Source organism: Lutjanus erythropterus, chromosome 3 (genome assembly GCF_056507025.1).
Source record: "Lutjanus erythropterus isolate fLutEry1 chromosome 3, fLutEry1.hap2, whole genome shotgun sequence".
NCBI lineage: Eukaryota > Metazoa > Chordata > Actinopteri > Lutjaniformes > Lutjanidae > Lutjanus > Lutjanus erythropterus.
In genome coordinates, this window is record NC_139319.1 from 25,077,023 (window position 1) to 25,221,201 (window position 144,179).

General features: G+C 39.3%; 2 protein-coding genes across 3 annotated transcripts; one reads left to right on the plus strand and one right to left on the minus strand.

Annotated features, from left to right (window-relative positions):
• Positions 1 to 1,851: 1,851 nt before the first annotated feature.
• plppr2b (phospholipid phosphatase related 2b) lies at positions 1,852 to 76,148 on the minus strand. 2 transcript variants are annotated; one of them, XM_084715576.1, is made up of 8 exons: positions 75,596 to 76,148; positions 67,998 to 68,108; positions 42,724 to 42,912; positions 12,492 to 12,612; positions 10,416 to 10,666; positions 8,249 to 8,425; positions 6,075 to 6,205; positions 1,852 to 3,755 (listed from the first exon to the last, which is right to left on the minus strand). In XM_084715576.1, exons 2-8 carry the CDS (start codon positions 68,106 to 68,108, stop codon positions 3,647 to 3,649), a joined length of 1,089 nt encoding a protein of 362 aa, XP_084571702.1. In that variant the 5' UTR covers positions 75,596 to 76,148; the 3' UTR covers positions 1,852 to 3,646. The 2 variants fall into 2 exon arrangements, with proteins under 2 accessions (XP_084571702.1, XP_084571703.1); XM_084715577.1 differs by having other exon boundaries at positions 6,059 to 6,205.
• A 9,864-nt stretch (positions 76,149 to 86,012) lies between these two features.
• palm3 (paralemmin 3) lies at positions 86,013 to 133,765 on the plus strand. The gene is made up of 8 exons (XM_084715578.1): positions 86,013 to 86,449; positions 120,126 to 120,178; positions 121,558 to 121,638; positions 127,018 to 127,145; positions 128,444 to 128,516; positions 129,739 to 129,769; positions 130,396 to 130,449; positions 132,371 to 133,765. Exons 2-8 carry the CDS (start codon positions 120,134 to 120,136, stop codon positions 133,378 to 133,380), a joined length of 1,422 nt encoding a protein of 473 aa, XP_084571704.1. The 5' UTR covers positions 86,013 to 86,449; positions 120,126 to 120,133; the 3' UTR covers positions 133,381 to 133,765.
• Positions 133,766 to 144,179: the final 10,414 nt, after the last annotated feature.

Genomic DNA, 144,179 nt, shown 5'->3' on the forward strand with positions numbered 1-144,179 from the left:
ATTACATTTGGAAAAAAATGTAATTAGATTATAGCTGCATTGTCATGGATTAGGCTACTCAATCTCATTTTTTGTTGCATCTTTAAAATTTGTTTTTCATGATAACCAATGCTATATTAACTCCAAAAAAGTGTTCCTGACACACAGGGTTTTGTAGGCAAGTGCCTCGCTTCAAAGCAGGTACATTTGCCATGACAGCATCAAACAATTGAAGCTGCTATATTGAGGAGGTGCAAAGAATTAAGTGAAGTAAATGATCCAATACAGGCATCAATGTGTGGTAATTGCAATTTATTTTGTTAAATAAATACAAAACAGAGACATTTTAACATGAAAATAACATTATTTGGAGTGTTATGGTGTTCTCTACCTTTTCAGTTGTTTACAAAAAATTCAGACTGAAAAGTTTTACTGTAGGTAATCTCAGAGCTATAATGAGCACCTTCTGCTATAACAGGCATTGTTAGGATGCCTTGGCAGGGGTCCTTTGAAGGCCTGCATTTACACACAAGCACAAGTGTGTAATTATAGCAGCTACTTTTGACAGTTTAACTTAAGAAAACAGATTGCCAAATTAACAGTTATGCTGCCATACAGTGTGCTCATTACAAACATACACACAAATCCCAGTAAGCACACACACACGCACACACACGCACACACACGTGCTTAATAAAACCATAGCAGTCTTCTTTATATAACCCATTGCGAACTCTCCGTCTAGTATGACCTCCCTGCAGTGTCTTTTGAACTGAGCAGAACCAAAGCAAGTTGTGAGCCAAACAGAGCACCTGTTTGCTTTTTTCACACATTTCTCCACTGCGCTACATTCCTGCTTTAGACCAGGCAACTACTCATGTTCCTACCAGACAGCTTCAGGTAGATTCACATTATTCACACAATTTCAACATAATGATAATGTAGTATTATACTGTGTAAAGAAACCTATAGACTGTACAAAACTATACAAAACTCAGAGGTCTTAACTCTGTGTTCACACTGGTCTGTGCCATTGGTTTTCTAAAGTCAGTGTGAGGAAATGATGAGGACTGAAGCAGGGGAATCTGAAAATAACTGAACAGGACAGATGGATAAACAGTACAGAAGCATCAACAACTGATGCCACACTACTCTTATAAAATGTTCATTTTGGAAAGCCAAGGGAGCAAATACGTTAACATTTAAATACAGGTAACTTAAAGGTTAAGTTTGGTGTTTTTCAACCTGGACTCTGTTTTCCCATGTTTTTGTGCCTAAATGACTACCGAGGACAACAACTTTTGGAACTGGTCCAATCTTGAGGAGGGCCACAGTCTTGACCACAGACACGTTTTCACTCACACGTCTCATGCAACAGAAACGCTTCCATTTTATAATCCATGCAGCTGTCTGCACCAGGTCCATGTGTCTCATGTCCCCGCTGTGTCTGATGGGTGTGAACATGACACGAAGCATTTATTTATTGTTTTTGACAATATGCATGCAAATGTGAGTACAGTGCCCTGTAAAAAGGCACTGAATATGTATTTTATCCACACTTTGTAACCTAAAGGCAGTGCAGAGTGTGTTCCAGATCCAGAGAGCAGCTCACCTTCCTCTGGTTTAGTCCCACAGACTCTCACTTTACTTACTCAGCAGCTGGGAAGCACAACACGGGAACTTCTTGAACTTTTCTACAGAACTTATTTGTGAGCAAACTGTACATTTACTGCTCCTAGACAACCTCACTGCTGAACTTCAATCTCTCTGCTCTGATCTACGATACCTGTCTGCTCTGAAAGAATTATGGAAATGATCACTATAGAGAGGAAGATATGTTTTATTTAACCAGAAACACCTCTTTTATCGCTCTTGCCAAATTCATCCAAAGTCCCTTTACAGAAACAGTAATTTCACCATCATACAACAAACTTCATTCAAATGTGACAGAAAAAGAATAAAACCCACTCTTTTCTCATCTTTCCTCTGCTCCAACAATCACTAAATCTGGTTTGATCAAAATAACCCCTTAATTCACCAAGGTGGATAGATGTGAAAATATTCTGGCTCTATGCATTGTTTCTCCCCACCTGCTCCTCTCCTGATATGTTCAAATCAGTTCATCAGTTAATTAAGGGTTTATTTTGACCAGACAACCATAGTTGTTGATTGTTGGAACAGTGGAAAGACGATGAGCCTTCACATGTTTGGTCAGTTTAATTCTGTTTCAGTCGAGTTTGAAGATGGCGATGATAAAGGCATCGTTTCTGTAAATGGAGTCTAGTGAGTTTGGTGAGAGCAATGAAATTACTGCTTCTGATTAAACAAAACATATCGTACCCTTTTAAAAAAGCCTGTCTCTGTAGCGATCCTTTCCATAATCTGGTCAGACTCTTAAAATAACAATCTGAGCCTGTCAGTGGCAAAAACACTTTCAGTGGACTTACTTGGACGGTGCGCTGTTGTCCTGAGGGATTACACTGTAGCTAAGTTCCCCTTCTGTCGACTGCTGCGATCTCACTAAATACGAGAGCAATTTCAAAAATTGTTGTCTTCATTTATTAGTTTCACACAAAAACATGGAAAATAGGTTGCTAGCTGAAAAATACCAAAGCTAACCTTTAAAAAAAAGTGGCATGAATGTGTTGAAGAGGGTAAAGGAAAGAGAAAGTGAGACTTTTGTGCAAACCAACACGAACAAGTAACTCCACACATGTTAGGCAGTAAGTCAAATGATAAATTTTCCAAGTATTTCACAGCATGGACGTAAAACTTACAGACACTTACAAACACACACCTGAATAGTAAGTAGATAAAATATATTTGGAAAGCTGATGGAAATCTAATTCATTCACTTCAGGATGAATTAACTGATGCCCCAGAACAAAAGTGGTATCACAAGCACAGCTCTATTGTGTATAAATCTCTCTTCTGTCACGTCACACAATATACAGCAAGAGATCAGACCCTTATCCCCCAAAACAAATAAGATACAACACAGTTTACTGAACACTAAATTGGTTCATCTGTGCTATAATTTACAAAAGTACTTTCCTCTTTGACAGCGTCTCTTTATTTAGTTTGGAGGACAGAAAAAAAAATCTGTACCATAATACTTAATGGTACCTGCATTTCAATAACATAAAGGTCTTTGTTTTTAATCTTGTCCCTTTTTCCACTGTATTGTCCTGAGTGTTACGAAATGGTCTTTTGAAGACGATCCACCAGTGATTGGGATTTTCTTCTTTTATCCAAAAGCCCTCAGCTCTGCTGAGTTTTGAGATTTATATCAAGTGTTTTATCAAGTCATCACCAGCCAACAGTCTTTAGAGTCACTGTTGCGTCTTTGTGGAAAACAGGACAAGCAGATAGGACACAGTATTGCTTGCTTTGGCGAGTCTTTCATTGGTTCGTTTACACCTGAAAGAAAAAAGAGGCCATCTTGGAGGACAAACAGGACAGAACAGGACAGAGGGACATGTATCCATCTCCTATTGATCCTTAGCAGATGACAGGTTTCAGCCATGCTCGCCATGTGCACGTGTTGCTGCTCTGCCTCCTGTGATTGGTGGACCATCACATCAGACCTGGGTGGACTTGACTCGTCGGAGGGGATGTCGTCCTTCAGGGTGGGCAGGGCAGGGCAGGGGGCATTCAGAGGGCAGGTCTAGACTGCGCTGGTGAGGCAACGCCGTGAGGGGAGGAGCACATCGGGAGGGGCGGGGGACAGGGTTGGCTGATGGTCATGTGATCTCAGAATACGGTAGCCCTGGAGCCTAACAGGTGGGGCGAAGACAGAAAGAAGATCAGGAGAGGTAGAGCAGGAGGTAGGGAAGCAAAGACTATAAAACATTTCATAACACTTGGGAAGTGAAAACAAGAGGGAACAGAGCAGATAAACTTCCTTTGACTGAGACAGAGAGAGATAAGAATGCAAAATGATGATGTCTAGATGAGAGACAGTGAGTGTCCAGAACAGATATATCAGACAGTAAGTAGCATCTAGGAAACATAAGATACAGTGAAACAACCAAGGTTATCAGTGAGGACAAACAGGGATAACTCTGTGAGGCCATACTTATGCAAAGAGACACTTTGAGCTATATAAGCATGCTGACAATGACACAATGACAATGCTGATGATGACTGCTCACCACCTTAGTTTAGTTTAGTTTACTTTATTGTACTAGCATGCTAACATATACTAATTATTACCAAAATACAAAGTACAACTAAAACTGATGGGAATGTCATTAGTTTTATGGGTACTTGGTTATATACAAATGGAAATTTTGCCCAGATGAGGATGCTAGATTCAAAGTTTTAGGATCACCAAAGTACCTACACTTCATTCTAGGATGATATGAATGGCTGTAACCAATTTTTGGCTTTTTCTATTGTATGCACTCTTGGCATGGAACAAGCTGCAAAATACCATCACCTTAGAGGCACTTCGGTCTTTGAAGGTTTTTTACGAACTGCCCTGAAGGATACATGTTGCTGTTCTGCACAATCCTCGACCTGAGGTGGAATGTGAAATGGATATCACTGGGATAGTCTGCTTCTTCTCTTCTTTTACTATTCCCCCTGGGTTGCTTTTATGTACTGTATGAATTCTCATGACACGTGAAATTGTCTTTTATGTGAAAGTGCATGTGCTACTGTTTTGACCAGTTGTGGTGTGGTGCCTGATTACAAGTACTCATTTTTTGTGTACTTGCACTTTTGTAAGTATCTTTTCAAGGGTTTTGTATGTACCTTTTCAAGTCTGTGATTTTACTCATACTTAAAGGAGAAATTTGTAATATCTTTACTGTAATAAATAATTTCAATTCTCTCTAAAACAGTGCTACAGCTGCTGTGTCATCCTTTGGTATTTCTAATCTGCCTGTAACTTGTGTTACTGTTTGCCTGTTTCATGTTAATTAGCGTAAAAATCAATGCTGAATGCTCAGCAAGTTAGTCAGTGCCTGTTTATGAGTTGTAAGAAATCATTAATAGTCTTGTAGAAGGAGTAGATGTTTATAACGGTTAAATTGAGCAATATGTTAATAGAGTCTGGCGAGGCAGGGAGTGACTGAAATCCAGAGTGTGTCTTTTCAGAGCAGTGGGCTTCTGTTTTCAGGATAATGGGCTTAACTTTACATTGACAGACAACTGTCAGAATTATAAACAGCTGATCAACTTACAGTATAGGACTCGTCATCATTTGTTATTGTAAATTTACAAAGTTGCACCCGTCTTGCGCAGTATTCCTGAGCTTTTTTGCCTCTGGGCAGGTGGACCATAGATTGTATTCTGAATAGGATTTCAACCTATTAAATATACTTTTTATAGCTCATACTCACAATTTAGACTGCAGTACTCTTTTTTTTGGATGTGCAATTGTTACATATTGCTCCATTAAATATTCACTAGACTATGTAATCTACTTAGTTACATTTAAAATGATTCAAACCTGTCTGCATTTTTATAATCAATAAGTCTATCCTAAAGGTATAAGGCCAATAAACAGGTTTGAAAAGGTGACTGTGACCACCGACCAGAACAGCTGGGAGTAATTCAAATTAAAGAGTTGCAAAAATGTATTTCAGTACTTCTTCTTGAGTACTTTCTGCCCACTGGCCGGTAGAGCCAGAGAGAGAGAGTCATTCAACTGATTGCAGGAAAATGATGCCATTTCACCATTTCTGTCTTTAACTTATGTTCCTTAAAAGTTATAAGTGAGTTGAAGAAGTATTATTTTGTTATTTTATCGCTGATCATTCCGGACCTCTGACCAAAAATCAGATGCAGACCTTTTGAGTTTGAGAACTCCTGCTTATAGTCACACTGCTAGAATGGTCAGTAAGTACTTGTCTCACATAAGGATATCCATCCGTCCATTTTCTGTAACCGCTTATTCCCAGAGGGTCGCGGGGGGGCTGGAGCCTATCCCAGCTGACATTGGGCGAGAGGCAGGGTACATAAGGATATCTGATAGCCAAAAACAAACACTTCATGGACTCTTTGTGCAGTCTGTTGAGGATCTCAGCTATTTTATTTATGTCCTGTCAGAATGATTTCCCCCATCCCTTACCTGGAGGCCACTTAACTTTTCGAGTGGACTCTCCACACGGGGCAGGGTGAGAAGAGGCAGTCCCATGGGGGGTTCTGAACGCTGCGGAGGTGGAGGATTTGGCACAGCTATCTGGGTTGGCTGGAAATTGTTGATCACACATGACACCTGATGGAGAGAAGAGCAAAGAGGTAGAGGGAAAAGAGGAGGGGAAAGATTTGTTCCACTGCAGTACGGAGATGGATGATTTCTTGGTTGGCGAAATGCTCCGAGTGCCATGGGAACAGATATTGAAGAGGACACTTACAGTATGAGAAGGACAGAGACAGAGATATAAAGAAAGAGGGAGAAAGAATGAAATATGGGAGGAGGAGGCATCTAAAGAAATCTAAAGTCTTAGGGATGAATTACAGGGAACACTTTGATCTTTAAAGTTAGCATCGACACTGGTCGTTGTTCCAGAAAATTGACTCAGGCCAAGAGGTCCAAGACCAAATTACACTATTTGAATGTGCCATGGTAAAGTACAGATCGGCCCATTGACAAAGTGTAAAAGTGTGTGTGTGTGTCCTCAATCACGAAGGCTCTTTTGCCTCAAGCTTAATCATCAGTCCATCCTCCCACCATCTCTCCTGTACTCACATCACGCCAACACTGCTCTCTCTTTGAATCCTTCCCTGATTCAATCCTTCTCTTCATCATCCTGTCCTACAAAGGCAAAACACAGTAACTACCTACGTATTTGGTCAAAGTTAAGACCTGAACTTGACTTTTTAGTGTCTGTTATACCATTTAAAAATATGATGTAACAGAAACTACAGTAACTGCACCTTGGTTTGAAAATCTCTGAGCTCTGTAAGCTGCTGATGCATTTATTGCACTCCCTGTCACAGAACCTAAGCAAGAGGCCGCTATATCAACTTAAAATTAGCCATGACTAAACTATTGATACTATTTCTCCATAGCTGTTATCTGTGATTGAAAAAATAGCCATTTTAATTAACCAGCAAGTTATTCAACATAACTAAATGAAACAGTATTTGCTAAATCATGATCCATCAATCATGATGGAGAGAAAAGCTTCACAATTGCTAAAGCTAACTATCTTACAATGAAGCCATAACTGAAATCTCAGCTGTTGAAATTGGTGAAATTCATGTGATTTTTTGGTTTACACCACATATTTAAATGTATTATTGTAAATGAAGGTATTATATTAACGTCAATATAGATATTAACAGTAGACAGACAACTAGCAAAGCAGATTTAATCCTTATTGTTGGTAGAAGAAGAACTTAGATCTTATTTGATTAAAAGTAGCAATACAATGTAGAAATAGACTGTGTTAAGTAAAATTCCTGCAATGGTTAGTCCTACTCATTATGCAGCATAGCTAATTTCATAATAATGGATTAGAATTATTGAAGCACTAATTATGACTTTTGGTGCAGGTGGTAAAGGTGGTGCAAATTTAAACTACTTCATATTCTGCCGGATGGCTGAATCCATAAAAATACATAATAATTCATTAGTTGATTTTACTGCGTATTAACAATTTGACTCTGCAAAGCAGATATAGTAACTAAACCTCTACTAATAAATGTAGTGGAATAAGAAGTGTAATAAATATTTGCCTCCAAAATGTTGTGAAGTAGAAGTAGCATAAAATGAATATACTCAAGAGAAGTAGGCTTACTTCAAAGTTGGCGATCTTATTCTACTTAAATTCTACTTAAGTAAAAAATATTGCATTCACCCAGTGATCCTGATTAACTATCAATTTTAAATAATGAAAATAAAGCTTATTTTCTTAAACAAACTAGAATGTACTATAAAGGCGAAAACCCCATTTAATTTGTAGAAACTGTTGTTCCTCTTACTTTCCCTGAAGAAGATAACAAGGCAGAGTGCAGTATTGTAGGTATTATGTAGCTTATTTTATGGCACTGAAATGGCATATAATGAGGACATTACAACCATCCAATCGGTTAAACTATTTTTAAGCCAGTGAGACACACTTTCAACCATTTTTTTTATCAACTTCACTGATTTTGTAGTTACTGTTCTCTTCCTTAAGGCTATATCCTCTCCTCTAATCTTTATCCCCATCTTTCTATTCTTTTCCATTCATCTACCACTATCTTCTATTCCTCCGTCCATCCTCCCTTCCCTCCCCACATCTACCCCATGCCTCCTTCCTCTCTTTCTCACCAGGAAGGCAGCGATGGCTCCTCCGGTGACAAACCCAGCCAGGACGTCGTTCCAGTGGTTTCTGTGTTCAGTCACCCTCATCACCCCCACCAGCACGGCCAGAGACAGCAGCACCAGGCACAGGGTGGGCTTGGTCAGACGGGTCCCTTTGGTCCGGAACACCAGGGTCACGTACATCTGGACCACAGAAATACATTTGAAATAATAAATGTTTTTCATGTTTTTTTGCTCACCGCGAGCTGAACCAGGTATTTCATCCACAAGTCTTCAGTCAGCCAGCTGTGATCATTCAATCATTCAATGGTGCTGCTGCTTGAACACCTTAATAGGTTGAACAGCTTGAATAAGCCACAAGAGGCCGCACTCTGCAGTGATTTTAGAGCATCTGGAGGGTTTGATGGGGTACAAAAAGAAAGCACCATGAAAACACTGACATGATTGCTTCTAAAAGATGACAGGAACATGGCACTGTAATTAAAAAGAGAACAAGTGCTCCATTAACAGTTTTTTTTTTTCCAGATGTGCTTAAATCATAACTAAATGCTCAATGTAATACTTTAGAGGCCCATACTTTACACACACGTTTTACCAAAGTAAAGGAGGTCATCTGTGTTATGATCAGGTGATGACTATCACAGAGGGAAATTTAATTTTAAAATACTATGTGACAGCAGCTGTTTATTTTAATATGTGGAGTCAAAATATGGTTTATTCACTAGAATGATTTAAAATGTTCAACTATTATTCAATTTAGAGTAGGAAACATTTATATATAGTCTTCTGTCATTGTTTGCATTTTAATGTGTCAAAATGCCCTGAAATGTCTTTGAAAGAACTGACAGTACTGAAAGATGATTTATACTATTTATTTATTTATTATGAGAAGAGGGCAGGTACTACAATGTGCAGTGCAATACAATGTGCTACTTTTTTAAACTGTGTTGTTTGTATACTTTGTTGTACGTGTATACTTAAGGGATGGGGGAAAAAAGTAAGCAAACAAATAAATAATTACTTACATTTTCACTTGTTTGAATTTAGTATTGTATTGTCCTTCTCTATATTAAACTGCAAGTGTCAGTTTTGTGTTTGAAAGTTTTCCACTTTGAAGTGAGTCATGGTCCCTTAATGTTGGAAGGATCAGGTGTCATTTTGGTCCACTCTTCATTTTAGGATCCAATAATATTCTGAAGGATTTTTACCTTTTGTCAGAAACCTTAGTAAAACTTGCTAATAAGGCAGCTTTGATAAAGGGCTAAGTTGTAATTTATTGCTACATTAATGGCAAGGAAATTGTTTACTAATGGTTCTTTTTAGAACAATCTGATCAATGTGTTCTGCTTTGACTAGCCAAAGGAATTTTTTACAACCTGGCTCGTAATTTTTATGGCTCATAACTGATATATAAAGCATTAGTAATTATTTATTAGCCACTAATAAATGCCTTGATTACAACCCTTTTAAAAAGGGTTACGTAAAAGTCTAAGTATAAATAAGTATTTCCAAAACTTATTTTTCTTCTGCAGTAGTTAACTTTTAGCAAAGCAAAAGTATGTCTAGTGGCACATTATCCAGTTTAATGCTCGATCAACACACCGCACACAACAATGACGACATGATGACGGTGTGTTCACACCATCAACATATCCCAACACTACCCTTGCATGTAGTCTGACTCACAGGAAGCACGCTGTTGGAATAAGCTCGCCATTGGCCGAATATTTCAGTCAGCATTCTCCTCTCCTTCCACTATCTGTGTGTTACTGTTACTGTTACTGTGTTATTGTTTTCCAAGTTCCTGTTCTTACATAAAAACAACAACAACCTCTGAGCTAGCAGTGCTGAAAGTGACAGGTTACCCAAGCCCTAACCTGGTCAATGATGGTGCGAACATAAACAAGCTAGCTAATTAGACAATTTAATCCAAGACCTCACCACCCTAAGTGCAAATGTTCCACCATAACAAGTTCCCCCTCTACACTATTTTGCAAGGATACCATTGCTACATCCTGGGCTTAGGGCTGCCCAAGACAATTGTGATTGAAAGAAATACAAATAAGAAAGAGCGTTTTTCCACCCTATTCCAGAATGATAATGGGTACAGCCAGACTTTTCTCCAGTGCTGACACAGTGTTAAATTAAATGCAAGACCCAAAAAGTTCCTTACCACTGTGTAGATGGCTGAATAAAAGCTGAGTGCTGCGTCTTTGGAGGGGAAGGACTTGCGGGCAGATACCACCAGGTATGGGTTTCCTGTGCAGGCTCGGCGCTCTGTGATGTACTGCAGCGGAGACTGGCAGCCCAGAGCTGTGTAGTTCGGCTTGCAGGCAGACAAGAAATGAGGCGTCTGGTTTCCTGTCACTACTTGACCTGCATTGGCAAAGATGGTGGTGGTGAAGAGGCCGAAGGAGTAGACACCTGTGTGAAAATAAAGAGAGACAAAGTGAGGGAAAAGCGGCGTGTGTGCATGTAAACCGAACATAACTGAATCAATGAGACTGGTACGAGTCAGAAACAAGCACTTAAATGGGAATTTAATGGTTACGCTGCCTGCTATCAGTGTGGGAGTAAAATGCCAATGAGACATAGCCTTTGCTTTTATGCTTCATATCTATAGTCCATCACTTTAATAGACTCATAACTGGGATAAATACAGAGATGATGAAAAAGATCACAGAGCAGGACATGAGGAGAAGGGCAAGCAAAATTAGTCCACAGGAGACCTAAACTAAGGACAGGGGCTGTCTCCGGCCTTATGACAGAGGAGTACTGGTGTGAGTCTTAATGAGCCTTGGTCCCAGAGCACAGAGGCTCCATTTAGTCAAAGCTAAAGAACCTCTGATCTTTAGGACTATAACTGACCCAGAAAATGTACGATCCTCCGGAGGACAGGATTGAAATAACAGCGGTCTATGGTCACTATGGTCTTCTCCTGAGCTCCTTCAGTCTTCTGTCCTCTTTTCATTTTAGGATCCAACACAATTGTGCAACATTGTTATCTTTTGTTAGAAACTTTGGCACACTTTGCTAATAAGACTTTCATAAAGGGATCATAAGGTGAAATTTATAGCTTTATTAAAGGTAAACAAATCATTTACTAATGATACTTTCAGGAATGGATTACTGAGTCTGGGCCTGGGCACAGGAGCAGGAGCCTAAAGTGTCAGAGGACTGCTGGACAGAGCAGCTGTTTGAACTGACTGTTCACATTTCTTTGCAAAGGTCAATCATAAGGCTATAAAGAGACACGCAAGTGCACCCTTGGAAAAAAAAAGTTTCAAAAGGGTTCTTCCTGAGGGGCTGAGGTTCCTCCTAGAACCATTTGCTTTCTTGATAGAACCCATAAGTGGTTCCTGATAAATCCCTTGAAATATAAAAGGATTTTAATCTAGAACTGGCTTGGTTGGGTGGGTTCTCGTTAGCACTTTAGAAGGTGGAAAGAGTCTGGGTAGAACCATAACACTGTAGAATGGTTCTCTGTAGAACTTGATTGCTTGTTCTTGTTTTAAACAGGATCTCCTTGGTGGGTTCTAGACTGACCTTTTCCACCAAATAAGCTCTGGTTCTTGAACCAGTTAAATTCAAGATCCTTGACATCTTGGAGCTATCCACCCCACATCAAAAAATCAATTTTGAGCAGAACCCAGTGTAATCAAGGATGACATCAACAACCTGTAGAATATTACATGCCCACTTTGGTTCCCAAGGAAAACCTGCTATTGTTCAGTTGCAGCTGTAAACCAACTTTTCAGGTTCTGAACCAATTCATTTTTGGTGGAAATGCTCAGAACAGCTCCAAATTAGGTGCTTGAACCAGATGAAGCATGGTTCCATGTTGGCAGAAAAGGCTTGTAAGGAATATAGAAAGATTCTCAGTAGAACCCCCTGGGTGAGTTCTTTTTAGTGCTCTTAGAAAGTGTAAAGATTCTGGATGGAACTCCCAGAGAGGGTTCTGTGCAGAATGATTACACCATGAAAGGGTTCTCCTTTAGAATCTCTCATAGGGGGATCAGGGTGAAATCTTTTACAGATGGCTCAAGGTATAATCTTTTATGTTGTGTTCTGGGTATAAATATCTGAAAGGTAGTTTCAAGTAGGTTCCAAGTGGAACCTTTAAAAAAGGTTCTATCAGGAACCAAAAAGGGTTCACATAGAACTCTTTATAGACCTAGTTAACACCTATATTTCCAAGAGCATAGACCCTCAAAGCTAAGAACCTCTGATCTTTAGGATTGTAACTGACCGAGAAAGCGTACGATCCTCCGGAGGAGAGGGTTGAAATAACAGCAGTCAGCGGTCACTATGGTCTTCTCCTGAGCTCCCTCAGTCTTTACAAAGAAACTGGTCACTTCCCCGATCAGAATCTGGGACAGAAAGAGAGACAGTGAGAAAAAACAAACATTTTAGAGATTGATCGTCTTCACTGAATATTGTGTCGGTTAAATATGGTCCACAGTAAAAATTATTCATGAGTGTTCCTCCCTCAGCTTTCTAAAGATTACAGTTTTCCTTGGCCAGCCTGCTTTATATTTCCCTCACCATTTGGCTGCTGTTATGCTGCTTTGCTAAATCCCAACATTAACACCTCCCATTCACTCACTCTCATCAGTGGGAGTTTGTTGACCTCAATGTCTCATCATAGATCTTCCATTCCTCTATTTCTCTTTTTTCAGCAGCTCCATAAAACCATGACCATACTTTTGATGAGGTTTGCCAGATCGCATCAATCAAACACATCTTATACAATTTTTATGAAATATTTGAAATGCATTAGCTAATGTTTTGCCCCACCCTTATCACACATCAATAAAACCTCCATTATATTTTTACGTTTATAGCTTTAACACATTTTGAACACCTGTTTAAACAGCATACGTCCTGTGCCTCTGGCAGCCGTTTTTAGTTCCAAGAGTTTAAAAACCAAGTCAAATCAGCAGGACATTGATCTCTTTTGACAGGGGAATAAATTGACTAAACACCATGTAACACAGTCCTGGACACCATTACACACTGCATACTGAACCTGTCTGATCAGGGAACCCCTGCTGACAGAAGCATGGATAGATGTAGGTTACATGCTCATACAATATGCATGGCCCGGAGCCAGGAGCGTGGGACGGAGCTAATGCACCAAATCTCGCTGCACTTGGTGTGACAGATGAAAGGCTGAGGTTTACACTGGCACTGCTGTTATGAAGTAAGAAGCACCAATGGAAGGTTTGGTGGGAGTTGTGGAGCTCGTGTGTCAACATAAATGATGTCTTTTGGAGTATGACATGACCTGAGTGCTGCAAAGTGAAGCAGCCTTGAAGTCGTGTGTGGTGGGGAGAAGAAGTTCCGGGCTCCTTAGGACGTCGTTTCAAGATGTGATGGCTGTGTGGCTGTTTTTGTAGTGCGCTGCTCACCTTCAAGCTTTTGCATAAATTCACAGTCATTTGACTGCACACTCACGCATGCGTTCAAACGAATCAAGGCTGCCTCGACTATCCTGTGTCCATTTAAAACAATTGTGCACATCCTCAGAAATTAGCACAACTCAAATGCATCATTAAACAGCAAGTATATTTCAAGCCTTGGAATAACGGTTCCAAAAGGGTTCTCCCTGAAGGGCTGAGGTCCTGCACGGAACCATTTGATTCTGAAGAACGCTTTTTGTAAAAAGGGTTCCCAAGAAGTTCTTTGTATGACTAAATGGTTCCAAGTTAAGACCCCTTTTCATCCAAAGAAGCCTTTGGAACCCTCAGGATTCAAAACCTTTTTGCAAATACAATATAGTTCTTTGTAGAACCCTCAGAAGACAAGAGGGTTATAGGTGGAACCCTTATTAAATATATTTTTTGCATCCCCCTGGGTGGGCTCTACATGAAACCCTACGAATATACGGTTCTCCTATGAGGACAGCATGAAGGACCCTATATGGTTCTGGTTTGCACTTTTATTTCTGAGAGTGCTTACTACAAAGTTCTTGCACTCCAGAAATCCTTATAGACAGGTTTGTTGGATTATTAACTCTGCCCGTAAAAGAATCATAAAAATCGGTGTGCAGGGAATTTTTGGATGGTAGTAGTAACATCACTGAGTAGGTCTCCTGTAAGGTCGGCTATTACTGGAGAGCTTCGAGGTGAAATTGTGTGTAACAGAATAAGAACGAAACAGGGTAGCACTAATGAAGCTCAGCAACCCTCCAAAGGAAAATAAACTACAAAAAACTGTACTGTACATGATCATACATTGGCCTCAAGTTCTTCAAAAAACAAAACAAAAAAAAACATGTTAGATAAAAATCTGTTTTTGTCTGATCTTATCCGTTATCTTGGGCTTGCTTGAATATTCTCCTCATCAAGCACACACAAATTTAATGCTACGCTTCATTTATTTCAGCAGGGTTGTTTGTGTGAAATGTCACCCATAAATTGCTCTCCCTGCAGCTGGTGGAGGTTTGGTGCCTTGCTACAGGCACTTTGGCAGAGCTGGTGGGTGCCAAAGATTAGACAACTGGATTATATATATGTAGCACATGTTTACCTCCAGGCCTCTCCTAGTTACATCACACACTGCCTGTGACGAAAATGAGTCTATACTCCCACCACCGGTACAACTGAAGCCTTAAAAATAACTGTACAGTATGAATGGGTGTTGGGTTTGAATGTATGCTAATGTTATATGGTAAAAGCAGTGTTAAATATTTTTGATTGTTGGGTCTGAAGTTGTATGTAAAATTCTTAATCACTCCAGATGAGCAACTCATTGGACTGAATGTGCACCATTTTTGCATACACTGTCTGTCAGTACACAAATAATCCAGTGACAACAAAACAAAACAAAATACAAAAAATACATCTACATCTTATAATACATCTATGCTTGCAGATCCTATGTTACCTGTTTGGTAACCATGGTAATTAGGGTAAGGACCTAATATAGGGAAAGAAAAACCTTTACAGATATACAGTTATTAAGTTAATGTTCCTGTCCTAACTTAAGATAAGAAAAGTGTATTACACAAGCATGCTAACTTTCCAAAACCTAATATAAACTCCCTCTCTAACTTTATGGTAACCGTTTAGCTGTCCTTATTTTCACTTTTCTGCCTGTGGTAGTGTCAAACTTACTAACCAGCTAATGTAACTAACAGTAGTTCCCTAACATTCGCTAACAGTAGTGTTCACTAACAGTAGCTAACAGTAATGTTTGCTAACTATTGCTAACAGTAATGTTAGCTAATAGTGGATAATGGTAGTGTAATCTGTATGATTGCTCTTTTGTTGCTTTTACACAATGGGTGTGTGATACTTTGAGGAATGTGCCTGCTATCTTAACTCTCTTTATTTTATCATCCAAATTAGCCTTGCTGTAAATTTGACAAAAAGAGCATCTTTGTATTTCTCAACAGATGTTATCAACACTTCTAACTCACTTGTCTTGAGGTTAAGTGTCTGTTGTTGGGTTTTAAACCAGTTTTTGTGTGTTTCACTGTATGTTTCAGTACGCTTCAGTGAGAAAAAAACAACAGTTATCTAGCTTGATGAGATGACAAAAGTAGTATCGGTTGCTTGGTAAGAGACATAAAAGTTGAGAAATGATTTTGGGTTGAGTATTTAGGATTTCCTAACCTAAGATATGATAGGGTGAAGCTAAAATAAAATAGGATTCCTGAAGTTAGTTGGATTTGCTTCTGTAAAACCAAATTGGGAAAAATCCTAATCCTAATTCCTATCTTAACTTTATAAAAATAGTTCCCAGGATGAGGGCGCATCACATTTCATGCCTTTTCTTAAGACATTCTTCTTATTTATTTATTTTTTTCAATTTCTATGGGGCAGGGACTGCCATGGTGGTTTCAGGAAAAAATTGAGTTCATTCATCCTCTCAGGCACCATCTCTTGCAGACATTGATGTGATGCCTGTCAGCCCCACAGTGCAAGCCTGCTACAATATGCTAAAAAGACAGAGATGCCAAATAGTACATGATGGCCTTATATATATCCTGTACAGCATTATATTACTGTGAGAAAATTGTCAGTGGGTTGCTCAAAGTTACTGTATAGAGCTCTTTGATGACTCTGTCTGTACCGATGGAAGTATAGTCACAATCTGCTCCATTGAGAAAGCTCCATAAAGGTACTGTAGGCCTTGAAATACAAAGTTTTCCACAGCACTCTTAGAGGGCTCAGGAAGGATGTGTTGGAGCTTTGGGCTGCTGGAAACGAAAAACAGTCTTCCCTCAGTTCTTTGAATTGGATTTAGGTGTGGTTTAAAACTGAATCAGGGAATCTGTGGATTGTGCCAGAACATATGTAGTGAGGTGGTTATACGCTCAGGGAACGAGACCATGAAACCATTCAAACACCATGACGAAAGTGTTTCTGCAACAGAAAACTAGGTAGACTCACTTTAAACGCAAGATTGATGTGCGCTCTCATCCTGGCTCATGTTAAAACCCTGGCAGCAGTGCTCTGAATAAACTGTTACTGTCCTGATGTATTTCTGGGAGAAGCTCTTGTGAAATGAGTGTGGGGGAGAAAAGGAGGAAGAAGAGGAGTGGAGGAGACAGCAGCCACTGATGATAGTCAGCTAGCAGCCAAAGGGGCAGAAGGCATAAGAGACTTGTAAATGGTGTTGTTGGCAATTAATCACTGTGAAACTGAGATCACAGATTAAAGAAAAGAGGTTGATTGCAACATAATTAAAACTATCACAGGCCCATTTTAAATGTGCCAAAAAGGCTTCAACAGCTGTCAACGCAGTGTGGCCAAACAAGTTTTTTTTTTCTGTAAAGCAACCCAAGGGAGTCTGACACTTTAAGTTGTGTGCATTACGACAGGAAGATGCATACATTAAAAGAGTTTTGTAGTTGCCACATAACCTCAAAGAGGAAGACATCTCTGCAGGACAGCAGGATGCATAAGCAACACATCAGCTGCAGCCACAGACATTAAAAACAAACACATATGTACTAATTGGCTGTACAATGAACTAAACATAAATTCAGTGATGATTAAAACTGAAAAAAGAAAGGGAATAATTAGTAATATCTGAATCTGCTGCAAAATCTGTTTGTCTTTATGGCACTAAAGTCTGGAGCCAACTTTTTGTTCATCAAGTACATCAACTGAACAGAACAGCTTCATCCTGATTTCTATGAAATACCAACAAAAGTTTATCTAATCTGCCAACACCTGCTGCATGCTTTGTATTTCCTACAATAAAAGACAGGTAAATAAAGCCAAACCAACTTTACTTTTTACAGTCGTACAAGTACTGCATACACAGTGAAATGAGTTCTCTGCTGTAAACCCATCACAAATATGAGGAGCCGTGGGAACCTGGGGACAAACTTCAGCTCTAAGCTAGCACTTTGGTCAAGGGTGCTGACAGGACCCAACTGTTGTTGTAACTGTTAAAAGAATTATAATTTAGGAAAACTCTGACTGAAAGAGATTTTATCAATATTTCTGATATGTTAAAAGTGGAAACAGACAACCTTTCAGCCCCTTAGCATTTCAAAATGGTATCATTGATGTGCCACTGTGGCAAAGAAAACAAGAGTTGTGTCAAAATCTGGCTCTGGTTCAGGAATTGTATCGGTAGTCAATAAGCTGGGATGAAAACATGTTGGAAGTGATGAACCCTACTTTGGAAATAAGAGAGAGGAAAGAAGCATATTCTCTGAAGAGGTTAAGTCAAATTGTAACCTTTTTATATTGAATTTGGGAATAAGAGTGGTGTGGATTGCATCGTATTAACATAGTTTGAGTAATGTTATTGCTTCGCACAAACAAATAACAACAGCAGGGGTTGGTGTTGGGGTGGAGGAGCAACGTAAAAAGGAAACATGAGGAGAACAGGCGTGAATTTGTTCATTTATGTAGTCTATGATGGAAACATCATTTTCCCAGGAAAAAAATCATGCCCACTGGCAGACAGATTTGCATAGTAAATGCAAGGCTTAGGAGAGAAGCAATCTAAACGCGGCCGGTGTCATTATTCTTTAGTCATTACACTGTGAAAACACCTTGTACTTAATAATGATAAAAAAAATCAAAAAAGTTTTCATAAGTGACATACAGATGTGGAACTATTAATTCTCATAGCAGACTAGGGCTCTGACAATTTTAAGTCTTTGGAAAGGTGTGGGGCAAGCACCCAATTGCCCCATCTCTATACTTTGATTTTAACTAGATTGTCAAGTTGCACAGTGACAATAACACTTTTTCAATAACAAGCTGACTTTCATACTTTTCACACCGTGTTTTCAACAGCACAGAGCCCGACTTCCTTCATGATTCCTTAAAGGCAACATCAAACCGAAGGAACGAAATTCAGAGAGACTGAAGGGCATGTAGGAACAGAGAGGGAGAGATGTTTGTGATGTGCACATCTGCCCGTTTGTTAATAATACAGAAGCTGGTGGTGTTGGCGCTGATGTGTTGAAACATGCATTCATGGGTTTACATTTGACTGAATTATTCATTTTTGGTGTGACAACAGTGCTTACTACAGAGCTTGTGTTGTATGGTATAAACACATCTATGGATAATAACACTGGACAACGAATGGTCTTGTTTCTTCTTCTCTGGTATGTTCTCTGCTTTTCACTGTGGTGGAAAATAAAGTCCACATCCCCATTAAGGAAGCTGCTGCCATGTCCACTACTTTTTCTTTTGCTCAATTACTGTTTTCTACCACTCCCAAGCTAATGTGTTCACATTGACATTCAATAGTTACGGGCTCCCACTGAGCTGTTATATGCTGCACTTCTCCCACAGCCATGTATTCAAAAGTGTCTAGTGTCAATACTAATCCCTTTTTATGCTGATCTCACTGAAAGGTTGCTTCCTGCTGCTTAACTGAGCATCCACTTTAACCCCATTAAAAGGTCTTTAATAAAGAGAAATATAAAATGTACTGATAACACCAGGCTTTGAAGAAACCTTTGTTTTATCCTGCAGCTTTTTAATTCAGAACTCGCTGTACAGTAATCAATATTCATATAAATAATACACAAAAAGCTACAATCTCTTGGCCACTTAATAAATGAAGATGTATTTATGCTAGCTCTGTGGTTAATTTTTATTTGGCTCTGACTGTTTTCTACTAAACTATTGCCTTGAATTCATACTGCTCTTGCCTCTGGAAATGATCTCAGTTTCATGTTGAAAAGACCTTCTCAATCCTATTTTATAGCTCTTATATTGAGTCTGTTTTAACTTTTTCTTTAATCTGCTGGTTTAGGAACCTCAGCCGTCTGGCTCTCAGCCCAGATTCCTGCCTGTTATATCCCGGTTAGACTACTGTAACTCACTGTATTCCTGTCTTACTCAACTCATCCTCTCCAAATTTGGATTTGTTCAAAATGCTGCAGCAAGACAACTTACAAATTCCAATAGAAGCGTCCATATAAAACCTATTTTAGCATCCCCACACTGGTTATCTGCACACTTTGTTTTTTAAATTGTAAAGATTAATTTTAAAGCATGTCTGAGATTGGCATTGATTTATTAACTCCATATGATCCTGAATGCAGCCTGAGATCCTACAGCAGAGGTATATGTTTGTAATTTCTAGGTCAGAACTGAAAAGAGAGGAGAGGCGTGGCAGAGCTTTGGAGTCAGGGCCCTATGAGTCTGACACGACCTGCCCAGAGCTGATCAGGTGGCCTAGCTTTATTTCTTCTTTAAACTCTCTTTTGAGAACACACTTCAGAACCGATTTTTTTTGTGAACTGATTATTCTTGTGTTTTTACTTTACTTGCTTTTATTGTGTTTTAACAATCAATACCTTGTCATTTGTTTGTCATTTTTATTGTATGAATTCAATTTATTTATTATGTAATTTCTTTTGTTTTATGTCTTTGTAAAGCACTTATTAACTGAAAGTGCTTTATAAATAAAGTTAAAATTATTAGTATCATTATGATGATGATGATGATGATGATGATGATGATGATGATGATGAGGTGTGAGATATCTGTGATGTCTATGTTGTTGATGATGGTGTTTACGTTTGATGGCAGACCAACATGTCAGGTCACTATGCTCTTTAATTTACCCTCTTATGCAGTCATATGGTCTATTTTTGCTGCTATTTACGTGAAAGTGTTAGATTACAGTGGTGTATATGTTGTGAAGGCACCAGAGACGCTCATAGTGACAGACCCTCTCCAGTTCCCCTCAGCTCTACAGTTTGGTTTAGCATCTTTCAGCTCGTTGTTTTGGTTTCATAGACTGCAGTTTTGTTTTCAACAAGGCAAAGCTTTGATAATACGCCGTACACTACCTGTCCAGCACCACACAACAGACGGACAAAGGTGACAGAGTAGGTGGGGACCAAAACAAAGCTAAAAGGAGAGTGAATACTGAACTTAAATTCATCAGGTGGCTAGAAAAATGACTCCAAATGGATACTAATGTTGCTCTCTGTCAGTTGGGTGTGCTAATAGGCAACTATTTGCTAGCATTTGTAACATATGGTAACAGATTTTTATGGTGATAATATGTCAGTGTTGTGTTTACAGCTTGTGTTGCTCCCAAGTGGCCAAAAACTCCATTAATGCAGATTTAATGCTGTGACCTTTCACAGTATGCACTCTACACCTTCATGTATACATTAATGTCAGTTTTGATTATGCATTTTTCAAGGCTTCAAATACAACACTAGTACAACTGATGCTAACGACCAGCTATTATGCAAATAGCAGTAATGGAGCATATTGTGGTAAAAAAAAGGAGCTGCTATGTGTTGCAGATCAAACCTGAAATATGCAGTTTAATATAGCTCATGACCATTTATGACATTGAGACACTTAATGATGATAATGAAAACTAAATCAAATATGACATTCAGGTACCATCTTGTCTAAATCAGCAGTAATGGCAGAAATAGCAGACCTTCTTTCAAACTGGAGAAACATGTCATAACAACTACAGTAAATCCCAGTTGACCTTTACAATACAGCTACAGCAATCCATGGATATCACTGTCATTTTGTTGTCCTTGTTTTTAAGCAATAACAAATACACAAGCACAAAGACAAACCTACAGACACGCAAAACAAAGAGAATACCACCCAACAATGTGACACTTGACAGAGGAACACAAAACAAAGAAAGGAATCTTTGAACACAGAACACAACGGATTTTCTACCGCATGAGTTTCCCTCTAATGGCAGGCAGGATGGTGGGGGAAAATTGAGAGTATTTTTGAGTTCAGTAGACTTTTTTTTCTTCCAAGTTCAGATAGTGCAGATGGAAACTGTCAATGTGTCAGTATGTAGCCCACAGCAAAATACACCCTGCTCCCCATGCTGAGGTGTCTGCTGCTCTCGCGCTGTATGCCATCGCACCACATCATTCAGGGCTGCCCTTCTTAAGAGGGTCGATCTAAAAGGGTAACAGCAGGCCACACATGCATTTACTGTGTACATATCAGTGTGAAGACACAAAGAGCATGTTGGCAGCCCGGGCAATGATTTTTATCCCTCCTGTCCTGCTGTCCCTGCTGTCATTATTAGTCATGAGGCAGCGTACACCCTGGACAAGTCGCCAGTCCATCACTGACTCACAGAGACAAAACAGTAATTCACACCTATGGGCAATTTAGAGTCACCAATTAACCTGATGGGAAGAGGCCGGAGCACCCAGACGAAACCCATTCAGGCACAGGGAGAACATGCAAACACAATAAAAGAGGCCCCAGCCAGCCAGCAGGTTCAAACCTAGAACCTTTTTGCTGTCAGGCAACTCTGATAACCACTGCACCATCGTGCCACCCCATCTAAACTTTCTGACAACCAGTGTTGGGCAAGTGACTGAAATTTAGTAATTACACTTGTTATTGTATTATTTTATCAGTTACTGCATATAAAAGCAACCACATTTACTAAGGAAAGTAACTTGATTTTTAAATGTCTAGTAAATGTAGTAAATCTAAATGTCTAAAGCTAGTGCAAAAAACTTTTCTATTTTGTTGTTTTTTAAAGCTCCTGTGCACAAAACTGGCAGTATTTCCACCACCACGATCACAAAAAATAACATCAAAAATAACACTGTCTAAAGAAATATCTCCTCCTATTTCTTTGGCTGAAATATGACTCATTGTAACTTTTGTCTGGGAAAATGCAAACAGGCTCGCATTTCATTTGATTTCAGGAGAATCCAACCAATCAGCCATTGAGTGTAACAAAAACAATCTTCTCTCATTTGTTTATGTAGGTCATATAGAGGCATCACTATTAAATTGAGACTGTTTTATAACCAGTTAAAAACTTCTTGTATTAGCTTTAATGTACACATAGCTGTATAATTTTTTGTGTAGCTGTTTTATTTTAGTGACATCTGTCAACTTTTATCTATCATTGTGCCCGTTATCACTGACAGGAATTAATATTACTGCTGACAGCCAGATGGCAGCAACAAATAGTCTTCCTACGTGTAAGCTACATTTTTATTGCCTATTATTTGGACAGAAGGGTTTGGTAGAAGAAGACTACAGATGATGCTGTATGTATATTCATGTAACTCAAGCATTGCTAAGGAAGTTAATAAATAATCATTTTAAGATGATCAGTTAATATTACACTGTAATGAAAAACAAGCTCACATCACCTGAACTGTCTTGCTACTGTAAGGCTGAGCGACAATCATAGATCAGAAAATAGGCTGTCTGTATCTCAGGTAAGACAAAAGTAACAAGTAATAGGCCCATTTAAATTTCAGTCATTTTAATTGCGTTATTACGACCTGGGAATGAGGCGCAACAATCACCTATCAATATTGTGGTTGTTATTTTGCTGGAAAACTGGAATTAAAAATCCAGAACTTTTTAGAAAATAGTTAGAAACACAAACTTGATAATGATCCCAGCTCTGTTTGAATACCTTGACAAAAACACAAAACATATGGGTCACATTAAATTGTGAACTAAAACACTGAAAAGTCAGTGTTGGCAGAGCCTGGCTGATATGAGGACACTTCAGTCAGAGTAACACCACGTCCTGATTGAAAACAAGACAAATGAGTGAGCAAGGAGACATCTGATTGTTTCAGTTTTTCTCAATGGTGCTCTCATATTCTGCTCCGTGTGGTAGCGAACACGCTAAGTGGTGTGTCCTTTGCTTAAAATAAAAAGCACTTGCCTCGGTTATATTTTTGTGAAGCGTTGTGCACTTGCTCCTACAGCCTGCTTTCTTTAGTCAAGATTGATGCTGACATCCTTGATGTTTCTGTTTTCCCCTACCATTGCAGTCAACAGGGACAACAAGAGACTAATCAACAATGTTGGGAAGTGGCATATTTTATATACACATCTTTTTTCATGGTAATATTCTCAAAAAGGATGATATTTGGAAGCAAACAGGGAGCTGTTGGGAGTCGGTAAACTGTCCACCTATATAGAAACAAGGCTACTTGAGAAAATGATGTTAGTTATGAGTAAGTAACAAATAACTAACTCATCTATAGAGGCAGAAATAACACTGCAACATTGCTTATCTGGACAAATTTTAGTTTACTCCCATGCCGTATGTTAGGAAGTGATGTAACTTTACGAATAATTTTAAGGCAGATGCTGTTTTCTGGTAGGGAAATGAAAATGCATTCAGCTTCAGGATGTTTCAGTTTTGAGAAGAAGATGTCTTTTCCTAAAATCAACATGCACAAGGCAGGTATGTGAGACCTGGCAGTGGGTTTAATGTTTCTGTTCTTAGTGGAAGGGAAAGTTGTATGCTCCACACACTATACTACAATACACTCTACTGATATCAACTGGAAGAAGGTGAAAAACACTTGGCAGCCAATTAGTTTTGAGCAGATGTTGACTGTGTTCTGGAGGCAAGCGCTATTTTTTTTTAGGCCACATGCATTTCATCCTTGGGTAGTCAAAGGGATAAAGAGAAACCTCAGCTAGTCACAGGAGGTGGTGTGATTAAGATACAGGCAGACGTTTGTGTGTAAACACCCGAATAGAAGACAGAGAAATGAACAGACAACAGACTAGGAGAGAGCAAATGGAGGAGTTAATGAAAATAACAAAAAAAAAAAGAGAGAGAGAATGAGAAAAAGGTAGATAAAGAGAGAGATGACTGATACAAACTCACATGATCACATGACCTCCTTTGCTGAACGTGTGCGTGTACTAAACTGTTAAAAGTCTTTTGTCAAAAGGGTTGCAACTCTGGAGTTTTTCAGTCGTGAGCGGAGGTGGCACAGAGAGGAGCACACAAACGTGTTTGTGGGAGACTGACGGGAGAAGCTCTGGAGGTTAATTGGCTGTCTTTGATTTTGTACCTATTGTGACACGGTGACAGTCGATTGTTGGATATTCTTTAGCTTCTGTGAGTGTGAGTCTAAACTGTGTGTGCGTGTGTGTAAGGAAGTGTGTAGTCTTGCTTGATGAAGGCTGACAATGAGGATCAAAAGGAGAAAAACAAGAAGAAAGAAAAAGGTTGAAAAGTTGATCAAAACACATAAGGATGCTTCAGAAAAATACAGGCAGTTGAAAACCTCATTTTCTGAGAATGTGTAGAGAGACAATAGAGCCGTCAGCAGGCATCTCACGACGGGTTCTGACTGTACAGACAGGAACTAAAGATGTATCCTGGATGCTCATTCAACCATCACTTTCAATTTACGGCTTCTTGGAGCAGAGCAGGGGTTTCTCGCAAAACTTCACCTACTTCCAGTATGTGATTTGTTCATTTTTAACAGGGGGGGATGGCGTATATAGTTTTCACTACAACCCTATAGTGAGAACTATATTGGTTGTCATGTTTCCCCTAATATATTTTGTTACAGATACAGCATGGTCTAGTGGAAGATTTTCACCAGCACATACGCTACTGAATGGTCACTGAAACATTATAGGAATTGTACAGGCAATGTGTCTCAATGATCTTCTCTGCCACAAATAGGCATACACTTGTAAGTACACTACTCTATAGATTATATATGCTAAAATATACAGTAGTATAGAATTGAATATTTATAGTCAGTCGTTTACAGAATATCATAGACGTAAGTTGAAACTGACAGAAGCCCATCTGGTACTTCAGCACCATGGACAGCACCATGGATTTATCATTACACAGCACATTTAGGCTGCTAACATCTGATTCTAACTGACACAAACCTCAGTCAGATAAAGGATCGAAATACAAAGTAAAACTTGTACTACACAGAAGAAATTTTTGGTCAGCCCGTTGCACTAAACACCGTTTTGGCCATAACTCAAGAATTCATACTATTATGACTAAATTAAACACAAATATCTCAAAGGATGAAATGATGAGGTAATGACATGTTATATCCAAAAGGTTGAGGGTCAACGTCACTGTGACATTATAATATTCACATCAGATTGTTTCAGTTTTTCTCAATGATGCTGTCATTTGCTCCAATACATTCAGTACATGGCCCACATCAGAGTCATCATGAAACACATCACAAATGACCTTTAAATAAGTAGGTATGAAGCAGAAAAATACGATGGAAGACAAATAAAATATTTTTTAAATTTATTTTTACAGCTGTTTAAAAGTGGCTAAAATACCTTTCTACAACAGTACATTGCTTAGCTTCCGTGCTAAGTGCTCAGTGCTCAGTTGGCGTGTTGACTGCCTGCAACTGTAGGTAACACACTGACTATCCATCAGTAAGTATCCGATACAACCCCACATATTACCCAGAATGGACAAACCAAGCACTGGCTATAGAGTGCCTTTCATGAGTTACTTGGCCACCGTAGTTTCTCCTTTACATTTGGAAAAGTATGATGAGGGACGTGGCATCCAGTTGGTTGCAATCTACAATCTCACCACTAGATGCCATTAAATCCCAGACCTTAAATATTAAAGTTACAGACTAATATAGTGTTAAGTTCCATTTTAAATTCCTTCAAAGTCTTCATTATGGACAGACATGGATGTAAACTGCAACTTACTACTGTTTTATATGACCATTGACAGGTGACATCTCACTCTTCTTAACCAGCCAACTAGGAGCTGCTTTGATCGACAGCTGCTTCAGTGCGACATCTTGTTTCAGCTTGGGACGGTGTACGTGGGGATCATGTTAATGTTGGCACAGCTTTGTGAATCTGGTTGCATCTGGCAGCTGAGGTGGCATTGCAGTAGGTGCTTCACCATCTGTTGCCAGCTGGGGATCTGCACTCTACTGAGTGATCTTTTCTATTTTCTTTCTGCTTCACACCTACCCTATTTAAAAGTTGTTTGTTGTAAAGTGTTTCATGCTGATCCTGATGAAAGCCACAAGCAGAAACATGTTGGTCTAACAATAAAGGTGCTGCATTTACAGCTCCTCCACAGAAAAATACACAAGTGGCTTTAAAGAAAGGCATCAAATCATATATATCACATACACGTATTCAAGTTTACCACACAGACAGGGATGTAGAAAACAGAGATCCACACTTTGACTGTCTTAGAACAGCCTTATATACACACTGTGTCTGCTATGAGTAACAATAACAGCAATCAGAACAGGAACAAGTGATGCAGCATTTAAAGCCACTTTGACGTCACAACATATAAAAAGCAACTTAAGCTTAAGGGGACTGTGGAAATTTAAGCTAGTGAATGCATGCATTTATTACAGATGGTTTTGGGATTTTTTTTCGTTCATCATTAACAGCTCTGGGACATTGTGAGAGGACACTAAATTTAGTTACGCATTTACACCATGAACTGAATCATATCAGCCGGGGTGTTAAATTCCTAATCTGTGTTCATGGATATATAATGTGTGTTTTACGCGGAAGTCCTTTACACTTACACTCCTTCTAAAAATGCAATATCGACCGAGGGCAGCTCTTCAGTAATGAAATGTAACACAAAAACCTCCACGAGCATTACACCAAGTCTACATAAAGCTTCTACAAATATCACATGACATTTGTTGACATTGCAAGCCCAGTGCTCTACTTTTAACACACACAAAGACACACAAATATGCAGGCAGCCTTCTCACACACTAGTGATGGTAACCATGACAATTTAGCTGCTTCAGCTTCATCATCACCCACACTCTCTCCATCCATCTCCTTCTTTCTGTCTCACCCTGCTTTTATTCTGTGTTTCGCTCATGGCCGGGCAGCTTTCCCAGGTCTTTGTGGAGGAGAAACTAGGCTACCAGAAACATTTTTTTTTGTCCTGATTCAAATATAAATCATCCTTTCTCGCCTCCTTCTTGCTCTTTCTATCTCTCATAATTCAAATCCTGTTTGTATTCAGTAAGGTTTGAGGTATGACCCCGTTTCTTTGTGCATTTTTCTCTTCTTTCTTGAGTCTTTCCCTCTCTGTCCTCTGTGTCCTCTTTTACCCATCTCTCCTCCTCATGTTCTCCTTCTCTTCCTATAAGTTGTGTTTTATTCCATCTGCCTCCCCCCTCCCCGTTGTAAAGAAACAGAGGGATCTTGGATCACTGTGGGAAGAGACCTTGCAGCTAATCTGCCAGACTTGGGAGTGTGAGTGTATCTTGCTGGATTAGGCGTCTCATCTCTGGGTTAGAGCATGTCTTACAGCCTATCACAGTGGGAGCGGATAGCTGGTCAGGCGTATCGACATGGGGCTACATGGCCTGCTGTCTTCATCTCTCAATCCTCTACCCAGTGTGATTGGCAGAGACAGGATAAAGCTGTGATTATCCCTTATTATCCCTGCCCTTTTGTCACTGCTCCATCTCATAGGCACAACTGCTGAACTACTGATCTGTCTGTCTGTCTGCTTTTCTCTCTTTCTGTCTCGGACTTTCTCTCTGTCTCTCTTTTTGCATGTACACAGAGGACGAGAAACACACGGATGGACAGATAGAGACAGACAGATGGTTATGGTCAATAGCAAGACCAATTATGCCATCAAATATGGCATTTTTGTTAGGATGGGTGGGTAAATTAGCTCGGTATAATAATGATGCCAGCAAACATGAGTCATATTTCCAAAAGTCTCTCTCTCATAGCGACCTAAGAACAAGAAAAACTGAAAACCTTATATAGCTAGTTGGCTTTATTGTTTTGGCTCGTATCCTGTGACTAACCTCTCCACCTGCAGCCTATTGCACCAGCTGTGTGCAAGTTATAATATAAACTATTACAAAATTGTTGTGATTGATGCATTACTAAAATAAAAGTTGCACCAAAACCCTAAGTAACCCTAAGTAACAATTAAATAGCATTCTTAAACATTCTTTTCTGCCACACATCATCATTTTGTCATTTGTCAATAACAAGTCTCCTAAATGAACAACAGTGGAGAGTGGGGGAAGTATGACACAAAATTTAGATCAGTGTCAGGCCTTCTGCCCAGTCTCCCCTTCAATGGATCACAACATTTATCACACATCTGTCCAAGGTTCTTCTCATATGACACTACATACCACTGATCCCTTCTTACTATGTCATTGACAGCATAGTCCCCGAATCCCAATTTTATTATTTTGGACTAGCCCTAGACTAGAAGATAGATACGTTGTGCAATGGCCTCTGCTGCCTTGTCTAAAAAATGCATAGATCTAATTATTAAAAAGTCAGGTCCTCTTAAGTCATCTGTCTCAAGTCTAATCAAGTCTCAAGTCATGAATACAAAGTCAAAGTCAAGTTGAATCTTTTATCAGTCAGTCCAGCAAGTGTCAAGTCCTTATATTTGTGACTCAAGTTTCCCACCTCTGCAGTAATCTAGTAAAGAAGTAATTTACTAATATGATATTTCAAATTCAATCTAACTTACCTTAATGTGCCACAGTGGAGGTCACGCCAGCCAGAAAGATAATGTGTGTGTTAACCATGACAACAGAATGCTATCTGTGATCATTTTTGTCAACTTTCCTGAGGTGTGACTTTACGTCCAATCTATTCAGGTTATGCCCCAAGTAACAGTGCTGAAATCAATTTTAGTAGCTGATTTACTGTCAAACTAACAAGTAGTTAATAAGCCTCTAGTGCTGAATTTACACTCATAATGGGTGCAACCCAGAGCTGATCTCCACTTTCTGAGAGTACACACCTGCCTCTCATTCCTCCAATCAGCTCCCAAAGCACATACACAGATGTTCCCTGCAGATTGTGCACTGCAGCCTTCCTCTTCTCTGCAAGCCCATTGTGACCATTTGCCTGTCAAACCCCTTTTATCCTTTTTTCCTGTTTGCAATTACTTCACAGCAACATTTTGTTTTAATTCAACCTGTATTACCCAGATAAGCAGAGGATGTTTGTGAACACACCTGTCACGCAGAATCACCAGACTCCATTAAAAAAAAATCAGAGACTTTTCAAACTTTGTGAAATGCCGTCCACAACAGATTCTTAATTATTGGGCCTTCTTGTAATGTGGCAAATGTTATACATTAATTTGTTTTTCCTTTTTTTTTCTTTTGTGTCTTTTTTGTCCGGCATGTTGGTTACTAATGTTGAGCTGCAGATTAAAAACAGCGCATTTTTCAAATGTGTTTATTTGGATACAGAGTGGGAAAGTGAAAGAGCTACGGCGAATTCTTAATCATTCATGCCTTCTTGTAAATTTAGCATTAAATACAACAAATTAGCTTGTTTCTTTCCTTGTAAAAAAAATATTATGTTGCTGTGAAGACCAGGCAGGGGAGACTCCATGGAAACACACACTTTTACTTTCTCTGCCTGTCATTAATGCCTTTTTTTGAGGTCATGTATGAGGTGAAAACATCAGATTTCCAGTTTACAGTAAGAAGAAGTAAAAATAGGCGTCCTGCTCATAGTTCAGTTAAAAGATCCTAGTGCAGTATGGAGCATCTCTCCTGCTGGGCTCCTAACAGCACAAATAAAACATGAGGCTCATGTAGGGTGACATAGGAGTTTCGTGTGACCCTGAACTGAAACAAATGAACAAATAACCACATTTTTGTACTGAATGATCAGTAATGAAAATTTAACTGACAAAATAGCTCTAGTGTTTATTTGCATACAGAGTAAGAAAATGAGTTCTGATTACAAGTGGTCACTTGTCCACTGTGGTCACTGACTGCGGTGTCAATGACTTTGACAATTTGACTTTTCTCAGTACCAAACACACAAGCACCAAATCACTCCCGACAAATGTCGCTCTCTCTCATCCTTCTCAAAGATGAAACCATCAAGAGAACTGATGTCCTCACAATACGTTGTTTGGGACAGAGAACAATATTAGAGTTTCTCCCACTCAGTGTTTCTTCCCAGTCCTCTTCTGCTTGTCATATGTGACTCCATAATTCATGAAGGATTGTCCCGGGGCTTAACAGTATGCAAACTTCTGGCCAATTTGCATATGGGCAATGGACTGATGTGTGTGTAAAGAGCTTGTGCCTGTGTGTGCGTGTGTGGGTTCTCTTTCACAGCATGTGTTATAAAATACAAGGCTGAAGACAATTGCAATCAACTGGAAAATGTCAGAAGAAAAGGATGATTGCATGAAGGAACTGCACAAGTTCTCCTGTTTCACGTCTATGAAGGCACTTACTTCAGCTTAACTTAAATTATGTGTGCGTGCGTGATTGTACATTTATGTGTGTTGGTGTGTGTGTGTGTGTGAGCGGATTTCTTGTCAAAGATGACAACTCTGATTACAATAACAATAGGAGGTAAATATAGAAAAGAGAAAGGCGAAAAATGAGAACAGGAAAAGCCCGGATTCTCTGAACAACATAATTTTCGAAACATTAACATAACAATAGAGCAGTCAGGGAGCATGATGGGAGCCATCTTAATACAGGGGTAGCATGGATTACCTACAGCCTCCCACTGCCATTTAAATCACGTATCTACCTGAAAGACGTAAGCAAGAAGTAAAGAGAGAAAACCAATTTCCACATCCACAAGTGTTTATGACAGAGAGGGGAAAAAAAGTGTTGCTAGCTACAGTTACATTTGACATTTCCATTTTATTCCTGAGGTCTAATCAAGAAGATCTGATGAATTAGAAGCAATAAGCTTTTCTTTTTTGTATCTATTTTGCTGCAAATAAAACTAGAGGAGTGTACTCAGTGAAGTGCAGATCTCTGCCACGCAATCTGAAAAGTATATTTGGATATAAACATTTGTAATTACCAACATTATTATTAGATTTAATTACATATATTTTCACAGTAACTGTCATAGATTACATGTATTTGTAGATGTATGTAGATGTAACTAGCAATGTGTAATTAGTAAGTTTCCACCACTATGTATGTGATATTTTGTAATGATTAATACATGAATTCTTCAGTTATGGCCAAAAACATGTTTGCAATGTCACAATGACCTTTAAGTAAAAAAAAAAAATCTAAGCAGTTCATTCTTGAGCCCAAATGGAGATGTGTGCCAAGTTTGAAGAATGTCCCTCAAGGTGTTCTTTAGATTTTGCATTCACAAGAATGGCATGACCCTAAAGTATTTGCTAGCATGGAACATTAAAAAAGATTTTTCAAGAATTCTGAATCACAGAAGCCTCAGGTCCGTTAGTCATACACGCACACACATGCAAGCATTTTTGCCCCAGGCTTACGCCTCGCAGAAATATCTAATCACAACCAATGGTAACCACTGGTAAGTGGCAAGACCTGCAAGTAGTTGTTACATCATCAAACTTCCAGCACCATCTATTTCATGAGGACGCACATTTGGCTGAATACATGTGGTGTGACCTTCTAGTTTCAGTGTTGTGAACTGGCCTGATTCAGGTCCAGTCAAGTTGGCTGATTGCATCACCTGCAATTCTGCTTGTCAAGTCGCCAGCGATTTTGGAACATAAGGCATGCCACCTGTTTCAACAGCAAATCAGCTTTTAACAAAGTCAGCTGGAGAGGTAAGATATAAACTGTCAGTATTGGCAGAGTTTTACACCTTAGACCTAGAATAGTGTCGCCAATCACCTTGTAGCAACTCTTCTCAGAGGAACGAGAGGATCACCTCATCAGTTAGTTTTAGGAACAGCGATGTCTGCATGAAACAAGCCTTAAAAGTAGAAACAGTAGCGTTTGTCCAAGTTGTTCAGAAATACACCAGAAATACGCCAGAATGTCAAATACTGATTTCTGGGTTTGTTCTGAGTCTACTGAGCACATCAAGATAAGAGAAAACAAGGAAATACAGGCAGAGAGCAGGGTCTCTGCTGATACAGCCAGTGCAGCGTACTTTGATGGATTGTTATATGAGTCTCTACATTACTTTCTTGAAAATGTTGCATATTATGCCTTTAAATGTTAAATTTACTGCTAAACTGACAGCTTCATCAGTCATCTTTTCCTCTGCTCTGTTCACTTTTCTCTGTCACTGCACTCTGTCACCGCACTAAACCACACACCTTCTATGTTTTCACCGACATGCAACCGTAGCAAGTGACTTATTATCAGTAATGCGGCCTGGTAGCTCAGCTGGTAAAGCATTAGACCCATTTACCAAGCCTGTGAGTCCTCTGCAGCAGCTGTGGTTTTTGACTCCCGCCTACGATCCTTTGCTGCATGTCATCCTCCAACTCTCTCTCCCCTTTACCTGTCCTTACTTCTGTTGACCTATAAATTTAAAGCATAAACCCCCCCCCCCCCCCCCCCCTTTTGTAAAACTCACTATGCTCATTCATATTTTAAGATGCTACAAATTATATCCAGCTATAAAAAAGCATGAAAATCCAGCAGTTAGACCTGGATTACAGAGCTATGAAGATGATACGTTGGTGTAAAGTGGCAGGTGTTGCAAGTTTCACCTGGTCACATTGCGAATCTTTGGTCTGAACTGGGCTTAAAACAACACATTGAGAGCAACACGTTAGTCTCTCAAAACATTAAATCGTGTGGCTGTTTTACATAATGAGCTAAAAATGTTTGTGTAGGAGCACTTTCTGGACCTGAATTGAGTTTGTTTGAGGTACTCTTTGGATAGGGATACATAGTGTACTCAAAAATCACAAAAAATTCGAAGGCACTCTCTTTTAAAACATCTAAAATGCTTTTATCATCACAGCATTGCCATGTTGGACCCTCTGACACGTTTCTGCATACAAGCCTTCATCAGGGAGTCAAAAAAACTCCCAGAAGAAGGCTTGTATGCAGAAAAAGAGTGTGCCTTGGAGTTTTTTGTGATTTTTTTCAGTAACATTCTATTGAAGCTGCTGTTAGTGAACAAGCTGGTATTTCAGCCTCATCTTTAGTGGATTTCTACCTGCATGATTGTTGAAATTTGGCCCAAGGCAGCATCACTCTTCACACCAAAAATGAAAAAACAAGCAAACAAACAAACAAAAAACCCCTAAGGCTTGCTGTTAATGTCATACATATCAGAACTATTTCCTGCAGGCTACCTCCATTGAACTGCACTATCCCCTAGCAATATCTCAAACATACCTTGGGGCATCTGTGTTTGGCCAGTTATCCATGGGAAAAAGATGAACCACCAAACAACAAATAAACTTTCCTTCCAGCTCCAGGCATGTTGTTCTGTACATCTCCCTGACCTCTGACCTCTGGAAGGCAAAGAGCCTCTTTCGCATCCTACAATTATTCAAATCTGCATCTGCTTTACTGCTGTATGTACTGCTGACTATTCTGCCTCAGACGATTAAAACGTCAAAACAAAATGTAGCTTTGACCACAGCCAGCATCTGTTTTTGAAGATATGACGGCAACAACAGCACAATGCAGCTTTTTCTGCGTATCAAGAGCTTTCACTTAATAAACTCTGGCATGACTGGATGATATGGTCTGCCTCCATCATTCGCCACAATCCCCATCTTTCTGTCACATGGAGCTGCATTATGCATGAAGGCTCTTCCCAAGCTTTAACAGACAGCAGCAAACAAACTTGGCATCGGACAGACTCTCTCGCTCCCTCTTTGCTCTCCTTCACTCATCATCCTTTAGCACCTCTGTGTCTTTTTGTTTTTGCTTTGGTACCTCTGTTTCACACAACCTGTGTTTGTCATTCTCCCACATCGTCCTCCTCCTCCCATTGTGTGGTGTTTGCTGCGTTTTGAACTCTTCACTGTCTCTCCTCTCAAAGAGCAGCTTCGCTTTGCCTTCCCATTCTGTTTGAGAGGCTTATATTTAGCAGCATTAGCACGGAGCTCTCCGGGGCAAAACTATTTAGCATTATGTTTCTGACCCACATAAAAAAGGTGAAAAAATAAACTTCTGCATTCAAAACTTCATTCATTCACAGCCTTATTCCCTCTTGCTTGAGCTTACAAGTGTGTTTGTGTGGCACAGTGTAAGTCTGCACACGCTGTGAAGGCTCACACTGTGCCACATGCGTCTTTAAGCCTACAATTACTATTTGATCCTGTGATTGGTCACAGCTTAACTGTATCGACTGATGGGTGGGTTGTAGTGTGCAATCAGCACACACATGTACGGCCTCCATTACACAACCTCAGATTCGCACGCACAGAAGATTAGCTAATGTTTCAAATGCCACTTTACCTCACTCTTTCAGCTACTCTTAGAAATAAGTGTTCCAAAAGGGTTCTTTCTGAAAGGCTGAGGTTCTACCAAGAACCATTTGCTTCTGGAGAACCTTTCTCTTGAGGACAGTGTTCATCAAGGGTTCTCTGTAAGAGCCAGGGTTCTATTAAGAACTCTTTTCACCCAAAGAACCCTTTTTGGAAAAAGAGCTTTTCAAGGTTTGTTGAAGAACTTTTTTGTCAGGTTCTTTGTACCATAAAATGGTTTCCAGTAGAACCCCCTGAGTGTGGTCAAAATAAATCCCTTGGAATCAAAAGGGGTTCTTGGTAGAACACCTTGGGTGGCTTCTAGATAAAAACCTTAGAAAATAAAAAGATTCCCAGTGTGGGTTCTAGATAAAACCCTTGGAATCTAAAAAGGTTCTTGGTAGAATCTCTTGACTGTGTTTGAGATAAAACCTCTTTATATATAAAAAAGGTTCCCATAGAACCCCAGGTGTAGGTTCTTGTAGCACCTTTAGATGATGGAGCAGTCTAGGCTCTGGGTGGAACATTACACCAGAGTTCTCTGTAGAACCTCTCATAGGTGGTTCTTGGTGAAACCTTTCACAGATGGTTCTGGGTATAATCCTTTCTGTTGGGTTCTAGGTAGAACTTTCTGAAAGGGATCCAAGAGGAACCTTTGTAAAAGGTTCTTCTGGGAACCACAAAGGGTTTCCCTATAGGGGCAAGCTGGAGAACCCCTCATTTCTACAAGGGGAGCTTGGCGTGAGTGCTGAAATGTCACCTGTACTGCATCTGGTGAGTTTATTGTGTAGTCTATGCATTATGTTTAGTATATATGAGTGTGTGTGTGTGTGTGTGTGTGTGTGTGTGTGTGTGTGTGTGTGTGTGTGTGTGTAGCGTCACAGAGATCGCCTGTAGCCACTCTGACTAGTTCTCAGATCCCAGCACTAGTCAGACACACACAAACACACACACCTCGACTCCTACCTGCACACACTGAATCTGTTTTCAGTGGAGGAGAAGATGTGTGCGCCGTCATCCACCCACACACTTACCTTCACTGATGCACTGAAACTTACAGCATATTTGCCGAGTACCACACAAGTGCCTCTCTTTCACTTACCCTCTCACTTCCTCTCCCTCTTTGTCTGCCTCACACGCACCACACAGTGCTCTGCTCTGATTCTAATCGAGTAACCACATCAGTATTCAAATGTGGTCAACTCTGGTGTGTTTTGTTCAAATCTTGCACATTCAGTCTGACATGAAAGCCCTGAGAGATGACTGCTGTTTTTCAACATTGTCAGCTTCTAGACAGGCTTTTGATCGCTGTGAGGTGGATTTTGTTTTAACGTGCAGTGGAGCATTTAAAGAGACAAAACCTGAAGTGACCCTTTGCTAAGCTCCTCCGCTGAAAAGCAACTGTCTAATCATAGATGAACAACAGTCACTAGGTACAGCAGGAAGTAGCTATGCATTTAATTACGTCACGTGCCAAACCCAAGGCCCGCAGGCCAAATCTGGCCCAGCACCTCATTTAATGTTGCCCACAAGAATAAAAAATATAATTTAATACAATTTGAAGTTGTATTATGAAACTACAGTGCCCTAGAATGCATCCTGATTTTGTTATCTGCACACTAGCTGCTAGATGTCAGTATGCTAGATAGCATGTCTATCATTTAACCATTTCCAGCAGTGGCACTCCAGCCCAGTGGTAGATAGTAACATTAATAGCAGCAGCCTAGCAAAGTGTCCAAGAAAAGAAAAGCTGACACAGACAGAAAGTGATTTAAAGCGATAGTTCACCCAAAAATGAAATGTCGCTCAATAGTTACTCACCCCTGTGCTGATGTGAGGAGGGGTGAAGATCTCCAGTTCACAAAACACTTCTGGAGCTTCAGTGGAAAACAGCGTTGCAGCCAAATCCAATAGAATTGAAGTGAATGGTGACCAGTTTTAAATGTAAAAAAAGAACACACACACAAAAAACAAAATGTCTCCATACTGCTCGTGTGGTGTAATCCAAGTGTCCATTAGCCGCAACATTAAAATTTGACCCAAAAAGACACAATTTACACCATGTTTTTAACCTAAATGTAAACTGTAGCCTCTCAGACTGGATCCGTGTGCACACGCCTGAAGCAGGTACACAGGCTCTCACTCAAGCAGCGCGGACATTTGGACATTGGACATTTTCTTCTTTGTTGAAAGTTTGCAAAGTCAACTCTGCGCGTAATAAGTCACTATTTCAGAGCAGATCTCTCTTTGTTGTCTGAGTTGCTTCCAGGTAGCATGTAAACTAGACTTGAGACTTGCACCGATTAATCGGCAATGCTCAGAATCAGGCCGGTTTTCACGTGATCAGCCATGACCTGCGACCGGCCGGTCAGTGTCACATATCTGATTCTGTGCCCGTCATTGTCACACACATGTTCTGCACGATGGTCACGTCACGCGCGCAGCAGACAAACTGACCATGATATCACCACAGTGCTGATAACAGCTACACACACTCAGACACATGCTTGCTTGAAGATGGTGTTAGCTACAGATTCAAAGAACAGGATAAAGAGAAGACAGACAGTCTACAACGAGACAAAGCAGCTGACAATATTGCAGAATAGCCGTCAACTCTCTAGTTCTTCAGGCTAATGTTAGCCAGCAGCAGACTGCTGTTCACAGAGGGATAGTTAAAATCTCACCTCCTGTTCTGGCTGAAGAATAAACAACCTGTGTTGATGTGTCGCCTCAAACATTTTCTCATCCAGACTCATTTAACTTCTGCGTCTGTTTGTGTCATGGCAAAGTTTTACTGCAGCAAACTGTTGCACCGCGTCAGTCTACAGTTTGCTTACATCTGCTTCCACAGGAGATCACGTGAATCAAGATTCCCTGATCTCGCGAGATCACGTTCACCCTATTCATAATCTTAATATAAAACTATAATAAGGCCTGGCTGTAACCTGGAGGACTTTGGAGAAAATTTAAATAATATTTAATGAATGTTTAATAGTCACTGTCTTATTATGAACATCCAATTTAATTTTTACAAGAAAAGTTGCAAAAATGTTTGTGAATGCTGTCAATTACAGTTCTTAGAAAGACTGAGAATCGGAATCGGCCAATCAGCAGGTCAGACCCTTCAAAAAAAATTGGAAAACTAGTCACCATTCACTTCAATTATACTGCATTTGGCTGCAACGCTGTTTTCTGCTGAAGCTAATAGAAAAAGACATAGAATAATACTTAGTACAACATTTTCATCTACCAAACTAGCTTACAACGTGCAGTAACTTTACCTCCAGCCAAACTTGTGTGAGATACCACTGCTACATACTTTGTCAAACTCATTTTTGCTTATTCCCACCAGGGGTATGTGAGGGGCTTTAGGAGAAGGATGTGGGCTGGTGCAAAACAAAGTGCGCCAATGACCCATCTCTCTCTGTCTTGTCCTCTCAGGTCTTTGTTGGGTTAGTTTAGCTTATCCCACTGTTCCTGGGGTGATTGTGGTCTGGCTGGATGAAAGTCTCAAAATCCACTGCACTTAATCTAATCCCTGCACTCACTTGTTTTGTTGATGGACAATATCAGTAAGTGCAAAGTTTACGGATAAATGCATTGCATTTCCTAAAGAGGTGGGAAGTAACGAAGTACAAATACTTATTGCGTGTTAGCAGATCTTTCAGGTATCTGTATTTTACTTGAGTATTTATTTTTGATGTCAATTTATTACCGTAATTTCCGGACTATAAGCCGCGACTTTTGTCACACGCTTTCAACCCTGCGGCTTATGTAATGATGCGGCTAATTTATGCATTTTTTCTAACGGCCGCCAGGGGCGCTCGAGCAGAAAAGGTAAGAGTGAGACAGGTGGAATATATGTGTCGAGGAAGACGCAAGTTTAATGTAACTTCGCTGTGCTACCGTGTTGCTGCTATGTTACTGCCGCGTCTCAGTGACTTTTACCGGTATGTTTTTTTAACCAGCCCTTTTAGTGCTGTGTTACTACCGTATTGCTGCTGTGTTACTGCCGCGTCACAGGCACTGTTTGGAAAGAAAAGCTAAGGTATATTATTAAAACTTTGAAAACTCTTTCTGTGTACCCGTCTTTCTTTGTAAATATCTCATGTTTCAATGTGGGCACATGCGGCTTATAGACAGGTGCGGCTTATGTATGTACAAAATGGTTTTTCCTTTAAAAATGTACTGGATGAGGCTTATAATCAGGTGCGCTCTATAGTCCAGAAATTACGGTACTTTTACTCCCTACATTTTAACACAAATATCTGTGCTTTCTACTCCATACATTTTCAGAACAACTCATTACTTTAGTTTTAATACATCTGAGGTGAATTATTGATTAGTTTTATTTTTGATCATTGCACACCACCTTTCTAAATACGAGACCAATTTAAACTTAAACACACAATGAAAACAATGTAAAAGACTTTTTTTAAAACACACATTTTTCATTTTTTACACAAGAATCAGGACTTCTGCTTAAGAGAAGAATTAATACTTTTGCTACCGCTGATTGTTGACTTAAAAATCAAAATCAATTTGTGTTTCACCACTTAAAGTTTGGGAAGCCAGTTTATTTTTGGCATCATTAAGTTCCAAAATAAAGTTCCATCATAACCTAAGTATAATTTAATTCAATTGGTCTGAGATTTATTATTCTCATGTTCCTGGTTTTAGGCTTCAGAAAATCTAACCTGTGACAGAGAACCTTTGCCAATCACAAGTTAGTATTTCACTTCACTTTTCACAGTATTTCACTTCCTGAGAATAACACTAAACAATCAATCATTTTTCTCCAAAATTGTTTAGCGCACCTTTAAATACTTTTAATGTGAAGCTGCTGTAGTAGGAAATGTTCAGTTTGCATTTGCAGTAACTTGGTACAGTATTTTTCTTCTGGGAATTTTGCCAGTGTGCAATAGTGCAAATATATAAATACCACAATACTTTCATCAGTAGCCAATCTGTGGGCTGGATGGGAAGCTTTGCGAATGTGGCCTGTAGGCCACCAGTTGACGATACCTGAGGTACAGTCTTCAATAGCTTGTTATTTTTTCTAAAAGCCACAAATTTACACATTAAAGTAAATTTAAAAAGTTAAGTAAATGTAGATTTTGAAATATGAAAGTTGATGCAGATTAATTTGCGTTCATGTCACTTTGGAGTGCTTAGAATCAAAGCACTACCTCTACAGTATAATCTGCTCTATATGTCGTAAACTTCTAAGCAAGGCCAGCAACATACAGTAAGAGTGGCGCCACAGTCTCTTAGTGGATTGGACTACGCTCAAAGCACTCTATACAAATATTTAATATATTCACTTAAAAGGCAAAGATGTTTCTTGGGGCACTCCACTGATTTCACTGGTCATGGTGAGAACTACTCACCCTGTGAAAACTATTGTATAATATCTTCTCTGGCTCTGAAGGTCAGGATATCCCAGCCTCTGCTGCAATGACATCCTTAAAAAACAATAGTTAAATGTCACCACCTTTGCTAGTTGGCACCCGAAATATTAGTCAGATAATCTATATATTCATATTTTATTAATGTACAATGCTGTTAAATGTTGCTTCTGCTGTTACACAGCCACCTCCCAGTAGCCGAGGCTGCAGTTCCAGAAGATGGCAGCCCTCCTCTCCCAGCAATAATACCCAGACGGCCCGGATGTTGTTATCAGCATGGTGGAGCAGATGATATCTTGTAAACATCGCCATTTGGCAGTATTTTAATCTTAAAAATGAAAATGAGGTTGTATGGCTGTGGGAGAGTAAAGCAACATATAACCACTTAACCAGAGCAATGTGTTATCACATTTAACACGGGTACAGAGACGTTATCCTGCAAGGAGAGCAGGCTGCTGCTAGCACTGCTAACGTTAGCCACACTGTGTGGCGGCAAATGTTAGCTCCAGTTAAACAATGCTGCTGACCAACAGACCCAGTCATTCCACTCAGTCTAAAAAGAAAACACATTTATTTATTTGTTGTCATGTTTTGTAGGATAATGTATAACGTTCACAAAGCATAGTGCAAAGTGCAACACATTTCAGCTACATTTATCATATGATTTGGTTACTAATGAATGTGACCTTCAATAAACATAATATTTCTTTGGACAATGTTTGACAGGATCAATTAATGAACTGTGTATTAATTAATAACCAACTTTACCTGTTTTCTGAGTGTTTTTTTTTTTACTTTTTGACTAGTCAACAAGTCAGGGAAATTAGTTGCCAGGAACATCCCTATTGTTTTTATAGCCTGTCTCCAGCTGTATGAAAGTGCTAAGGCTAAATCTGTGGAGTGCAGTTTTGAAGGTTTTAACTTGAGCAAGAAACTGCAGCTATCCTGAGTTGTATGCCTCCTCATCATTATAGAAAGAGACAGCAGCTAAAAGAGAGAGGGTCTGGAGCAAAAATAAGAGAAAAGTTGTAGAGTTTCCGGTAAGTTTAAAAATCAGTTGGAGCTGTCGCACACACAGACACAAACCACACACACGATGTCGGTGTATGTACGTCTGTGCCGTCAGTCAAGAAAACCTGTTTTATGTTTTCTTGCTAAAAGTCTGAGTCAAAACTGAGAGAAAAGTGAGATGAATATCTGCTCTTTTTTCCTTTTTACTGTATCTGAACAGAGGCTCGTGGGATGGAGCAGTATCTTGGAGCGAGAGAGAACACAGATGCTCTGACTTTCAAAAAAGCCGCTTCACACTCCAGGCAAAATCACGCCACTCCGCTCCCACTCTGCACAGCTCACATTCCCAGCTGCCTGCAGCCCCCATCCATCCCAGTACATGTTGTTAGACTCGAAAAAAAAAAAAAAGAAAGACAGACACACAAAGTGCACCTTGTAAATATGTGCCTGAATGGGTAATTGAGTTGGATGAAATCTTTAGAATTACAAAAACAAAATGCCAAAAGACTGGACTGGATCCTCCCAAATGAGAAAAGTCTCAAAAATAATACTCTAAATGTACAAATGTACACTTAGTTATTATACTTATTTTTATTATCAATAATGCTTGTTTATACTGGAGTCAAGCAACATTTTCAATTCAATAAAATGCAGAAAGATGAAAAATGGGGTAACAGAGGAGGGGGTTGGGGTAGTCTCATCCATAGTAGCAAATGACCCAGCACTGCCAGTATGTATGTGTGTAATTATCTGCATCTGCTCGTGTTTATACTTGTACTTATGTGTGTGTTTGTGTGCACAAGTGTGTGTGCTTCTCTAATGTGTGGCTCAGAGGCAGCCATGTCGTAATGCCACTTAACTATTGACATCAAAGAGACAAGCCCTGGGGGACAAGATAGACAGTCATGGAGACAGAGCTTTGATGACTACGTGAAGCTCTGTTTCATTATTAATAATGCCTCACTGTACTGACAAGAAAATATGGCTGCTGTGATAGAATTCAGTATATTTTATCTAGACCAACAATAATAATTATTGTGCCCCACAATAATCATTATAAACTGATGGGAATGCAAGAGGAAATGTGTGAGTTGCTACAAAAAAATTCTGGAAATAAAGCACTTGAATATTTGCTTTTGCACCCTGCAAAAAATTTACGACCTACAAATTGTAATTCCTGAACAGATGCTTAATTATTTAAGGTGCTTCAATATGCATTTTTAAGCCTGGGATGGAGACAGTCTGGTGAAAATAATGAAAACTGTGCCTCATCCTCTTGTGCACAGATAAGGGGAAGCCATTTAGAGCTGATGTTTTATTCTGTTTTAGTACCGTGCAGACTGTAAAGCTATCTCTGGCTGCTCTATGGAGGACAAATATAGTGCCCGTTGCCATGGTTATGACAGAGAACGCCGCATCCACACAAACAGAGTGGTGAGACCACGAGGATATACACCTACACACCTCTCTCTCCCTCCTCTTTCAATCCACAAACACCACGTGTAGATGAGGAGGAACTGTCCGTGTGTGTGTCTCACATGTTACGTGTGAGATGTGTGTGTGTGTGTGTATGATGAGCACCTGTGGAAGTACGATTTGTTCCTTTTTTTTTTAACAAGTTGAACACAGACTCACCGTCACAGTGGGGATGGCAGTGACGAGGGAGTAGACGAGGACGGGCGGCGCCTTGCTGTTGTCCTCTGGTCCTGGGTACGGCTTGGAGTAGGCTTTGTCAAAGCAGAAGAAGCCCTGGATGTGCACGGGGAACGTGTCCGTGTACTCAAAGTAGTACGCCAACAGAACGGTTCCTGCCATGATGACCAGCTGGAAATAAAACATATTGGTTCCAGCTTTAGGATTGGATCCACAAGGAGAGTGTAGGAGTTGGGAAAAGAAGAAAAAGACAGCCAGAAAGAAAAGAGTGGAAAATATTGTCACGGATGAAAAAAAGAAGAAGGGATTTTTCCTTCTCAGAGCAAAAAATGATGGATGCTTCCGTAATGTGTAAAATGAATCAAGTGTGCGTGGAGAGATAGTGAGGGATGAGGATGGGAGAGGGAGGGAGGGAGGGAGAGATGGAGACAGAGGGAGACAAATAAGGAGAAAGACAGATAGAGAGGAGGGGGAGACAGAGAGAGCAATGACAGAAATACAGAGAGATCCCTTCAGCGGTGTCAGTATGCAGAGTGGGAGGGTAAAGATACAAATGGAGAGCGATCAAAGAAAATAACGCTGCATGGAGGAAGAGGAGAACTGAGGGGGGTGAGACACAGATGGGGTGAAAAAGAGCACAGCGGTGAAGAAGACGAGAAGAGAGAAGAGAGAGGAAAAAACAACCCTGGGAAGAGCAGAAGTATATGTGTGTGTGATTCTCTGCATAACTTATGTTGTTATTGTACCACATTGCACTCTTTGAAATAAAGGTCCTAATAAGAACCATGAAGCATTCTTCAGCTTGTCTCCATAGAAGAACCCTTTTTGATTCCTGGTAGAGACATTTCTAGGGGTTCCACTTGGAACCCTTGCAGAGATTTCTACCTAGAACCCAACATAAAGGGCTATATGTAGAACCATCTGTGAAATGCTTCACCCAAAACCCACCACTGCCCTTTATCTCCAAAATAGCTGTGGTTCTTGAACTGGTTCTGTTAACTGTTATCTGGAGAGATAAAGGCTCCGACTAGTGCCAGTTCTAAAAAGAACCATTCTATAGTGTAATGGTTCCACCTAGAACCCTCTTTGGAAGTCTGCCCAGAATCTTTCCACCTTCTAAGGCCGCTGACAAGAACCTACCTGGGGTTTCAACCAAGAATCTTTTTGTATTCCAATCGTTTTATCTTGAACGTACCCAGGGCGTTCTACCGAGAACATTTTTATATTCCCAGGATTATATTTAGATATCACACTTTATACTGCAAGGGTTTTATCTAAAACAACCCAGTGAGTCAATTTATATTATCTTAGTTCTTCAAGGACTTCAACAATCCTTGAAGAATTATTTCTTTCACAAAAAGTACTTTGGAAGAAAAGGGTTCCTAATGGAACCCCCAGTCTTACAAAGAACCCTTGAACCAAGTGGTCCTGGGTAGACCATCAGCCCTTCAGGAAGAACCCCTCTGAAAACCTTATTTCTGAGAGTGTCGAAGTAGCCTGCGTTTCCACCAGTTCTAAGTGGAACCAATGTAATCAAGGATGTCATTAACAGAGGGTGCTGCACAGTGAACAGTGACCTGTAGAATATAACACCTATGGGTTCTATCTAGAACCTTTCCATCTTCTAAGGATGTTAACAAGAACTCACCTTGGGGGCTTCACTGAGAACCTTTTTATATTCAAACATTTTTATCTAAAACCCAGGGGATTCTACTGAGAGTCCTTTTAGATTATGGTACAAAGACAAAAGAGTTTTCAACAATCCCAGTGGAACTTGAGACCCCTTCATGAACCCTTTCCTCAAAAAAGGGTTCTTCGTAAGCAAGTGGTTCTCAGTACAACCTCAGCTCTTTAAGAAGAACTCTGTGGAATCCTTATTTCTAAGAGTGTATTGTTGTACCATATAAAACACCAGCTGTATGCAAAGCACACGCCATGAAGCATAAAATATGACCTTCATAACTATTTAAAGGAGGAGTTTGCTAATAAAATTTATTAGCAATTCATAACGGGTTATATGCATGGCAGAGAGATAGAGTAAGAGAGGCAGAGGGGATGATAAACACAGAAAACATGAAAAAAACATGCTATTCTGCACAGATGAAACAGATGCAGGAGAACTAATTATTCATTTATACTCCAGTAAACAGCATGCTAACACCTTTCCCCAATTCTCTATAGGAAAAGATATACTTAAAACTGCACAGTGAGCTTCTCTAAATCTGTAATTGAAAACTGGAGGTTTGTGCAATATTTGTTTGCCCTGTGGGAAAAAGCCTGAAACAAAGAGTTTAAAAAAGGAATTTGAGTTTAAATATAGCATGGTGCTGATTAGCTTCATTGTAATCTGCAGCCTAAATGTTTGCCTGATTAATTTCTATTGTTTGTGACGGACAAATTTATCAGCAGCAAAACACGAGGAGCCTCTACTGGCAGGCTGAGCTGGTTTACAGCTTCAGAGATGTCGAGGCAGGAGAGAAACAGCAGTTTGGTGGCTGTATGGTAACAATTTTTTTCTTTTACCTAGGAGAGATTACAGTATATGTAAATGACCATATTGAATAGTCATCACTGACTAAACAAAAAAGCAGTGGGGAGACTTTAAAGGATTGGGTGCTAACTAATATGCCAGAGCCAGATCTCAAACAAGGTGGTGGGCTAAATAAACCCTTTTCACAGCCGACATTTTGATCTGTCTGACACAGGTGTGCAACTAATGAAATTATTAATTTGTACATTGCACTGCACTTATTGCTGGAAAGGACATACGTATCATTCCTGCTATTAGTTCCACTTCTGCTCTTCATGCTTTGACAGGTCAAAACGTCAGCTGTGAAAAAGGTCTGTGAAATTGATTCAAAGGGTAAAGGAATAAGAGGGCAGTCACAGCAGCTTGACTATCGAGGTACAGATCAGCAAAATTCAGTCAGAGAGCAAATAAATATGTAAAGTCCAAGATACACAGTGTCGTTGCACAGTAGAAAGCATGTGGTGGCCATCTGCAAACAGCATCAGACAAATATAAAATATTAAAGTTCATTGTCAGTAGCAGTCATTTATCTTTTGTGTGTAAACACGCTGGGAGTTCAAGCAAAGGTTAGCTTGCAGTTACAAAACAGAGTTACTGTTTTCAGTCTGTAATTCCACAGAAGTGGGTGTTCACAAGGTCAGCAATTATTTCATCAATCAATAATCATCATAAACAAAACAAACAGTATTTAGGAGGCAGAGGGCTGGCAACAAAATATTACAAAACAACTGCAAAGGAAGTGATGCTGAAATAGCACATAGTAATCGAAAGAGTGTGTTTGGGATGGTGGACATTCGGTTTAAAATGCCTGTCAACTGGAAGCTCAATTCTCATGTCACAAGTGATATCTGTTAAGTGAAGCTTTCAATTTAGGGATTGTCAATTGGCAGTCCACAAGCCACATCTGGCCTACAGAACGGCTAATGATGAAAATGTATATCATAAGTATATATTTATATATTTGCAGTATTACAAACTGGCAAAATGCTCAAAAAGAAAACCTAAGAAATCCACCTCTGAGCATGCTAAAGCTCATAAAAAACACAATATATCTTGATCTGTACACAAACTGACGAGTAAAAAAGACAAAATGTGGTTTTATGGGGATTTACGCTGGTTGCCTGGCAACTTCACAACACTCCAGGAAGTCACTTTTCTGGGCAATCATGTGCAAAACACATCCACCAAAATGTGACTAGAACTACTCCTTTTAATTTGCAGGTTTTGATGTGCCTAACAACAAACTGTATAACAAACTGTACTGCATATGAACATTGTTGTGCTGTTATAGTGGAGTAATGCATAGTGTTCGCCATTTAAATCAACATGTTGTTGTTTAAAATTAGATTTTGAAGGATTTGATGGAGAATCCTCTCTGGAAACATTTCACAGTGGCAGATGGCTGAAGAAGTGACAAACCGCTGAGAGAACCTCCTCCAGCAGGTTTATCCTCTTCAGCTAAGTGACAGAGTACCCACTTGGACAAATGCTTTGGGGAGGGGAAGGGGAGACTTGTTACACGTAACATGTTTCAGCTTTATTATACAGTGAAGAGTGACAATGAACATGGGAAGAGAGATGCTAACCTAATTCAGACTCCTTAAATTATAGGCCCCGCTTCACTGTCAGATCTGCTCCTCTGCAAATTTTCTTTTCCTGTCTTTTACAGTCGCTGTAGATTCCCTACATGAACTGCAAAATCAAATAATTGATCTATACCTTCCCGTGTTAATGCTCAAACTTCATCTGCTTCAATCTGTTTGCGGGAGATGTCAAAGTCTTTGGACTGAGGGTCCCAAGTGAGGAGAGCATCACACCAAAGGGATGATGTGCTCAGTGACAACACATGTGCCCTGAGGCTCTTAAAAGCAAAGTCATCAGGGACACAGAGACACACACGTACATGCAAACACCTCCAGCCTGTAGTTTATATATAGACTATCAAGCAGCTCCATGTTTTCCTATGTTTGTTTCCATCTTACATGAGCTTTGTTTGCTGGAGCGAGTGGGTGTGTGTGAGCGTGTGTGTTCCCATGTGCAGAGTGTGTTTGAATATGTCTGCAGGCATGTGGGTGCAATATTCCCATGTCTGAGGAGGAACTCTGACACAGGCGTGCTGTGTTCAACATTTCTTTCCATCATCCGCTCCTCTCTTCTTGCCGAGCTACAGAAGGCTTGAGGGAGGGAGCGAGGGAGGGAGGTGTAGAAAGGTGGGAGGAAGCAAGCGAGGGAGGTCTGCGAACACCCATCAAAGTTTAAACAAGCATTTGAAGACAACTGCAGAAAGCCTCCCTGAGAGATTATGCATGTCATTGTGCATCTACTTTTGCACTACATAAGCATTAAAATTGAGTGAGCTTATTGACTATACTTCCAGTCTAAGAGATCTTACAATCTGTGCAGAATAATACATGAAAACACAAGTAAAAACTGTTTACATTCATTCTGGAATAAGATTACCACTGTAAAAAAAATCAGCATGACTAAAAGAATCAGTAAATGGAGTCAAAATGTGTCAAGAACACAAAGCTTTCAATTCAATCGATTTGAAGTGGTGGACATATTAAATCACTCGTCTGTATTTTGTAATCTGTATTTGCTGGAGTTTTTGTATTTGCTTTGAGGAGGCTGGTTACAGGGGCACAGGGTTGGTATGGCTCGTGGTGTTGGGGCCAAATGTGATATTTTTTTATGGGGCCCAAAAATTCCTGGCAGTGGTTCTGCAACCCACCCAAAAGTCCACAAGTAGAATGTATTGTTTTTTGGCTAGCAACATGTTGTATAGGTCTGGGCACTCAGACAACAGCATTGTGGATTCTACTGCAGAAAAAAGTAGTTCCTACACGACACTGGTCACAAACGGGTCTGTGCATTATCTTGAGTAACCGGGTCATTATTTCTTTGAGCACCACAAGCCGCATGCCATCTAGTCCAATTATATTAGAGAGAAGGCAGCTAGGCGGCTCTATAGCTGATATCTCCAAAACTCTGCAACTCACGCCAAAAATCTCTAAATGGGAAAATAGCATTACAGGCCAGAAGAAAAATAGGGTTTGTATTTTTAGTTGTGGAGTGAACTGTCCCTTTAAATTACCTAATGTTAATAAAATGCTAGCTTACTAACTAGTTAACTAGCTAGCTAATTGATGTAGATTAGCTAGCTAGTTAGCAAGGATTTTGCTAACATTAGCTAACTTAGGATGCAATATGTAATTTTCACAGGTCCCCTAACAAAATAATTTCACCATGTTCAAAATGTGGCCTTTTTTTTAAATATAGATAAGCCTTCAGGAGCTTTCACACCACCACAGAGTAATCATCCAGCAATCATCCTGAAAATCGAAACAAAGGCTAAGGCTGCTGCAGTCCAGGACTGCAATGAAAGGCATGTGCTTCAACAAACATCATAGTGTTAATACAACACAACCAAATGTCTACAATACGTTTATTACTGTGCAAATCTCTATATATGAACATGTGCACAATTCAGTCAGTCTAGCGACTTGTTGTACAGCTCCGTGTTCTCAGACAACCACCAGATGTTCAGCACGTCGAACTCTGAGCAGCAAACCAAATTCTGTGCATGTTCAGGAGGGCAATAAGCGCCTCTTAGCCCCACAGCCGTGACTGAAGCTGCTTTCCCTCTGCTGCCTTCCCTTCACCAAAGTGACTGGAGGCAGAAAGTTACTGTGTGGGGGTGTGAAAAGGCCTTAACATATAGATAAGTACAGGAAGTTGACTGTGGGTCTGCAGGGTACCAAGCTTGCTCAGCTGTTAGCTGTTAGTTAGAGTTAATCAGGGTCTGGAAAATATACTTACTAGCTAGTAACATTAGTGTAACCAGTGGGTTTCTGCCTTGCCTTGACAGGGAAGCTTTAATTAAAGAAACTAAAACTGAAATCTAAAAAAATCTGTTAGATATTAGTTACGCTGAAAAACACGAAGGAGAATAGCTTTTTTAGGTTGTTGTTATTGGGGTAAAGGGAGAAGGAAGGGCAGGACAGGAACAATGGGAAAGGGAGGAGAGAGAGAGTGGGGGAATGGTTTGCAGCAAAGGGCTGTAGGCGGGAGTCAAACCCACGGACAACCTCAATACAACATGAGGCAAACGTTCTTCCAACTGAGCTACCAGGCCACCCAGCTCACTCTATTGTAATGGTTCTACTACGCATGTTTTGCACTGTTAAGATCTATGCTTGTAACATTGGAGATCTTGGAAATTTACTCAGCCCTCTGCATTTATTGCTCTTGAAAAAGACATCTGAAAAATGTCCAGTTTTATTGTCACCTTGACGGGACATTTGCATCGCAGTGGCCCAACTGTTCAGTTCCTCCAGTTGCATTTCAATTGGTTGTTCAGTTAGTCAGTCAGTGGTTGCTTTGACTGACAGAAACCGTCCAGCAGGTACCCCTGAATTCACAGCCTCCCATCTCCAAGATATCCTGATTGGCCATTTCAAATCTATGATGTGGGGAAATTTGCAGAATTCATTTTCTCAATGTGGAGGGCTTAAAGTCAGACCCATACTAAAACAATTTAAAGGCTTAAAATGTAATATCAGTTTCAGTAATATAGTATTATAAAAAGTCATTTTGATACAACTGATGAGCAAGTACTTTGTAGCAAGATACTTTTTGAGGCATTTAGGTTTAATAATACATCTCATCTCCCTTCACTCCCACAGCTAGTTTGTTTGAATATTAATAAAGGTCAAAGCAACTTCAAGTTGATGGCTTCTAATTAGCACAGAGACACATCCTGCACGAGTCACCTTGGAAAATTAATTTGCATAAAAAATCATTTCTAAAGCAGCGCGTGCACGTACAGTTTGAAACTACTGACAAACTGAAGTTGCAGGAGGGTCAAGACAGTCTGGCTTCACTGTGTTTACCCAGAGTAGTCACATGGCAGATATCATAAGGTGTTTGTAAGTCAAAGAAAGTGCACACTTTTCAAATTTTACACAGAAACTATTTCTGACAGCCAGCACACATTAATTTCTGATTGTTGTCCCCAAAGTCCCCTGTATTGCACCTGTTGATTTAAATAAATACATGAAGTCCATCTGGTTTTCAGGTGATAATACAGAGATGGATTTTCAGGTTATTGTGTGATAAGTAATCAGCCTCAGTCTGTCACCTGTCGTCTCCACTTAGAGGACTAGTCACCTTGTTCCTCCACAGTCCTTGCCTGTGTCCCTTTCAAAATGTGTGAACAAAGGAAATTCTTTCATAGCTTATAGGAGAAACATATCAAAGCAGTAGTTTCCTGTTCTAATGCCAGAGTTTTAATTAAGTTTAACTTGTACTGGCCTTCTGATATTTATCTGTTCCAGATTTACTCTCAGTAATCTCTCAGCTCAATTCAAATCTTTACTGATCATTTGGGAAATCTGGCCTGCAGACCGGGTTTAAGACAAAGCACCAATAGTAACAAATCACCACATCTAATAGAAATGCCTCCAAATTAAACAAAATAAAATATGTAATTTGTCCATGTCTGATGCCCGTATTGGCAGAGCTACAGCAGTTTTGTCTGCTCCTTCAACAACAACAACAACAAAAAATCCAGTACAAATACTGAATGGTTAAGCTTTGTTTAGGTTTATGGAAAGATAATAGTTTGGGTTGAAATATGGCCCTTGTTAAGAATAGGGAAATGTCTTTGTGTGGGTTAAAATGACTACTTCTTCAAGGTTCAGGGACCTCTGTCATCATGACTACAATAACAAACACATGGTCAAAGGTTCTACATACAGCACACACTGCCATTAGATTGTCACGCTAGCACACCAGCATCTTGGACCAACACAAATGGACATGTCGGCCCACCAGACTCCATTAACAAAACCAGCAATTTTACCTTTCAGATCATCATAAAACACATATTCACTGACAGAAAGAAAAATAAAACTCACCAGGTTAGTCTAACCACTGTTTCAACAATCAGCAACTGTAAATATACCCTTAACTCACCGAGTTAGAAGTGAAATACATCTCTCTCCTCTGAGCCAACAGTTTCACATGAAGGGACTTGCATACACTGACATGCACATGCAGCTACATTGGCTACCAAAACAAAGTACGGGTGGGTGGATCGATTCCAAAATATTGATAGTTCTGATACTACGTCTCTTTATTTTTTCAATGCTTGCATCAATATACTTGAAACCAAAAAAGTGATCAGTTTCAGTATCTCTCTTCTACTTTGTACTGTTTGTATTTCATCAAAGACCAGAGCCGTATGTGCCAACAATGTTCAGTTGTGTAGTATTTGTGCACAATGACGAAACAAAGACACACAATCTTGATGATCAAAACAACAGTCAAAGACAGAACAGAAGAAGAATACAAAACAAGACTTACACCGGCACCCATCTGCTCCACATACATACAAGCTCAACATCCTTCCTATCTGATCAACTTGTTTACTTCATAAACTTAAATCTTGCCCAACGAAATGATCCTTCAGATTGTGACCAACAGTTATGTCCTTGGATGCATTATTGTCCACTTATCCCTCAGTGTAACCAAAAATACCAAAAACGAAGAAGATAAATAAATGAAATACAACAAAACAAAACCAGGATGGAGTACAGAGACCACTCTTTTTTCTTTATTTTCTTAATGCACACAGTGCTTGTAGTATTTCTCCCTATATGATTCCAAATTTAGTTAATTTGTACTTTTCCATAGCTACTGTCTTTTCCATATTCAAATAATAGTAATGAAATAATAATTCTGTAATACCATTGAAGAAAAAAAGAGTAATCCAATTCCATGGATACCTTACAGCATCCGGTTAAAGGTCTTGGAATATACAAATTGATGGATTAAAATGAAATTTGACATCCAATATTTCTGATAACCAATGTTCTATATCAAACCAAACCAAACATTTTCCCAAAATGTGTGGATCAACGAATCTGTTATTCAGATGTTATAACTTTTCAGGTTTGGGTACTAACAAAGCCACTAGAGGGCTTTGTTTCTTCTCTAAAAATACTACTGAATTGAATTGAGTGACTACTTGTGATTGGTTGCTCATACTGATAACCCCACTGAAAAAAGCCTGGAGCTGCAGCTCTGTGCAACTTTTGACCAGTGTCCACTTATCATAGTGCAGCCAGGCACAGTGCACACACAGCTGCCAATTCATATTCATGGCCTCTACAGAAAAAAATACTTCACTGGGTGGAAATTTTTGCTATTTTTTGTCTTCAAATCAATCGATCAATAGATTGCACACAACAAAGAAAGGAGCAGCTGGACAAATCAATAAACCAAACATGAAACACTTAGAGCTGTAACGATTAATCTATTATTGATCAACTATTGAAGAAATCTGCATCTATTTTGACAATTAATTGACTATCTAGAGTAATTTTTAAGAAAAAAGTGGTCAAATTTCAGCTTCTTAAATATGAATATTCTGGTTTCTTTACTCCTCTCTGACAGTAAACAGAACATTTTTGAGTTGTTGACAAACAAAGACATTTAAGGACATCATCTTGGACTTTAATCAACACTTTTCAACATTATCTGACATTTTATGGACCAAACAACTAATCAGTTAATTGAGAAAATAACTGTTAGTTGCAGCACTAATAACACTATATTAGAAAAGTAACCAAAAGTGATCACGTTACATTACTTTAATACTGTGATATTTGGATTATGTTACTAACTACATTTTTAAAAGGAAATTAGATACTGTAGCGGAATACATTTTTAAAGTAAGCCTCCCAACCCTGGCTGAGACCACAGGCAATCCTCCTACTACTCAATCTTATTTTCTGAGTCTTCTGCTTCCCAACAGAATACGGCAGAGAGATGAGGTAAATAAACGACTGACTGGTTTATCATATATAATCTATAGCAATCTAAAGACCAAGATCCTGCAAATACTAATACAAGAGGCCAAAACACAAGGTTTGTTGTCATTTTATTCTCCAAATGTGAAAATTAGAAGAAAGAAGCAGTAAATCTGTTTACCAGTTCTTGTGAAATTTCAGGAAAGGTCATCTTCACATCACTGTTTCATCTGAAGTGACATGGCAGTTTGAGATTAAGATGTCAGACAGAGCATCAGACACTAACCCAGTCTGTCATCTCTCCTTTTACTAAATCAAACACTTTTTCATCTTTCCCTTTTGCCCAGCAATATTCAAGACAAATGCTTCTGTCCACACATATGCTGTATTTAAAAATGCATCTTAGGAAGTATACTTTTCAAGAATGAGGAAAAGAGAGCTGCCATGCATTTTCTGAAGGCACAACACACAATGAAGGTTCAAAGGCTCAATGATGAAACTCCCACACAAAAACAAACTGTCTTGCAAGCATTCAACCATTCAAGTGTGTAAAATCAGACATCAATTTTACAGTTTTCTTTGACTAGAAGTAGAAAATGTTGGTCATACTGACTATAATAATCAAACATACACAATCTTTGATGTTTTCTGTACTTTACTGCACGTTTGTCCTCTGAACCAGACACTGCTCATATCACAGCAAACACAGGAACGGGTGATTTTCTTTGATTCGTACAGATTTGGTTTTGCCAAGTCATAAATTAGAAATCTGGGATGGGTGCACTGTCAGGAATGAAAAATGAGGGATTACACTGTTACGCAATGAAACCCAATTTGCTTTAGCTACTGAAATCTGTCAGCATAAATTTAGCCATGGGATGAAACCGGAGTTTATAATAAAATAAGGCAGATTTAAGATGGTGACCCCTTTCTGGCTGACCCAGTAAACTGAAAAGACTTATCAGGCCGTGTAATTAAAGCTTAATGTTCATACCTCTGAACTTCAAAGGGAGTAAAAGCAAGGAAATCAAAGAGACTAATATGGCACTGATGTGACAGAAACAGAGGAAAATCTCCTGCCCATAAAAGCCCTTTAACCAGAGAGGAGGAAAATAAAATGTGACAATAATAATGTGCTCTGGGAAGGGAAAAGGGTGGTGAAAATAGATGTGGGCATCGCTAAAGTCTCCTGGGGCCAAAGCTGTGAGCTTGAACATAAGTGGTGTCTACCCTCGGCCTGCGCGGAACGGCCAGATGGCAGAAAAGTCAACTGATAAAGTCAAACGTGTTTACAGAAGGTGAGAATGTGTGGATGGCGGCTGGTGTTGAGATGACAGTACCCTGCTGGGAGAAAACGAATGTCACACAGCTCAGGATGAACATGGAGACATGCTGCTTCGTTATGCTTTCAAAACGTCTCAGATGTGTTTGAAAGAGTACAAACTATCGCATGAATGAGTCCTGAGGAAGAGAGGATGTGCCCTTTTTTATACTTTGGTGTGTTGTGTTAGTGCAGACGGCAGTAGAGACACATTAGAAAAAGAAACAGCTACATTTTGATGGATTGGCCTGTCCTGCCTGAGATTGAAAACACCACTATTTCTCAGAGATCAAGCAATTATAACATGTATCTGCAGATCCAAAACAAAGTTTCACATGAATATATTCTTTCAAAAATCATATTTACATGAAACTTTTCTAAATAAATTGAGGAAAGAAATTAAATGCTACATAAGGCTGAAAATTCATCCAGATTAAGGACCTGTTTTCTCATTACCTGGGCTTTCTCTGAGTAAATTGCTAATTTAAATGTTTCACAGCCAACAGTCATTATGCATCATCCATATTTACAAAATCAATTTCTGTGTTTATCTTAGTACAAAGTATTGTGTTCCCAGTGAAAAGGACAATAGGAAATAAAATGGAACCAACTGTCTATGTATATCATTGAGAAATTTAAAACAGTAATTTTTCGAGTCTGACAAACCATCTAGTTTCAACACTGGATAAAACTTTAGCCTTTATAAGTACAGGCCTCTGTAAATATAAACAGCTCATTTATTAGGTGATTCTACACTAATTAAAACATATTTATTATTATTGTATTCCATTTCTACTATATTCTGCTTATAGATTCCACCAAATCTTACACCTTTACACCTTTAAGAGTTACGTACAGTAACTTCTACTGGGACATGTTATATATCATTATCTGCAGACATAAGCCTTTGGCCTATGCTGTGGCTCAAAAACTGACATTCATAGAAAGTTAGTTTCCTCTTAAACCAGAGCATCTGCAGATTAATTCCATATCCCATATGTTGTGACCTCAACTTTTGTGAGTTTCTCCAAAAATGTAGATTTCCACATTCTTTATAAAGCTTGTAAAGCTTTTTTTCATATTGCGTTTATACAGTTAGGCAAAGCCAGGACGCTTGATCACAATACCATCACATTATTCTATGCACCTTAAAGAAAACTGAGACTAATGTGGGAAATTAACATTTTAGATACGCAATCAATATATTGGTTTTGTGTTGTGATTCTCTGTGTTTAAATTGTGAGACAGATGACAGTCAACAGAGATTAACATTAAAGGGCTGTTGTACTGAAGACGGCCACTAAAGCAACACATCATTAACAAGAGATAGAGGTAAAGAGATTTGATTGATCACACCAAGTCTGCAATTCTTCAGGAGAACTAGCAACTCTCCCTATTTTAGAAGATTTCCTCCATTTTTGGTGATGAGGACAGGATGGATGTTCCCCTGACCAACACCTGCGTCTAAACTGAAGGTTAAGGCCAACAGGGAAAGCTACAATCTGACAAATGGAGGACAGGATCACACCTGAAGTCAAGGATGGCGATGGTCCATCTATACACTATACCAGTCATCCCCAGGAACTGGGTCAGGACCCACAGGTGGGTCACAGGAGATTTTATTTGGGTCGCCAAATAAAGAACTATGGAAGAAAATATGTAAATGCAAGATTTATATTTGCAGTACACCTTTTATAAAGAATTTTAATATATATTGTTTTACTGATTAGAGAAAAAATCTCACGAGTATATAACATGTCAACATGTTTATATACTGCTCATGAATGGGGGACTTAAATGTTGTTAAACATTAAGTGGTTTAATATTAGAGCTCAACTGGGCACATAAGGTTCGTTGCTTCTTAGAAAAATTGTACAACATCATTTTCCTTACCACATTTTACTAACAGGCACATCTGTTTTTGAAGGGTGCTCCTTAATTGGCCTCAAATTAACTGACATAGTAAAAACATATCCTCAAAACAGCACAAGGAAATAAAGACCTCTGATCAAAAACCTGGCATCATCAAGAACAACACTCTCCATCAGAGTCAGGTGTGTTTCATGAGGCTTCACAGAGTTTCTCTCCTCAGTGTATCCTCAAAAAGCTCCCAAAATGAGCATGAGACGAGGCTGCAACACCCCTCCTCCTGTTCGCTGTAATTTGGTTTCCTGATGAGCTCACATAATCACTCGGTCACGTGATTAGAAACGGTGAATATTTCACAGCAGCTAAGGTTTCATCTCTCAGATTTTGAGCAGAAGATAAAAAAAGCCAAGGTCTGATTTTAGACCTGATTTTGTCAGAACGACACAAACAACTGTGCTGGAAACTACAAGTTTATCCTCAACAAACTGCACATAAAAGATCACACACACGCCAACTTCCCCTCGCACACAGTCATCTGCATAAATCTCATGTAAATGACTGAGCAAAAAGCCAAAAAAGGGCATATTACAGAATCACCATGGATAACAAGCAAATGAATGGGCTTGACTGCCTCCTGGTGTCAGCAGACTGAATTACAATAGTCTGAGCAAGATGACAGATGAGCTGGCTGACAGAAAACAGTGGACAAGCTGGAGGGGCAGAGCCTTAAAGAGAGGACTGGGAGAGGCAGCTGAGGGAAAGTGGAAGAAGATAAACAGACGGATAAAACCATTAATGAGACATTAGTATATCACAGAATGCGGCGGGGTAAAGCCGAGCATACCGCTGGGAAATAAAACTGAGGAAGGCAGCAGAAAGAGGAGAAAACAACAGGGGAGAGGAGGGGAAACGAGGATATATGAGAGGGTGAAGTAGAGAGAAAGGTAAAATACAAAGAGGCAACAAGGGAGAGGAAAAGGATCAAAGCAGGCATTCATCTTTTCGGGCAGCCACATGCCCTCCCCCCTTCTTCTCCCTCCTTCTCTCTTCCTCTGCCTCTTTTGTTTGCCTGATTACTGGGTGCATTTTATCATCATATCTTGTTTATCTTAAACTCATCTGTTTTTTTTCTCTTCCGTTATCTGTCAAAAAACATCTTTCCTAAATCATGTTCAAGCCCACGCTCTCTGTGTCTCTGTCTGCCTTTCCCTCCATGTCTCTCAATCATCCTCTCTGTCAAAACTCTCTCTACCTGCCCTCTTTCTCTCTCTCTCTCTCTCTCTCTCTCTCACACACACACACACTGTTTCTGTGCATCTACAGTATCTGCTTCACTCCCTTCACCTATTCTTCCTCCTTTTTCACTTCGCCTTCTCTTTACAGCAACAACAATCACATAATTCTACAAAATCCCCGTCCTCAAGCAAACATGCCCCCGCATCTTACAAACGGAAAAGAATAAAAGCAGATTCAGGCTCACACACTCACACACACACATAAACATGTTTCCTGAATAAAGCCCTACAGTGCAATTAAAGGTCTCATTCCAAAGCGCTCTCTACTTACATGTATAAACAAGAATTAACATGTATTAATTCTTAAAATAAGCTATTGTCTGAAATGCACTTTTTTTTTTGCAGAAATAAAGAGGATTGCATCATTTTTAATGACTTTTTAATGGGATGTTTTTGCAGCAGACGCGAGGAAATGATTTCACTAACAAGTTTGACTTTGATGTAATCTGTCCTTGAGCCAGAAATGATGCCAAATTTATGAATTCTGAATATCTTGATTTTGGAATTAGACTCCTCTGTTACAGTTTATTTATCCGACCTCATTCAGAGCAGCGTGCAGCTTGGGCAGCAGTGAGAATCTTGCATGTAGCTCAGAAAGACGACGCAAGAGAGAGGGACAAGATAATATCTTACATAAGCAATTTTATTTTAGAGATTCACTCCAGTGAGGAGGATCTTGTATTTCTTTTTTCTGGTAAGATAATTTGGCCTCAACACTGCAGCCCAGATAGGCAGCTATTCTGTTATTCAATATTCACAGATGATATGAGCCTATATGGTGATATACAGGGAGTCTCATCCCTCCCCTCCCTCCCTAAAGTGATAACAGGTGGGAAGCAGCCAGCTAACAAGTGTTTCAAACATGCACCCAGAGTGCTGCTGAGAAATCCCAGCGCAGCAGACAGGCAGGCGGGCAGGTGCTATTCATGGAGTCTGAGAGATAATGAGGGGGAAACTAGGGAGAGACTCATGTTGAGAATGAGTCTTTGTGGCAGTGTGTGTGTGTGTGTGTGTGTGTGTGTGTGTGTGTGTGTGTGTGTGTGTGTGTGTGTGTGTGCGTGTGCGTGTGCATGCGTGTGCGTGTGCGTGTGCGTGCGTGTGTGCGCGAGAAAGGGAGGGGACACGTAAAAAGAATTTGTGCGAGCATTTTTATAAAATGAGCTTTAAGAATCTAACACCAAAGAGAGTTTGGATTATTTGAAGTGGGGTTGTATGACATAGGTGGCTAAAATGTGTTTTGTTGCTGACCCTGTCCACAGAAGTGCATTGCTTGGATTCCATGTTGGTCATCGCTTCTCCAAACTATGGGGTTGAATCAACTGGCATCCACTGAAGAGAATACAATGACTACTGATACCTAATAAAAACCCTACATCAAATAATTCAAACTAACCTTTTAATCAATAAAATATTCTAGTGTAAGGTAATCTGCTCAGGAGCGTGATGAAAACTGAATTATTTTCTCATATACTTTTGCTGTCTCTCTCATGTGGTAATAGGAGATGATGATTGTATATAAATTGCCCATTAAGAGGTTAAAGATAAGTTGAAGAGAATCCTTAGTTGTACATTAGGAAATGGCTAAAAAAATGAAGAAATTGAGCTTCTTCTACATAAAGATTTCAACTTGACAAAGTAAATCTGACGGAGCACTTATGGAGTGGTTTAGTGAGCATATTTGGTGCTTAGATATAGAGAAATTGTGAGTACAGTTTGGTTGGGGGGTCTTGGCACATGCAAAGCTGTGTGGAACAAAACATCTTTAGAAAAGAGTAAACACAAACAACAAATGTGTTGCTTGGAGGTAGAAGACGTACTGAGGCGGTGTCAAACCCAGCAGGGAACATGGATGAGGTAAGCACACGCAGAGAGGAAGACACTTTGTTGTAGGCAACTGCAGGCCCGATGCATTTAGGATGTTATTCATTACTGGAGCAACCTCTGATGTGCTGCCTTCACTCCTCCACCAAAAACGGTGAGAGATACCAGAAGCCGTCAGACACAGCAAGACATATGCTGTCAAACAGCACGGTAACCATTTTTTGAAGCTGATGCACTTCACAATCAAACACTGAAAAAACATCCCATCATCAGCAACAACTCTAACCATTAGGAGCAACCCTGTCTCGTAGAAATATGAAGGAAAACCTATATTTGTGTACTACATACGAGTTGTAGGAAGTTGGTGAGAGTCACATACTCTCAGTCTCAATATTTTGGGACTTGCCTGATATTTTTAACAATCTCTGCTTACTATGTGAATAAAAAAAATGTGGTTGGATGTATGAAGCCCAGGATTTTGACACCAGAGACCGGAGTTCACATCCTGACTCTGACGTGTAGTTAGGTTTAGAAAACAAAACGTGCTTTAGTTACAGTCAGGGAAAAATCACTTTGGTTAAATGTTAAAAAGTAAACCTGTTCTGTCCTTCAAGTTATTAAGACACTTTCAATATTCAACACTGTCATTCACTAACATCAATGGTAGGTAGAGTACTGAAAAATCTATAAATAAATACCTGATAAATGAAAAGAAAGCAAAAGTACCTGATTAATAAATTAGTAAATGTTACTTTCCAGTTTAATGTTTAATATTTTCACTTACAGTACGTTCAACTTACTTCAGGTTAGAAGAGTTTTTACAACTAGAGATCTCATCATTTCACTGTTGTCTTTTTTAGATATTGGTATAAATGTGTGACCAGATGTGGCCAGGGGTTGTCACTGGAAGCTGCCTCTTGTTCTGGATTTTTCTCTGTCATCATGGCATCATAGTAAAAAGACAAGTGGTGCTTATTTTCCTTTCAGGTAGCTTTCAACTTGTCGGGGTGTTCTCCCTCCCCGTATGTAGAGCAGACTAGATGCAACTAAGGTATATATGGCAAATATAGCAAAGTAAAAAGTAGAGGACCTGCTCAATATTACACTTGAGTAAACAATAGAAGTACAGTTTTAAAAAAGGAACATGATAAGTAGTTGTTCCTTAATAAAACTTTTTTTTTGATCATGTGTTATAACTCACCGTAGAAAGTTTGTGTTATGAAGGACCACTTTTTATGCAGCAGAACCACAAGATGTCATCCTTTTTATTCCACACAAAACCTGGCACCCACATTAAATCACAGTACAACTTCATTCATGTGTTGTGCTTGTAGTGGGAGCGGCCAATGAAGCCTCAAGCTGAGATGAGGAGCGGGCTACAGAGGTCTGGCAGTGCCACTTCTTTCAAACCAAGATTTTTAGTCATTTTCAAACTTGTCTTCAGCCACTGATTCATGTGACATCACTTGAGGAACATTCTGCACAGCTCTCTCTCTGCAAAAGGCTTTATACAACTTTTTTCCAAATACAGTATGCAGTAATATTTCCCAGGACCTGTAAACAGACTTTGATGTGTGTGTTATAGCAGCTAATGATCACCTGGCATGAGTGAAGCGCTTACAGCACCTGTGCCAGCAGCAGAAGACACAGGCTTCCAGTATGGGGACTGCTAGTGTTGCTGCCTCTCATTACTGTACATTTGTTTTGACTGGTTGTCTTCTGATTTGGCCTGAACACTGTGTATTGCAGTCCAAATAGTGAGTTTGAGCTGTAGACTGCACATTAAATGAGTTGAAATCCTATTAATATATGATATATGGTTTAAGCAAGTTGTTTCCCCACAACATCTCCTTCCTAGACTCAAGGAAGTGCAGGCAGGCTGCAGGAACACTGCAGGAGCATGAGACAAGCACAACAGTGTAATTTGATAATAACAAGCAAGGATGAGTTCTACACTGTAAGCTTATCTGCTGTTTATAAGTGTCACTTGTCTGTAAATGCAAAGTTCAGCACGTTATCCTGAAACCAAAAACCCACTACTCTGAAAATACACACTGGACTTTGAGTTCAGTAACTGCCTGCCTTAATGCCAGACTCCATTAACAAATTGCTTAGTGTAAATACTCTAGGTATAAACATTTACACCTTCTAAAAGATTTATTAATGATTTTTTATGACTCATAAACACACGCTAAATCATTCGGGGAACATTCGGCATTAATTTGAACTTCAATTAACATGAAAAGGGCAAACAATATCACAAGTGACAGACCGGGATAGAAATTTCAAAGGGGGACACTGCGACTGTATCGTTGTTGTTTCAACTTATCATGTTTCTTTGCTCTCTGATGACATATCATGCTCATTTTATGATTTCTTACAGTAAATATTTGACAGATTTCTTCTTTAATGGTGTCTTTATTGTGGTTTATTTGGGTCAAAGTTGGAGTCTTGTTCATCCAAACAGGGCAGCCTGAGGGTGGGGCAAAACTGTACAATTGCTTGAGTTTCCCTTTAGCCAAGTGCCTAAACATAACCATAAAAACATGTAATCTCACTTTAGTTGCTACAAGCGAATATTGTTTTGCAACAATGGATACTGTTCGGGAAACAAAAGTATCAGTGAATGTTTTGCAGATACATTCAATATCCAGATTTTGGGACTTGCCAGATCTGTTTAACAATGTTTCCTCAGTATGTTGGGAGAAAATGAAGTTGGAGAAGAGTTACATTTCCTTCATAACATATTTGCAAATCAGTAGTAAACTGACTGAAACCTCTGCATCATTTAACATGAAGCAAAAAAGAAAATGATGAGAGAAATATTACTGATTCAGCAAAAATTACTGAGCGGGCACAAATGAGAGCATTTAAAGGGAAATGAGGAAAGGGGAGACGCGAGCAGACATGAACCAACACCTTATAGTATCATGAGAGACGGCACAGGCCATAGACCTGAAACATTACGTGGTCCAATGCTCAGCAGTCTGTTTACTTTACAGAACTCACTGTGCCACAGGAGGATGCAGCCAACGAGGCATGGGGAAGGAGTGGGGAGGAGGAGGAGGAGGAGAAAGCTCCACTACTCCAAGCTGGCAGTCAAGGCTGAGCAGCAAAGCTGGAGAGCCAGAATACACACTGCAAAGGCTGGGTGCCATGGATTAGTAGCTACAGTACAGTACATCCGCTAACAGTTAACAATAATGATTATTACGTGGTACTATTGTTACAGCTGATACCACACAGAGTCTGACAGGCTGAAAACTGTATGTTCAGTGAGATCCTCTCAAACAGTCCACTTGTAGTCACTCAGAGTACTTTGTAACTCCGCTTCAGTGCAGATTTTCACAGTAGGCCTGTCTGGCCTAGATCACACCAACTCCACCCCACAGAAAGTCAGGAATCAGCTGTATCAAAATGACTTTTTAAAGAGGGTCCTTTGAAGCCGTGCCTCTGTTAGGCCCCTGACCAGTCTCTTGTGTGGCTGCACAGCATGACGGCAGTGACAGCAGCAGCATGGAGCTAAAACAAGAGAGAGGGAGTGAAAGATACACAGACAGAGTTACAGAGCGAGGCTGAGAGGCTGACTTATCTGCTTTCCATTATGTTGTTTCTATGGCATGCAGAAAAAAACAGTGAGATTGTGTGAAATCTGCCTTGTTTGTATAAGAAACTGTTTGAATCCAAACAATGACTACAAGAGACAGAGGGCGACAGCAGACAGAAGAGGCATGGAAAGTGGGAGCAGATGGAAAAGAGAGATAAAGTAATCAAAGTTATAGATGGCAGACAAGCCATGAGATAAAAGGAGTGATGAAGTGACAGTGGGACTGGCCGAGGATAAATAGTCAACTAGAAATTACTTGCACCCAGTAATGGCGTGCTATACGCCTAGTGTATGAAATTCAACTTGGTTGCTAAGATTTGCATGTTGGGCAATTTACGTATTTACCATAATAATTGGTTAGGTTTGGAAAACAAAAGTACTTACTGATTAAACCACGTAACTGAAAAATCATTTCAGATACATGCTAATAAAGTAAAAATGTGTGTTGTGCATTAAGTTACACTGACATTTTCAATATTTAACCAAGACCACAATCTAGTGGATGAAATCTGACTTGGTTGCTCAGAGTTAAGTGTTGGGCAATTTATGTAATTAGCATAATTAGCTCAAATAAAGTAAAGAAGAAAATTAAAAAAAATGTTAGAGTCTAGAGTCTAGCTAGCAGTAAAATAATAGTAAAGTAATAGTAAAATAATAATAATAAAAAGTAATAAAACTATCCTTGCATCCAAGAGGTTAAATGATGCTTCCAGTTGCAATTTTACCTACATTATTCTACCTACATTGGCTAACCACCTGCAAGCTAATAAGACACACAAGCTCATTATGCAATTGGGCAGTGGGGCGACTGTAGAAACATTCATCGTAATGTTGATGTGATTTTTTTTTTAATGAAAGTAAACAGCAGGAGTGGTGGCCACTATCTTCTGCGGGGAAGGGAGACACATAACATTCAGCCATTTTTCTCATACAGGTTCACAAAAACACTTCCTGCAGCACCATCACTGAATGTGACATTGTGCGTTGTTTTTTTTTTCTTGTATTGGTTATTAGATTAATCAGCAACTATTTTGATAATCAGTGATCTGCACTTTTCACCATTTTCTGACATTTAATTGATCAAACAACTAATTGATTAATCGAGAAACAAATTAACAGATTAATCGACAATGAAAATAGTTGCTAGTTGCAGCCCTAGTTTTTTTTGTTCAAAACCACATAAGATAATCACCATCAGTAAACAGCGGAACCTCCCAGCTCTCACAGCTGGAGATGGAGGCTGTTTTCCAGGAAGAAGTGTGACTTTTCCACATATAAATAAGACAATTTTACTCACATAAGTTGCAGAAAAAAATGACCTACTGTCACATTGCTGTTGTTTGTTTCTGTAGCATAGCTGTGTTTTTAAGTGAGGATTCACAGTGAACTGCAACTGGAATTTTACTGGGTCTACAGATTTAATCGTAAAAGTTCATAGGAAACAACATTGTTGTTTCATGTAGACCACATGGGGGTTTCCAGTAGACTCAAAGGCCGACGTCACACGGATAAAGTGATGAAGGAAGAGGAAACAGAGAGAGAGAACCAGACAGTGAGAGACGGAGAGCTGGATTGTGAGGGGAAAAAAAGTAGGGAAAGAGAGATGGAATCAGCAACAAGATCACAAGAGAGAGGAAGAGGAATGAGACTGGGCGTTTGAATTGAAAAGAAATGGGTAATGAGATGCTAATGTAACAACAAAGGAGCGAGTGCCCTCCGGGGGGAGCTATGCTACAGCGCGCTGCTCCAGTATGAACACAGCAGAGAGGGGAATTGAATTTAAAAATGCCCTTTATTAAACTACTGCAATGTACACAAATTCATTCAGGTGCATATATACAATCATTAAAGTCAAAGTAGATTTACATTGGGCTGTGTTTGAACAAAATAAAAACAATAGATGCACCCCCTGGAGAAAGGTGCGATTAAGGTGACAAAACGGAAGAAACTGCAAAAAGCAAAGAGACTATTCGCTGCATGTAACACCTCCTCCCCAGAATGATAGATGCTCATGTCACCTTCCTGCCTGTGTTGTGAGGTGAGCATGAGGACAAGGTCTTCTTGCTCTGAGAAGGAGGAAGGGGTGAGCAGAAACATGGAGAGAAATGAAAAGAACAAAAGAAGAAACGACAGAGACCCCAAAGGAAACACGAAGCTGGAGAGAAGCAATGAGGAGAAAGGAGGAGAAAGGAGGTCTTTGCAAGAGCAGACAGGCTTCTGAGTGGGAGGAGGAGATGAAGCTGTGCAAGTAAAGGGGAATAATGGAGAGATCCATGGTGCAAAAGATGTAATTACTCAAGGGAATAAGAACTGGCGAGGAGTGATGTGGAGGATCTGTATGAAAAGAGTGACTGGGCAGTACTCAGGAGACCGTCAAAGAGAATACCGGAGGAGGGGAGGAGCACCACTGACAGATATAAGCCCAGAGATATTATAGATGCACTATGAAAAAATTAGAAAACTGGAAAATCATTATAACAAGTCCTCAAGAGGATGCTGAGAATGAGCAACTACCAAAGCACAATGAAAGAAAATAAGAGCAAGATTAAGACGGCACGTAAACCTGCAGGGATTGTGGGATATTTGTGCTATAAAGAGATGCAGCGGTAACAGAGGAGTGCTGGAGAGTATTGTTGTGAGGAAGAGAGTGTAGAATGGATCTGTGTGTTGGATGAGGTACAAAGAGCAGATGAGAAAAGCTATAGCTTGATGTTGTGAATGAGTGAATGAGTACAATGAAAGAAAGAAGAAGAAGAGCAAGGTTGAAGGAAAATCTCGATCAGAAAAGGTGCTGCTGCAGGTGTGCTTAAGAAAGACTAGAACCTTTTTAAAAGATGCATTGACACCAGCTTTTCACAAGATCTGCGCTTGCTGAAAGGGAAGGTTTGGATTTTTGAACTGGGGTTGTATGAGGTACTTCCATAGTCAGTGTGTTACCAACAGTATGGCAGCGTTCCCAGTTTGAAGAAGCAGAGAGGAGTACTGGTGTCAGAAGCTAAGCAATCTACTGCTGTAGGCAGGGTCGGCAGGAGTCTGAGTCACTGGGTGCACTCTGTGGGGGTATCCTGCCATTGGACAACTTGTTTCAGTTACCATTGTGGCATCTGCTATCCATGTTTTCAAAGTCCCCAGGAAACAGCATCAACTGTCAACATAGCAACCTACACGTGGAAAATGGCAAATTAGCACCTAAAACACTTAACGTACAAATGTAAACCAGCTCACAGGTCCCGTTTGTTTTACGTAGATTTAGCCATTTTAATGCCAGTACTCATCTGCCGATGTGTAAATGTTTCACAAAAGTGAGCCCCCACCCCCCTATTTTGCAGGGGCACCATTACTAGAGCCTGGGCTTAGCACTCCCCAAGGTGACCGTGTTTTGTTTAGAGAAATACAATCACGACTTTTTAAAACTTTTAAGGACCATTATAAATCTAATCTAAGACCTATTTAACATCCATACTGTCAAAAAAATACCAAGTACATTATTTTAAATGACTGATTTTTAGGTAGGCTACTGTGTATCCAGTCCAGAGCACATCTGCATTTAATGTTGATGTGATCCCAAACACTGTCAGAAGGGTGGCTTACTGGAGTTAACACTGTTGAGTGTTAACTTTGTTAATCCAGTTAAGGCCTGTCAAATTTACATTTGAGACATTTTAAGGCCTCAAATTCTGATTACCGGATTTTAGAGTTTTTAACACCCCATAAACACCCTGAAACCCTTTTGTTGCTGACCCTACATCGTTTAGCTTCCTACACCCATATTCTTGCTTCTTCTTCAAACTGGTGGCCTGCCTACCACCATCTGCTGCAGGTAATACGCTGACTTTGGAAAGATACCTCATACAATCTCATAAAATAATCCAAACTACCCCTTTTAAGTAAGTTTTGATTGGACACGTCCATATCTATCTTCAGCTCTCCTGTTTGCCTGTAGGCTGTATCTACTATTGCAAAACCTGAACTTCTGACTTATCAAGTCAACTTTCTTTGGCCCCATTTGACTCAATACTTTTCACCAACCTCAAAATTTTAACCCGTACAGTAGAAGAATGCAACATCACATTTTCAGGGTGAATTCACAAGCAAAGAAAGGGTTTTAATGCTGAAAAAAACAGCTAATTCAGCTCATTCAGCTATCGTTGCTGTAGCTCGGAGGACCTGCAGGCTTGGAGCGTGTTTGCGGTGGCACAGGCTAATTGGGTTTCCACTCTTAATTAGGCCAATTAATTAGGAAATGCAGCTGAGGCCATGAGCGTCTCCACCAGGTCATTTAGGGATTACAGGGAGAGAAGAAGAGTCGTGGGAAGAGAAGAGGAGTGGAGGAAAGGAGTCGAGGAGCTTATGAGCAAAAAGGTCACTTGAGAGGGCCTTTGTTGTGTGAATACCTCCCAATGAATGTTATCACTAAATGATTCATGGACTGAGGGTAATTACCCAATTGTGACAATTTAATCAAATCAATCACTTCTTTTGGGAGTCAGTGAATTGAAAACAGAGCCTGCTAATTCACACAATTTCCCAGCTGACGCTCATTGTTGCTAATCTGCCGTGAGAAACATGCAAAATGATGAAGAGAGGAGGAAGAAAACATTCACGGGCAGAAGCCTGTAAAATGTGCTTTCATGTGTCCATCGGTTTGCACTGTGTGATTCCCAGATGTTGGCAGGGGTTACTGAAAGCCCCAACACCTGCAGAATAGGCAGCTAACTTTTCATTTCTGCCCACTTTCTTTTCAAACCATGCAGCATTTCCACCAACATAAAAGCATGAAATTAGACTCTAGATTTAGGTTACATTAGGGCAAATATGACAAATATGGCCTTCAGCTGTAGGTTAATAACCACCAAAAGCAAGAAACAAACCACTTTCAGTAGGACTGTCAGTGTTCAGGTCAGATCAGGCTCAAAATTCCAGATGAGAAGCAAGTCTGATGAGCAGAACAAGCCACACACCGTGCTGCATATTGAACAAAATACATCCGAAGACTCACCTCCACAAAGAGGAAGCACGGCACGATGTAGGTGCTGGTCTTCTGCAGGCCTTTGTCATCAGGAAGGCTCCTCATCATCCTCCTCTGTGCTGACAGCTGACCACCAATCATCTGTGGGGTCAAAGGTCATTGCAAAGTTTGTTTTAGTTTACTTTGCTCTGTTTGTGACAAAATGATATGCTGGGTTTGAGGCTACTGTGCAGTACAAAGACAAACTCACAGTATTACACAAGAAAATAACAAAATGGAAAGTTCTTAGACATTTTTGATCATTTGATAATTCTTTAACTTAAGGTCCTTGTAATAAGCATTAGTTCATAGGTAACAAGGCCCTTATAAGTCCCTATAAAAATTGTTATTAACATAGTTGTGTTAAGAGTAAATGCAGCGATGGCATTATAAACACATTGATTGTTTGATTAAAATACATTTATGAGCACGTGTTAACAGTTTAAAGACGCTTAAGAACGTTAATAAAAGTCTTATGAGTTTCTTATTATTACAATATAGTAATACTAGTTTGCCTAAACGCCTCCGCCCTCTCATACATGCTCGTGAGAGATATTATATATTTTATTAAATTAGATAAGATTTGGTTCTCAGGGTCCAATAAATTTAATGACACTTGGTTCTTTTTTTTCAGTATGTCAAAAGGATTAGGGATCATCTCATGGTGCAAAACAAATCTGGCAGAGTGAGGATTGTATAGTTGGTGTGATGAGGATGATGCCATTTGGTGGGCCTTAATATTTTTATTTTAACTTTGTATTTTTTTTGCCATTTTTGTTTCTTTCTTTTTTATGGTTGTTGTTGTGTTTCTTCTGTGTGTGTGTGTGTTTTTTTTTGTACTTGGTAAGAAAATCGATGATATGACAGAAAATATTACTTTTAAAATGATTTTATTGCTCCTCCAGAGTCTAATTAGAACTGCAGCCACCGCAACCGACTGTTATTCAGAAATAACAGACCTTACAATGCCATTAATGACCAGAAAGCAATCAGAAGAGTATTATCAAAGCTGTGTAATACTACTAATAATATTTTTTTATAAGGCTTATACACTAACAAGGAACGTGTTCATTATGCTATTATCAACACTCATATAGTCTTATTAACACAAAATTGTGATAACAAACATCGTATATGACTTATAAAGGCCTTATTACCTGTAAGCTCTTTTTTTTACAAGGACCACAGTAAGAAATACAAGAGAGGCACTAAAATTCAGGCCATACAAAATGTGTATTGACACAACTTCAAAGCTTTAGTCAACCTGTGTACTGTACGTTTGACTGTAGATAATTGGCTTGACTTGTTGCTAAGCAAAGGGACCTCACTGGCACCTTGTTAGTGTTCAACTTTGTGAGTGAGTCACTAAGCAGTCGTCTGAGTTTCGGGCAATAGAGTGTAAACAGTGATCTATTTTTATTCAGTGGCGGGCTACGAGTAAATCTCAGAGCGAGGGTTTCATAGTCTGTTGATTCACAGTGAAGAGGCATATAACAATCTGTTGAACAGTTCTTTTCTTTCACCTGAAAGCTGAGTATCTATGAGATTTGATCATTTTGAGTCTCAAAAAATGCTCCAAACTAAGAGAAACTTAACTTTTGTAATATGTTTTAAGCTCCATGTGTATTACACTGGTGCTGTTCCCTTATCTCAGGTGATGTAGGGTAATACAGCCGTGTGTTGGAATGAGATTCATATTGGATGAGTTGACTGAATGCAATTACTTTCAATGCCAACATTCAAGGTGAGAACACATTCAATTTAACGCCAGGCTAGAATTTCCATCTCAGATAATTAACTTTACAAGCAAGCAGCATTTACTTTACCTGAATATTGCACTTCAGTACAGTTTAGAGGTATTTTACTTGAGTATTTCAGTCTTATGCTACTTTAAACTTTTTGTCCACTACATTTCAAAGGGAAATATTGTCCTTTTTTTCTTCTAAATTAGTTATCAATTACTCTACAAATTCAGATTATTAATACAAAAATTAATCAAGTAAGAAATCATGATGATTATTATAGATTAAACTACCCAGCAGTACATAAAGTGGTTAAATTTAGCCCCATATTTACTGCCTACAACATTAATGGGATCCTTACATGCAGATGCATGAGTTATTAATATCCAACAGCCGTGCTTCCATCCAAATCTATCACAAATTTTAAGTGAATTTTTGGTAAATCAGCAGAAGAAAGTGCATTTCCATCCACTATTGTTAAGAGTTGATTCACTGAGATTAGCAGTAGGTGGCACCAAGTCTCCAGTCGGAAAACCATCACACTAATGCAGATTAAAAAGGACGATGCAACCAGTTGAACCTAAAACGGTGGAGAACAAAGCAGGAAAACATGATGGATATACAACGTTTCTGTTAGTTTCATATACTAATGTGAGGAGGGTTACATCAGACCTGTGAGGGGCAATTATGGATGTATTACAGAGCCATGAGAGAGATGAGCAAACTGTAGGAGTGGAAACAGCTGATCAGTCATGTGAGTTAAATGAGTTAAATGGATGCTACATCAAAACTTTTTTATACATTCATTTCCATCTCCCATTAAATGCATTAACTTTACTGGAGAGCTGCGTAATGTGTTTACTGTAATAAATCACAAAATGTCCAGGACATCATCTAAGTTGCTTCGCTGACAACAGCACTGCAGCTGAGGTGACCTCCTTTAAAATTTCTATCCTGACTATAAACTTTCATCATTGTTAGGCTTTTTCACTTTATTCAGAGTTCAAATTAATGCAGAATGTTCGCCGAATGAGCAAGTATCTGATGATAAGAAGGAAATTATTAATAATCTTTTAGGAGTAAATGTTAAATTGGGCAATATGTTAATGGAGTGTGGCTGACAGGAAGGCAGGCAGTCACTTTACTCCAGTTCCAAAGTGTGTATTTTCAGAGCAGCAGGCTTTTGTTTTCAGGATAACACGCTTTGTTTTACATTGACAGACAACTGCCAGTTGTAAACAGCTGATCAACTTACAGCATAGGACTCGTCATCACTTATTGTTGTCAAATTATAGTGTCTTGCACTCCTGCAATGTTCGTGCAGCCTGCCTGAGCTTCTTATAGTCTGGAGAGGAGGGGAAACAAGTAACTTAAACAATATTCAATAACCATATTCAACCATCCTATGAATAGGATTTCAACCTATTTAATGTACCCTCTGTGACTCCAGCTCACTATTTGGACTGCTGTACTTGGACTTGGAATTACATATATGTTATATATTTCTCCTCTAAGCTTAAAAACTTGTTTTTCCAGACTAAGTTGTTCAAACTTCGCTGTTTCTAAAGCAATTCTTCAAAATGTGCATAAAAATATGTATGTAAAACAGCCATATGATATAATGCACAGTACATTCTACTAAAATTGGACATTCTGCATAATGAGTACATTTCGATGCTAACACTTTTGTGCTTTTACTTTAATAAAAATTTAAATTCAAGACTTTCACTGATATGAGTATTTGGAGTATATCTACACTGTGGTATTGCAATTACTACTTCTTCTGCCAGTTACATTTTTTCTTACCCTAACCCTAACCATAACAGATGTGAACAACAGAAGCACCATCCACCTACTTAAGATCTTCAATTATAGGTACACTTCACATCTGGAGCTCGGGATGTGCCATCCATCCATGAATAAACCAGGCACCTTCAACATTGCTCATAAAACATGAGCTTCATGTTGTCAGTTTTGCAGATAATCAGGTCTGAGCACAGTAAAAGGAATCCTTTTATCATCTGTCATCAGAATAAAATCACCTATTTTTATGATCCCACCTACACTTATACACACACACACACCCATATGCAGAGATGCCCAAAAACATGCATTCTGCATGATAAATCAAAAATGCACACACACACACAAGTACAACCCCCCCTATAAACCAGTACGGGTAGGCAATCAAAAGTGTCAGGGGGGAAAATGAGGTTGAAAGGAGGAGAAGTAGACTGGAAACAGAGAAGAGATGATCAAAAACAAAAGCCTGACAGAAAGAGATAAGAGAGAGACAAAGTCATGATGCAGACATTCGGAGGCTCTTCAGAAGTAGAGAGGGTGGGGGAAAAGCCAGCAGACTCAGCAATGGGAAATAATAGCAATTGGGGGGATAACAGGTAGAAGTTGAACAAAAACAGCTTCAGTCCCCAAAGTGAGAATCAGGAGAAGAGATGGCGAGGAAAGTTAGAATAAGCAGGCCATCTTGTGTGATGCTCAGGGCTTTCTGACATGCAAATGACTGCACTGATGCTAAATAATGTCAGCTTCTTCAGCTCTTTTAAATACAGGGATTCCTCAAAACGCTTTCAAATCAAACAGCAATTTCTCTAAGAACTGCAAACTTTGAAATCCTGATTTTATCAATCATAAAGCTAATGTCCTCAGCAGTCTTTGGTATAATTTTATTGAGTCAAACACCAATTGGTTCTCCTCTCAGATATCGAGCTCTGTTCGTTCATCTCCTTGACAACAATTATCTCGCTGACTTTATGGCTGAGGGCAAATCTCTGCTGCCGTGTCAGCCCTTTCCCCAATCAATGGTTGTTTTTGGTGAGAGGGGAGGGACACATTTCACAGCGTTGGAATGCGTCCATGTCTTCACAGTGCTCTTGAACACCTATCAGTGATGTTGACAGGAAAATGTTGAATTTGAAACAAGAAGCAATGACATTTTGAAAGTAAAAACAGAGGAGACTGACAAGAAGCTGAGTCATTCATTCCTATTTACACAAACACACAAAAAAATGCACCATCTTGTCATGTGTGATGAAGATACAGGAGAAGATTCACACGAAAATATTGCTGGAAAATCTGTTCAAGAGCACTACACTATATGCATTAATAACTAAAACATTAAAGATGTAATACTCCCAGAAACCTGAATTCACTGGGATCTTCTCTCATCTGGAATAATTTAATCTTACAAAAATGTTTTTTTCCAAGATTACCAGACTTCTGAACCAATATCTATTGACTGTGTTGTTGACTGTGTTGGAGGACTAATGACTTTCAGTGCCTTGTTCCTTCATTTGCACCTTATTCATTTCTTAAAATTTGAATTTTGATGTATCTTGACTGTGTTTGCACCACTACTAGGGGTGGGTGAAATAATCTATTCTTAGATACACTGCGATTCCGTTCTGAAAGACTATGAATTGATGTAGAAAAGTCTATAACTGGAAATGTACACACTATTCTCAACATTATGATTACCTGTAACAATTTTGTAAGTTGGGCTATAGATTCCTCATGGCTGAACAACAGTAATTGACGGTTCCTAGGTCCTGCCTCTTTATGGTCAATGCTCTAATGGCAGTTGAGCAAGCTTGGTACCTCAGCCAGCTTTCATCTTTCCTGTTTCCTGCACTTACATATGCAATGTGCTAGACTCGTCTAAGTTGAAAAGAAAACCAAATTTTGAAGATAGTTAAGAAATAGGGCACCCGAAAAACCGACATGTCACATCTTAATTTAGTGAACCTACATAAATCATTAGCTAGCTAATTAGCTGGCATTTTGTTAACATTAGCTTACTTAAGATGTGACCCTTTATGTTGCTTTTGCAGGAAATGGAGAAAGTTGCCTGAGGTACCAAGCTTACTCAAATGTTTTTGGAGAGCGATAAGGGCCAAGACTGTGGAAGGGTCATCTGGATGGTGAAATGTAATGGATATAAACAGGTGTGTCGTGTTTACATTCTTAACTTCACTTTTTGTGTTTTGCTGATGATGGCTGGGAGTGAGCGACTACAGATGGATACAATCCAACTAACACCCCCGGCTTAAAAGATTAAAATTTTTATGCCAAGATGCATCAATGATCTTTCAATAATTGCATCGTAGGCCCCTGAATTGTAATTGAATTGCAAGGTGCCAAAAGATTACTGTCTCTAACCACTACTGTGTATTTTTGTATTTGCATTTTTCTGTATTTTAACCTACCTGCTATGATAATTTGTTTCTTTCTGTCTATCTACAAACAAGCTGAGAATAATTGCGTCCAAACATAGATATATCAATTTAAAGTCTGTATACAATATGTAAAAAAACAGCTTACAGATGCCACAAAAACACCACAGTGCCTGAATAACGGTCCCTTCAATTTAAACGTGCAGGATTTGGAGGGATTAGAAATCACCATTTCTGCAAAAACCACCTCAGGTGCTGTCAGTGTCCACAAACTTGAACTTCAATTATCTGACAATGAAGTCCCTCATGGCAGTTTTTGCTCCACGTCATAGATTTATCATTGCAGCCCTCTATTTATAGCTTTACATAGGACTTGTTTGTGGACGCAAAATGGTTGAAATGTCCCAAAATCTGGCTCGAAATTTTGTTGCAATGTATATTTATGTTTATGCAGTGTTTGGCTGAGTGACATGTAGACACACAAAGACTCACACACACAGAGTGGTACAGACTACACTCACTGTGTTTAAGTGTGTCAGTTATTCATGCTGTGGTTCAGATTCTCGTTTTCACTCCTCTTTCTCCACTACCGCCCGTCTGTCTCATGTGAAACACTATTATACTATTATCCCACTATTCCAATATAAGCACAAGCTTCAGCTGCATGAAGCGCTTTCATTGGTGAAACAGCACTCATTGATGCAAAGTAAAGAGAGAACATGTTGTACAAGTTGTGGCAAGAGATAAAAGCATTGTAAATACACACACACACACACAAACAAACACAGACATGTTTGCATCGCTTAAGAGGACATTACAGTGACTTACACTGATTTCCTGGATACTTAACCTAACCCTACCCATAACCACTAATTGCCAAACCATAATGCTTAACCTAAACCTAAACTTACCCTAACTCTAACCCTAGCCCAAGTCTTCACTTTAAAATGTGATGATTTACAGAATGGGGTCTGGCATAATAAGGAAAGTGAGTCCCCATAATTTGAGTGTTTAATCAGATTTATGTCCCCACAACACAAGTAACAGACATCCACACGCACACAGGAGGTGCACTGCTGTAAATACAGTATTTGGGTCTTCCTTTATGTTCCCATCTTCCAAAGCAGTGAAAAGCAACCAGGCATAAGGCTGGCATGACTGATAGTCTCTTGTGTTGCTGTCCAATGTTGTTCACTATGATGTGCATACTTAAGCTTCGCACTGGCACCACGGCAACAAAAGACCCACTCACTGTCTCGCCAACACACATGAACACACATATAAGTGACCACCATCCCAGTATTCATTACATGTGAACTCAGATGTCAGTCCAACAAGTGGTGCTGCACAGCTGATGCCTGTGTGTGTGTGTGTGTGTGTGTGTGTGTGTGTGTGTGTGTGTGTGTGTGTGTGTGTGTGTGTGTGTGTGTGTGTGTGTGTGCGCGTGCGTGCGTGTGTGTAACAGACAGAGAGAAAGAGAGACAAAGCATCCTGCACAGAATCTCTCCTGTGCTGCACCTCAGGTTCAACAATGTGGGTCATAGATGCACAATCACACTCAAACACACTCTCCTGTCACATTTACACACACACATGTTCAAGAATAGCACATGTGCAAAAAGAAGCAGGGGCAGTAACTGGTTTGAAAAACTCTCACCTTAAATCTGTGTGTGTTGGAAGCAGTGCTGCTGCACAGTGACCGCTGCCTCCTCCTCCGACTCTCCGTCTCTAGGAGGATTTGCTCCTGCAGCGGACTCCCATTCTGTGGCTACGTTGTGGTCTCAGCTTCGCTTCTTTTTCTCTTTTTCCCCCCTTCTCGTCTCTTTCAAAGCAAAAAAGCGCCCCTCACACTTCCGCCTCTCCGCCACTGAGAAGCCCTCGGCGCTGAGTGTGAATAGAGAGAGATAGAGAGCTCTGCCACACTGCCAGGCAGCCAGCCTCCAGCCAGCCTAGTCTATATCTGTCTGCACTCTGCCGCTAGGTCGCTAAGCTAAGTATGATGATCTTCAACAGCACTTCAAGGCTAATTAGTCAAGTGAAGGGATCCACAGGCTGGTGAGGGAGTCTCCTCGGCACAGTTGCCGGTGGATACGAGGAGAGGAGGAGAGAGGGAAGAGAGAGAGGGGAAGGAGAGTGAGAGGATGTGTGTGCGCATCTGTATGAGAAAAAAGAGAAGGAGAGGCAAAGAGGAGGAGGAAAAAACAGAGAGTGGGAAGAGGGAATAAGAGAATGAGACAGCTGGAGTGGAGAGTGAGAGCAGAAAAGAGCCAGCATGTGTGCGTGAGGGGGAGAGGGAGAAGGAGGGACTGCATGTGTGTCAGAGGCTGAGGAAACACAGTGGCTAAAATGGTAGATACTGTGCACTTTAGTACCCCAGGAAACCACTTTGATACTGGCAGACACTATGGGCTCAGTGAGAGTGAGAGTGCACAGGTGTGTGCTTCTGTGTGTGCAATAATGGGAAAATGGAAAGTCAAAGCAGGAGAGAAAAAGCCTTAAGAAATATGAAGGTATAGTGTCAGTGTTTTTTTTGAGCAGAGTTTCTCCATATTCAAAATGAATGACACTAAATGACTGTGGAAGCTCAGGTGAGCTGGGAGCACAATCCAGCGCAGCCCCTTCGGACAGCAGACTGCAGGCGAATGATGCATCGTCAAGTGGTAAAGTGGGACGCATTCTGCACATGGCCTTATGTGGGTCAGAGGCCCCCAGGTGCAAGCTTACCAGCTGCTTTTGGCTGTTTTTGTGTACATGTGAATATGTGTGTGCATTGGTGTATACTTTCACAATGGTATGGGTTTGCCTCTAACACATTCTCTGGCTCCCTCAGGGATAAAACAAAGACAGTGTGTGTTTCTGTACATGTGTATACATGTATGTGTTGGCACATGTTTAAACATGCTGCACTGGCACCAGTGGACTGCTGGACACTGGGACATTTCCCTCAGGCTTTGCCACACAGGTCTGGACTTGTAGGTCCTGGACTACACCACTGTTATAAAGTGGAAAACACAGAATGATACAAACATGCAAATTCACTACATTGTCCACGAATTGTGTAGTTTTTCACCCCTTTTTAGTGGGATCGTATGAGGTACTAATCCATGGTAGGTGTTTCCGACAGTAGGTGGCGGTCAGCACGCCCGCAGTTTGGAGAAGCAGAAGGAGCACTGGTGTGGGAAGCTGAGCAATGTACTGCAGTGCACAGGGTCAGCAGCAACATGGATTTTCAATATCAGTTTAAGTGTAGTTATATTAAGAATGTTTTCACTGCTTTACCTTGCCATCGGATAGCCTTGTCTGACATGAGACCACCTTTACATTAGTTAAATATTGCTCTCTCGCTCAACCACACTCCTTTGGCAAAAACACTGACTTTATCTCGCAGAACATGAGTTGCTAGTCCACCACTGCCTTGATAGTTCAGTTGATAGTTCATAGTGTTGACTATGTCCCCAGCAATACATTGCTTAGTTTCGTACACTCATAATCCTGCTGCTTCTCCAAACTGAGGGCAGGGAGGTATGCAAGTACCTCGTACACCCCCACGTCACAAAACCCGAACTATCCCTTTAATATAGCAACGTGTGGAAGCAATTAGCAAGTAGTTCTGACATTTTGGGCTATGCACTTATTCACTTTCTTTGTCATGTCAGCAAATATGAAGCTACTCCCAACAGTCGGTTAGCTTAGCTTAGCATAAAGACTAATGTTTTCATCGAACATTTGGCATGAATAAGTATATTTCCCAAAATATCAAACAATTTCTTTAACATTTTCTGAAAGTAAATACCCCCCCCATATTTTACCGCAAAATGTAAAACAAGAAGCTAACCAGGGTCATGACATCTCCATCCATTTGAAATACAGTTTGAGGGGGGCAATTATGATAAAATGTATAGTCAGAATATGCCATTAAGAGAAGTGAAATCTCAGGAGAATACTGTAAATGGACAAGAAAAATGTATTGCATTCCTCTTGCCAATACAAATTTCTAAACGCATTTCTTACAAAAGATTTTTAAGCACCAGGCCTATATGTAAGGAAAGAGCATTATAAAAGCTGCCCAGCCTTTTCCTGCACTCAAACAAATCACTCACAGCTGGAGAGGGATGGACCACTCACAGTTAAGTGTCTTTCTGTTTTTTTTTTTCTGAGAATGAAGGATAAAATCACGTGTTATCACAGATGTCATAGTTTCCATGGCAACACGCTGCATTCATACAGTGGAATGACAAGCGAGCAAATGCGCATATACAGAAATACACACAGACTTACACATTTAATAGTGCACATGCAATGTAGATGAAACAAGTGCCACTTAAAAGCGGCCTTGCTGACAAACCATTGAAGATCAATACTTCAATGACACCACTCTCACAACACACCTAATGTAGCTAGCCTGACTCAATGCTGTCTTATGCGACAAAAAGTGTCCAGAAGTCAAGGTTAAAAACAAAACAAAAAAGGATATAAAAGAAAATTAGCTCAAACAGCAAAAGTCAAACTAAATGATTAAGCTAATAACTTTTGATCAGTGACATTGTGATAAAAAGCTCAAAATTTAAATAAAAAGGTAATATCATATCAAGCATGTTAAATAGCTGTAATTTCTCCCTCTTCTTCACTTGTTTCTAATTATCCTCCTCCTTTCTTCCACTTGAAAAAACAAGTCCTCTAAGGCCATCTCTTATTATTCACTGCAATAATGTAAGCATTGTCTTTAAAAGGTTTTCATGTCACAACAGGACTGGGTTGCTGCAAGGACATAGAAATAACTGCAGTATATTTCAGTGACTATATTAATATCTGTCTTTTACAGCCTCCCAGGGGACATCTATATTATCCGCCCCTTCACTTTAACTCATAATCTGCAGTTTTCAGTAGTACAGTATCTCTTCCATGATGGTCGATGCCTTTAGATGTGCCTGTCTGGTCTTACACAGGGAGCATCACACATTACAAGAACGTAAAGAATGAGAGCAGGTGTCAAAGTCAAGGGCGAAACAGGGAAGGTAAGAAGCTGTAGGATTCTGTAAATAGAGCAACAGAGGTGGGCATGCGTAGCCTACAAACAGTAAGACACAACAGGACAGCCATGTACGCACGCACACACACACACACACACACACACACACACACACACACACACAGAACACCTGTCCTCTCTTGACTTTGCTTTTTACATACTCTTTTCAGCACAGTGTCCCTGGGAATAACAAATATATTGGGCAATTCTGAATCTCACATTCAGTATTCAATGCCTATGCAGTTAAGTATTGTGAAAAAAACAACAACTTTTATCCATATTTGCTAATGAAACTCTCAGTATATGCTGACTGTAGTACATGAGACATCACAACTATCGTTCTCCAGATTTGCTTATACCCTAACTTAAACACTTATGAATCATCAACACAAATGCTAACCAAGCAACTTTATCCTAACCTTAAACTGGCTATAATCAATATTTCTTAAAGGAAATAGTTGACTGGGGTTCCAAATTTGCTCAACTGTTATTGGAGGATGGAGCAAAAAGGAGTGGGACTTAGGAAGGATCAATTCTGATTGGTCAATTACAGCATTCAGAGGTCTGTTTTTTCTGAATAGCAGACTATTGCTGTAACAGAGCATTACTACAGACACATTCTCGTCATAGATTCTGGGGCTAAAATAATTTTTAAATCAATAAAATAAGTTTTAAATCAATATTTGGTGTTGAATTACTGATTTTTTAAAGTAAGACGCCATGTTACATGTGGAATAACAACAGTGGGTCATCATTATGACATAAAACCTGACAGAGTGGTACACAGCTCCTACAAGAAGGGTTAAGTTTTACCTAACCTAAACCAAATCCCTACCTTTTAGTTGCCATTATTATCACAATTTTCTTCTTACTTTAAACATACCATAACTGCCATGTGCAGGTAATGCAAAAGTGGGAATTTCAAAAAGGCTGCCATTGAATGCAACTCGAAGCATTATCCAATATTGCCATTCTTGGCTGATCATTATATTGCAGCCTTCTTTCACACATTAGACATTCACATGAAGTATAATCACACTCATTTTTTATGACACTGGGGTGGCTGAACGGATAGACAAACCATCATTCAGCTGATGAAGACAAGCTTTGGCTTTTTCTCAACACACATTTAGCCTGTTAACGCTACCATGACAGTTTGCTCCCGATGTTGTTGGAGAATAAATGCAACCTAAATGAGCCTTGTTTTCGACCTGTATATTGTATGCACATGAATACAAATGCACAGACACATATGTTGCTCTTTCTATAGCATGCTACACAAGCACATACAAGCACACGTGCAAGCAAACAAAAGATCAGTGTTCAGAAGGTGCTGGTACTTGTATGCATGAACACACAGGTACAAAAGCAAATGCACGCTGTATTGTCAAGGAAAGGCTTATATGCTAACAAATACCTCCCCCTACACACACACACTCACACACACAAAAGACAGTGAGACAGTTTTGCCATATTGTTAAAGGAGAGCCATGTGATATGAGCCTGTGTGCTCCCACTATCTGGCTGCTCATGTAAAGATTTTCTCTTGTCTTGGGGAATCAGAAGTAGGCCGAGTCAGTAGATGTGCTCATTTCATACACCATCACTGTGGATCACAGCCAAGGACATTCTCGTTTCAAAATGCCATGCTAGGGAATTTTAGCCATAAAGAATTAATCAAATTTTTAGCAAAATGGGATTATAAAGAAGATACAGCTCAGGTCAGCTAAGCTGTAATTTATGTGGCTAAAACACCGACCATCTCTAAAGATGTTGTTACACTAGTACTTCAGGGGCTTATACCCCAGATTTGGGCACATTAAAAAAGCAATTAATCACGAGAAAATGAGCCTGTAGAATATTGTGATATAAATGAAATATGAGTAAGCTATAATGAAAAATACATAAAAATAGCTTGGCCTAGTTTTATATCATGGAGCTACAGTATAGAGGAGTTGAATGATGTCTTTGGTCTGTCCTTGGTGTCACTCATCTAACAAACTTTCTATGCTTCTCATTCCAGGGTCAACGTAACCACACGGGTAATATAGCACACTTTTTCAGTTTGGACAGTATGAAGGCAAACTTGAGGCGGCACAGTTATGCAAAATACACTCCCAATAAATTACTTCCAAGCAAATATTGCAAATGATTTGTTTGGTTTCAATGCAAAATAAAAATAAACAGAGCTCTTGATTTGCATGAGCACATGTAATCAGAGTAAAACTTTTTAAATATGTCAAGTCATGCAAATTCACTGCTAAGTTGTAAATTACAAACTTCAAAGGAGATCCCAGAGAATATGCCTACTTATACCTAACTAACTTCACAAAATCAATGGTATAATATAACACTCCGTGCAAATAAAACTCAAGGAAGCAAAGCCTCAAACACAACACAGCATACTGAAAAAATAAAACACATTTGGAACTGAAATCCCACATCCTAGCATACCCAGAAGGATGTGTTGTGTGCTGTGTGTTTAAGCTCCCCTGATCTTCCAAATTAAAGGAACACTCCACAAAAACCTACATTAAGACTAGGACACACATCTACCCAGTAGCTCAAACACTGTGAAGTTTGGAGCTTGATTCCTTCAGAGAGGAAAACCACGGTTTCTTACTTGGATTTACAGTGGATTCCCACAGTGGCCATGTATCACAGAGTTATCAAAAGAAGCCATCAGCTTTTCAAACCACACCTGCAGTATAACCCACTTCTTCTGACCTTAACATATTCCAAAACCAAGCAGCAAAGTGCCAGACACTGCAGTTCCCTAAAATGGCTACTTGAGGCTGGCTCCAAAAGTGAGTCAGTCTCTATAGACTCCCATATTAAAGTGACTGAATTTACAGCAAAAATAAACATGTTGACAGCCTGCTACAAAAAACAATTTTGGTCTCTGTAGGTAATTTCCCTTACCTTTCATTCCTCCAGCTCAGTGCACTCATCGCCGGCTGAGTGGGTGTGTACTGTGCTGCTGAATGAAAGTCTGATGCAGAGCAGCATCGACCGCTCTGAAGACCATTACATTAGCAAAACAAAATGACAAAATTGTCTAAAAAAAACAAGCGGTGATGGTTTGAGTCCAGCTGATATATTCATCCATTTGTCCAACTCTAAGCTACCACACTGAGCTTCACAGTGGCTCTTCAGAAATGTGTGTAACATCACAGAGACTAAGTCGATGTTTTATACAATCTATGGCCACAACACAGCTAAATACAGAAATTTAAATTTCAAATGTCAAACTCTAACCAGCTGGATACAATCAATAACTAATGTCCTCTACCCACTAACAGTCTAGTATCCAATAAATTGTTAAATTGAAAAGAAACTCACAGTGTTTGTAATTCCTGAACTGTTTTTTAAAAGTATGAAATTGTAGAATGTAAGATTCAAAATAGGCAGAATCCACCTCAACAGAGCGTCCCCAAAAGGCACTGTTTTATTAGAAATCTAAGGCAAACGTTTTATACTCTTTTCATGTTGAAAGGCAGGATGTGAAATGAAACTGAGCTGTAAGGGTTTTACACTTTCCAGGTACTACTTTCATTCAGAGAAACATTTTACATTACATGTGATAATTTTCTGGTTTGACATATTCTGTTTCGACTTTTATTCATGAGATAGTACAGTCATTCCCATGCAAATTACCTTGTTGTACAGGTGCCTCATCTCATCAAAATCAATTCTGATAGCATGACATGGCCTTGAGGAGCTGCAAGCAAGAGATCACATAGTGAGACAGAGGCTTTAGATGAATTTTAAAGGGACAGTTCACTCCAAAATCAAAAATACATCTTTTTCCTCTGACCTGTGCTATTTATCCATCTAGGTAGTACATGGCCTGTGGTGCTCAAAGTGCCCAAACATACATTTGAAAAACTAAACAACAGCGTTTCTTTTCTGAATCCATTACGTGGTTACTGAAGACAGTCCGCAGACCTTGTTGTGAGCAGTTTCATGTTGGAACTACACACACTACACAAGCTTCTTATCCATGAATAGATGCATCTTTCTGCAGTGATACAGCTGGCGGGTGTAGTTTGGTATAAAATAGTTCCTACGTGAAACTGCTCACAAAAAGGTCTTTGGATTGTCTTGAATAACTGAGTCATAATTTCTGAAAAGAGACATTGTTGTCAAGTTTTTCAACTGTATTTTTGGTGCTTTGAGCTCCACAAGCCAATTGCCATTATATTTGAGAGAATGAAAACATCTCTATGGCTGATATAAAAAAAAATCTACAACTCATACCAAAACAATCTAGATGAATAAATACCACTACAGGTAAAATGATCTATTTTTGTTTCTAGGGTGAACTGTCCCTTTAAAATTCATCTAAAGCAATCAGTCTCACTACATCTGTTTCCTGGCCATGTCATGTGATCAGAAGTGATACTGATGAAATGAGGGACCTGTGCAAAAGGGTAATTTGCATGGGGACCACTGTACTATCTCATGAAAAAAGTCAAACCAGAATACGGGTTAAAAAAAAATGACTAAGTGTAATGTAAAACATTTCTCTAAAAAAAAAAGTGTGCCTTAAAAGTGTAAAATCCTATCAGCCCACTTTCATTCCACATCCTGCCCTTTTAACATGAAAATGGTGGAAATTGTTGCTTTAGAATTCTAATATTCTAATAAATCCACAAGAGGTGGATGCTGTCTGTTTTGCATATGCCCTTCTACAGTTTCACATATTTTAAAAACAAAACAGCAGTAACAAGTGCTGCGCCATCTGACCATCTGACCCAGTTAATCAAAAATAATCCACAGACATTGTTATGAGCAGTTTCATGTACTGCAGTAACTTTTTTCATTTCAGTACTACACCGGTCAAGGGTATTACAGCATAGAGGGAAGCATGCATCTACTTATGAACAAGAAGATGTTAGCACGGTGAAACGGCTGGCAGGTGTAGTTTGGAAAGAGACACTGCTTTTGAGTTTTTCAAATGCAATTGATTGGCACTTTGAGCACCACAAGCTGTGAGTGCCATCTAGTTCCATTATTATCAAGAGAAGGCAGACATCTCTGTACCTGATATCTCAGCAAAGCTCGGCAACTCACACCAAAATAGTCGAGATGGATAAAGAACACTACACATACATTTTGGGGTGACATGTTCCTTTAAAATCCATCTAAAGTATCAGACTCACCACGTGGTCTGGTTCTTGCAGGTGCTCAAGGCCATGTCATGTTATCAGAAGTGATTCTGATGAAAAGAGGCACCTGTGCAAAATGGTAATTTGAATGGGACCTACTGTTCTTTAACTCATGAATACAAGTCAAACCAGAAAACTATTACATGTGATGTGAAATGTTTCTCTGAATAAAAAGGGTGCTCTTAAAGTGGAAAATCCTTCACCTCATTTTCATTCCACATCTTTCAGTTTAACATGAAAAGGGTGTAAAACCACAGTCTTACATTTCTAATAAAACAGTACTTTTTGGGGTCACTTTTCTGTGTATTTAAAGGTAGATTCAGGTTAAATACTTCAGAGAGCAATTAAACTATATATTAGATACTAGACTAAAAAAATATATCATTTCACCGTCAAGAGTTTCACAGCACAGAAGGGAAGTGTGCATCTACTCACAGAAGTTTTGTCCCTAAGAATTGAGATCACGATTCTCTCATGCTCTTATATTTTCAACAAAATCATTTATTGCACTCTTAGATCCTTGAGTTAAAAAACGTGTCTGATACTCTTGCTGTCTACACAGGACTTTAAAAAGATGACATACCATATATCAAAGTGCTGGAGTTAAACTTGTAAAAAAAATATGTCTTGAGGATCTTTCTTCTCTTTAGAACACTTAATCAAAGTGATCAACTTCAAAGGAAAACTCACCACAGAATCAAAAATACATATTTTTTTCCTCTGGCCTGTTTTGGTGTATGTTGAAGAGTTTTGCAGGTACTGGCAGTACTATTATATCTGCCTTCTCTCAGATATAATGGCACACAGTGGTACAAGTCCCGTGTTGCTCTGTGCACACACACAAAAAATACATTTGAAAAATGCTAAACCAGTCCATCTTTCCAAAAATCATAACCTGGTTGCTCAAAATAATCCACAGACCTTATTGTGAGTAGTACCTTCTTTCTGCAGTAGAATCTTCTTGAAATACTTTCTTTATAATAGAAAAGAAACTAGTTCCTCCATTAAAACTGCTCACAAGGTCTGTGAATTATCTTGAGTAACCAGGTCATGGAATTTGGAAAGATATACTTGTGTTGAATTTTTTCCTTTTTTTCCTTTTGCTTGTAGCAACAGAGGACTTGTGCCATTTAGTTCCATTATATTGTAGAGAGGGCAGAGAGCTTTACAGCCAACATCTCCAAAACTCTGCAGCTCACACCGAAAAAATCTAGATGAATAAATAGCACTGCAGGCAGGAGATATAAAAAATATTTTTTTCTATTTTGGGGGTGAACCTTCCCTTTAATAACTGGAATGATGCTAAACATAAACAAATTAGACTGGTGACTGTGTACTGTTTGTTATTGAGGTCTGTGTGGTCTGGCAGCTGGGATGTTAGGATGTGGTTTATTATAGGACAGAGTGAATTTATAAACAAGAACGCATAGATGTATAAATTTAAATCACGACTTTTTATGATGCAGCCCTACTACAAGTAGGAAAATATGTTTTTTATTTAAGGCATAACTGTTGCTTTTAAGTTGCTTTATGGTCGCACACAAACATGCACTAAATATTGTCTAGCAATTAAAAATAAAGTTTTTCCAAATGCAAACATGCCGAGTTTGATCTTTGGAGGAGCTACGTAGAAAAGTAAACATTACAATGACTTTAAAGTTTCTCTCTAAATGACTGTTTTCTCACCAGATGGCAAGTCATATTGGTCGTTAAATGAAAGCGAAAAACATTTCAACCTGTTGCCTTGTAGAAAAGCTGTTTATCTGCTCTGCAGTCATTCGTAGCGACGACAACAGGAAACATGAGGCTGCTGCTGCTGCTGCTGCTGCTGTGTGGAGGGCTGGCCTCACCGTAATGACTGGAGTCAGGTAACCACCGGACAGACGCAGACACACCGACTCGAAGTCCTCCTCAGATATCGGTTTGGGCACGAAGGGAGGCGGTGAGAGCAGCTTTCCTGGGCGGCTTCACCTCGTTTTTTTTCACCGATGCCGCGACTTTCTCGGTGAAACAAACTTTTACAGTTCCGTAAAAGTTTGATGAACGTGACGACGAGCGCCCCGGTGTTCATGTGACGAGCGTCGCGTTTGGTGAGCCAGCTCATCGCAGGCAGAGAGGCGTTCAGGTGTTCAGCTACACCGGGAACAAGTTTGTGTCGTATTTTATCCTACATTGGCTCTGAAAAGGGGGGACTTCTCTCTCGTATTATTAATTTTTTTTCGCGTGTGCGGTATCTCTACGTTTTCTGCTTGGTTTCGTTTCCTTCTTCAGTTTGGTGGACTTAAGACATCAAGTGGCCAAGTTTAAACAGGTACGTGTGTTTTTATTTCATTTCTGCCAACATTTTTTCTGGATTAATTTTAATACAAGCTGGTGTACGTGGTCGGTTGACACCTTTTGAAACTGGGCCAGGAGGTGGAAGTGAGCCCAGCCAGAGCTGGACAGCCCCAGCAGCTGTTGACTTGTCTGACCTCTGTTAAGCATTGCAAACCAAACAGTCAATTATTGATTATAAAAAACGCTTTTGAAATACGATTTGGACGTTCAAATATTACTGTGATGTTTTATACCCCTCTTTAGCTTTTTAAACCCTCAACCGACGTTATAAAAAAGCATTTAGCGCTTGGATAAAGACAGGACTTTAAAGTGTAAACAGCTGTGAGTTTACAGTAACAACCTTATCATAGTTATTGTCATTATCTCAAGAGATATGCCATGATGTGTGCACAGTAGCCCATGTGTCTATCAAAAGTGTAAGACTAGCTGCTTTTCTGCAAGGCTTGTAGAGCAACTTTTATGAGTAATTAAGTCCAGAAGCCTCAAGTCTGCAGGGCATTTTATAACAGTTTATGATGCAGTGGTTCAGATAGTGAGGCTATCTTTTGACACTTTTCCCAGCTTCTGTTGCAGCTGTATCTAACTACCAACATACACACACATACACACCAGGATGAGTATTGTGTCATTATGTTCGTGACATTATAGATTCTCGGAATCACAATAGGTGCAAAGGTTTGTGTCAGTGGTTCATTTTGAGTCGTGCTTAAACCCCCGATTGTCAGATAGCAGTGCTGCATAAAAATGTAAACTCAGATTTTAAGAATATGGGGGCTTGTTCTTTATACTATGACAATTTCCTGAAATTAGATTTTAAAAATAGCAATATATCACCTTGCTTAATTGCATCAAATCGTAACTCCTGTATCATGATACGTATCGTATCATCAGATTCTTGCCAATACACAGCCCTGTAAAGACTAGATGTTTTTCCCACAAAGCATTGTTTTTTTCTGTGTAGAGCAAGTTTTATGAGTAATTACGTCAAAAAGCCTCAAGTCTGCAGGGCATTTACATCAGTTTATTATACAGTGGTTGAGATAATGGGCGTATCATCTGACACTTTCCTAGCTGCTGTTGCAGCTGCATCTAACTACCAACATACACACCCCACAGGCCCTTCACACTTTCCATGCATTCAAAAAACACACGCATGCAACCAAGATCTCTATATCAGATTAACCACATTATGTATGACTTATCTACTTAAACACACAGCTCTGTCATTACTTTTAACCACAACTGTACTAGATCTCTGCTACGGCTGCACACTATGTAAGAACCAGAGTCCAGCTGATATATTAATCACAGCCCATCACAGCTGTATTGGTCTTTATCAGTATTGGCATGTATGTTGTCCAATAAGTGCACATGTGATTTTTTTTTAAACAGAACAAACTTTATGGTTTCAGTGCCCTGATATTATTTTGAACAATAAAGTTTATTGATAAACTGTAAAACGTCCTGCTTCTATAACATATCTCTGTCAAGTGTTATGCTTTTGAGGGATCATTGCAAAAAACTGTGTTTGTGTAAATATTCTGTACTCTGTATAAAGAATAATAATTTTCATCTGGAGAACAGGAATTGTAGGCCAGGGCATCTCTGTAGCACTACAGTATTTCTTTATAATGCTATTGTGTTACACATTCTACCTTTATGAAAAAAAAATGCAACTTCTGTAATTTGGATATTGGACTTGGTCATATTGCGATTCCAATAATATTTTGCTTAATTATGCAGCTCTAATCTATGCTATAGCTTCATTTAAAAAAAAAAAGCCTATTTCTGCCCCACAACCCAGCAAACAAACGCTGCTTAGCATGCAGCTGAGCATACTGATTCACTAGCAGAGATCGCAGCAGGGGCTCCTGACATGGCTGTTCTTCTGTCAGGCTGATGAACTGAGGGCCTTGAGGCCGTATCCAAGGGGTGTTGCTAACCTCTGTCTTAATTTGACTCTCAGCAAAAGAGTTAGCTTCTTGAGGGTTTGTTAACAAGCATACTTGTTACTTAACTTTTCAAAGAGAAGTTGCACATTAAGGACCTCTGCACAGGATACATGGAAATATAAATGTCACAGCAGACAAAGAAGCGAGATGATTACAGCTCAGCACTGCTGTTTTATGACACAGTAAAAAGGACAATCACTGTCCTGGGATGATTATGAGATAAACTTCAGCTGCTGTCACTCTCAGACAAGCCCTGCTCTTCTAAAACACCCAGTCTAGTGATGTATAAAATTAAAAAAATTTGAAAAAAGCCATGTCTGACATGGTGTAAAGTATATTAGTGATCTTGTCAGTTTTGCAGGAACTCGTTTTGACACATAAATTCAATGTCTATGTTACTGGTTTTGTTGCTACTGAAGAGGAATGATATATTTTACATGAGGTTTGACACATTTTCAGATGTTTGGCTCCATTGAGTGTTGACTGTGCTTGTTTTGTATTCTTGTATGTTGACACTTTTTGGTCTTAATTACTCATACAGCTCAGATCTGCTGTCTTCTGTGATTAGTCAGACAGCAGATCTGCCTGCCCCAGTCTTTTAGCTTTAAACTATTCAACACAGAGCTGGGTGATATGGACAAAATCAAACATCATAATACTGCAACAGTATTCTTGGGGTGACAGTTGGTGCTCTCCAATAATATTAACACAATGAGATTTTTGATGAATAATCATCAGTAATGTGGATATAATGGCGAAGTAGTTAAAGGAAAATAATAGTACAGCTAGAACAGTCTGGTAAATTCAGAAAATTACATCACTTTACTTTTAAAAACATGAAAAGACAGCACTTATAGCATATCATAATTAGGGATGTTCCTATCAGGTAATTAAACAGTTAAACAGAACTTTACATTTAGACTAGTGTGAAAGTAAGGAAACATCACATCACACGTATGATGTCATACTGGTTTGCAGAGTGTGTATGAACATAAGCAGAGCTAGCAGCAGCTGCCTGCTCTCCCTGCAGGTTGGTGTCTATATGCCTGTGCTGAATGTGGTTACACATTGCTCCAGCTGAGTAGTTATTTGCCAAGTTATTCTGACACAGCCCACATACAGCCTTATTTCTTTTTCAATATCAAATACATGTTTTACATCCAGGCATTAATGCCCTCCTGCTGGGGCTGCAGCCTCGACAAGTAGAGGGAGGCTTTGTAACATTTCAGATGTAACAGTTGACTGGGGTTAGACATCAATAAAATATTAATAATTAGTTGAACGGACTAGTGGTTCTGGCGCTGACTTGTGAGGTTACAACATTTAATCGACACGATGATTAAAAATCAGCATTACAATAAAGTAGTGTTGCAGAGATGCCCTGGCTTACAAATCTCGTTCTCCAGATGTAAGAAAAGATGTTTGTTTGGTAGAGATCCTGTGTCACTGTGATTTTAATTGCTTTTTTCAGTGAAAATACAAATTGTGATGCAAAAATAATAATTCCCACCAATTGTGAATCAAACTGCAGTTGCAAAGATTTTTTTTTTACCATATCATGCTGCTCTAATCTAGTCTCATAGCATGTTGTCAATACTGAAACATCTATTTCTAAATTCAGTCTTTGACTTTAGTATGGAAGTATTTGAGGCATCATCAAAACTGGAGCCTGTGAGCTCACTGCAGATACATTGTTGTTGGTGTATATCAGTGAATAAATGATTTGTTCTGTTTGTTGCTGTCTGCAGCTGAAAAGTTTATTTCTTTGGTGCATACAAAATATTGCACAGAGCCCAGGTCGATGTGCTAGTCACTTGCAAAGCAGTTTGGTTTTGATATGAATCTGCAAAAATCTACCCAAATGCACAAAGAGGAAGGGAGACGGGTAGAGTGGGCGAGATAGCTGTAAAAGACAGATAAAAGGGCAGGAGAAACTGTGTGGTCGTCAGCACCACCAATCAGCAAGAGTTTTATCTTTTCAAATCGTGTTGAAGAGAGCAGGAGAGAGTCAGACTCTGACAAAGTGGAGGGAGATTAAAAAACAGAAAGATAAAGGGGAGGAGACAAAAGAGTAGCTGGGAGTGATGAAATCCACCACTTCTTTGCTTGGCAAACTGGGTGATGGATGAGTTTTCAGCAGGAGGGAAATTCCTCACTGCCTCATCGCCCCCAGCATATCTGTCTGTGTGTCTGGCCGCCTGTCTGTCCATCCTCAGCTGAAGTGATACTGGATATTAGACATCTCTTTTCCTCTTACAAAGTGTGGCATTGTCATCAGAACCACACTCTAATGTGACTGTTAGTACATTTCCATATTTCAGCTAAGCTGTTTACATGGGTTATGAGGCAAAGCCTGATGAATGATTCCCCTTTAACATTACGTTATAATGTCAGAGTGTCATTGCTCTACCTTAAGGTCCCTCTCTTTATGTCATGTTGGCACCGCTCTAACTGTCTTTGTGCAGACTGTACAAACACACTGTGCTTCAGGCTGTTATTATTATGGCTGCACACAAGATTAGACTCCAGGTAAACAAAAATGGTTCACCTGGAAACAGATCACAAAGATACTGGCCACACAGAATGTACTTTTTTCTTCTAGTGGTAGAGAAATCTTATTATCGAAATGATGGAATTGATTAAAAACTCTGACAGTCTGCTTTTATAGAAAAACTCCAGTCACGATGGTTCCATACATACAGTATGCAACAAACTGTTTAATGATGCAGCTAAAATTGAACTATTAGGCAGTTGTTCTGGTTAGTGTTATTAGGAGATCCTATTTATACTGCAGTTTCTTCTTTTAAGTGCTACACAAATTAGTATTTCACTTTTGTAAAATTATGAGACATTTGAAGAGCTCAAAATGCAGTAGAGGCTGAAATGTCTGAAACTTTCAGTAGGTGAAGCTTCAAAAGTGCTGCATACAACAGTTTCCACAATTCAGCTGGAGAGCCTCTTTCATTAAACAATTCCAACCTGGTAAATTCCCGCATCTTTCAAATTCCACACCCTTTTTTTTTTGTTTACAAAGTCAGTTAAAAGTCTATAGTCTTTTTGCCCAAGTCAAGATAACCCTGATTCTATCACTATGACATCATAGGGGTTTCCACGTTTTTAGAAAGCTTTTACAGAACCACAGAACTGTTTTATCTAACTATGTAGTAGGGATGGACTGTTGGGGTATTTTTGTCATTTTATTTATTTAACGGTCTCTTTAACGGTTAACCTCCGAAGAGTGACTGAGAGCCATTGCTCAGCTATTTTGTTTGTGTCAAGTTTGAATGTGTGTTTTCGATGAGTTAACAAGGTTTGGCTAGGTTAGTCTAAGAGACTAGCTTTAATACAGAAGGTGATTGGGTAGGTGTAAGAATATTGTCTTTTTTGATATTTGAGTTTAGTTTATTTATTAAGACTGAAAAAGCTAAGAGATTGTGAAACATGCAGAACTCACCACTTGTCTTGCACACTACCTGAGACTACCAGCAAGTATTTAAGCAATTGCCATTTGTTGGGTTAATGGTAGCTGGTTGGAAAATTTTAACATATTGTCCAACGCCACTGCATAAGGCTCACGATGATGATGCTGATATTCATGTGCAAAATGGGTGTTGTGCCCCTTTAAGAAGGTTAGTCTGCTATTATTATCTAACTATTGCAGTCTGTGTTAGCGTAATGAGCAATGGGTTTATTTCAATATTGACAAATATTGAAATTGAGACGTGTGCTGAACTGCTCCCCAGTGAGCTCACCTTGCCTGCAGCACGTTTCTGTATTATGTCACCATGTCAGTCCAAACATACCTGAGATACCGGTCACGCCCAAGCATTCAAGTGAGGACTATAGCCTGAATTACAGCAACTCGTCCTTTTGTTTGCCTTTTTTTTTTCTGGTGTCTTTGTGTCTTGTTTCGGCACACAAGCCAGTTTTCAGATGCACACCTTAAATCATTCTGCTTGTGTGTCTGTGGTTTTTCTTTTATTTGCTATAATCTGTTGACTGAAAAGGCTCAGAAACTCTCTGACACTCAGTGAGAGGAGGAGGAGGATAGAAAAACATTTACCGTCATCAGTTTACTTTATGTCTGTTGTACACATGCCCTCCTTTTGACACCAGCAACAATGTTTTAATCAAGCAGACAAGGATTAGACAGTTAAGTAATGTGTTGTGGTGCTGAAGGTAATGGTCTGAGGAGATAACAAAGAAAGACCGGAGCTGCCTCTGACAGGATATTTTAGCTTGCCAGACTTTGCCGTCTTTTTCATGAATTTCCTTTTCAAGTCTAGTCTAAGATTACATTCACCATTAAGAAAGCTGTTACCTGCACTTCTGCATGTGGGAATATGAGTAGGTTGGAGGAATACTCATATTTACTCTATTTTTATATTATGCATGTAGTTGCCAGTTTCTTAAGTACACCTAGCTAAAACTTAAGCAGTCTATTACATAGTCTTGCAACAAGTCCCACCCATTGCGTTTTACAGAGAGAAGTTTCTGTTATTATTATTATCTGTTATTATAATTAAAATAAATTAAATAAAATAAGAGAAACACCTGCCAGTACAATGCAATACAGCGCCACAAACTACAACCTCCAAAATGTCCATAAAGCAGAGTCGCTCACTGATTCAGGTGCCCACAGGTACCTGCCAAGCTAATAATAATATTGAGCGAATGATATCAAGCCTACAGCTGCCATGTTTTCTTTTTTTTTTTTTTATTGTGATACTCTTCAACACAAACAACTAATGACACATCCCATCTAATAATAGACAATACATCATGGAGGTTGGATACTTAGGGAAAATTTTATGTCAACTGAGGCCATGAGAGTAATGTTATTAGGGGCTTTGCTGCTTGTAAAAAATTAGCAAAAAAGATGACTGTTTGATAGATTGATATATTTGTTATAAGATTGATAGATTTATTATTTGTCCTTTTGGAAATTTGTGGTGTGCCTCACAGCAGTCATCAGAAATCAGCAACAGCAGCATCATACAACAGCTTATACAACAAACACTTACAAAAACGAACAACAAATTACAGCAGAACCAACAACATCAACCCCAAAAATCGACAGTACGTACAGATATACACCATCAGTCATCAAAGTGCTCTGCGTACTATAAGGTACAGCATCCTCACACACAGAGGTTCAGTTTTCCTTTTGTTTTACAGTTTGTTCAGCAACATGATAGACGACAGATGATAGATGACACATCACTAGCTGAAGATACACTTCAACAGCTGCAGGAGCCCAGGTGCTGTGCCAATTGACAGATACTTTTCCAAGAACACAAATAAGTAACTGATTGCATGTGTTTAATTACATGTTTCTGGACCTTTATGAACGGGTCTGGGTGGGTCCATATTTGACTTAGGCTTTGGAGATGTGGGCAGGTTTGGGTTTGCAAAACTGTACATGTGCACGACTCTGCCATAAAGTTTCAACAAAAACTGAAAGTTCTAACTTTCATGAAGGTAGAAATTATTGCAGGACTTTTGTGTTGGGCACAACTAATAACCTGGCAATTGAGTGTACATCCAATGTACTATAAAAAGCAATTGTTAGAGAAAAAGCATATAGTTTAGTCTGGCTTTTCTGATGGACGTTCACATGCTACAGTGGTTTGTGTTCCTATTTACAGTATGTGCAAATGAAACAAAGAAAGAAACATAAATAATACAACCTCAGGACGTCAAACACAAAAACAAATACACATGGTTGGCTGTGGTTGCGAGGTTACGATATCTGGTTAGCCATAGAGGAGAATCCCACTGATGTACACTGTAGGAAACAATTATCAGAATGATGCGTGGGTGTGTATTTTAAACACTAGCAAACCATGAACACACGTCAGAAATTAGGTATGCTTTAGTTTACATGCATTCATTTGATTTAACACAGCAAACTGTTAATGAATGGTAGCAGTAGGCCCACATTTTGGTGTGTGTATCTTTGTGGTGGCAGAGAGGAGAAGATGGAGGTGTTGTCACAATTTAGCGATGCCAGCAAGCTGTCTAATGTTACACCTCCTTCCAAAGCTGCAGCTAATGTGTGATGCTGTCTAGTCAATTAAATGGCAAATTAGAAAAACTGTCTCGTTGCTGCCAATTCACAACTAATTTGGAAGAAACTCACCTGTTGCTGAGATGCTCAAATTGCCAATGATAGATCTACATCCCACACTGAAATGAACTGATTTAGCAAGCATGTTTTTGTTTGTGTGTTTTCTGATAGCTGTGGTTTTGTTCTCAGTACAGGCAGAAATGCACACAGCACATACAGCGTAAATGTCCTTTTCATCATGAAGGTTTGGAATGTGTTTGCTTCTTTTGCTCCTTACAGGCATGTCTTTTGTCTGGCATTCAGTTAAACAAGTTCCAACTCTTATACCGTTTAACACTGTAACTCTGTCTGCACAGGTTGCTGTTCTCTCAATTATGACCATCTAATTCATTAATTTTTCAATCACACTGCGAAGGCAGCACCTAGAGATGAGCAGTAGTCCAAGTATGGTTTAGCCACTTAATACTGACCAACGTCATGCAGCCCACATGACTCTCAATGATCAACAGTTGCCCTCACCTGATCATTTAATCAGTGACTGAAGACTGTGCACACACTGATGAAGGCCAGATGGCTGAAAACATTTTGCGTGTGAAATAAAAGCTCATGAAAGCATATTACCTCCGAGTGCAACCCTCTTTTTTTAATTCAGAAATTTTCTAACTGGCCATTGTCAGCCCAGTGGCCTGTGACTGTTCACCCACCTCCTCCCTTCCTCCGCGTTTCAGCTGGGAGATGCGTGCGAGTGGTGAATTGACTATGTTGCATACGCTGCTCACATTCACTACATCCAATAAACAAACTAAACTCACAAAGTCTCAAGAAATGAAACATTCACACATCAACTGTACACCTTCTAGATTCAAGCTTCTCCCTTTGACCAGGCCAAGATGAGCTTAATTGGCAGTTAACACACTTAATTCAAACTCAACAGAAATGCATGTAAAACTCACCGAAACCATCTGTTAAGTCTTTTCATTGTTCCAACAATCAAATAACAAATATCCCCCCAAAAATTGCTTAAAAAGATAACAGGTGATGGATTCAGCTCTTCACCAATAAGCAATATATTTGCCCAGTTGCCCAACCCTAATTTGCATGACTATATGCCGTTTCTACATTAAAATTAGCACATATATGCAGGTTTTTTAATCTCAGCTAACCTCTCTTAAAGTAGATGATTGACCCTTTTTCCGTTACATGAGCTGAGACTCTGCTCGAGTCTGCAGAAGACAGAAAGACCTGTGACTGTGTGCATCTGTCAGTACTTTTCTAGCTTCTAACTGAATCTCTGTGGATTGAGGTTTAGTTTCACTTCTATGTTGCTCTTTGTACTTTCAGGTATCTGCTTTATTTTACTCTTTCATGGTCATTTTCAGCTGTATGGGAGTTGTATTAAATTACTGCAGATGAAAACCCAACATTTCCTGATTTTGCTGATTCACAGTTTTGTTGTGAAGAATGTATAGGAAATGTGTTTATCTCCCATTCAGACGCTCAATTAAAGAGGAGCAGTAGATCAGTAAAAGCAGACTGTCAAGCAGGTGGAAACTGCTGTGCTGGGCTGATGAACAGAGTCAGAAAGAGTCCTGTCAAGCAGCACATGTGTATGAAAAAGCACCAGTTGGAATTTCAGACTTAGGAGACAAGCATTCATTGTCTCCACCAGAAAGGGGCTAAAATAAGCATGTCCACCTGGGTATGATGTTTCACATCACTGCTGATAGTTGGAGCCGATAAATACCCGTGACTACTGCAGAGTCATTTGAACTGGAATTGAATACCGATTGTCCCTCTAAGGAAAAAAAGCCAGATGTAAGTGGGTTTTTGGTTCAGTGTAAAAGGAGCTTTAGATGTGTAATGCTATCACAGTGGGTCACTGTTGTATCCTTTTATCCTATCCCAGACTTTTCTTCTTTGCCTGGGTCAATCAGCATTGAAGATTAACAAACGTGCATCACGCCTACTGTTATTTTGAATGGTTTGCAGTCCCACTCTTATTTTGTTTTATTTTTTGGGAGAATTTTAGATAGTCCTACATAAGAAGATTAGCCTTGCAGTCAGCCTCATTCTGTATCTGTGATTAGTAAAATGCCTTTGTGATGCTCCAGTTGGTGGAGGACATCACATTATTTGCCTGCCCAGGTCAAGAGAGTGTACTTTGAGCTTATGACCTTTGTATGTTGACTATTAAGACCTGAAGAAACCATTGTGTTGCCGTAGAGAGAGGAAGCATTCCTCTGTACCAGTCTGTTGACCCTGGATAAGCCGTGGTGGAGGTGTGACCGACTTGTTGAAACCCCACAGTGTTGAGTCCTGGGAACCAGCTAAGACCTTTAACCCTGGTACAAATGGTTTTGTAAACCAGTGAAAAATGAATATTAGTGAACTAATGTCAGATGTTCACTTTTAACATCCCAGACACTTCAGCAATGTTTAAGACTTTCATGGAAGATCAGTTACTAAGTTGTCCATCTGACACAGTTAGTTACTGTTTATCTAAGTGTCTCCACTGTCCTTTGTACATATTACAACAGGGAGTGTATTATGAACAGACCTTTTCTGTGTACATAATTGGTGAAAGGTTGGCATTACTGTCAGACATAATTTTAAAGGTCCAATGTGTAAGATTTTTGGACATTACCAGAATATAGTAGAAATGGAATACAATATTCACCAGTAAGTAGTTTCCCTTAGTGTATAAGCCCCTGAAAATAAGAATAGTTGTGTTTTTGTTACCTTAAAATGAGCTGTTTATATTTACAGAGGATACGGGTTCTCTATCGTGGTATCTGTCATATGGCACCGTCACATTACTACAGTATCCCACAGCGGACAAACCAAACACTGGCTCTGGACAATACTAGCATAAAAATGATACTCTGTACTTCTTTTTGCATGAAAACAAAAAGAAAAAAAGTTCTAGGCACACAAAATAGTATTTCTTAAAAAAAAAAACTAACCTGCACACAGTACTATACAGAAAAGTCACTGAACTGAAGTGAGATACTTGAACAAGCACTGAGATCTTTTTATAGCTTTGATACTATTAATACTATTGAATGTGTACTGAAGTACTGGGACTTTACATTTCACATTTTATTTCATGGCACCTGTAGGTTTTCCTATTCACTCATAAGGGGAGAGAGAAGGAGACAACGGGTTTGCAATCTGCAAGTTCACAGCTAGATGACACTTGATCTTATATACTGTTCCTTCAGCAACATTTTTAAGAACCTTTATATTTGAACCTAATGTAGCTGGGTGTGAATTGATAATATGGGACTGAAGAACTCCTCTCTGTGCAATAGACAGCATGCAAACGCTTTGCTGCTGGAAATGATTTAGTGTAAAGGTCCACTAACGAGTTCTAGAGAAAGATAGTTGATTGTGGAGTCTCATTCTCAGGTTGAGAAATACCAACATTGCGTAAATGAGACTTAACAATCAACTCTCTTTCCGACCTGTGATCGGCCAAAGTCTTCCGTCATGGGCTAGATTTTCTAAAGCCTGAAAACTGAGCCAAACGGAGGAGCAGAAGTCTAGTTTTCTTCTATTACATTATGCTTGAAGGTTATTATGGAACTTTTGCCCAATGACGCCAAAAACAAAACAAACCAAAAAAAAAAATAAAAAAATCAACAAAACAGCCTCAGCTTTAAAAGCTCCCGATGTGTAAAGATTCCATTAAGACTTGAAATCAGCAGAAAGTCAGCAAGTTTAAAGTCAGGGTTGTTACAAAAATAACAAAGAAACAACCTTTTAAAAGTTATACTGAAGAGAGCATGGGCAACAGAAGTGGATGAGTGCAGATGTAAGTGAGAAAGAAATGAAAGACAGCCCAGAGCAGAACAAGAGGGGAAACCTGAGAATGATGAGTTACATTCCAATTGCGTACCAAGGATGTTAATAAAAAACTCTGTGAACGTGAAGAGATCAAATCCTTTTATAAGATATTAATCAGAGGGGACAGCATTCATGATTTTATTCCACAGCTTCAAGCTTGGTACGCAAGATGCTTTACTTAAATAAAATATTATATGGCACAACAGTCTGCGTTTGCTGCCTCAGGACGAGACACTGACATTGAGCTAATCACAGATGTGAAGCAACATTATTGCAATGATGTTTTATTATGCTACTATGACAGAGTTTTTGATCATGTCTCTTAAATCAATATTCCTCTGAGACATTTTCTTATAAATGTTTTGAAAGTCATTTTGATGTGAATTCATCCTTCATCACATTCACAACTGTGATCTCAGAGATGGTGAACAGCTGCTGGTTGATAGATGACTAGTATGTCATCTCTAATTTCTGTAATGATGGGATGGAGTTCAGTTTGTCCACAGTGATAATGAAGACGGTGGAAACTCAAACATGACATTGACTGACTGGACGTTTACAAAGTGACTGGACAACTTTGCACTGTGGATATATACAAAATCGACATTTCAAAGTTATTTCAATGTAAGACATTCTACAGTAAATAATATCTGTTGAGAGCTGATTTTACAGATTAGAGCTGCAATGATTAGTCAATTAATCGATTAGTCAGTCAGAAGAAAATTAGTTGCCAACTATTTTGATAATTCATTAATAGTTTAATTTATATAATTTCAAAAAAGTAATTTGCTGTTACCAGCTCCTTAAATCTCAGGACTTGCTCCTTTTCTTTGTCATTTATGATAGTAAATAAAAAGTCTTTGGGTTTTAGACTGTTGGTTGGACAAAAGAAGCCATTTGAAGATGTCAATTTGAGCTCGGAAATTTGGATTTCATAGACTAAATGATTCTTAGAGTAATCTATTAATCATGAAAATAATCAATAGATTAAATGACAAAGTAATCATTAGCAGAGCTTCAACTATTAATTTATCATAAATTGACTATTAAATTACTTACCCACTGTTTTAGTAATTGATTCAGCATTTTGAGTTTTTTAAGAAAAAAATCCTCTTGATTTTAGCCTCACAAATGTGAATATTTTCTGGTTTCTTTACTCCTCCTTGACAGTAAATAGAATATCTTTGGGTTGTGGAAAAAACAAGACACTTAAGAATGTCACCTTGGGCTCTGTGAAACAAGAATTAACATTTTTCACCATCTGCTGACATTTTGTGGATCAAACAACTACTCGATTAATCAGGAAAATAATCGACAGATTACCCGATAAGGAAGGTAATTGTCAGTTGCAGCCCGATTATGATTACAGTTGTAATGTGTTGTCCTGATGTGGTCCAATTCTGATTTAGGCTGCAGTGTGTTATGTTAGATGATGTGTGTAATCGTGACTGAGCTACGGGGCCCTGCGGCATACAGGCCTACAGGCTTTTGACTACATGACAATAGCGAAAATGAACCAAGACTGGATTACGCCAGTCCTGCATTCCTCTCCAAACCTGTTTCACACACACACACACACACACACACACACACACACACACACACACACACACACACACACACACTCTCTCTCTCTCTCTCTCACACACACTAATCCTGTGCACACAGACAGAGAAATCACTGAAGCAAGCCAATACATGTCTTACACACACTGGCTCAAAATGCAAAGAGAACAGTTACCAACAAGAATAGTGTCTGCATGTGGGGAGTGAAAACTCATTACAATATCCTAAAGTAGTTCTATCAAAAGGAGGTCTAATCATTGAAAAGTAGAACGATGAGAGAGTTTTCCTGTGGTTTATATGTGCTGCTTCTGCACTATTGTCTACTACTTTGTGAATAATTTTAATTTAATTTAATTGATTAATCTTTAAGCCAGATCCGGTTCACAGCCTTCGTATATGGCAATCCATTGCGCTGTGGGAACACCACCTGTCAAAATCAGCTTTCCATTAACACAGTTCGACCTCTTCTTAATGCACAGTGTGGTGAGTGATTAAACCACAGCAAAGCGTGCACAAATAACCTGCAGCAAGCAGTTTCAATGAAGATCCACACTGATGGCCTGTTTCAGTGAACAGAGTAGTCAGAGCCACTTTGGATTAAAAAAAAAAGATGGCTTTGCCTTTATTATACTGTAAATTTTCAGGTGCATTCCTCCCCCTATTTTCCTTGTTTTCCCATGAAAAATACAAACTGTGTCTGTCCATATCATCTGCTGAAGCCTTCCTGTCACATTCATGGAGCCTATACAAAACTAATCTAAAGCCGTGTTTCCACCACAGGAACTTTTCCCGGGGTTAGTAACCTTTGGAAGAACTCTGTGCGATTCCACCAGACCTTGGTCTAAATCAAGTTATTTCTAATAAAGTCCCCGCTCTAAATGAAAGATATTATGTCTTGTTGGGTTGTGTGCTTATCAGTCCAGATGATCAAACAGAGAAATCCATTATTTATTCGAAATAATCATGTATTTCCTGCTAGCCATTGCTGGCTGGTTTGTTGTTTTCATTGGAAAGAGACCCAGAGCAGCAGAATTTCCATATTGTGCGGTTAAAGCTAAGGGTGTGTTTCACAGCTAATTTTGTTGAACACTATCAACTGTACGGGATAGAGGCAGATATCAGACTTGTGTTTTATTTACTGGAGAAATGTCACCAACACGGCTGTAACTGTAGATGCGTAATGGCGATTAAAGTGACTGTCACACCAACAGTCTTGTGAAACCTCTGTGCAAGTGAGATACTGACAAAACGGAGACTGGCATATATTGTAAGGTGTCACTGTGAACTTGACGGGTGTCTTTGAGCTGGGTTTCGGCGGAGATGCAGGCAGAATGTTTATATTGTGTCGCAGCCTCAAGTGTCTTGTCAGGACTTGTCAGAACAGGTGTCTCAAACTCTGATCCCCTCTTCACATCGCTTCCTCTTGTTCATGCTCTCTCATTCGTTTAAAACTCCTGATTCCTCGCAGGATTTTGTCTTATCTGTTTCTTGTTCATTTCATTCAAACCCTCACATTTTTCTCATTTCTAAAGCTGTCTCTCTACCATCTATGAGGCAGGTTATGATGACTCAATCTTGTGTCAGTCCATGTTCTTATACAGGGTTTTGTTTGAACAGAGAGTCTATAAAAAAGTCCACAGTGTTGACCCTTTACTTTCTTTTCTGTTTATCTTTTCTGCTCTATCTGTAATTTGATCCTCATTTCATGCCATCACACAAAGACTTGATTCATTGCAAACTTTCTGAGATTCTCTGAAATTACAGGTACACGTGTACACTGCTTGAGACGTTGTATATACAGCAAGACACTGGTACTGTTTACCAAACTTAAATATGTTGTAAAAAAGGGTGTAATAACCTTCATTTTGTGGTAAAAGGCAACTTTGCCCTCAGTCACAGTGTCTCGGTTTCCCATGAAGCCTCAGCTAACCTGTAATCTTCACTCCTCTGCAAAGTCTAACACACACACACACACACACACACACTGCATTCTACCTCAGGGTTAAAAACTGGTGTTTCCCCCTTATCATACATGCCTCTGTCTGTGCACAGTGTTTGGGGAGATAAAGCTGCAGATAGAAGAGTTCATGAATGCCAAAACATTGAAACCACAGTGATTAGCTCAGTCTAACAGTGTAAGGGCGACAGTTGATTACCCATTGTCTCTGACTTTGAAGTCACTTGAGGTCATGAATGAGTGCACATACCTGTAGAGCTGGGCAGTAAACCAATGATTTACTAAAACAGTACTGTCATGCTGGTATGTTGTGTACAAACCTTTTTTCTTTATATTAGTTACAGTATTTTATAAGATTTTACCAGATTTTTTTTCCTAACAACTCTTGTGTTGTGAAGGCAGTTTGTTTCTAATGATGAAAACCAGCTACATCACAGATTGTTAATACAATAGGCTTGGGTGAGTGGACAAATGCATAGGCCATCTGTGATTGGGGAAGTCCATCGCCAGTTATTTTTGAAGGGGCAATTTTTGTCATTTTATTTTGCTAATGTAATGCTAACAGTGGACAGAATGACCAAGATGGTTTTGGTGAGTTTTGTTCTGTTTTCCTGTCGAGTTTGAATGAAGTGCATTTTACTCACGGTTAAACTCATCTTAGTTCAGTTCAAGGAAGAGAAACTTGGCTTTAGGTGTACAGTTGTATTTTTGTGTTTAGCGAGGAAAAAAGCTGTAAGAATATTTACTATCTTGACTTAACACAGCAAACTCTGCACACACACTTGTGCAAATATATTAGCAATCGCCAGTTGTCTTAGTCATCATTCATCATTATAACTTTAATCTGTACAAAAAACTTTGCATGTTATCCCTGTGTTAACTTTGATTCCCTGCAAAACAAGGAAACACAGAAAAGCCCCAGCCAGATATTAATATGTACACACTGAATGTAAATGTACTGCAAGTGAGCATATAGACAATAAAGTCAACCTAAAAGCAATGAAAAAAAGATCGTGTATGTTTCTGCTTGGGTATAAAAGTTCAGTTGAGCCAAATTCTCATCGCTGTCTAACTGTAATGTAATAGACGAGACTCTGACGTTTATGTATGTGTATTACGCTGTTGTAATTTCACTGACTGACACTTCTAAAACTGAGCCATTCTTGGAAATGCATCGAGTTAGACCAATGCAACAATGTGACTTCTCCGCAGTCGGATTAAACAGATAATCCTGCATGTTGATCGTGTGCAGTGAGCCAAGATGACTCATCCACGCTGCATAGCACATTATTCTCTAGTTTCACCATGCATATGTATGTTCCGGATGACCGTGTTAATCTCTGTAGCCCCTCCGCTGATTTGATGACTGGATGACAAGGTTTTACAAAGGCTTCACCATGCTGTCACTCTTGATCTGCTCCTCAGCTTAATGGCTGTGGAACTGATTTTCTCACCCAAAATCCTTCCAGACTTAATATTTAAAATGTGTGCGGCAGATGGTGATTTTGTCATGGCTAGTGATCAGAAGCTTGCCCATATTGGGAACCACTCAAAAGGGCAATATCAAACAGTATGCAGACATATACAATATTTAGCTGCATGTCAACCATCTGTGTGTTTGGCTGATGAGATTATTACTGCACAAACTGTTCTGACAGGACAGAGTATGTCAGTAATCATCATAGTAAGTCTTTGTCTTGGGATACTTTGACGCCTGCTTGTTCAGCTCAGATCAGGCAAACTCTGGTGCATTTGCATGTTTGGTTTGGTTCTTTTCTGGCCTTTTTCCATACACAGAGCTGGCCTGGCTCAACTCAGTTTGGCTCAGCTTGTCAGTCCAGCACGGCAGGGGTCTGCATTTCCATTACAACAAGGCTGCCCACTTGAAGTTGTGTCTTTTACCTGAAGACGAGCTCGAGGGGGCTCGAGTCGAGCAGGTTCATATATGTCCCTAAGAAACACACTCCTTCCTTAAATTCTTCACAATGTAAGTCCATGTTGTTTCGTTATTTAAAAACTTTTATTATGAAGCAGCACAAACAGGAAATGTTTTCATTTAGGGGGTTTCATCAGCAGTAACTTAACATGACTCTGACAAGCTGAAAGCAATTATGAAACCATAAAACAATACAGATACCTGAGAGTGAGAGAGTGACAGCGACACAGAAGAAAAACTACATCTCAAACATAAAGATTCTGTTCGAAGCTACAAAAGTACTGCGAGCTGAACATAAAGAGACTAAGAAACATCTTTGGAGGAGAAGACAGGAAGCGGGCTGGCTGCGGCCGGCAAGATGTCACCGTATCCGTCTTGGAGGAGGGTCGGGTTTGCTTTGGCCTCCATAGTGGTCCATCTTGGGCATAGCTCAGCATGCTGAAAGTGATAATGGAAATGCAACGTGGCATGGTATGGGTTGGCTCAGCATGGTCAAAAGTGCAAGTCAAAAAGGCCCGTTTGTCACTCAGCTGTTGCTTCTGTCCAGACTGTGGTCAAGAGGAAGGTTTTACACCTGTAAAAAATATGTTTGGATTGAACTGAAAGATCCAGAGGTCTGGACCAAAGGAAGTAGGCGGGAAACAGCACTTGAACTGCAATGTGGTGGGAAGCTGCTTTGAAAAGGTTGGTCTCTGTGCAGTTAATTGGTGAGGTTTGTACATTTTGTCAGTTTCTTAAATCTTTGCACTTTTGTTTTTAAGCTGTGTCATTATACACAGAGCAATAGCATGACAAGCTATAAACTGAACAAACTAAGTCTCAAAATGACCACAAACCACCAAACTAACTGTGATGGAAACAGTGGTCAGTGTGATACAGTGGACAGTGGCTGCTATGATGCTCCCTGCTCCGCTGATGACTGAATTTGGTGAAACCACTTTTGAAGTGGTGCAGCCTCCTCCACTGCTGTCCAGACAGACTGTGGTGTGCTGAGATTTTATAACTGAACTATGAGCAGGATGCACAATTTTACTTTCTATGACTGTGTTGAGATCTGACGTTTTCACATCACAGATGACAAAGGCATTAAATCATGAGGCAGGCTAACACACAACACTCATGTAAGCTGAAATATGAGTGTGACATTGAACCTAAGAAAAGAAACAAATAGTCGAATCTTTGTAATAAAGAGCCAAACTGATAAAAGCTGAGCACAGCCCTAAAATGGGCATTTTATAAGAAGTGAGCTAAATAAACAATGTCTATATCCATATTTATGCAAATTGCTTGGTAACAATAGTCACATATACATCCCTGCTCTCACATGCTTATGAGCTTATATGTGCAACATTAGTTTTGATTGATAATAAAACTCTTAATTCCTACTTAATGACAGTAGAGAAGATAAATATAGCCAGAGAAGATAAATAAGCACGTAAGGCAACATTCAGACTGGCATTAGACCAGCATGAAAAAATGCAGCCCTCTCATTAATTTGAATGAGGCCAGTGCGGCGACGCAGCAGGGGTGCCAATTCACAGGGCTCTGGCACAAAAACAATACAGGGCCTTCCAGCACAAAAGTTAAATCTGGCTCAACTCTTCGGACTGCAAGACTAAGCTTCAATGGCCAATCAAATGCATACGAGTGCACATTCCTGGTACTGTAGATTACTTCAGCATCTGACATTTCTGGTGACAGATGAAATAACTGCTGCCATGAGTTGTAATATGCTGTCCCGCCTATCTGACTCACCTTCATACTCTGTGATCTGTTGCTCACGTCGGACAGCCTGGATCCTGCTTCATGTCTCACTGGTACCTAAAACAACATATCTTCTACCCAAAGGAACCCCTTTGCATTGTCTGCAAGGATGTTTTCAGTCTGAACGCCCTCAAAAATGCAGGGTTACTATCAGTCGCCGCAGTTAGTTTTTGCACAAGTGGAGCGATGCAGTCAAAGTCAATGAATGAGTGTCGGCAGAGGTAGGTAGGAAAAAATATGCACATTCTTTACTCAAGTAGACGTATAAATAGTTGTGAAATTGAAAAGTGCAGGCTGTGACATTTCTATCCATTATTTCTGTATAAAGCTCTGAACCTCACCTTTTCTCCATAGTCTCAAGTCTCCCTCTCATCTCCTTTGTCAACACACACAATATGCCTTTAATTTAGGACAGCTGGACAGCCTTTAATTTATATGACAGGAAAGGGGGAAGAGAGAGGGGGAATGACATGCAGCAAAGGCAGCAAAGGGCCACAGGGTGGAACTGAAACCGACAGCCACTGCAGAGGGCTCACAGCCTCTGTACGTGTGACGAATGCTTTACCAACTCAGCTACCAGGCCAACATTACATTGTTTTCATCATGTCACATCTGTTGCAGGATGGCAAAGGCATGCATTAAAATAATGGGTAACAAGCTTGTTTTTAACATGCAAGGAGTAGAAAGTACCGATATTTAAAATTTATTTAAAATTAGGGATGCACAGTAACGATTTTTCTGTCAGCCGACACAATGACTGATAATTACTTGCTTGTCCAAACATACTCTGGCTTTTACAGAGCATTTTGCCAAAAAATTCTAATTAAATGCTTTGACATAATCTGTCAAATCAGATATTATTGTAGCCTAAAATTATGGGCTAATATACCCCACAGCCAGTATAGATCAATATAGCTGTGATAGGCCAATATCGGACGATAATTTATTGGCCCCAATATTTATCACGCATCCCTAGTTAAAATGTAGGCAGTAAAGGTAAAAAAAAAAAAAGAATACAAAAATAAATGCACACATACAGATACCTGAAAACTTTATTTAAGTGCAGTAACAAAGTATTTGTATTTTTTTATTTTTTTTGCTTCCCACCTCTGCCTGTCTTTCCATATAACAACATTTTTGCACCTCGCTCTGTTTGCAGGTGTGAAAACTAAGAAAAGTAAGAGTCCCTGCAACCTTGATGGTTATACTTAGAAACATCATGTCACATGGATCAGCCCAAACAGAGATCAGATGGAGTGCCGTGGGTGTAAACTGTGTATTTAAGTTTCTTTTTTTTTTAATAACCACACTAGGATACTGTGGGCAGAGCCATGAGTGAGGGCTAAAACCAGCCTACCTCCTGTTGAACAGAGACTCTATTGTATGTATGTCTGTATGTCTGTGTGTGTGTGTGTGTGTGTGTGTGTGTGTGTGTGTGTGTGTGTGTGTGTGTGTGTGTGTGTGTGTGTGTGTGTGGAACCTGACAGCACACCGCTGATCTCCCTCAATCCTTCTTATGGCTGTATAACATTGAGACAAAATGAGAGCAGAGGATTTTGCTCCTTTGAGGTGCTATTGTTTCATCATAGTCTCCCCTCTCTCAACACGATTTAGTCAAATTGTCAGCGCATTAAACTTGCTTTGGTCTAACTGCTGAACACCAAGACCTGTTGGAAGATTTCTTTGATATTCCCTCGCAGTGATCTCTTTGATGCTCTTGAGCGCGTGTGTTCCGTTGTGATCATTTGTGCAAGATAACTGTACGTATCTGCAAAGTTAATACCTTGATAAATATGGAATCGCTGGGTTGATGGCATCTTTGATTCTTTGAAGTGCTCACAATTATTGGAGCCTCTGTGTGACTTCAGAGATTATGGGCTGCAGGAGGAGTGTCAGGCATGTGAAGTGCAGCGGTGATAAATGACTTGGAGTAAATCTGTGATGTATGTTGTTGACTTTGATAATCCCCAACACGCTCCAAAGTCTACTACACTGTTAGTTCTGTGACGTGGGACCTACACACATCTCACACATTAACCTTTCATCATTTGCTGATCTGCACACACACACACACACACACACACACACACACACACAGCAGTGGAATGTGGTGTTTTTATTCCGCTGACCTGGACTGTCAATCAGACGAACTTGGCTGTGTGCTGTGTTGCAGCAGCACCATCCAAGCTACACAAATTCCTCCCATACCACCCACCCACAGTCATAGTCACACACACATACAGTACACATCCTCTCACTGTGTGTCAGATTTATTTCTATGTAGATAAGTGCCATATCCATCTCCGATAATGCAATTTCTGCTGCAGGGCCTGTAAAGCAACTGAAAATCAATAGCTGATGAAAAAGCACTTTACAACTGTTCTCTCCATCCATCCCTCAAGCTCGAGAGCGATTGCCTCGCTGATTGCCCTGTCTCCGATTAAACTTCCCTCTAGGAATTTGTTTTAGAGTTAGTGCACTGTCTGTTTAAGTCAGGCTCTTCCTGAGAAATAGCCGGTGACGACAGCAGAGGATGCATTCAGTTCAAAGATCAAGGTCGTTGTGATTGCGTGGTCTGTCTCTAATCGTCTGAAGGACAGTGATGTTTGGACTCTTCCTGTTCCCAAGCACATGGCTGGAAGGATATTTTCAACTTAGTGGCCTTGCGATAGTCTGTCTCTGTCTCACAGGGATGAAAATGTGAAACCATCTTTATTGAAGCTTTAGTCTCAGCCTAGCTTTGCATTTAAAAAACAAACAAACAGACATGTCTGCTCTGACCCTATCTCATCCATTTCCATTTAGGAAGCTTTTACATCAGGGATTCGGGCCCAAATCTGAATACACTTGAGCCCAAAGTTCAGTTTGCTGGATTAGTGTGAACACTGTCTCTCATATCCAAGCATGGCTCATTGGTCCATGCATGGATCCCCCTGAAAAGGTGGTCGAGTACAGTTCACAGCAGGTCTTCTACACCATAGCAACAACATAAACAAATGTCATGTACATGATAATGGAAGTGTATTTAGTTTCAGAACAGTACTAATGTGAACAAAAAAAATGCAGTTTAATTTAATTTGTTGTTGTTGAAAACATAGCATTACAAGATTGCACATTGTCAGATTCTGTGCAAAACTATAGTTGTTTTTTAAAATGTAGGTTGAATAAATTACTAACTTAGAACAACACGTTACATAATAATATTTTCAAATCTACAGTCAGTTTTTAGCCTTTGAAATCTGTGTTTTGGCCCAGGCCCCTGTCAGAAAAGATACTTGGCCGCCAACCCAAGTTAAAAGATACCTGCCACCGGGAAGGAACCCTGCTTAACTGTATTGCTAGGACATATTTCACAGAGGTATTTTGAGAATGTTTAAGATGGAAACTGAAGCAGTAAAACCAAAAAAAGCAAAATCTTTTTTCAAGTGTACCAAGTATAACCACCCCTTATAACCAGAGTTGCCCACAGAGTCGTTTTGTTGTCTGACTCTTTGATTCTGAACTGTATAAAGGAAGTTGCACCGGTCTTTTTACCATCTCTTCCTCCTCCTTGTTGTGTGCACTGTACCATATTGTTGCAAATAGGCTAAAATAAAAGCTCTCTGTCTGTATAAGTGCTTCTGCTGGTCTTTAAAAAGTTTAAAATACAATAATCTGAATTTCAGGTCTTAAATATGATTTTGACAGGTCTTAAATTGATTGATTGATGAATTATGCATTTATACTAAGCTTGATTTAACATTGGTCTCACTTTTAGGGTTTAAGGTGTTTTTTGGGGAAAATGTGTTGATCATGTTGAAACAACTACAAAACAAAATCGACATCGAACCAATACATGCCAATACAGGTTATACACATACACGTACAATTTTGCCAGTATGGACATGAAAGGCATCTTAAATTTCAGTCATAGTGGTCTTTATAAGGTGTTAAAAAGTCTAACATCTAACTTGTTGAAACCTGCAGAAACTCTGTGTATGTGGTAAAACTTTTTATCTTAGCTTTCCACGCATCTTAAAATGTGGCAAATCTCCCATATTATCAGTTCTTTTAACTCATTATCATGTTGCAGCCTCTCTCCTGCAGGCTGTGTCACAGCTGAGGTGCTCCACAAACACACACACACACATAAACACACACACACACACACACACAGAGCGTGAAGTCAGCAGAGAGACCAAGTAAAGAAAACTCAAAGAAGAAAGAAAGAAAATTATATTTTTATCTATTTTTATGTGCTCCGTCCGTAGTCGCTCATCCTCCACCGCTATATTTTACACAAGCACGGCGCCCTAGCTAGTGACCTTTGTTTCATAACAAAGCAGCAGGGGCTTTCAGATGATTAGCTGGTGCAGGCAAGGAGAGGAGGAGGAGAACCTTTTGTTTTTTTGGTCAAGCAAAATGAGGGCTCTTCCATACTTTAGATCTTAAAAATAGGGAGAATTCTGAAACCAAAGTGGGGGGTCTGTGGTTTCAGATGTTTCAGAGGTGTGTCCTGCTTCTTGCTGACACTTAAATATTGACAATGACAAAATAATTGGTATTTCTTTTTTTTTTGCAAACAGAGGCCTGCTGATGATCTAACAAAACAACAAAAACAAATTCTCTTCACTGTGTCTCTCTCCATCTCTTACTCACTGAGAAGGATGAGGTGCTAGCATGGATGCATTAAGAAGATTGCTGCCTAAGTGTAAAAAAGTTGGGCTCATAGATGTTGTACTTTGCCAGAAACGGGTTGTAATAATGAAAAAGAGAAAATAATAATGTGTCGTTTCTCATAAATCAGGAAAAATACGGGAGCATTTTGTCCCTGGGAGGAAACCAGGAGAGGGAAATGTAACCTGCGTCTCCCAGTGGGGAAAATTCATACCAGTGTACTTTCTATACCATTTACCCCTTTTTCCATCCCTTTCATTTCTGCAGTTTACAAGCTGCACTCCCCAAGAGTAATAAGAGCTGAAAACCCAGCCATGTTGAATAGAAGCAGGATAATAGGACACGCAGAAGCAGCACTTTAAATGAGCCTCTAGCAGATGAACTGCACTTCAAAGCCAAGATGATTCCAGCGTAGCATCACTAATACAGGTATTAGAAATTAATAAAAGTACTAATGTTAGTACTCAAATGTGCTGACAATCCTGCGTGTAATCGAGAGCACACAATCTGATACCTCTGCTTCCCCCTTGCACTTTCCTCTTTCTTTACGATAGCCTAATCGCGCCTGTCGTCTCTCCAACAAATGGAGCAGAAACTTCAAAGTGCAGAGGAGCAGGGTGGCCAGCGGTCTAACAGCACCATAATTGCATCATCACAAAAACAAAATGTCACTGGGTGGCCTTTTAATGACTCCCTCCACCCCCTCCACCACCCCCTATAGACCTGAAGCTATTTTCGCAACTCAGTGTATGTTGTGTGTTCAGTGGCCTGTATTTACAGAATCAGCCAATTCAGAAGAGTGTTGCTCTTTTATCTTTCTACATGCCTTCCTGGTGTTAAGTTCTTCTTAATTAGAGCTGCAAGGATTAGTTGCATTTGTCAGTTAGGTGAATGAGTGGACATCTGCAAGTATTTTGATAATTTGTTAATCATTTGGAATGTTCCAGCTTCTCAAATATGACAATAAACTGAATATTCAGAAAAAAATGAATAGATCTTTTTGGGCTGATAGAATTTATCCCTATTAATTCACTATTTTCTAACACTGTTAATGATAGTCAGTGTATTACTGAGAGTAGATGGTGGACGGTGTGCCCCTACTGTTGTAGGAAGTTATGTGCTGCTGTGGACTGGTCCAGAAGGAAAACATATTCCGCCATCTAAAGAAAAAAAATCACCATCAGAAGAAGTGTTCATATAGTATGAATATTTTCATTCTCTCCAAACCAACAAGATTCCACTGGCAAAATCAGTAATTTTACCTCTCAAAACACGGGAGCTGCTGGTCTTCCTTTGTTTTTTTATTCATGTGGTTATGTCATTCCTGTATTTTAAAGTTTGTTAGGATTCAATAAAATCACACAATGACACAAACTAACTAATATATCGAGGCAGAGATAGACAAGAAAATTAATGTGTTCTGCAAGCTGAAATGACTGATTTTAGACTTTAGACAAAAGACTGTCTGACAGTGAGGTTAAGTGGTTAAAATCTTCTACAGGGTGCATTTAAATTGATATTGATTCAAGTGGTTAAAATACGTTTTGCTGCTGACCCTGTCCACATCAGTATATTGCTCAGTGTGTTGATGCTCTGCTTCTCAAAACTCGGGGCATATCAACCACTATCTGCTGTTGGTAATATACTGAATAAATACCTGATACAACCCCATGTTAAATGATTGTAACTAAGCCTGCAAACTATTTCTTAATCACCACTGTGTCTTATATGAAAAAGTGGGTTACTCCTTAACAAACAGAGGGGAGCAGCATTGCATGTTGTTTATTTATAAAGCTCTGCTGCAAAAACTGCAGTTACTTCTGCTCTCTGATTACATTTAAACACAGTATTTAATACATGAGGATTTTAACCTGTCGCCAAATCAAAATCAAATTTTAAGAGGTTCTACTTTTGTGCTTTGATTCACACTTTTGATAGCTTTTTTCATAAATGTTTAATGCATGTCTATAAATTATCTATGTTTAAACTGTATATGTTTATTTTTGTACACAGGTCTCTCTTAAAGAAGATATTTCAAACTCAACGAGACTACCTGCTTAAATAAAGGATTAAAATAAATAAATCACTTTAAAGTGAGGTAATAATCTGCAGATTAATCAATAATAAAAATCTTAATTTTTAGCCAAATCGATGCTGAATATATCAGTGCAGATGTTGTTATGAGTTGTTGTCATGTTGTCTACTGTCTTCGGCCATGTTTCTGTTGTATTTATACAGTCAAATAACTGCAGATTCTCCTTTAGAGAGCTTTTGTCAAGTTTAGCAGTGTTACCTGGGCTGAAAGATGCCCTGTGACACAGACATTAGAGTCTCACGACCGACAGTTCACAGCTTTCATGCTTCGCTGCAGCCCGTGTCCGTCCTTGTGAAAGTCAAAGTCAACAACCCTGGACTCTTACCTTTCTAATAACATGTGCACTCATATCCTCGTTGGAGTGGAGTGTTGTATTTGAACAAGCTAGTTCCTTGTGTCAGCTGTTTTGAAATGGGATTTAAATTCCTGAAACATGTGCTTTGCATAGACAAGTTATCTACATCTCATCTGGTGTAGCTGCTGTATGCCACCGCTGACTACATATTCTGTGTCAGTTAATACAGAGCAGCAGGAGGCATTGATGGTATGTAAGTTCTGCCTATCAGATCACACTGATTGTACCGATTGCGTCTCCCGCAATCTTTTTCGGGGACCTGCTTTTTAAGCCCTCAGCAAATTAAATGCTAATGCTTTGGCTTTTCTGGTATTGTGCTCAGTTTGAAAATGATTCAAACTTTTTTTAATGTCCACTGTGGTTTGGATATAGCTGGAAAAAAAACACTGCAGCCTCTCGCCTTATAGTGTAGGAGTAGTGGTGCTTATGAATCCCATTTCATTCTTATATGCTGTGAGTTGTGTACTGCCAGTGAGTGTGTCAGAGAAATCCACGAGCAGTGAACTGTGATGCTAAACAATTCTTATAGTTTTTCATTCCAGACACCCCACTGTTCTTCCATCTGTTCCCGCAGAGCCAATGTCACTACACCAGGACTCAGCATATAGACTTCATGGCACCCCACTAAGCAAATATACATTGTTATATAAACATGAACACATACACTGAAAGCAAATATACATTCTTTTGCACCAGGGCTGCAGGAATGTTTGCAAAGGAACCTGATGAATGACTGAGAGGCAGCTGGAGTTCCTGCATCTTTCTATACACACACTATTAACCTCTTTTTTATTAGCCGAAGCAGTTATTTGATTAATCGATTAGTCAGTAGACTGAACATCTATAGGCAAGAATTTGATAAATGATTTATTGCCATTTTAATGTAAAATGTCACCATTTTAAAGATAATCTCCAACAATTTCATAATGTGAAAAAAAGTTTTCTAAACCCTTTTGTGGCTTCACAGGGAGCTGCTCATGATATGTTCTGTTTCCTCAAGTGATGTCGCTTGAGTCAGTGTCAGATGGGGGTTAAGTTTGAAAATTACTAAAATCTGGGATATGGCTTTAGAAAGAAATTAACCTACCAGTCCTCTGTCGTCTATGGATGGGCCATATGTTAAAATTGTCCAGACGACTGTTGTCAGCCCATCCATCTGCGATTGGCGATTTCTTCGTACCCCCTCCCATCTCCTCCCGTCCTTTCAAATCTCAGTTCGGAAATGTGCGCAAATTCACTATGTTACATATGCCATGTGCTTTCACTAGTAAGAAAAATTAACTAACAAAATGTTTCTACTTTTTGATATTTTTGGACCAAAAAATTAAGTAACTAAATGACAGATAAGTTGATGATAAAAGTTAATAAACTAGCCATTTGTTGCAGCTCTAGGTATACATATATATATATATATATATATATATATATATATATATATGTGTGTGTGTATGTATATATATATATATATATATATATAATTTTTTTTTTTTTTTTTTTTTTTTTTTTTTTTTTAAATCTAGAACATATCTGTAAATACTGAAAAAAGCCCATCACAGTGACACCTCATCAGGGCATGGTGTGAAATTAACATTGGTGAATGTTTGTCTCACCACTTTCATTATATGCAGGTGAAAGGACAAAAAAGATCTTCAGAAATTGAAATGATGCATGACAATGGATCAATTATCAAAATTGTTGACTGATAAGTTACTGAGAAAAAGCTTCTTTTTTTTTTTTTTCAACGAAGATATTTTGTCAGAGTAGGAGAAGCACAGGTGTAAATCATATCATTAACAATGGCTGAACTCCATTTAGCTGCTTTAGTTTCAGGGTCCTGCTACTGTTCATGCTGGATCACTGCCAGACTGAATACAACAGAGATCTTGTTGATGTCATTAGCAACACTTGTGTTTTTCCTGTTATGACAGATCAAAATGTCTGCAGTAAAAAAAAAAACGAACTGTTGACTAATGAATTAACTAATCATTGCAGAACTAATATACATCCCTCCAGACTACTGTTCTCCTGCTTCTGTTCTTCTCTTTTGCCTTTGGCTCAAGCACCTTCAGCCCATTGTGTGACTAAGTGTGAGTGGGTTATGAGGAGGGAGAGAGACTGGGAGATGTAAACTGGGAGAGACTCAGTGTGTGGGAGGTCATACCGCTGAGGTCAGACGGCCTACAAGTTGCTCAACTGGCGAGTCTTTGTGTTGGACACAAATTATTTCCTTAAAAAAAACAAAAATCTGTAAAATTTAATGGAACTGAAGCTTCAGTCATTGCAGCCATCTGTGGTAGCATATAACAGGTGTTACAGGTGAACCAGTGTCTGTAATGAAATACTGAAGCAGCTGAACTGTGATCATGGCCGTGTGCCATAGTGGTGTTTCATTCTTGCTGTTTGGTTTGGAGATTATCAGATATAGTATGCATTAACAGAGGCAAGGGGACAGTGAACAAGTGCAGTTTTTGTTGGGTCCCACAGCACAGTTGTGGGTTGCTGTGCTCTCTGACTATCACGAGAGGATTGTGGGAGTGGTGTGAAAATTCACAGATAAGGTGCAAAGATAAGATTCATGATTAAAGTAAAGATTTTTCTTAAATAACACTTCTGATGGTTGTTTTATAACATGGACACTGTCAAATAAAGAACAGACATGATTTATAGCAAATCCTAAATAAGTTTGTATGACTTAATATATTCTCTTAAGTGTCATCATTCTTCTTTGCACAATTCTTGATTTGTTTTTGGTTTTTTTGATTGTTGAATCAATCTTTCTGCGTGTAAAAATAACTAGCGCTTAGTCTGTTAGCTAAATGCTAACATATAATCAGAATTCCCATTGACATGCTAATGAAATTAGCATCAGGTTTGCGATAATATCTTAACAAACGGATCCATTTTACATGCTGAACATAAAGCGACATGTGTTCATACCATAGGGACATATGTTTCCTCTGCTCTGTGGAAACAAGCTAAAAACTGCTGACTTTATTGTTATCTAAATCTCTCAGCGGGTCAAAGCTCAAAATTCACAGTTTCAGAGTTCAGTTTTATATATAAAGGATGTTAAATGCTCATATTTGTGGTGTATTTTCAGGGGCGCTAGTCATTGTGATCTAACATCTTGTTTTATTTATTATTTTCTCATGGCATTAGCTTGATGAGCAAGAACAGCTAGTTTACGTCAAAAAGTATTTTATTGAATACTTTTTATAAGTAGTTTATTAATGATGCTCCTGAAATAAAACTAAAAGAGACTGACTCACAAGTGATTGCAATGTTTTTGGAAATATAACTCATGATATTCAATCTTGAGAAGTGTATGATTTAACTCTAGTGTTTTAAAAAGCTAATAAAAGTCACAATAAATGGTAATATGGAATCACAATGCTTATAGCAAAGCAGTGCTCAGAATCAGAATCACAATACATATTGAATCAGCACCCACATATCTTAATAATATTGAGTCAGGAGAGAGGTGCATCATAACAGCTGTGTTTACATTAATATCCATAGTGGATTGGGTTGGAGTTAGAGTGTTTTAGTGTTGTCAGAAATATCAATTTGTCAATAAATATTGTTACTTGATATTTGAAATGCTTTCAATACTCATTTTCAGCAGTATCAATACACCGTAGCAGCTGAACTTTCTCGCTCTCTACAACAGCAAGTGTCATGGTTTTGGATCTTTGTTGATTTCCTGTTTTATTTTGGCAGTCTTGCTTCTCCCTCATGTGTCCAGTCTTTACTTCCTGTCTTTGTTCTTTTTCCCGCTCTTTTTGATTGTGATGTGTTTCACCTGTTTACCCTCCTGTCTCTCATTAGTTCTCCCTATTTAGTCCCTGTGTTCCTGAGTGTCTTTGTCAGTTCGTGCTTGTTTTTTGCTTGTCAGCCTGCGTCCTGTGTGTCTCCCTCCTGTGATTCTGTGTTTTTTTGCCCCTGGCTTGTTTTTTGAGTTTGCTCTTTTGGATTCTGTTTCGTTGGACTATGGATTTTTGACTCCCTGCACTTCATGTATGCCCTTGTTTTGTTGTTTTGTGTTAAGTAAACCCTTTTGAACTGCTCTCCTTCTTGCGTGATCTGCATTTGGGTCCACCTTGTTAAACCACAACAGCAAGTTGACAAACGTACCGCGTCAGCGCCAACTTAGCCCGCCTCCTCTCACCTAGTCACAGTGCTGCAGTGCCGTCTTTTTCTCATCACTCACTTGCCCTGATTGAATATCTGTTGTCATGTTATAGCCTTGTTCTATGTATCTTTTAATTAAAATCTAAAAATTCATGCATTGTTGCATTAAATCTTCCCCATGGTATTGAATATTGATATTTCATGTCTCAGTATTTTTCAAGGTATTGTGTCAAAGGTAGAAATTCAAGTGTCATGATAATACTATGCTGATGTCAGATGGACTTTCTCGTAAATGGGTGTAAAGAGCTGCAGGTGTGCATGTGCTGTTTGACTGAGGGTGGGGCTGATATACACATGACTACATTCACACAAAATTAGGCACTTTGGCACCTTCCTGCAGGGTGCTGCACAGGTGTGCGTTGGTTCGGCTGTGTTTATTTGTGTTTAGAACATCACCATGAAAAAATCCATAAGAAGTTTTTATTTCTCAGAGTTACTGCTTTGGTTTTGCCAACTCATTCTTTAGGACCTTTAACCTCCATAGCTCTGTCTGCCTTTAAACATGCAACTTCAAGCACATAGCCAGTAAAAAGGAAAAAGTATAAAAAGAAAAGGAATTATAAATACAAACCTTTTCTGTCACAAAAAAAATCTGACATTTTTGTTTTGGGATACTGGATAATTGCCTTTGAAAGAAACTATTCAAGATTGCAAAATCACTCTTTGGTTCATCTTTGAGCAGACTGACCTGAGTTTGCTTGATAATAATCAGGGTCTTGTAGGAAACACAGTAGATTTCATCTACAATTTCTCTGTTTCTCTTTCTTTCAGCCCTTTAAAAGACTTGCTCTTATGTTTGTGTCACATGTCGTTCCATTTTGTGGGATCTGAACCCTGAACCAGTTGCCACTGTCACCTCATTCCCCCCTCGTCATCTCCCCCTCTTTCGCTCCTGTCTCCAACCATCTCGACTTTCTCTGTCTCTTAACTTTTTGACTTTGTCAGCCTTCCCTTCTCTACCCTCCTGTATCATGTCTAATTATCGAAGTGAGTGTGTGTCTACGGGGAGCTCCTCAATACCTCCTCATCAAAGCCTCTGTTTGTGTTTGCTTGTTTATCTCTGGCTGCTATTCTAGGCGCTCTCCTGGAGCCCTGATGAGACACAAGCCTCGACTCCCAACGGAAGCTTATACTGTAAGCTGTCACCGCACCTCCAGTCATTCAAAACACTGCCAAAATGAGATTTTGTCTCTTTCTACCTGATATCGTCTTGCAACCTCACTATAGGCTATATATTGTGTATATAGTATACTCTTATGTGCCTTTCTGCCGGTCCTTCCCGTCTCTCTCACCGTCTCAGTTCTTGAGAGAATTCCAGTCTAATGAAAAGCATGCCAGAGGTTGTTTCCTCATCAAAATTCTTCTTCTTTCATCCCCGTGTGTTCCCCTCTATACACAGTACACCTACATTTTCATATTGTTTCATGTGGGCCATTTTCCCCTGTGACCCCAGCCCTCACCTTGAGGGTGCCACAGGAATCCTTCAGGTGTTGGTAAGGAGAAGTTTCTCACTGTGTTGTTAACTTAGACCCCTTAAGGCCCCGAAAGATCTGCCATATTGGCAGAGCAACAATAGCATCAACTCTGCTGACTTGCCTTGTGGGTAGAAATGAGAAACCTCATTTGTAGGGTGTGTGAGTGTTGGGTAGAGAGAGGGGGTTTGGGAAGAAATGAGTAATGTAGCTGAGGGTTTTTTGTGTCAAAAGCTCATTTTGCACTTGAGCTTTTTTCAAGAAGGGTGAAGTCACCTTTTAAAAAACCAAAATCAGAAATACTTTATTGATCCCTTAGGGGATATGGGTCACATTACAGATGCTCCCATTCAGCAACAGAATAATATATAAGCATAAACAAATTACAAAGAAATGAGCATATCAGCAATAGACCTATATAGATATACAACCTCGGTTCCAAAAAACTTGGGTTGTTGTGTAAAACCCAAATAAAAACAGAATGCAATGATTTGCAACTTTTGACATATATTCAGTTGAATACAGTAGATTAAAATAAAAATATATAAGGATTATTTACAGATGGGCATCATGACACAAAATATGTATATCAGTGTAAATAATTCTGCTGAATGTGTTGCAGGTTGTTGAATTATTGCACCGCTCAGTTTAAGTTTGACCATTCTATTAGTGTCTATAGTTTGTGAATGAGGTTTTGCAGGTTACGCATCAACAAAGCGTTCTGTGCGCATGTGTGTGCGCTTTGGAAAGGACACGTTTTGTGGTTGAAAGCTCTGTGATGGCGATTAGCGACAGTGGCTGTGACAGTGTGGCATTTGTTAGAGAAATAGGGCGCCGTAGTGCTCAGATCTCCCCCAGTGTGAGATCTTAGTTGCTGTGATGGCTGAATGTGTTTTTTGGTGTAGGACAGAACTCTTTACACACCACACGGGATTGTCGGTGACTGGAGGGATTATTGTTGCCATTGCTTAAAAACCTCCCAATTTCAGTTTCAATAACAATGTTTGCACTGTAATTATTCGTATCACATGAAACCCACCCGGTGCAGAATCACATGTGGGACACAAATAAGTTGTTGTTTTTCTCCTGAGAAGTTGACTTTCTTGTTTTTTTTTTAAAGAAGGGTTTCTTCTAAAAGCAGAGTTATGGCTTGTGATGGCAGGAACTCACTAATGACTGAGTTGCTGTGAGCTGGTTGCTATGTATGACTCCAGTCTATGCTCTCTCATGTAACTCTGAGTTTTGGGGAGCTCAAAAATTGTCCCATTTAGTGTCAGCTGCAGGGGAAAACAAATGCCTATGCTCATTTTCTTCGAGATGCCTGAGGCTCTGTTATGATAGACACAAAAGGCTTAATGGGGGGTGTGGGGCAGGCGTTTTTGGCGAGGGTGGGGAGTGGTATAGAGGATTGTGGGTTATGGTGGCTCTGCAGGCATAGGCATGTACTTCCAACATACTTGTCCAATTACATGCGCTTGAAGTCCGGTCTCTGATCTTGTGCTGCCACTCATGCCTGTATATCCTCAGATATTGGACACTCTTCAGACCACAGATAACTTTCACATTTGTAAAGACAAAAAAAAAAAGTTGACTATACAGCACACAAATGGACACTTCAACAGAAGAGTTTTTGTGTGTGAAGTATGGAAGATATATCTGAAATAATTTGCTGTGCTTCGTTCTTTCAAACCAGTGAACACGGGCGTTTTCGGAGGAACAAATGGATCCAGTTGACTTGTCTTGTATTATTTTACCTCTGATCTCTAACCTTCATCCCTTGTTGTGTCACAGGTGCCAGGATGGATGAGGCGGACAAGTACATACAGCGACTGGAGGCCATCGCTGTAAGTTTACAGGCACATACACACACACACACACACACACACACACACACACACACACACACACACACACACACACACACACACACACACACACACACACACACAGAGTGCAATATTTACTTAAATGCCATGTTAAACCACTGACTATGTGCAGAATTCCTACACCAACCACAATATTTCTACACTAACCACACATCATTCAACACCCATAGCACACCACCACTCCATATGTGTCACACCCCACCTTATGCTTTATTTTTCTGCTGAGTGCTTTTGTACCCCTGCTACTTGTTGTATTTTATTGTTAATTATATGTTTTTCTCAATATTGTTTATTTTTATACTTTTCTGTACTTTTGTATCTCTAATATTATTCCTGTCTACTTATTCTTTGTAAATATGTGTGAATCTATACATTATATACATAAACCTTATACATTATATCTATACATGTATCTCTGTATAGATCAGGGCCTTCAAAGAAACACTTAAACTTAAACTGGCAGTATGATGGTTCAACATTGTATGCACACAGGCAGATCCCCTGGTTTTGAGATGATCTGATTTGTCCTCAGAATGCAATCAAAAGATGAGGATTTAATGTAGATTTATGAAAGTAAAATTAATTTTATGGCATACAAACCTTTTTCTCCTGCTGGAGCAGCTAGTACAGCAAAGAAAATTCTCCAGCTGTTAAAACAGGACCACTTTTCTTGGCTGAGTTTAAATTATTATTATTATTGTGAATTATAACCTTTATTTTAATGGCATTTGATGACTGGATTTTCCACATGTAACCAGTTCTACAGCCTCTCCTGGACAGTTGACAAAAAACTGAAATAACGTTACATACATCACAGCTTTACAGTGAATTGCCAACACCGCACTGGCAGCTTGTCTGCTTCCGCCTTTATTTCAGCTTCGTCTGTACAGAGAAAGAGAGGATAAAGAGACTAAGCTCTCTGAGCTGTCCGTAACTCCTAAATAATTTATTGAATGTGCAATGTGGTGAACCAGGGTGTCCCTGGTCCCACGAAAACAACACTGGGTTGCCACGGGGACAGCTACTCTGAGCATTATGGGATATAGAGTATACCTGATGTCTATGATGACAGTGTCCTTGTGACAGATGGTTGACCAGGTGTTTTAATCTTTCTCAGTGATGTTTTATTCACTGCCGTGTCTTCCCTTTCTTTGTTACTTTTTATTTATTCACATCGGCTTGTTTGTGTGTGATGCTGATCTGAGTTTCTCAGCCCATCCTTCTCCATATTTCAACACATTCGTACTGTTCTTACTCTTACTCGCTGTCTACCAAACTATCAGTATGTCTACATTTACTCTCTCTTAGCAATTCCTCTGCTCCTTTTCCTCTGTCAGGAGAAACGTCGGCTACAGGAGGAGCAGGACAGAGCCAAGAGAGAGATGGAGGATGAGAAGCTCAGGCTGCAGCAGCTCAAGGTCTGACGCACATACCCAGGATGACCTAACCCATCTTGTTCATTCATGCAGATATTCACACGCACATGCAGCCTTAATTTCACTCAGCTAAAATCCTCTGAAGACCCATCCTGGCTTGTTAGCAAGCAGACACCATCCAAATCTATTTCCTTTTCTCACACACACATGCAGATGAACTGTACAACCCTCCGCACTTCCTGGTTTTGCCAGTTCCTCACAAGGTTACAGACAAGCCTTCCTCTGCTGAAATCAGTTTTTATGTGAGTGTTTACACACACTGCAAGTCACAGAGCTGCTCTATTGTTTTCACATCATTTCCACACTGCCGTTCCCACTTCCTACTCCGCTGTGTTACCCTGTCCTGGGGCACATTCCTCAAATTGCGTGAAATTTGTGCAGCATGTGTTTGTGTGCATGCAGGTATGCATGTGTGCACTAGTGTGGTCATGCATATGCCTGCCATATTTGTGTGTGCATGTGAGCGCACTAAACATGAATTGCTCCTGTGTGAGATCAAAAATCAACTTGCAAGAGCCTACAAAGATTCATTTTAAATTACTACTTCTATGCTTGCTCTCTCAGGAGGTGATATCATCGTAGCTTTTAGTGCATTCATTAGCTCGGACATTGACTCTAAACCCACAGTAGATGTAAGGACGTGATAAAGAGGGAGCAGCGGCATATACACGGCCCTTGACCTGCAGGAAAGTTTAGAGAGGGCTTCGCTCAGCAAGCCGAAGGCACAGGGAGGAGAACAGAGTGGGGTTTGTTCTGCACTGCAGGAGAAAACACAGAGATGGTTTTGTGACACTTAGTTAAGTAGGTAGCTACTGGCTATAACGGTTACCAGATTTTGAAAACATGGGGCCATAGGCTGGAGGGAAGTATGGGCTTTCACACACTTATACATCAGTAGTAAGTGAGAAGCTTGCAATCACCTTGGCTTTACACAGTAAGAGAAAGTGTAGCTGCTGTGAGTGCTTCGTGTTTGGATTTAATGCATAATTATAGCCGTTTAATTATGATAAAATTGATAATCCTGCAGGATTAGATTTACTAAAAGTTCCCTGCAGACAGGCGTATGTTTATTTCTGTTGTCAGGGTCAGTTAAAGACCAGCGTTCCTAGAGCTGGCAAGAGTTTGCTGTCTGGCTCAAGGGCACTTTAGCTGCGCAGATGCTTGCTGAAATAAGCACTTGAACCAAGGTCAGCTGGTTGTAACACGGCTGCACTGATAAAGTCACCCTGCAGCCACTGTTGGTAGTCCTGCATAAAGAGAAATACATCTAGTTTATTACATGTTTGAGAGAAATATTTCTTCTTGACAATTTTGAGCTTACAACTATTTCAGTCGAGTGTTTAATATCTAAATATGCGACCATTTGAAGGGTTTCCATTCATTTTGGGCAGATAATTTTTTAAGTGGAATTTATTTGTCAGAAGTTGCGAAAAGCAGTGGAAATGCATTTGTGGAGTAAATAATGGCAGAGTTGGTTTTACAAGCCTGACAAATGGCACTAAACCACTATCATCATAAAATCATTTTCATGTCAGTGTTGTTACCAGGGTTTGCTCTCTGGTTGTGCAGCTACGTGTCACCACGTTTGTGTATTTGTTTTGATTTGTTGATGTAGCATGAAAAAAGTCCACTTTTTCTTGAGGCCAAAGGACTGAAATAACCTTTTCCTTGTTAGTACATGAGGACTGATTGATATGCTTTAGTCCAGATCTGCACCAAATATACCTCATAATCTTGTGGAAAAAATCTGTACATACCTTGAAATGGTGAATATTTCATGTCATTATACTATTCAAATTTTACTTCTCTGTTAGGCTTGGGCATACAGCGGCAAGGGCTTTTTTCTTTTATACTAGTTTGTCCTGTAACTGTATCGCTTTTTAAATCTCTTTTTTTAATACCCTGGTATACTAAAATACCTTTATACTGCCCCAGCCTATTGTCTGTGTGTTTCAGAACATGACAAACTAAAAGTAAATAACACATAACTTGTATTTTTTCCACCTTTGTCAGTTAAAAAGTCATCTGTACACCAAGCTCTAATTAGTTCAGGTGGAATTGACTCATTATATTTTAAAGCTATGATTTTTTTAGTGGCTTGTGTAGTCTGAAGTGGAATGTCAGGTTTGCGAAGTAACACCTGTGTGGAAAGCGCCACTTATTGTCACACATACAAACACACACATAGAGCTTTTAAAGAGTTTGTGTAAGATGTCCAGTGGGATAAAGCAGTGGAAATGGAGAATTAGACATAAAGGAGTGTCGTGCTGTTTTTCCATGTCTGGAGGACGGTCTGTTTAGAAGATGATGTTCAGTGAGTAGTCAGCTCTACAAACTACTGAGAATTGCACTCTTGTTTGTGTAAAACTTGAAAGTACTCGGTTCGATGTTCTGTTAGAAGGGAATAGTAAGTATCCTCGGGCAGCTTTCATTCACTGGATCGTGTGTTTTTACAGAAGTGGTGTAGGAAAAAGATGAGAATAAAAAGTGTACACACTTGAAATTCATGCTAGTATTCTCTTTGAGATGAAGACTGATGACATGGACTCACAGCTGCTCCTTTTTTTTTCCTCTCTCACCTTTTTTCTCACCTTTGCCACTCAAATAGACACATTTTTCTTTATCTTTCCCATCTCAGTTTCTCACTCTGGCCACATTACTGCTCCAGACATGTTACCTCTTCTCTCTCTCCACTTCTTATTCTTTTCTCTTAGGCTCTGTCTGAAATCACTGCCTTAACCACTCATTTATCGTTGCCCACATAATACACAACCATTTGTAGTTTTCTCTATGGTGTTTCTGACATTTTAATCACCATCATTTTGCATTGTAACTGATGAGTGTATTGTTGCATGGCTGTTGTTGTATCTGTGTGACACATTGCATCTTAGAATTATCAGTAAAAAGCAGTAAACAGTGAAATTAATGATTATATAAAGTGTAATTTTTTGTGATGGTTATTTAAAAGTGAATTTCTAGCTTGAGGTGAAAAGTTTCATTCACTCAATGTTCAATTTACAAAAAACAGTACTACCTTATAAGAATATACAGTAGTGCATACTGAGTGTAGTTAGTATGTAGTATAGAGTTTGGACATATGGGATCTTTTTCATTTTGTTGTGGCCACTTTAGAGCACAGTAGATGCATTTATCAAATAAAATGGTGAAGAGGGAGTGTAGTGCACCAAATCAGGAGTGAATACAGATGATCTTTCTCTTTTTCTTACCATTCTGCCATCAGCAGTTAGTTGCAGTTGAACATTGTGTTGCTAATAGCAACCACTAAATGGAAAAAATCTACAGCAGCTGGAGTTAAACTGATTAGCTTCAAATACCATTCTGTGAACGAGCAAATGTTGGCATGCATCCTTTATCTACTCTTAAAATACCCTTTTTGATCATTATCTAAGTCTCTAGCTATTGTGTGACAGTTTTGTAAGCAAGTTTTTCTGATCAGCTAAGTGTTAGCTAGCCTAACAAAACAGTAATCTAAGTACTGCTAGCTAGCATTAGTTCGCTGTTCTCAGCTAGCATAGCTAATTCAATATTCCAGATAAGTAACTTAACAGCGAACCACAGTGAGAGCCATTATCCACACATGGAGAAAACATGAAGCAGTGGTCCCAGGAGTGGCCGGCCTACCAAAATTACTCCAAGAGCGCATCAACAACTCATCCAGGTCACAAAAGAACCAAGAACAACATCTAAAGCACAGGCGTAAAACTAACACAGCATTTCAGAAAAAGAACATCATACTGACAGTCAAACATGGTGGTAGTGTGATGGTCTAGGGCTGCTTTGCTGCTTCAAGACCTGGACGACTTGCCGTAATTGATGGAACCATGAATTCTGCACTCTACCAGAAAATCCTGAAGGAGAATGTCTGGTCATCAATTCATGAGCCCACTTGGGTTATGCAGCAGGACAATGATCCGAAGCACACCAGCAAGTCCACCTCTTAATGGCTCAAAAAAATCAAAATGAAGGTTTTAGAGTGGCCTAGTCAATGTGCAAACTTAAATCTGATTGAAATGCCTTAAACAGGCCGTTCATGCTCGAAAACCCTTCAATGTGGCTGAATTAAAACAATTCTGGAAAGAAGAGTTGGCCAAAATTCCTCCACAGAGATGTGAAAGACTCGGTGGCAGTTATCGCAAACGCTTGATTGCAGCTGTTGCTGCCAAGGGTGGCACAACCAGTTGTTAGGTTTAGGGGGCAATTACTTTTTCACATAGGGCCAGGTTGGTTTCGATAGCTTTTTCCCCTTAATAAATTAAATTCTGATTTAAAAACTGCATTTTGTATTTACTCTGGTTATCTTTGTCTGATATTAAAATTTGTTTGATGATCTGAAACATCTAAGTGTGACAAAAAAGCAAAAAACAGAAGAAATCTGTAAGGGGGCAAATACTTGCAATACACTGTACATAGCCACACGTTGTAGGCTAGCAGTTAACTTAGAGCAATACTAAAGCTGTGGTACAAGTAGCATGGTTTGTTCAGTAGTGAGCACTGACAGGGTATTTTATTTTATGTAACTGCTGAGTACTTCTTGGTCACAGTTCTTTAGTAACCAAATTTTAAGGATCTTTATCAAAAGACTTTATGTTAAAAATGACAGTCAGCCAAAATATTATCAGATTTTTTTTTTAGCTCTCAAATATAATATATATTTAAGTATCTGCCTCAAAAACCATATAACCTACTGGATGAGGTTGACACTGATTTTTCTGTGTTTATCAAATTGATGTTTTTACAGTTTTACAACTATACTACTCCCAGTAAACACTTTAAAGGCCACCTAAACTAGAGCTGGGTGGTATTTCTGAAATAATTATCAAGAGATATTTTCTGATATCTTTTCAGTACATAGCACAGTATGACCAACACACATGAAATCACACGTAAAATAATCAAATTGATGTTCAATTCAAAGACTTTTGTTGTTCCACTGTAGGAGTGGGCTTAAGGATAAAATCCTGTATCACTATATATGTACTTTACCTAATCTTGATATTGATGTGTGTTATTGTAACATATATTAGTATTTTTTCTAGGAAATTGATCATCAGTTGATAAACAGTAGGATAAAATAATCAGAAGATAAAATAACTGAAGAGGTCTTTCTGTTTTTGACTTATTCAGCAAATTACATACCTCACATATCACAAGCAGAGTGATGCAAAAAAGATAAGTCCAATATTGCCAATAAGCTCTCCTGCTCATTGATTTGCAGTGCTGCTTGCAATGGCCTCCTACAACCAGAGGTATTAGAATGAATGATATTAGAATACAATGCAATGCTACTGAAATTTGACTCTCTCCTCCTTCCTCTTCTTCACCTTCTCTTTCTCACTCCAGAGGAAGTCTCTGAGGGACCAATGGTTGATGGAGGGAGCGCCCTTGTCCCCAGCCTCCCAAGATGCCCAGAGCCCTCGCTCTCCACTGTGGGGTTCCCAAGCCCAGGAGATCGAAAAGCACATTGACAAGTACGGCCGCAGTGTGTGAGATTGTCTGTTTATGTGTGTGCTAGTTAGAGCACAGAGACGAGGAGACCATTTGTTACTGTCTGAGCTGACAGAGCATGAGTGAACTGTCACATTTTTGTTGTATTTGTGTAGTTCATGTACCTTATGTATAATTGATAGTTGCAGCATTCCCTTTTCTATTTTTGTTTTCTTGTAATTTTCACTGTTGTTGTACATTATGTATGCTTTGGCAAAGCTGCTTTTCAATTCTGCCAGTGCTGAACTTGCAGGCAGCGAGTAAGAGGGTTATCCAGCCTGCACACTTGCCAGACAGGACTAGACTTTTCGTTATTGCAGGGGACAATGTTGTTAAGTCCCTGAAGACAGAACTCTAAGATCCCGATCTTATTATTGCAAAGGTCCACAGCTCTGTCTCGCTTTTCAAGAAGACTCCTCACACTCACAGACTGTACGTGGCCTCTGAGGGTGATTTGAACATTTGAAAAATGTGCCTACAGTAGCTTTACTTAGATTGGGATCATTAAAAGACAAAGTGACTAGCATTAAAGAATGACAATTGCTGTCCAAATAGTGAATTGGAGCCATAATATGTTAAATACAGTTGTAGGTCAAATTCCTATTTAATATACAGTTTATGGTAAAAAGCAAGTTGTTTCCCGCTGCCCACTCCTTCCATGACTCAAAGTTCAGGTGCTGTTTGCCTGCAGGGACGCTGAACAGGAGCACAAGACATGTGCAACATTATAATTGGACAATGACAAGCGAGACGAGCCCTTCACTATAAGCTGATCAGCTGTTTGTAAATGTCAATTGTCTAAAGCTAAACCCACTGCTCTGAAAATACACACATTTGACTTTGAGTTAAGTGACTGCCTGCCAGACTCCATTAACATATTGTCACATTTAACCGTTATAAACATTTACTCCTTATTAAAGTTTGTTAATGATGTCTTACCACTCATAAACAGTGAACATTCAGCATTAATTTCAAGTCTAATAAATGCAAAATGGGCAAATAAAAATGGTTATTGTGGCCCGGAATGGAAATTTCAAAGGAGAACATACTGAATATAGCATTGTTTTCAGAGAAGCCAGGAATTCAACTTGTTTCCTTAATCTTAAGTGGTATATCATGATCATTTTATGATTTAGTACAGTAAATATATTACACATTTCACCTTTAAATACCTAAAAATAAATATTTAAGCATCAAATTTGAACATTTAAAAGCATCATAATCTTGGAGTGCCTCGTCAGTTTAGATTTGATGTGTTTGTTTTGTGCATGTGTGGTCTCAGGTTGCAGTCGGAGAGTCAGCGGCTGGCAGAGGAGGAAGAGAAGCTGAAGGAACAGATGGAGGATAGCCAAACAGTAAGAAACTTGCACACACACTCACCCACTCACTCTGTGGACACAAAGGGGGGTTGGAATATGTGTCGAACAAGCTTGCTCCATCATCTTCCATTAGGCAGAAAATTTCCCACAACTTCTATCTGTGGCTTTTTGCCATGAATAATGCATTTCCTCTCTTAATGTACCTTTGATGTAGCACCTCTTGTTCAAAAGCAGGAACTTTATGAATGTAAGCTGCTCTGTTACATAAACAATTCAGCACTTGATCCACGCTGGAATTATTGTTTCACGTCAAGCCAAGCACAAGTATGTTTACCTCGTCTCGCCTTGCTGAAGGTCTTTATAGTAGAACAAAAGAGTTGTCCTTCCCTTCCTACCACTGGCTCCAGGGTCTTTTTAGTAAGGTTTTTCATATGTTCATCTTAACCTTGGCTTTTGGAGATCAGCTAAAATCAACCGGAAACATAAACAGAAGATTCCATTTTTAATAGCTGTTAGAGCTTATAAGCCCTGCTGGCTGTGATGGAGGAGACTTTGAGTGTTTGACCTTATCCTCTGTGTGAAAACAGCTCTTTAAACAGACCCTGCCAGCAAAGCTTTTATTCAGTGGGCAGACTGAGCGTGAATGACAGCTAATATCTGGCAACTCAGTCAGTCAGATGACAAAGATTTTTTTTTTAAATGATTCTGTTTGCCTAATGCTTTCTGATGAGACTAGGGATGTAATCATATGTAATCATTTTAATAGTAAGGTACACAGATAAACATGATTACTGTTTGTCTATGCAGATCTTTAGATAAGTACATGCTACATAAAAACCTGTAGAGAGGGGTCAACGTTACAAAGGTCAGGTAGGGCTTTTCAGCTCAATCACTCCCCCTTGTGACCAACCAGAATGTCATGGCCCTTTTAACTGCTAAAATTATTACTATCCTCCATATAAGAGCCATTATAGTAGACACATTAACTAGTTCAGCACAGACTGTGCTCGTCTGTGTTGTTTAGAGTGTAGGATAGACACTTATTTAGACTACACAAGGGACTATATTTCATAGAAATGTTCTGGATTGTGTCTGTTTCTACAAGCTTTTGTGAGAACCCAGCATTTGCATTTCATTTGTTGTCTTTTTATCTTTTCTTCAAAATACACCAGAGGTTCAGGCAAGACAACACAACACAGTTTCACCAGTTGAGTCACACAGAAAATTTTATTCCTCCTCTGTCCCTCTTACCCAACAGGAAGCAGTGAAGGTGGCAGAGGCCGGAGCAGGTAAGTGGGATCAGATAAACTTTTTGGCAAACAGAAATGTTAAAATTACAGTGGACATTTTAGAAAATTGCATTTCCATTAGCTTTTTTACCAGTGAAAGAGATAAATTGATACAGATATTAAACTGCAGAGGAGTTAACGTGAGCATTTTCAAGCAAATTTACAAGCTCTGACATCCACAGTATGTGACAGAGTGCAGAGCGAAGCGTGGCTGTCATCCATCTGCCAGCTATTTTCAAAACTGTTTCAACACTGCATTCTGTCCAATTCATGTCAATCCTGTAGCACTTTATCACATTAAAGATAGAAAAGAAGGACCTTCTGAGTCACAACATTGTTGTCGTCTAGTGTTACACTCATGCATCAAAATAATGAGAAAAAAAGTTGTCCCGAGAAGCTCTGGTGTGTTGATTAAGCCACAGTGTAAATCAGTCTTCTGTGTAGACCTTGTAATAAAGTTACAGGTGCATCTTAGTCTGTATATTATAATATAAAGGCACTGCAAGGTGTCATTTTCCTAGAAATCAGTACTCCATCTTGTTGTAATTCACGATTTCTACACTCTATGTCTGAAAAGCACTGCTGTCTGCTGATGTTGCAATAAATATGAATTATTATTTCCCCAGAAATAGTCCATGATGCTGTAGTGCAGAACGGAGAAAACAATGCAACAGGATCAGGTGCGTATAGAGCTGACTCATGTGTCATAACATTCACACAGACACACACCACAATGCTCTCATGAAGCTCATGTGCAGAGTGCAAAACAAATCCTGCACACATAAAAGGGATAGTTCACCCAAAAGTGAAAATTCCTTCATTATCTACTCATCCTTTATGTTGACTGAAAGTCAAGGTTTTGTTTGTCAGTCTACAAAACACTGCTGGGAGATTCTGCAATGCTGTTTTCCTGTGAAACTCCAGCAGTGTTTTGTTGAAAAAAAAAACAAGCCTGACCTCCAATCATCATGAGGGGGAGTAATGAGTGGTAATGGTAATTATTACTTTTGGGTGAACTATCCCTTTAAATCACATCTATAGCCTTACTGATGTCAACATCTTATTTCCTATCCATTCTTGCTCTTTTAATTCTTAACCATTCCCATTTCATGCCAACCCCTTAAAGGCCATGAGATCCCCTATAGAAATACTGGTCTGTATGCATCGCATATATTGATCTTGAGAAAATTTGCATCATAAAGGAGGAAGTGGCACAGGCGTGTCTATAGTTGGCAAAAAGTTCATACATGCTGTGATGAATATTTACACATGTTGAATAAGGTTTTGCATATATATTTATGTTAATAGGCTCTCAAGTGCATAACTTGCATTTTTAGAGGACAGCGTGTACGTGGACATGTCAGTGGGCATGTTACTCACACTGCTGAAACTGAGAAGAGAGTTAAGAAAGAAAGAATAAATTGAACCATCCATTTGTATTTGAGGTCTATAATCTCACTGCAGGATCTAAATTTGCATCTTGTGCATGCATTTATATTTTTGTTGAGAACAGTTGGACACAAGATGCAAAGACCAACACTTTTGTTTGTGCTCACATTTTTCATGAGCTGTACTAAAAGTAGTAAAAGTAAAAGACTTTTTTTGCGAACATAAAAGGTTTATTTCTCTCAAATTTTGCTCACCAATGTTAGTGAGCACTTATCTGGCGTAATTATGACACAGGTGTGCATTGGACTAGTTAGAATAAAAGGCCACTTTAAAATGTGCACTTTTACCCCCCAAAAAAGACAATTATTAGGCACTGAACGATGGGCTATTTCACATGAGACTACAGTTTTTTTTCCAAGGAGGGTCAAATCATGACACAGCCTACTCTGCCTCTGATTTGCTTATACTGATATCTCCTAACCAACTCCTAACTAACTAACTAACCAAACCAATGAAGGCAACATGTACTAGCCAACCAGAAAAAATTATATCATTTTAGAGTGGCTTTTTATTGTGGCCAGTTCAAGACACACCTGTGTAATAATCATGCTGTTTAGTACCATACCTCTCAGGAGGATGGATTATCTTGGTTAACAAATTTATGAACAAATTTGAGAGAAGTAAATCTTTTGTGTGAAAAATGGGAGCAAAAACAAAAGCATTTATACTTTGTTGTAGAGTATATTTCATCAACACAATATGTTGTAGCATGTCTTTTCTCGTGATGGTTTAATAATTACTAGTTGTTTCATTTTGCTCTGTAACAAATAGAATCATCTCATTAGTATACAGGCTTGTAGCAAAATCTTGGCCTTAGCTTCTGCATTTTTTAGTAGAGCAGAGGTGAATGACTTTTCTGTGTAATACATTGAGATTCATGGATGGGAGAGTCTTTTGTTAACCATATTACAATACATGAATTAGCTGTATCAAGCACTGATATATTGATGGAAAAAAAACTCTAATTGCAATCAGGCAACAGTGCATTTCCTCCCTACTAACTACAATGAAAGTTAATAATCAGTGTTAATGACAGCATGGCATATTGATTGCAGCTCAATCAGGATCATTTAAATGCATCAACGGCACAAACTATTCCAAATAATGCTCCTCCTGTGCTGACAGTGATATTTATTTGATATTTTTCATCAGAAACAACTGAGGATGAAGTGAAGACAAACCAAAACCCGCTGGAGGATGAATCTGCAGCCGTCCTAACAAATGGCAGGGGAAACTCGGAGGCAGACAACAATCCTGATGCTTCAGAGCAGAATAATCAGTCCACCACCAACGGACTAGTTGTAGCCTCTGAGGAGGTTATTAGCATGACGTTGGAACCGGGGTTGAGCCTGAGTGTTTCTGAGGCAGAGCCTGGTCAGCTTCCAAATGTCAACATTAATGAGGAGGAAGAGGAGGAGGAAGGGACTCTGGTGATTAGAGCAGAACCTGTGATCATCACAGATGAAGAGGATGATGTACCTGAGGATCTTGCACCACAGGAAGATCAACAGGAGATCACACAGTCAGAGGAAATGCCTCTGCAAAATCCAGAAGCAGGCCAAGACGGAGAGGAAGCTGTGGAGGACGAAGTAAAGACAGAAACTCCAGACACGTTCGCACAACCAGAGAAGAGTGAGCCAGCTGAAGCCACTGCAGAGGCGCAACCAGCAGCTGCAGATGGAGACATGCAGGAAAACGGAGATGGTGAGACAGAAGCTGAAGGACAGGGAAACCAATCAGAAGATCCGGCCGTGCAGATGCAGCCCCCATCCAGTGCTCTAGAGGGCACTGTAGTGGCACCGTTGCCAGTCTACTCTCAGTCCATTCACACCCCCCAGCTGGAGGCTGAGGGTGCAGCTGCAACGTCACCAGAGGGAGCTGAGGCAGCACAAAAAGCCCAAGAGCCTGCCACTCTCTCCGCCCAATTCCAGGAAGTTCCTCTGGCCGATCCCCAGGAGAACCAGAGGACAGAGGCGGGGCCAGCGGAGCAGGAACCCCTCCTGTCACAGGCCAAAGCCCCTGACACCCATGCAGAACCACCAGCAGCAGCATCAGCTAACAGCCCCGCCAGCACAGAGACACACATCCCAACCAGGGCTGGCCAGGGAGAGGAGGCTGAGGCACCCAAACGCAAAACCTGCCAGTGTTGCTCTGTCATGTAGATGTCCTCTCTGTACATCCATTTCCTCTCTCTCTCTCTCTTCGGTCTGCCAGCATCCTTCAGTCCGTCTCCCTGCTGTTCAATCCACAACAAAATCCTTCCCCTCGTCTCTTTGTTTTATGCACCCATCATTTTCAAATCACTATGTCCGCAACCTACTTCTCTTTCCTCCCCTTCCCTCTGCCCTCATTCCTTGTATTTATCTTGAAATGTCCCCATCCCCATCTTGAGTTTTGATTCTCCAGAGGGAAGTGAGCTCTGTCCAACATGATGACGGCGAGCTATGGACTGGACTTGACAGTGTTTAAGTGCCTTGAGGAGCTCTTTATGCAGGACTACACTTATATTCTCTTCACACAAAATGGACCAAATTCTAAAGTGTGTTTCTTTTTTTTTTGAGTTTGATTTCATCTTACTGGTTAGCAGATGAGCCAGCCATTGTATAACGGATCATACAGCCCTCATATTACATGCAGTTAAATGGACAGTTCCCCCAAAAGTCAAAATTCCATATTTTTCCTCTGGCCTGTAACACTCTTTATCTGTCTAGATTGTTTTGGTGTGAGTGGCAGAGTTTTGGAGATATTGGCCATAGAGATGTCTGCCTTCTCTCCAATGTAGTAAACTTAATGACACTTGGCTTGTACTCAAAACACCCAAAAATTCAACACCAGTGTCTCTTTCCAGAAATCATGACCTGGTTAGACAAGATAATCCACAGACCTTGTTGTGAACAGTTTCATGTAGGAACTTTGTCTCTTGTAAAGTAGTTCCTATATAAAAACTCACAACAAGGTCTGTGCATTATCTAAACAAGTCATGATTTCTGGAAAGAGTCCCTGTTGTTGAATTTTTCAGTTTTTCCTCTTTATTTATTGCTTTGAGCACAACGAGCCGTGTGCCATTTAGTTTAGAGAAGGCAGACATCTCTAGGGCTGATACCACCAAAACTCTGCAACTCACACCAAAACTATCCAGAAGGATAAAAAAAAATTTACAAGCCTGGGGGAAAATATTAATGTTTTTATTTTGGGGTGAATGATCCCATTGAAGCAAAAAAAAAAAAAAGAAGAAAAAAAAAGAAAGAAAAACAGATGTATTATTTTAAATTGTTGCATCTACATGTGTAATTCATTGGTTATTTTTTATAATCTAAATATAGGATTTAACTGAAAAGGTCAAAATTTTGAAGAGGTTTCAAGAAGATAATATTCTAATTTAATGAATTTAGTGCTGAATTATTTTATTGATTGTGATCTTTTATTTCCTTTATTAGAGATATTTTTAATCCAAGTATCAGGCCTGGACAGTTTTATGTACTCTGTAATGCAGGTTTTGACAATACACAGACTAATAATATGAAATGGTCTAATTTATAAAGAACAACAGAATATTTTGTGGGCCATTGTCAATTTTAAAAGAGACATTATTTTTGAAATACCTGAAAGTATGAACTTTGTATTTTTACCAGATGACCTTTTGAAGAGAGTCTCCAGAGCTCCTGACAGCTCTGTGCATGGATGTATATACTGTACACATACACCTGGATATGAGAGTGTCTGAGATGTCAGCTTTGAAATGATTGATGAATGATTTAATGATTAAACTGACATTTGTGATACATTCCCTGATGTACTTGATGTTCATCCAGAATTTCTGTACCTCAAACAGTGGACTTGTCCCAAAGACACAACATTGCTTCATGCGACACGCTGAATAATGTTTAACTATTTTGTTTATTATTCCTATTCCTGAACTGGTTAGGACAGGACTCCACTGTCACACTTAACCTTCCTCTCATGTTAGGGTCTGCACTGACCTGTTTTATGTTTTAAATGCATAAAAGTACGACATAAATTTGTTTATTGGATCAAGACTTTTTGACTTTGTCAGGAACTTCTATTTAAACAAAATAAAATTTTACTAAATTATAAAATGCTCTGGTGAAAATTATGACCTTTGTGTTGTTGGGGTCAGTTTTGACAAGATTTGATAAGATTATAAAACAATAATGTGTCAAAACTGAAATCATAAACGCACTATCATCCAGCAGCCCACAGCCAGCTCTTCCTCCAACCACTTGAGCTTCAGTTAGGGGCTTCTCTCTTTGCCTGTTTGACCAAACAAACAAATACGGACATGTCGGACTTAAGGCCAATTCAGTTAAGAGTTGGTGACTTGCAGAGTACACATCTCCAGTTTACAGCATGCAACAATGAGAAGAAATTTACTGTAAGGACAGAAAGACAAATAGATTGTGCTTCACCTGCAAAAAATATCTCTGCAAAGAACACACTAGTGTTAAGACTTGTTCGTTGCCTTTTTCTTGAAGTAAATATATAGGGGTCAAAATTGACCCATAACAGCATAGATGTTACTATAATTAATAATATTAAAATTAAAAAAAATTGTTTTTTGAACATTTAAGAGATGTGTTGTAATACCCCTCAGTAACAGTCAGGTAACATAACAACCTTTTATTTATTTATATAATTCTCTAGAGGTTCATTTTACAATTTTTTTAAATTGAAAACAAGGGATATGCTGTCAAAAGAAAGGCCCAGGGGGCCACAACAAAAATATTAAAACCACTCTTTTCATGGAAAAGGAAGCCTAACAAGGTAACAAAGAGGTAAGAAACAAATTGGATGAAAAAGAATTGTTTTTAGGGTTTTTTATGGCTGATTCAAGACACGGGTCAAAACCGACCCATTAACATAAGAGATAGTTACAGAAAGCTACACAAAAAAACAAAGAGGAAGGTTAAGAAAATGGAAGAAGGGTTATGCAGTTTCAGTTGTGCTAAATATTCCCCTGAAGAGAAGAAGGGGACTAATTGGATGTAGCTTTGAGAGATTTGTCACAAAGAGCATGAGATGATGTACCTGGTGTTCCCTGCAACACCTCTCAAAAATCCTCTACTTCTGCCACGACATAGAGCTTCCAGCAGTTTCTCTTGTGACAGTGCAATGGCCAGCAGCAAAGTCTTCTCAAGGACCAGTCCCAATTCTGTTCTTAATGTTTGCCTTGAGATGCCATTTTGTGGCAAATTTTCTGTTCAATATATACATGATTTTTTAAAATGACCGATCAATGATGAATTTTTGGTTTACAATAAATGTGACTTGTGAGAATAAACCCTGGTAAATTCAGTTTGTCACCTCTTGAAATGAGGCAGACTTAACTAATCTATTTTCAAATGAACTTTATCAGTCAGTTAGGTGGGAAATGTTGGGTGACTGCAGTTTATCCGCAGTTTATATTAACCACTGCACCCCTGCATGTGACATACTGCTACACAAATAAATTCACTTTATATATACGAATGTGCACATCAACTTTCAGTGTACTAAAGTGTTGTGCAGTATTCACTTTTCCTGGTAAACCTTGTAGACATTCTTGTATAGTACAGTAAGCAGTCAGTGTCAACAAGAAAGTAGAGCGAATATAAAAATCATTTTGAGGGTTGATTTGCGGATTACTGAATGTTAAGACTGTTTCAAAAAAATGAGCTAAAACAATTGAGAAAAACTAATATACAGGACAGATTAAATAACAGATTGCCTGCCACAAACATGACTCCAAATACATGCAAATGATTTTTTTTTTGGTGGATGAATTCTTTCTTAGCATGTTTGCCAAAGCCACTTTATATGGTTAGAATATATATTTAGTTTGAAATAGTTTTCTATTGAAGGCTGACACTAATTTCTAAACTTTAACAACCGCAAACGTCCAGTTTGCCAAGCAAAATATAAGTGAGTTTATATTTTTATTCCTATATTTATTTATATTTTTTCCTTTCTAAGACACTTCCGTGTATTTTTTTTAAAAGAAATCATCTAAAGTAGGCTACTGTAAGAAAATGAGTGTATACAACATCCGTTCCTGGATCAGTTATTGTTAAACATCTGACACCAGCATCCCAGTATAAACTGGAATATTGACAGAACTGCAATCCAGGAACAGTGCAAACAGTAAAACATTTGTTCTCCCACTTTATTTGATTTAAAAATGTGACTGACCATGAACCTGCGCTTGATGGTTGGGGTTCCTGGAAGACAGCTGCGTGTTCTGCTAGTTTAGATTGGAGCTGTTTAAGGAGAAGTTCGCCTTCCACAGTCTGTCAACAGGTATGGGCTCACAAAATATACTGTCAAGACTAATATGTGCCATCAATGTTTCCCTTAGTCTATAATCATCTGAAAGTAAGAACTGTTGTGTTTTCATGGCCTTAGAATAAGCCCTTTGTATCCACACAGGGCGCCTGGCCTCTTCTCAGAATGGGAATATTTGCCCAGAATGGACAAATCAAACACTGTTTTTCATAAGTTACTTGTCCATGAAAGAGAAGGGGCAGGTGAGGCAACATGTTTGCAACCATAAGCTCACTACTGGATACCACTAAATTTTACACACTAACCCTTTAAAATAACTTAAGGTTGTCAAAAAGCGTCAAAGTATCAATACTTTTCACCACCGCATTAAAGACAATTAAAGAAACAATACATTACTAACATTTGATAGTATCAAAATGATCGAAATGATCAAAAAATTATCTGCATGTTCGTTCAAAAGTTCAGGTCAGTCTTTATTGCCCTGCCTGAAATTTGGTTTGCAATGTTCAACTGATGTTCAGTGACTTTTTCTGTTCTATCACTGTGTGCAAAAACTTTTTTTTGTGCTTATTATGACAACCCTACTGCGATGTAGGGGACAACATCATGCAAATCTCAGTTCTTGTATCGTACTATTTTCCATTTATATGCTATCGCCTGGTCAAATCATTAAAAAACACAATATCTGTTACCATTGCTATGCAGATGACACACAAATATATTAATTAAGCAGCCTTCACAGGTGCATTACAGACAGGAAAAACTGGACGGATTCAAATTGTCTACAGTTAAACCCAGAAAAATCAGAGATTATGATCATAGGCTTAGACTCATTTGATATGATATCTGAAGCTAACATTTTATCTTCTTTCAAGTCACTTTCAAAAAAACTCACAATTTCAGACTTCCTTTTTGTTGTTTTATTGTTTGTTTTCTATTGATTTTACTGTTGTTATATTGATTTAACTTTGCTTCATTAGCTTTCATTATATTTTTATATATATATAATTTTACATAAAGAAAAAAAACATGTTTTGTAACATGTTTTGAAAAGTGCTGTATAAATAAAGGCATTATTATTACTATTATTATTAATATGTACAAGTAAAATGAATAAGGTGAAAGTAAAAAAAGAGTAAATTATCAGGAATCACAGTATTCACTTATTTTTATTTTACTATCACAGAAAACAGAGGTGGACTCTGCTCCCTGAGTATTGTGAAACAATTTTTCTGCAACCATAAAACTAGACAAGCCTCTTGATCAGAATCACTTTCAGACAAACACTGCTGTGTAACAGTCATGACTTCAACATTCAGAGACATGTTTGCTTTGTGCACCGCTGCTCTCCTCTGCCTGGTGTCTGTGAGCCACTCAGCTCCTGTGGACTGTAATGACCTGCTCAAGCCTTTCGATGAACTGAATCCTCGCAGTGTGGAAGGAACGTGGATCATGGTTGCAGAAAGCCTGAAGAACCTCGATGGCCTCTCTATTAAAATGAGCGACAGCATAAGTGTTGAATTCTACAACTCGACGGTCATCAAAACGAATCGTTACGGTGACGTGTGCAGGTACTCTTCCCACAACGTCTCAATAGACGGCCCCCACTATAGCTTCAGTGTTGGACAGATGTTTAACATCACTGGGACCATCTACCAGACATCCTGTGCAGACTGTGTCGTGTTGAGCTTCAAAGTGGAGACACCACGTGATAAGTCAGAGGAATTTTGCCTGTTCAGCAAAAGGAGGGAGGTGGACGAGAAGGTGATGAGGGAGTTCAACGCCCAGGTGGAGTGTCTGAACATGCCCAAACCTGTTGTGATGAATTCAACTGCACCGCTTTGTCCGATCGACCCCAGCCACCGACACTCACACTGAGGAGAAAACAGAGGATCCCAAGGTTGAAGAGTAGATATACATGATATCTGTTGACAGTGTCAATAAAACAAATGACAATACATGCAATGTCTGTGATCGTTTTTATGTATGTGGTTAATTGTCCAGAACCTGAAGTGAATGTGAGATTTAATGAAAAGGGACATGAGACAACCATAGATAGATAGATAGACTACATTGTGGCTAAGGTGCTGGAAAGCTGGCAGAACATCTGTTTTTTTCATTTTTTGTCTGTCAGCAAAGCATAATAGGAAAAAAAAAAAAAAAGTAAAAACCATCGGGCAGTTTGTATTTCTAGTAACTTCAAGATGTCCATTAACTTTCCAAAAAATATTTTCTAGTGGAGCTTTGTCTCCACAATGTCTGCTTCTTCTTCTGCTTCTTCATATGCAGAGATTCGCATTTCACAAAAAATAAATAGAACTTCTTGTTACTGATGATGAACCTGCAACATTTCCACAGCTTATTGTTTATAAGTAACCCAGTACTCTAATACTTGCAATAGTGTGAGTTATAATAGTTAGTTTTTAAAACAACTAAATGGAACAGGACCAGTGGTTGACAGTAATGAATTACATTTACTTGAGTACTGTACTTAAGTACATTTTTTTTTTATCTGTACTTTACTTGAGTGTTTTTTTTGTTTTTTGTTTTTTTTAGAAACTTCTGACTTTCACTCCACTACATTTCAAAGACAAATATTGTACTTTTGACTCCACTACATTTCCAGGAAAGTTGTTGTTACTTTTTGACTGAGCACATCGTTGAAGTCAGCTGTTGCTGTTTTTTCTTTTCTAAAATGCAATTGGTCACATGCCGTGTTCCTCACATAAAGAAACCAATCACAGTAGCTGCTTTCAAATGGGACTGATGTAAAAGTGGAAATATTATAGTAGGCCACTGTTGGCTACTTTAATCTACAGCAATGCATCATGGTCTACAAGACCATCCAATGTCTGTAACATCACTGTCCTGTGAGAACCATGTATCTCTAAAGATTCAGAAAACAGCCTTTTTTCAGCATTGTGGATTAAAAAGTCCAGTATTTGGCTCTGGGGTGTAGTGCAGAAGCATAAAGTTGGATAAATGAAACTCAAGTAAAGTACAAAATAAGTACAGTACTTGATGTAAATGTACTTAGTTACTGTGTACCACGATTACAACTCTGAACTAATGCAAGATGGAAATTATTGGATTGAGAGTGACTGATGACTGATTAAGAAACTTAAAATCAATTAACTAAGTACCTGGCATCAGACTCAAAGATCAGTGTTTTTAATATTTTGCACATTTTATATATTCAAAAACTTCTTATTTATGTTAATGTCAATATTCACTTATCTTGCAATTCTACACAAAACTCAATAAATATTGTTTGTTTTGTACCTCATTCTGTTCTATAGAGATCGACTTTTTCTTTGACCGACAGATGGAGCAAACTGTTAAAGGAGGGAGGACTGTAGTGGAAACACTGGGCTGTCAGGTGTGACTGTGTGGCAAATGGTTTATGTAGCTCTCCAGTCAGTCAGCAGGGCCCCTTAGCAGAATCTTGCTTAGGGCCCCATGGAGGTCAGGGCCAGCTCTGGTTTTCCCTTCTATTTCAGGACAGTATGGCTGCCATGAAAAAAAGTCTTTAAACATATATTGGAAGAAATATATTTAGCGTTGTTTTATTTTATTTTTTTTAATGTAGGCCATCGTGATAGACTGGATAACAGAATTTTTGAACTGTAAGTCATGAGTTTCTTTCTTTTTTTTTTGAAAAAGTCTTTCAGTGGACTTCTGACCTAATGAGAAAGGTCTAATAAAACTATTTTCCTTAGTCATATTTCCTTGCAGCCGTGCTGTAACAAAGTATAAGATATATAAAGAGCTAAAAGACAAGTGAATTTATGCAAGTGTTGCTTTTTTTTTCACTGGAGAGATTGTTTATTAACATGTTTGTCATAGCCACTTTATATTCAGAATATTTTCAGTTTGAAATTGTTTCAAATTGAATGCTGTCACTAATCTCTTTAACAACCCTATGCCAAGCAAAGTATATGTGAAGATTTAGATGTGAAGATATGTTTTTGGGCCTTTATTGTTAGGACAGCTGAAGTGTGGACAAGAAAGGGGAAGAAAGAGCAGGGGGATAACATGCAACCCTCAGCCACTCCAGAGGACTCACAGCCTCAGTACATAGGGGCATCCAACTGAGCCACCGGGGTGAGTTTTTAATATTTGTTTATTCTTTTTTTTTTTTAATTCCTTTTCAGATACAGATGCATATGTATCACAATAAATTATCTAAAATAGGCTACTGCCAGATAATGACAAGATAGAAGCTGCATTCACAAATTATTTATCGTTGGCATCTCCAACTTGTTCAAAAGGCAGCTTAGTCAACTCCAAAAACTTCTCACTTGTCTTCACTGGTTGCCTGTAGGTTTTAGGACTGATTATAAGATTTTATTGCTGACTTTCAAAGTTCTGCCCGTGTCTGTATGTAATTTGAGATCCTCAGTTGGGCTCTTCCTAGGTCTTCCCAGGTAACTTCAGTGTCCTCTTTTAAAACTTCTCTGAAAACTTATTTTTATAGAAAAGCCTTCCTGTAGTGAACATTTGTGCAAATGTTGATTTCTACAATTCCTCATTCACATTCGTCCAACGTCTTGGTGACACATCATGCCGCTACCTTTCCAACAACATCTCAGTGGAAGGCTTCATCTACAGTGGAAGGGAGAAGACCTTTAACAATACTGTAACCTTCTTCCATACGTCCTGTCCAGACTGTCTGTTGCTGACCTTTGATGTGGCGGCACCAAATTATAAGTCAGTGGACTTCTACCTGTTCAGCAGAAGGAGGGAGGTGGACCAGAGCGAGATGGAGGAGTTCAGAGCTCAGGTGGAGTGTCTGAAGATGCCTCCACCTATTGTGATGGATCCCACCAAGGAGCTCTGTCCAGAGCAGACGGCCAGTGAACCAGAAGCTCACACTGAGGAAAAAACAGAGGCAGAAGAGGCTTAATAGACGTTGGTGCATGTTATTTGTTCCCACTGTGTCAACTGATACATAAAAGCCTCATTTCAATTCTATTCCATGAGCCAAAAATAAACAGTTTTAAAAAACACAAGCTGTTTTCTTTTTCTTTTTTTTACACCATGAGATATATCATGATGTATGACCCACAACATTTTATTGGGCTAGACAATTTCACTATATTTTGGATTGAGGTAATCCAAAAGTCATGAAAAGTAGTAAGTAGTAAGATTGTGATACTTCGATTAGGTTACTGATGACGTTTTTAACAAGTAATTAGCAACTCTATCAGAAGACATTTACCAAGACTTGTCTGAATGTGTGGTCAAGAGAGAAGAAGAGAAATGACAACATGTGCGTTTAAGGACAAGATGAATTTGAATTATGCTGTCAAAGCAATAGAGGCAAATATTCATCAATCATAAGTCAAACTAAGCAGATAATTTGTAAATGTAAATGTAAAATTTGTAAATATAAATTACTAAATTACTAAATCTCAGCTCTCGCCTCTTCTTCAGGTGTGCGTGCGGCACGGCCTGTGTGAGGTCAGTGCTCGTTAACGTGCTTGCTGAGGTTGGGCAATACGCAGGTTTCTCACACAGCCCACTCACCCTCTAATGTCTTAAATGGATGCTTGAACATTTAATGAGAAAGTCTGTTTATCTTGCCAATCATCATCTTTAAGTTCAGGGAGCGGGACCAACCCGGTCACTGGTAACACTGATGTCACTAACGGACGGATCCAAACGTATCCATCAACTCCTGGATAGGTGTGACTCACTTGGTGACCTCATGAACAAACTCTGTGAGTGACTCAGCCCCTGCTCTGAGAACACAAAAAAGTTGGACTGAGATTTGGGCAAGCAGACAGAGTAATACACACATACATTATGAAATATGTCTATTTTGTTTGTTTATGTTTGTCAGGCCCCACATCTTAGTAGATTTTTGAAGGACATAATTTAGTGTATCCTGTCAATAACTATTAACCTTTTTTGTCCTCATAGACTGACATAGTTGATCTGAAAATAGATGAGTAAACTCTCAACCTCAGTTCATGTTTCATGATGTCTTTAATTTTGGTGTTGAGGCAAAGATTAGGTTCATAAACGACTTTTTAATTTATGGTTTGCTAGCTTATCCAAAAAGTGATGGGACAACACAAAGTGAGCTGGTAAGATTCAATAAGAGCGCAGATCAGGCACTGAACACTCTTTGTGATGCAGGATGTACATTTTTAGGGAGTCTCAATGAGAACCACCTGACTGACAGCAAGTCCTTTTCTGTCTGTTCTCTATTTCTGTTGCTCTTGCAGACGGGGGAAGCAGTGGCAGATGAAGGCAGACCAGAAGAGGTCTGCTAATACTCGGCTGTCCCTCTACTATAAAAGTAGACTGGGGGTGATTGGGTCGGGATCAGCTCCATCCAATGATAGGCAGCCTAGAGGTTTAGTGGTTAACATCCCCACCGTTTCAATCAGGACAGTGAGAAGCACAGAATTTGATTCTACCTGTTTTCGGAATATTTTTTCGAGAGCAGTTTTCACCGACTTCACCTCACTCTCCCAAGTTCCACCTAAGTGCTCCTGTAGTTGAGGTGCAATGGATGTGAAGGCTGGATTTCTCTTGCTCCTCCTTACAAGGTTTGCGCCATTATTACACAGAAGTTTATTGAACTTGCCTTGACAAGAGATAAATTACAGTAGAGAAGGCAGAAAGCCATCACTGTTAAAGTTCTCCAGGAGGTTCAAATGAATGCAATGTG

Excerpts from the sequence above, each read along its gene's own strand:
- palm3 (XM_084715578.1), top strand. The coding sequence starts at position 120,134 with ATGGATGAGGCGGACAAGTACATACAGCGACTGGAGGCCATCGCT. Across the intron at positions 120,179-121,557 it reads AGCGACTGGAGGCCATCGCT|GAGAAACGTCGGCTACAGGA; the intron begins GTAAGTTTACAG and ends TTCCTCTGTCAG. Across the intron at positions 121,639-127,017 it reads TCAGGCTGCAGCAGCTCAAG|AGGAAGTCTCTGAGGGACCA; the intron begins GTCTGACGCACA and ends TTCTCACTCCAG.
- plppr2b (XM_084715576.1), bottom strand. The coding sequence starts at position 68,108 with ATGATTGGTGGTCAGCTGTCAGCACAGAGGAGGATGATGAGGAGCCTT. Across the intron at positions 12,613-42,723 it reads CTGCCATCCCCACTGTGACG|ATTCTGATCGGGGAAGTGAC; the intron begins GTGAGTCTGTGT and ends TTTCTGTCCCAG. Across the intron at positions 8,426-10,415 it reads ATTCAGCCATCTACACAGTG|ATGTACGTGACCCTGGTGTT; the intron begins GTAAGGAACTTT and ends TCTGTGGTCCAG.